General features: G+C 37.6%; 3 protein-coding genes across 4 annotated transcripts; 2 read left to right on the top strand and 1 right to left on the bottom strand.

Moving 5' to 3' along the window:
- Window positions 1–14,991: 14,991 nt before the first annotated feature.
- Window positions 14,992–24,573, bottom strand: LOC140140987 (uncharacterized). Its single transcript, XM_072162761.1, has 3 exons — window positions 24,190–24,573; window positions 18,262–18,370; window positions 14,992–17,101 (listed from the first exon to the last, which is right to left on the bottom strand). Exons 1-3 carry the CDS (start codon window positions 24,452–24,454, stop codon window positions 16,888–16,890), a joined length of 588 nt encoding a protein of 195 aa, XP_072018862.1. The 5' UTR covers window positions 24,455–24,573; the 3' UTR covers window positions 14,992–16,887.
- Window positions 24,574–24,889: 316 nt separating this feature from the next.
- On the top strand, window positions 24,890–39,932 carry LOC140140986 (uncharacterized). 2 transcript variants are annotated; one of them, XM_072162758.1, is made up of 9 exons: window positions 24,890–25,135; window positions 27,616–27,903; window positions 29,134–30,326; window positions 32,947–33,115; window positions 33,648–33,839; window positions 34,644–34,812; window positions 36,122–36,282; window positions 37,228–37,451; window positions 38,050–39,932. In XM_072162758.1, the coding sequence occupies exons 2-9, from the start codon at window positions 27,651–27,653 to the stop codon at window positions 38,083–38,085; spliced, it is 2,397 nt and encodes a 798-aa protein (XP_072018859.1). In that variant the 5' UTR covers window positions 24,890–25,135; window positions 27,616–27,650; the 3' UTR covers window positions 38,086–39,932. The 2 variants fall into 2 exon arrangements, with proteins under 2 accessions (XP_072018859.1, XP_072018860.1); XM_072162759.1 differs by having other exon boundaries at window positions 24,890–25,139.
- An 11,387-nt stretch (window positions 39,933–51,319) lies between these two features.
- LOC140140985 (chromatin assembly factor 1 subunit B-like) lies at window positions 51,320–133,237 on the top strand. The gene is given in 14 exon segments (XM_072162757.1): window positions 51,320–51,423; window positions 61,616–61,744; window positions 62,604–62,736; window positions 63,726–63,837; window positions 64,736–64,839; window positions 65,627–65,723; window positions 67,264–67,351; window positions 68,247–68,416; window positions 77,065–77,159; window positions 80,411–80,592; window positions 80,594–80,616; window positions 81,128–81,253; window positions 127,738–128,108; window positions 130,493–133,237. Coding segments are annotated over 13 exon segments (1,764 nt in total). The 5' UTR covers window positions 51,320–51,423; the 3' UTR covers window positions 130,627–133,237.
- Window positions 133,238–144,179: the final 10,942 nt, after the last annotated feature.

The following is a 144,179-nucleotide window of genomic DNA, read 5'->3' as shown; positions in this document are numbered from 1 at the left end:
GTATTTAATAATATATTGGGTAAACAAGATGTATTAATATATTGGGTAAAAATTGCTTCTTGTATATAAGTGTGATCTTTAAAATAACATTGATATATATATATCAAAACACCTTGGCCATCTCCACCATTTCTAATAAAGAGCTTTGGGGAAAAAGACTCGCTAAATATTTTAGGCGGCGAGGTTGGTACCAGGATGAATCACAGGGCTTGGTAGAAGCGTCTTGGCCCGCTCGTTATAGAGTAGTCCCTCAGATTGGTAGTTCGGTTCACCGGCTCTTCATCATAGATTTGGCATTGGTATGGTCCTTAATAAAAAATATCTCCAGAGAACTAGAGGTTCGACCAGGGTCTTATTGATTTGCGATAAATTTCAAGAAATTGAATGATATTTGTCCACGTGACAATTTTCCTTTGCTAAACATTAACGACGCACTAGATAGCTTAGGCGCTGCCAAACCCAAATACTTCTCAACTTTAGACCATGCTTCAGGTTATTGGCAAATAGGCTTAGAAGAGAGTTCAAAACCTCTCACTGCTTTTGTGACACAAGACGGCCTATTTGAATTCCAAAGAATGCCATTTGGCCTTCATAACGCTCCTGTCACGTTTCAGCGCGCAATGCAAGAAGTTTTGAGAGGTCTTAACTGGCAGTTTGTTCTATGTTATTTGGATGACGTCATCATTTTCAGTAATTCATTTTCTGAGCATTTATGTCATCTAAAACAAGTGTTTGACCGTTTTCGCCAAGCTGGTCTAAAACTACAACCAAAGAAATGTTCATTTGGTCAGAAAGAAGTGAAATACTATAGGTCATATCGTGAGTGAAAATGGTGTTGCGACAGATCCTGACAAAGTCAAAATTGTAAAGGAGTATCCCCCACCTACCAAGGTCTCTGAGGTCAGGTCATTTTTGGGTTTTGTAGGGTACTACAGAAAAATACATCAAAGATTTTTGTAAGATTGCAGAACCCCTCACCAATTTAACAAGAAAGGAAGTGCACTTCGTTTGGGATGAAAAGTGCAAAACTGCTTTTGAAACACTCAAACAAAAGTTGCAAGAAGCACCAATTTTGGTCTATCCTAGGTTTGATTGCACGGAATTCATTTTGCAAACCGATGCCCGTGGCGTAGGGTTATGATTCATTTTGGCTCAGAATCAGGATGGAACAGAACGAGTCATATCTTATGGTGGTATAGAGCTTTGCACAAAGGTGAGAAGAATTACACGACCACAGAATTAGAGGCCTTGGCAGTTGTTGAAGGAGTCAAATAAAAATTCCTTCAAAAAAGGAATGGGGCGCCTAATGGGAGCTATGCTATTGTGTGCTGATAAAGACTGAAATCTTGCTTGTCATGCTTGCAGGACTACCAAAGTCCTAGACTCTAATATTTCCATCTGAACAGCAACGAGTCGTCTATCACTGATTTTCGAGGCTTCTTTTGGCTCTCACCCAAAGACCCCATTAAAAAAATCATATTCTCACCCAATGCCCCACCCCCCTTATTTAGATCCTAACGGTCCCTCTCTCACCCAATAACCCCATATTTTGTATACTGATTTTTAATCTCACATAATGCAAAAAATCATGCTCTCAGGCTTGCAATGACCCCATATTTTTTATATTTTGCTCTCTCACCGGATGTCCCTTACTGGCCAGCCCTACACCTATATCCATTTCATATTGAAGTGCCAATTTATAGACCCACTGTAATTTAGACTAGGTTTGCAAATTGGGAAAGCCATTTTGGGTGTATCCTTCGTGTAAGAGAATACCAAATAAATCCCAACTCTAATCCTAACCCTAACCCTACCATAAACCTATAACCCTATAATTCCTAACCCTAACTCTAATCCTATAGTATTTCGTGCTCCCTTACACTAAGGATAAACCCCATTTTGGCACGCCCGGGATTATTGCAAACCCCTAAGCGTTTGGATATCTAATCATGATCGCTGGATGTCCAAAGTAGGAAAATTCCAACAGAAAAAACATAGTAATATCATGAATATTATCCTTTTACCGACATTCGACGTGTAGGCTATATATTATTCATTATTTTCATACATTTCGAGGGCTCCTCGCAGCACTGCCTCGTCTCAATTTTTGGCGAAAATGAGATTTTGGTATACCAAAATTGTCAAAAAATAGTGACAACAAAATCTTAATCCAAAGGCCTGTGATGCCCCCCCCCCGGGGGTAGTGGAAATGAGCATAGGCAAATCACGTGTTTGCCTGGGGATTGGGGAAATGAGGGTATGGGGGCGTGAGGTGCAGCAGATTCTCAGGCAGATTCTGTGTGCATTTTTAGCCATTTTGGTTTATTGATAGCTCTGAATTTCATGACAATGTAGTTTAACAAATGTGTTTTTCTCAATTTTTCTCAAAAAAGTGCTAAAATCTGCGACAATTTTCCAGTAGGGTATAATTTCTTGTCACTTTTCATCAAATTTTGGTTTAACATGTTTAAAGTCGGGTCATTTTCGGAGTTCCAGTTGCACATCTCCTCCCAAAAGTTGAGACCTCCGGGCTGCCGGGCCGGGCTGTGAGGCCAGAATTTCTCAAAATAGCCATTTAATGAAAAGGCGGCAGTGTTGCACTGGACTCTCGATTTTTAACCTTATCGATTTGATAAAGCCTTTTCTTTGGCAACATACCGTATAATTGCACGTAGCACACTAGCTATAGGGTCATGCACCCAGATGTATTTCCGTTTATAAGCAAAACATTCATTTCTGGTGTTGATATATGCTCGTTTCCTTTTTCAAGCAACATAAAGATAGCAAAAATCTCAAAATTCATTGCAATGAATTTTGAGATTTTTGCTATCTTTATGTTGCTTGAACTATGGGATTTGATATGTTTGTAGGCCTACTTTAAAAAGTTTAAATCTCAGCTTTCATAATTATTTGACGTTTAGGCCTATGCATATCGCATGCAGTGAAATCAATTTCAAAATGAAATAGGCCCCCTACATGCTTAGTAGCTCTTAGTATTATTTATATTTATGCTTTTTAAAACTTGGCGAGGCTTTAGGCCAATATCCCGGGCATATACATGTATTGATAGCACGCAAAGGGTTTATGTTAAAAATAAGTTTACCGTTATTGAATCATAGGCCTATGTATAATTCTCAAGAAGTGTCAACAAAAATGCGTTGTTTTACCATTTCTTTTCATATATTTCACCTGGACATTTCATTCAATATATTTCATAATAAAATGATAGATAAATAAGTGTACAAATTATACATTCATTTTCAATCTAAGTCAGGCTCTATGTGTATCCCTGATGTGCATCTTCAGAACTACAGTGAAATGTAAGCGCTCATAAATGCCTTCAAGTAATGTAGCTTTAATAAGTGAAGTTTCAAATTCGTGAAATTTATACCTTGTTGAAAGGTTGAAATGATGCACTGATCACACTTAAAGGTCAAAGTGCATTTTGAACATCACTGTCTTCTTCATGAGGAATAATAAAACATGTACATATACTCATCATATATTTTATATAATATATCATTAAAAGGTTAAAATTTCTCATAACAAGCTGATTTTTTCAGGATAGGTCCAGGAATATGTATAGAATCAAATTCCAAAAGTCCCCGAGAATCCCCCTTGTGCTTCCTTCAAAATCCAAGATGGCGTCCAAAATGGCCGCCATTTTCAGTTTTTATCATAATTTTGCCCCAGACATGTTAAAATCACAAACAAAGCATCTAAATATATGTTTTGAGGTACAAGGAATGTTTTAAAAACATTTGCAAGAGGTTTCAATGATCCTAAGTAGCCAAAATCCAAGATGGCGTCCAAAATGGCCGCCATTTTCAGTTTTTATCATAACTTTGCACCCAGACATGTTAAAATCACAAACAAAGCATCTAAATATATATTTTGAGGTACAAGGAATGTTTTAAAAACATTTACAAGAGGTTTCAATGATCCTAAGTAGCCAAATTCCAATATGGCGGCCAAAATGGCTGCCATTTTAGTAAGTAAAATTATTAGTTTTCAACCAGACTTGTTAAATACATATACAAAATATCTCACATATGTTTGAGGTACAATGGATATATTCAAATGTACCATTATTACCATCATTATTTTACAATATTGATTCAGTGCTTTTACCATGTGTACAATACAATAGTTACCATTATTTTCTATTTGCCTCCATACTAGCTGAGCTCATGCCAAGATGACTTAAGCCTATGTTCACATCGGTATCCATGTGATGTAATGCAATCAAATGGTATACCTTAAACTTAATCAACTTGCACTGTGTCTCCTGCATTAATGTTCTGCAATGTTGGTTCGGTCTCCTCCTCATTGTCCCCAACTAGTACAGGTGATGTGTTGCTGCAAGACTGACCACAGCATTTGCTGCACATCAATGTACAGAAGAGTCTCAAGTTTCTCAAGTCTCAAGCTGCATGTCATGTTGTTGCATCTTGTTTGCATCCACATGATACCATGTTGAGCAATGTGTCTGGTGCAACAGCGAGTTCTGTTTCTACTTGAACAAGAATTCCATCTTGTGATCTCCATTCCCAGTCAGTTGGACTTAGGTTGTTCCCCATCCATTCTTGAACCGTGAGGAAAGTGCGGAATGAGTGCTGTTTTGCAGCAGCACAAGTTGGGGGTAAACTCGCGAGCTCAAATGAAGAGCTAAGGTTACTGCGACCAATTGCCCGTTTGTATACAGTGTGGCGGTATTCATTCAATGAACCATTGCTAGCCCCATACATCTTCAGGATGAAGCTCTCCCCTGCTCTCTGTACCTCATCATGCATGCTGCTGGCATTTGTAAAGGTATCTAACAAGTCATATTCATGTTTCTTGTTCGTGGTTTGCGCTTTCCTCGAAGATAAATGGCTGAGACTGTGTCACAGCCTGTAATAGCGTGAAGAGACATCAAAGCAGGTAAAAGCAGAATTGGGAAGCTGTGGGTGCAATACATCAGACAGGTGGCCCTTTAATATATTCGGCATTTCATTAGAGCTGAAAGAACAGGGAATTGGAAGCTCCACCTCTACTGCATAAGAGAGATGATGCCTCACTTCTACGCTGCAGGGCAGCTCCACTATGCCAAATCTGCAAGGTTGTATTTACAACAGATGGAGTCTTTGGGGAAAAACATGCCCCCAGATGAGTACCAACTGTTCACAGACAAGGGATATTTCACCATCCGACGTCTAGAATTTTTCTGGGGTGGAAACTTCTCTGACCAAACCATTGAGCAGTTTTTTGTTGTGGACTTTGAAGACATCAGGGGGAATGACACATGGTCGCGGCATCACAGACAGTACATTAACCAAGTTGAGTCCACGCACTTTCTCGATGTGCCCCAGATTATGATGCTTTAGAGCAGTTCACGGGTGTTCATACTGGAACATAGGGGATCGTAAAGTTTTTGTTGGTTGGTTGAAGGCACATCCCCCTTTGCTGGGTATGGACTGGATCGTCTGGTACGTGTCAACTGGGACTGTAGCAGATTCATCCGCTAACTGTGATAGAGCGGTGGAAGTTGGCACGAAGTCAGCAATAGAAAAAACGGGTACGAAGTTTACAAACATTGCCTTATGCCGAAATGACAATGTTACTATGATTGGAGCAAAGGACAAGATGGTGCGAGTTAGGGGACAACAAGTAGAAGTGAATCCGACTCTATTATTTAATAGAATCACATGTGTACTGAACAACAGCTCTGAGATAGCGTCGTTCTTTACGTACGAACTAGGGTCCTCAGCCACCTTCTCTCTTTGAAGATGACCTTATATGCGTAAATCGCCAAAGAGTTCCCTGGGCCTTCTGTTGAAATCGTTCACTGAGCATTCCAAGCTGCCAGAGAATTGTCTCTTTGTAGTAGATGGTGGTTACCTACTTCGACATGCCATTTGGCCACATCCCTCCACCTATGCAGGCATATGTCAGAATTACACATCACACATGCTAAAGCATTATGGAGCACACCTGATTGTTGTATTTGATGGATATGGCACTTTTCTCACGGTTCAAGAATGGATGGGGAACAACCTAAGTCCAACTGACTGGGGATGGAGATCACAAGATGGAATTCTTGTTCCAGTAGAAACAGAACTCGCTGTTGCACCAGACACATTGCTCAACATGATATCATGTGGATGCAAACAAGATGGCTGCAACAACATGACATGCAGCTGCAAGAAACTTGAGACTCTTCTGTACATTGATGTGCAGCAAATGCTGTGGTCAGTCTTGCAGCAACACAGCACCTGTACTAGTTGGAGACAATGAGGAGACTGAACCAGCATTGAAGAACATTAATGCCGAAAACACAGTGCAAGTTGATCAAGTTTAAGGTGTACCATTTGATTACAATCATTACATTACATCACGGGGATACCGATGTGAACATAGGCTTAAGCCATCTTGGTATGAGCTTAGCTCTTTTGGAGGCAAATAGAAAATAATGGTAACTATTGTATTGTACACATGATAAAAGCACTGAATCAATATTGTAAAATAATGATGGTAATAATGGTAGTGAATTTGGATGATGTGCATTACAAGGCTGCTTACAAATCATGAGTTTTGAACTTTCTCCAATGCCAATTAACACATCTTAAACACATGTCTGGTTGAAAACTAATTTTACTTACGAAAAAGGCGGCCATTTTGTCCACCATATTGGAATTTGGCTACTTAGGATCATTGAAACCTTTTGCAAATGTTTTTAAAACATTCCTTGTACCTCAAAATATATATTTAGATGCTTTGTTTGTGATTTTAACATGTCTGGGGGCAAAGTTATGATAAAACTGAAAATGGCGGCCATTTTGGACGCCATCTTGGAATTTGGCTACTTAGGATTATTGAAACCTCTTGCAAATGTTTTTAAAACATTCCTTGTACCTCAAAACATATATTTAGATGCTTTGTTTGTGATTTTAACATGTCTGGGGGAAAAGTTATGATAAAAACTGAAAATGGCGGCCATTTTGGACGCCATCTTGATTTTGAAGGAAGCACAAGGGGGATTTTCGGGGACTTTTGGAATTTGATTCTACACATGTTTCTGGACCTATCCTGAAAAAATCAGCTTGTTATGAGAAATTTTGGGGTTATAGCTAATACTATTGGCCTATATAGGCCCTACCACCCAGATACCTAATTCGTTCTTTTAAGGGGGTACTACACCCCTGCCCAATTTTGTGCCTATTTTTGCATTTTTCTCAAAAATGATAGCGCATTGGTGACAAGTAAGATATGTATATTATAGGGGCAGATTAAAACTACTGCACTGGAAATTTTATTTCAGCACAGACAACAGTTGTGGAGTTACAGTAAAAAATGAGGGAAAACCAATATTTGATCAATAAATCAATAACAACTTGCCTTGAGTTGCTGAATTTTCAGTGCAGTAGTTGTAGACCTTGCCCCTATAATATGCATATCTTACTTGTCACCAATGCGCTATAATTTTTGAGAAAAATGCAAAAATAGGCACAAAATTGGCCAGGGGTGTAGTACCCCCTTAAGATGGCTGATTTTTACAGTTATGCCACTTAAATAAAAACCTGTACCTTGTTAGAAATTGAAAATCTAATGCTGAGTGCAATTTTCTTTTCTTTTTTACTCTTTTATATGTGTCAGTAGGACCAGGGAAGTACCTACAGGCTTTAGGGCAAGCATTTTGTGCAAAAAGCATGTTGCAAATGTTTGAATAGTAAAATGAAGTCGCTGTTACAAATTAATCTTTGTCCATATGAAAACACTGAATGAATAAAAGTGAGCATCAATTTCACATACAAATCCACTTTATTTTTTGCCTTTTTGTTTAAAAAAAAGAGAAGATAACAGGCACAACTTTACTAATGCGTGTGGCAGCTTTGGGAAAGGTTTGAATCTGGCCTTATTTATCTTCATAAAACAGTACACACTAAGACAACTACAAATAATACAAAGTATACAATAAATGTGCATTTTATGCCTTTATTGCAATAACCAATATGTAGTCGCAATTTCATACTTTATACATAAACAAAAGTTTTATAGATCAATAGCTCAATCATTTTAATAATACAAACTTTTACTTTTTTAATAAAGTTATCTTATTGTCATTTTTGTTTTTAAAACAAAAATGAGAATTTTCCATGATTTCACTTAAAAATCATTCCGAATGTGAAATATATCTTTAATTTTTAATGTTCTGAAATTAAGTTCGACACAGAATTACAACTCAATTACTCAAGTAATTTTACAATTTACACAAAACATACACAATTACTTGAAGTAACTACATGTAATATTTATTATACACATCTATAAATTATGGAAGCACAAAATTGACTTGATGTCACATACATTCAAGTTGCTCCCATGATTTTGAAATAAAATAATACTTATGTATTTTGATACCAAAATTGCCGCAAAAAGGGGAAATTTTTGTAACTTTGGGTGTTTTTTTTCTTGAAAGTGGGGCTAACTAGGGAAAAAAATGGGGGGGGGGGCAAATGCCCACCCCCTAGCACCACCAATGCAGGTGCTTAGGTTTACCTCCCCCACCCATCACTGAAATCTTGTGACACCAAGTCAACCCTCGTCCCATTATACGAAGCCTTTGCTGCAAACAATAATTCTCTTTGGAAATTCAGCTAATGAAAATGATAACATGTATATTGCTATAGTACTAAAGCTAATGCAATACGAAATGCTTTTACTATATGCTATACATGCTAAAGAGAATATGTGATTCATCACATCAAAACATGGCAGATGCTTTAGAAAAATGTTAAAGCCATAATGTACGTTCTTATAATATGAAATGGGTTGGTTTTTTTCAAACCTGATTTTTTGGCATGTCCCAAACTAAACCTGAATGGAAGGGCCAAATTCGACAGGTTGTGTTTGACAGGTCAATAGAGATTTGATATAAAGTCCCTCATAGAACTCTATGTTAAAGTCCCTCATAGAACTCTATGTTAAAGGGCCAAAATAGCCAGTGGGGTTTCTTTTACTTTACTTTCTTATTTCCGCTGAAATGGACAGAAACATTTCCTGACAGGCTGACAGTTATTAATAATGTTATTTCAGTATTTTAAGTTAAAATTATGAAAATCGTACATTATGGCTTTAATTTGTACTGCTTTTGTGCTTTACACATTGATGCGAATACAGAATATCAATACTACAAATTCCTTATTATTTTATTTGTTCATAATTATAGCATTTTTAATGCGAGTTTCATACAACAACTGCAGTGTTTTGATGTGACGAGCCGCACACTGGTTATAAACATGAGACTGTCTCTTTAGATTATAAACAATTGCACCAGGGATTTTGAGGAGAAAAATAAGAATATGAAGTTGGTATCCGATTCATTAAGCTTATATGCAAGCCAATAATACATGCAAATTAACAGAAGTTTAATTATTGAAATATATGGGTTTCAATATATAAACTTTACCCTGTTATATTAAATCACAAAAAGGGCAGTAATTATTTTCTGAGTATACAATATTTTTGATTCCACACTTCATGGAACAACATTAAACATTAATTTCGGTGAATAGATTAATTTGTTCTTTAAATCAAGCAACAGTGTTTGCTTTACAAAACCAGTAAGTCTGCACTTACTAATTATATTTTATCCATCTCATCCAAGGATGTTATCAGATCTGAACAACTGATCCAATTGTATGCCGGGGTTGTATGTAGTCTCTTTTCCAGATTTCCAAAAGAGGGTCATATATATGATTAAGGAAATAGGTGCCTCCTTCTCTATTTATTTTGCCTCTTCCCAATTGATGCCATGATTTGTCTTTGCAACATGATCAGATCTGATAAAATCCTCTGACGAGATTAGTAAGTCAAAACTTGCTGGGTTTTGTCAAGCAAATATTGTAATTTGACCAGCTCTCACAAAACCCATACTATGACATCAAACCTATTTTTGAGATTAATGTCTTAAAAAGCTATATGCAATAAAAATGTCAAATTTCTTAATCAAGTTTTTATTGTATTTGGATGAAGTACCCACATTACATATCAAATCACATAAAGTATCACACATTATGGCTTTACTGCCTAGCTAGTAGTACATGTATGTAATGTCATATCCCTCGCTCCTTAGTGACCTGTGCATCACGAATTCTGTTTTTAAAAATGATTCGGTAGATGTGTTACTATAGAGAATTCCAAGATTATTTCATTCATAAAATTACCAAGTACACCAACACAGACCCTTATCCACATAGACTCCACAATTGACAATAGACCATATGTTATAATTGGTCACAACATTTCCAGTATACTATTTATCATGTAGATTTTAGAATTTCACAACGGTTACAATATCACAGACATTCAACTTTGCAAGAGCATATATAATAATGGCCCTTTTTCTACACTTAATTGATTCAAATATTGATACAAATTCAGCAGATGACATTTGTAATTTACATGTATTGTAAATCAGAAGAGTAAACAATGGCTGGGGGGGGGGGAGACAGGCTACTCCTTCGAAAAGATAATTTTAGGTTAAAGCCAGACAGGAATTATCAAAATGTACATGTTAAATTTGTTCATTTTGGATTTTCCTTTCCAACTGGTAGATTTTCTCAAGAACCAGGGTCTTGCTTGCCCCTCCATAAGGCTGGTTACCTGCCTTTATAACAGTGCCCCTGATTGGTTAATTACATGATATAATCACCTAAGTAACTAATCAAATTATAGCTTTTAGATCTCTTAACAATTTTAATAACTTAACCCCTTTCAGCTGTACTCACTAAAATGTTTCTTACATCATCTCTGATTGGCTCAATACATAATATAACCCTCTTTGTAACCAATGAAAATAGTTCTTGTCAATAATTTGGCTGGTAGTGCTTGTGGGGTTACTATTACAAGATCACAAGTAAAAATCTGGGAGAAATGTCCCAAAGAAATTCTCAAGACATACACGGGATGAGACTTGACTATAAACAAAGCTTTCAGCATTATACACATTAAACAAAAGCAAATTTATGAACAAAAATCAAATACCTATGTACGTAACAGGATGATAATACTGTAGTTCATTCTAGAAACACTGACCACTTTAAATTTATGAGATTTGGTGTCAATTTGAATTCATTGGTAGGTTCCCTTCACTTGAATCATAATTCAAATAATAATACACAATTTTTTAAGCCCAACATTCATAGCTACAATTAAAAGGCTACACATAATTAAAAGGCTACACTACTTTTTTTTATAAGCAAGCAAATCAAAATACTGGTAAAGTAATTAATGGAATATATGAAGTAAATAAAAATGGTACTACATACAAGAAAGAAATGAAAATCATGATCTACATAATGAAAAATATATGCAATCCTGTTTGACTGACCAAAATTCAAATTTCTTCCCACAATACATTATGTGTGTGCTAACAGCGCCTCCCTTACCCACACATGCAATCAGCGGAGCTTACAGTATTCCTTTGCGACGCCCGCTACGGGTTGTTCCATGATACGCAATGACAGGGTAAATTCGGTCAAACTGACTTCTAGAGAAACCCAGGATCTGCTCATTGTAAGCTTATTAAAGTTAGGATCATATTGATAGTATTTGGCCAAGAGAAAATTATTTATTACTAAAATTATTTATTTACAATTTTTGAATCTTTTTTAAAGATTTGAAATACACAAAAAATCAAAACAACTTCATTTCATTTTCAATGGTAGACACTTAACATAACTTATGCACTTAACAATTAAAAGCGCCATGCAAATGTATGGCATTGTTCAAAATTTGGCACCACCATCACAAGGGTATCCGATGTTCCATTTGGAAGAGGCAGGCTTTTCAATAAACATCAAAATTGATGGGTACCAATCATTTTGATACAGCCTGTATGATGGAAAAAATTATCATTTCATTGTAAATCAAAACTGACTTGCCTTGTCAACATAGTCACTTATAATGGTACGTCCTAATGCCACACCGCCATTCTTATTACCGCTATTTGATGTACCATCTTTTAAAAATTATTTTTGGCATATTTGTAATGTCCCAACTTAAACATACTGAATTACTTACTGTTTTTCTTACAGATTTATAGCAATTTGCTTTGAACAAATTATTAATAAACAAAATTGATTAACAAACATGCAAATTTGATTTAATTAAAATCTAGTCAACTGGACTTACTATTTATTGACTGGCGACGTTTCACATCATATCCTGGATGCTTCCTCAAGCCGTCTGATTTCGGCGGCGATTGGTCAGTGACCCATGACAGGGTCACAGAACTGGGACGTCACTGACTCGTCACCGAAAAATCAGACGGCTTGAGGTAGTAAGTCCAGTTGACTAGATTTTAATTAAATCAACTTGATATTTTATATACCTGGATGACTGAAAATATACACAAAATATAAACATGCAGATTACAATGCAAAGGAATTTCTGCAAGTTTGTACTATTGTGACCTGCTACCACAAAATGAGCATTAAGTCACAAGTTTGTAATTTTGAGACATCCTGGTTGCCGAGTTGATGTTCTTTGTTTGCCGTGTACCTGTACAAACCAGTAGTATGTCCTTGTGAATGGCCAATTGTACCCTCATTCACAAAGGACATACAGTACTATTAGAACAGGTGCCTGTGAAACAAAGAACACCAATGCAACAGCCAGGACGTCTCTACACTACCAACTTGACTTTATAAGCTCATTTTGTGGCAGTAGGTCACAATTTACTTAAATTGACACCAACCAAATATGTTAACTTACATTATCACTATTAGCCAAAATGATCTCATATCTGATGGCAAAGTTCAATAACCTCCATTCAACAAAGCATAGCTAAAACATTGACCTCAAATTGTGGTGTATGAGTTTTTGGTAACATACTCAAAGTTCATTCTATGCCTGTAGAAGCCTATTGGGGTTAAAGAACTGTGTACTGACAGATGAGCATGTTTGACATCCTAGTAATAAATTGATCTCAACTCCGATGGCAAAGTTCAATAACCTCCATTCAACAAGCATAGCTCAAAAATGACCTCAAATTTTGGAGTACGAGTTTTAATACCCAACACACTCAAAGGTCATTCTATGCCTGTAGAAGCCTATTGGGGTTAAAGAACTGTGTACTGACAGATGAGCATGTTTGACATCCTGTGTACGCCAAATTGATCTCAACTCCGATGGCAAAGTTCAATAACCTCCATTCAACAAGCATAGCTCAAAACTTGACCTTAAGTTGTGGAGTATGACTTTTTGTACCCAACACACTCAAAGGTTATTCTATGCCAGTAGAAGCCTATTGGGGTTAAAAGAACTTTGCATTGACAGATGTGCATGTATGAGATCCTAGTGACTGTAAAATGTCATCAAAATTACCTATGAGGGTAAGAGTTTTATCCTGGAGTTTTATAGAACTTATCAAAAATTCATTATCAAATAATAGTGTATCACATAATGACATACAATGTATCTACATGTATGTCTGAAAAATAGTATCATTTACAAAATATTATGGCTAAACACTAATAGTCGGTGGGGTTTAAACAATAGAATAATATTTCAAACAAAAAGTGTCACACCAGTGGCTCATAAATGCACCACACAACTCATCCTTGCAAGTTGCATGGCAACCTACTGTGCATGGGTACATCTTGCAAGTCAGCTGTACAAGAATTTACCCATAAAAAGTGGTACACTTGCAATTTTCAGTCCATCAGAAAAAAAAGCTGGCTATACGTATGCCACTGTATCATAATAATACTGAATTTCATTACAAATTGGGCATTAAAAGGCTGACTATTTCAAATGGTAAAACATGAAATCTAAGTATGGTAAAAGTGGAAATTTTTGTGCTACAAATAATTATAATGTTTCTTTTGTGTTAATAGGATTTAATATAAGGAAGCTTACAGATTTTAAATTTAAAACAGGCAAAAACATTTCAGAATTGGTAAAGCACAAAAAACTGAATCACACAGACATGTCCACTTTTACATTACAGCCGGGAACACTTTTACAGTGAATATATAATTTCAATGCAAGAATAACACAAATGGCTCCATTTTTCCAATGACATTATGAGCTTACAGCAAATAACTCGAATAAAAGACCTGCTACAAACCTTAATGTTGTAGTCTATAAAAGACTTATACATCCAGTGATGTACATGTAGCATCATACAGACACAGGGGGCATGTTTGCCCAATCAAAGTGAACATTTTGAAAAATCAATTGAAAATTGCAGATGTCCCCATAATCGGGCTTGGTTCCCCCAGCCCCATTGAACAAATGACTGATGCTACGCCACTTCTTACATCTTGTTATAGTCCATTATTACACCTTATAAATATTCATAAGCTAATCCTGCCAATTCGCTAGTCAATTTACGAATCACATTCCCAAGAAATAGTTTTGACAGTTTTCATTAGTTCTGTCAGAGTGATGTGTAATAAAACAAAATACTACATGTACATGGTTTGTATTGGGGAAATAGGTAAACTATTTTTCCCTCTGTACTAGCTGGCTATGAGCCTATATCACCCCTCACCTGGCAGGTTCATGTGATAGGCTTACCTTGCGAAATATAGTTTGCTATTTCCCCTCTAACCATGTAGTATTTGTATGTATACCATACTGCAAGTATTGAGAGTATTATAATAATAATCACACATACATGTAACTTGATAGTTGATAACGTATTATAGCCTATATAGGCCTATATTATGATCTTGAAACCAGGTGGTGGATGACATGCATTCCCTAAATTCAGTAAATTTTCATCGTCAACCGTGTAATTGAATGGGATTATTTTGAAATTTTAAAACGCTTGAAATATCACAAACAAATAGGCCTATGTTGATAAATAATATAAATACAAGATAAAACCGTTGGGGTTCGATAATGAACCCCACAAAACTAACCGAGTATATGGAAAATGCCATACGGCCGGGCGGTTTCACGGGTTGCCGGCTCGATCATGTCATCCGCCGCCTGCTTGAAACAGGATATAGACTGGCAACTGTTCTGGTTCTACAAAATACATGCATATACAAGTTTACATGTAGCAGACTACAGGATGGATATATCATAATGATTGGTACCCATCATCAGTATCCAGTGATCATGGACAAGACTGCATGTCTAATCAAAATGTATGCATCTTAAGATCCACCAGTGGCGGCACCAGGAATTTTTTTCAGGGAGAATCGAATTTCAGGGGGGGGGGGACAAAATCTGATATAGGGGAGTGATTTTTAGCTCTCCTCAGTTGATCATTCTCTCCTTATATTTGATTGTAAATGCTCTAAACAGCTCTCCTTGAAGGCTCCAGAAGAGCTATTTAATGTTCTCCTGCAAATTCCAAAGACAGTCCCTGTAATGGGTACCAATAATTTTGATACAGCTTGTATTGAGCTTCTGTCAGTCACCACCATGGACAACCCCTTCTAACCCCAAACAAAATTGTTTTTAGGCTGGCTAAGCATGGAATATTTAAGCAGGGAAGCACACAAGCAAGTAGCAATAAAGCAGCCAATGCTAACAACTTTTAGATACACTTTACAGCATAGGTATACAGGCATATTATACATAATACTAATACCCTTTATGTAGCAGCCTACATGTATCACTAATGACACAAGCACTCTTCATTATTTCAAGAAAAGAATTAAATTTATACCTTGCCAAAGAAGTTGCACGTTTTAATTGCCAAAAATACTGTGACACAAACAATTCATATTCGAAAGCTCATATCAAATATTAAGCACCACTTAAAAGTTAAAATATATTGTGCAAAGTCGACGAATAAAAAACCAAACACCATGTTCTACAGGCTGATTAACCATTCAAGTAGGTTCGGTCAATTGGTTGGGCAGTTTTAAAAGTTGTTTCAAATGACCCTAAAAATCTTTAAAATCATGAGAATCTGTAACAAAAATCACTCACATTTTTTTCAGTCAAAATCAAGTCATTTTCCTCAAAAAACAGCTGAATTTACATGCATACAGGAAAAAAACGCCCCAAAAGGCCCATAGAACAGGTTATTTGCCTACGTCCCAGCTACATGTACAGCTATTACAGGTCTATTATTTTCAATCTACCATATGTGGCTTTCCTGGCTAAGTATAAAAACTATATCAATATCATAACCAGTTGATGTTAAGACTCTGTCCATAGGTGTTCTGTGTCATACAAACATACGTAGGTCTCCTTTTTCTGCATTATCATCATAATAACTCTTAAAAGGAGAATTAGTTTTTTATTCTTTAATTCTTTATATCATTATAATTGTTGAATGAAATGTATTTTGCCATGTTTCCAGCACTAAAGTATAAATATCAATGATATAAATCTCTAGACTTGTTCTTATCTGCAACATATATTTATAACAAACAATATACCGTAAAGTCAAGAATATAAGCTGCGCACTGGCCAGTGGCCATATAAGCCATGAAGTAAATCACTAGTAAAGATTCAGATCAGCTACAATATACACATTCTCCTCCTATCAATGCATTATAGCTGCCTATACAAGAGCTGACCTTTTCAACCCATTTGTGATAGGAAGATTTACGTGTCAAAATATGTGCAGAACTTATAATTTTAATGCTCTGCGTGCTAAGCATAGACTTCAACACTAGGTCCAACTTTTCAAAATATCAAGATCTATCATAAGAACCACTGAACCAAAACTAGGCTTGTTTGTACTCATTTTAATGTAATTTTCATGCTGATTCCAAATATGGTTGTGAAAATTTACAATTCTGAAATTTTTCATTTTCTTTCTAAAAATGTGACAGTTATCGTCTGCAGTCGACACCCATATGGAGAGAGTTCTAGATAAGCAGAGATGACACAAAACATCTAAGGGACATTCATTGCAAGATTTCCCTTAACTCAATGTATGACTGCTGCAACTTCTCCTGTATCTTGTTGTTTTTCATGAGCTGCGATATGATCCCGTACTTGTTTGTGCTTCTCAGCAATTCTTTTTGCTCTATACTTCTGGCCTTGCTTGATAGTAATAAGTAGGGTGATGCCACAGGCGCAGGCAGTCACAATGTTGGTGTAGATCCTCCACAGATCACCTGCGCGGTGCATCTTGGCATCCCTGTGAAATAGACAAATTCAAATCACATTTTATTACTCAAACCTTAACAAAATTTTGAAAAAGCGATGAAAAAAACACCACCCTGTTCTACTGGTGGACGGACCTTTCAAGTAGGGTCGGTTGGTCTGGTGTTTGTTTTGTTTTTCTTGAGGCTAAAATTTAAGTTTCACCAAATCTGGAAAAAAAAATTTGGCCTCAAAACGGCTTATTTTACATGATTTTAGCCAAATTTTTAAAAAAGCGCAAATTCTGGGTTGGTCGGGCCTGTCAGGTGGGGTTTTTTTTCATCGCCTAAATAGGTGTTTCTCATACATTGTAAATATATTCCTCACAAACTATACATTGTATACTCATCCCTCCTGTGAGATACATACATAGTCAATGCTTATAATTTGCTACATATGTAATTTGAGCATTTTTGCCAGGGGAGGTGCTTGTAATCCGAGATGAATATAAGTTTGTGCAAAAAAATGTGTAAAAAGTGGACTTATATATTATAAGTACGGGGGGGGGGGGTAACTTTGATGTTTGTTGACATCAGGGGTGAAATTAAGTGGGAGATGGGAGCCGTTTGGCCCCAGAAACTCTGAAATGGCCCCTGGTTCCATCTCAATTTTAGTTGACCAGGGGACACTTTTCTCACAAAACTGGCCCCCTGGATAGTGAACTAAAATTATCAAATTACAAGCAAATAGTGCTTATTTAACTCATCCAGCACATCTTTATTTTTATTGGCCCCTTGGTAATTGGAAATGGCCCCTGGTTCTTCCAAATTTTGATGAACCAGGGGCCACTTTTTGCCAAAGTGGCCCCTGGTTCAAGCTCTCTTAATATTTTCACCCTTGGTTGACATAATCATTTCAATAGTTTTTTCCTGTAAAGGCTCCACAATACCACACCCTGCATTTAGTGGCCTTATTCTGGTTGCCATAATACCATGCCCTGTGTTTAGTGGCATCCTCATCTGTGCCATAATACCACGCCCTGTGGTTAGTGGCATCCCCATCCATGCCACACCCTTTGTTTAGTGAAATCCTCATTCCTGTACTTTAACATATCTCCTGTAACTAATTTAAATTGTATTGTGTTGATTTAATGGTGCAAAAATAAACTTGAACTTGAATGGAAGCATTAACCTTTTAAATATTTTGCATACTTACGACACTCTGTCTGGCACCTCTGCAACAGACTTGTAAAAACCCGTCATTACAAGCTTCCTCTTCTCATAGGGAGAGAGTAAGACATCCGTCAGCTTATGGCTCTTACCGGCTGTACATGGAGAAATAATTTACAGGGAAAAGTGTCATCAGAACATGTCCATCTTTGTGAATCTTACTCCAAATTCTTGCAGATTCAGAGGACACTGACAAGAAATTAATGTGATACAGACCAATCACTAAGGGGCTGTGCAATAATTATGAGCCCCCCAGGGGGTAAAATTTCCAAATGACATGCCAAATATTGCTTTCTAGCCTTTCAACAAGGCTTTGCCTAGGGCACCGTAGTGAGAGCGCCATCTCTCATTCGCTGTCGCGGCTTCGCCGCTCTGTCGCGCCTTCGCAAGGTCTTTGACAAAGACTAATTGCTTTCCCCTCCTCTCGACCTGCCAAAAATTGCTTGCCCCCCCCCCCCTCTCAGCCTGCCAAAATATCTTTGCCCACCCCTTTGCACATGCCAAATTTTGGGGATCCCAATTTGCAAACCTTGAATTTTTTAGAAAACCTTCGAAAAATTTGTATATTTAAGCGTTTCTGTTTTACTTTCCGTACAGTTTTCTTAAGATTTTTTAGAGTGTTTTATTTAAAAAGTGCCCCATGAATGTGTGATAAAAATTGCTTGCCCCCCCTCTGAATTTTACCCTCCCAAAAGGGCTCATAGTCATAATTATTGCACAGCCCTTAACAGGTAAAGTCCCAGCATCACCCTTTAAGGGGGTACTACACCCCTGTGGTAAATTTGTGACTATTTTTTCATTTTTCTCTAAAAATAATAACACACTGGTAACAAAAGTAATGTATATTATTGGGGCAATGAATCCAATTACTACACTGAAATTTCAGTGTCTCAAGACAAGCGGTTCAGTATATGTGATAGGAAATGAGGTACATCCTAGCGGTACCTTATTTCTTATCTTAAATAAGGAGCCGCTTGTCTTGGGTCACTAAAATTCCAGTGTAGTAATTGGATTCCTTGCCCCTATAATATATGTAACTTTTGTTACCACTGTGTTATTAGTTTTTGAGAAAAATGCAAAAATAGACACACATTTATCGAGGGGTGTAGTACCCCCTTAATGGACAATTGGTCCATGAAATGCAAGAGACGATACCGTTATGCACATACCACATATTTTTAGCATTCAGAGCACCGGGACTTTGCCTGTTGGTGAATGTCTGTATATTATTTTGTCTATGACACGGACAAGAAATTACAAACATGCAAATGGAATATCATACAAAATATCAGTGGCGGCACCATGGTGGGGGTCCCAGGGGAATTTCAGTTTACCTCACAGAAAATTCACTATTTTGGGCAAATATGGCACTATTTTGGGTGAAAATCATTCTGAATGACACAAAAATGCACCTATTTTGGTGAAAATTGCCCAATTGTAGAAAAATATTACTGATCTTTGCCCTCCAAAATTCCTGGTGCCACCATTGACAATTACATGTACATGTATCAACAATCAAAGCAATAATTTTGACCCTTTAATCTCAAACAAAGGTTCTACCCTCAAAGAGGAAGCCCTGCTAGAGCAGTTCTTCTGGTGTGAACCACGCCTGCCTGGATATCAAATTAATCAGTGGCAAGGTATTCTGTGAATTTGACAGGTGCTAATTGATGTTTTAATGTTATTGCATTAATTAGCACCAGTCAAATTCAACTTTGTTAACTTTGTCACTGATTAATTTGATAACCAGACAGGTTTGGTTCACCCTAGAAGAACAGTCTGGCAGGCTACGAAAAACAATCTGGTGCTACAACTAATATCAACTGGAATCAACTTATTGGTCTAATCCTAAGTCACAAGGTGGAGTACTGTATGTACACACTTAAAGCAGGACTTAAAAGCCATGATAAGTGATTTGCTCCAGAGCGACGCCCTCAATTTGTTTTTTAATGAATTTCATTTTTTAACTTGTAATGCCCAAGTTTTCATTTTGTTTCAAGTTTTCATTTTGTAATGCCCAATGGTGTACTTGAAATACTATGTAAAAGATTAAGCTGGAAGTACTTTACAGTAAAATTTTGTGCATGTGGGCTCATGTGTACATCATTGAATCAGTGCTGTATAAACTTTGTTGTACTCGTATTTATTTATAAATGTAATATTATGTCTAAGCACAAGCAGCATGAAGCACCACTGAATATGTAATATGATCGGCGAGCTAACACACATATTGTAGGCGCTGGAATGAAACATTCATTTTCTTCATTTTACGTACCTCATTTGTTTCAAGACTCAAAATTAAAAAGGGACAATGCGATCAGTGAAAAGTGAGATTTATAGGAATCTAGATTCTTTACACAAATCACTTATTATTGCTTTTTTTAGCAAGTGCAAAACATCTGAATTGCAAACCTGTTGAGAAATGAAATCAGTTAATGCATGCAATGCACCCAACTATTTTATATTAAAAGCTTGGTTGTACAAAATGATCAAAATGAGTAAACCACAGCAAAATATTGACAGGAAAATGCATGCACTTAAATCACCATTTTTCCTTACCTTGATCTGATTTCAGCGAATTGAATATGTATAGCGTACAGAGAGAGAAATAACAGGCAGTTAGCAGGTCTGGGATAAATGTTTATTTGGGGTGGGGTCAGGTGGGGTTATTGATGAGGTGTGATTATTATTTAATATTATTATTATTGTCAGTGGTATACTGGGTAAAATTTCCAAACGGGATGCAAAACTTACCAACTTGTTGCGACAAAAGCACAAGCAGTGTGTTATTCCAGTATTGTCTTTTATCATTTTGTTTATAAAACTCCAGTATTGTTTAGGTGATTCTAATCATGTATCTTTGACATCCCAGTATGGTTTCTTTGTTTCAGTTTTCCACCATTTTTCTCTTTTTTTTTGACATTTTCCCAATCTTCAGTCAGATTAGACTGCTGTGCATTCCCTTTTTGATAAACAATTCATACCATTCCATGCATAAAACACAACACAATAAATATCCCCAGTGACTGCCCTGCCCAGAGTTTTTCCCATGGATAGCTAGCTATTGGATCAGAACAGGTCATTGGTGCATTTTCTATGATCAGAGGGGGATTAGAGGGATGATAAATGAAAATGGTCTACTACAGTAGACTACAGTCAGATTGGACTTGCATGCTTTATTCCCAGGGCTTTATTATAGGTACATTGCTTTTTCCGTAGGAGGCGCTTTATGCACGGGGATATCCAAGGTGTTTGATGCTTTTTGCCAACCATAGATACAGGGCATAATTCAGTTGGTATTGCATAGCAGTTTACTACTCAATCTTGGCAAAATGCTATGCAAAATTTGTATTTTCATTTGCATGCAAAAGAATACAACAGCTATACAAATTTTCATCAATATCTGTTTTTGCTATACAAATGGCCAACACTAAATTAAGCCCTGCATAGATAGGTGTTAAATACACTCCATCTTTGAATGTGTTCCACATGCAGTTCTTTAACAGTTGAAGTGGTATTTGCCATATACAGTCATATTTTCACCAAGAATTTTCATCTCATTTTTTTGTAACGATAAATTTTCTTTAGTACGCTACAACATGGACACAGGTATGTTCGAACTGACAAGCTTGGCCACAAATTAAGCTTGTCACATGTGCCGATGGTATCATGGTTTAATAAAATTAAAATCTCAACTTTTTGGAGTAAGGGGATACTGTGGATCACTAACATGTAGGACTAGGGAGTGTTCATAAATACTTTGGTGGGGACACTGGGCACTGGAACCGGAAACTTTTTTGACCCCCCCCCCCCTTTCATAGACATGCAAAACCTATTGCCCCCCCAGTAACGCTGTTAAGGTTTCATGGATTTTCGACACTTCATACCAAAAATTCATACTAGTAATTAATTATCTACAAGGTATCTTAAAATGCATGTTACTTGTTACGATAAGCTATACATGTACAAACTACAATGTATGATCACTGAGAAAATAAGTTCTTGGCAGTACACAATGCTGTCAATGCAGCTATGTAAGCAATGTAACGCGACAACAATATGATCAAAACAATCAGCACTAACTGCTGTGAAGGTACCCAGGTCTTGTAGTTTTCATCTAACAATAAACAAATGTACATCACAGTATCACTTTCGCCTGTGATCTCTCCCCACGGGTATCCAAGGGTAAGGGTATATCACTATATGGAATGCTGTTGTCCTGATGTAGTAATTTATAATGTGCGCGGTGCGCAAAAATTATTTTACAAATGCTACCAATTTGGTTCAAATCACAGGTTGTTAAATTGTATTAAATAGTATTAAAATGGACTTTCAAAATGCTCAATTGGTAAAAACTAGAGTTAATACCCGTATCTGATTATTAAGCTCGATATGCCCGTATGCATAACAGCAACATAGCCGGAGCCCACATGACCTTTGCCCTCTGTTTGATGACCTTTGACCTCGGATGACATAAATTAATTAATTTTGATGACCATTTGTTTGTTTATTTATTTATTTATGCATTTATTTATTTATTATTTATTAATTAAATCAATTAATTGATATAGTTACTTGTGTCTTCATTTAATGGGTTAATATAACACCCACAGTGGAAGACATTGGTTTTATAGCAGGAGTTGGTATTGTGCAAGGCCAGCTATTTATAGATTAACAGAGAGGGCATTCAGGGTGCCATGCCATGGTTACTGTGGATTTTGGATAAAACAAAAAGAAATCACATTTTAGCCGATTTTGAGCCCAATTCTTTACCGATCTCAACCAAATGTGACCTCTGCATTCCCCTCACATCAAGGATTCCACCCACCGAGTCGGACCAAGTTTAAAATTTGACCTTTGACCTTCGATTTCGACCGAAGGTAGCTTATGACACTCAGCGTATTTTTCTCCATCCCCAGCGAATTTGGCCAGGCTCGGATCAAAACTGACGGAGCCTTTTGCAACCTTTGACCTTCGACCTCGATTTGACCAAAGGTAGCCTAGGACACTCCCCATATTTTGCTTGATCTCCCATATGAATTAGGCCTACAGCCCAATCGCACCAAGTTTAAAATTTGACCTTTGACCTTCGACCTCCGATTTCGACCGAAGGTAGCGTAGGACACTCCCCATATTTTCCTTGATCTCCCATATAGCCCAATGGGACCAAGTTTAAATTTGACCTTTGACCTTCGATCACCGATTTCGACCGAAAGTAGCTTAGGACACTCCCCATATCTTCCTCGATCTTCGGTATGAATTCCAGCCCAATCGGCCCAAGTTTAAAATTTGACCTTTGACCTTCGACCTCCGATTTCGACCGAAGGTAGTGTGGGACACTCCCCATATTTTCCTTGATCTCCCATATGAATTACAGCCCAATCGGACCAAGTTTAAAATTTGACCTTTGACCTTCGACCTCCGATTTCGACCGAAGGTAGCGAGGACACTTCCCGATTTTCCTTGATCTCCGTATGAATTACAGCCCAATCGGACCAAGTTTAAAATTTGACCTTTGACCTTCGACCTCCGATTTAGACCGAAGGTAGCTTACGACACTCCCCGTATTTTTCTGCATCCCCCGTGCGAATTTGGCGAGGCTGGCATCAAAACTGACGGAGCCTTTGGCACACACACATACATACAACATTAGGCAAATTATAGTAAGATGTGCATGAAGCGAGCCAATTTTTTTTATCAATACTGAAAAAACTGTTTTGATCGCGCCTTTTATAAAGAATCAAACTTTTTTGGCCTCCCCCCTTTTGAAGACCTTAAATTTTTTGACACCCCTCCATCATCAGCCATGTCTGCAGCGGGGTCTGCAGCCCCCACCAAAGTGAACACTCCCTTACAATTTTTTTGCATCAAGTTCATCCAGACTTTTAAATAGTATTCAAGACATATTTCTCACCACTTGAAAAATGATGGTCATCCTCAGACCTCTTTGCAGCTTTTGCATCTTTCCCATCTGTGGAAGGTTTGTCCGTCACAGTGCAATAAGTGGCTGAGGTTTGTGCACGTAGCTTGGTACTCAAAGGGAAGGCTGTTTTTGCCAAGGTGTACGTGCTGACATCATTCCCCGCGTTCACTCCAAAATTGCTCCTGAAAACTCCATTTGGTAGCCTTGATCTCATGCGAGAGACGCATCTTAATACTGCAGGCGATACTTGCATCATGTTGCACCTTTTAAATGTCAAATTTGATGGAAATTTAATGATGAAATTGCGAATTTTATACCACAGACTTCTTTCTCACACTCAGCAATCAGCTGCTCAATTATATATTTCTGCCAGGTGCGTGTTTATCAAAACATCAACAAAATATACCCAGTGTAATGTCGCTCCTTTTGATACATTGCATTAATACAGACTACATAAGTTAACGTAAGCCAGCAAAATGTTAACGTTTGACCTCTATTTGACCCTACTTTGCATATATAAATGACAGGTTTTGATTGGCCTAAAAATGTAATCTAACAACTTTTGACCAATCACAAAAGGTGTCACATATCACGCAATTCCCAAGGGTCAATGAATGACCTCATTATCCAGGGACCGTCTCGCCAGGCTATTTACTTATTTTCTCCGCTGTTGTGACATCCATGACATCGTGCACGTAGGGTGCGTGCTGCAGAATTTCCGGTGTCAATCGATGATCAATAATCTGTTTACAATAAATGTGTTATGAATCACTGCGGTTGAATGCCATACATGATGATGTGCTATGATGAACTTGATGAACTTGTTGAGTGAGATGAGCTTGCGTGGCAGGAGTACATCATTGACATTGTCATTGGCATTGCATGATCTGAATTCTCATGACATGTTCTGATGATTGTAAACAACAGGACTGCGTTTGTGAGTAAGCTTACAAATTTTACATACTCACTCAGTATGATCATTGTGATACTGACATGTTATTTTTAATACAGTATTCAGTAAGCTTATCTCATGAACTCATCATCATATGTTTTTTTGTAATCATGTTTTTATATCGCGGCACGAAATCGCATGACGCGCCACACAATTTTGCTTTCTCTGCACAATTTCTTCATTTGCTCCTCTGCGAAGTTCGTGTTTTTCCACGAAATGTGAACAAAAATAGCCTTTTGTTTGTCTGTATTGCAATGTCAGCCTAGCCCTAGTTAGAAGCGTCACAGTAAATGTTACCATAAAGCGTGTTTATAGTGAGCCAGATATCTGTTTTTATTTTAGCATAAAATAGGGTATATACTTCTAAATCAATTGTTATTGTAGGTAACCCAGCCAGGCAAACCTTAGTTAACACATTTGCTAGTCAGCCAAATTCGCCGACAATGTCAATGCATATTTACATAGAAATTTAAAACAACTGGCCGAAGAAGGAAACATACATAAATATGTTTTCTATACTTCACTTGACCCAAATATATGATTTTTTATGGTGATAAGTCACTCGCACATGGAATTTTGCTATCATAATGAGACTAAGATCTAGAAACACCCCGAAATGCCGCTTTTGGGGAATTTTGCTAGCTGAAACTTTTTGATGAAAGTCAATCTTTGACAAGATGTAACTTTGCTACGGAAAGTGCTATGAAAAAATGGTTTTCAGTTTTGGCTTTGTTTACTCAAGGGCTTTGATTTGATATGTAAAATGATGCAGTTTGATAGCAAATTTGAATTCACCTAGCATACCTAGTTATTGCAGTATTACTACAGTAAAATTAAGTATTTCTTAGCCAAACTGGAACACTTTAAATGCTAGTGGCTCCGTGATAAACACACACGAATATAGCGCAGTACAGAAGAAAGCATACACGCGCCTTACATTGCGTAGGCCTACATGCTTAGTACACTACATGGACATAACGTGCATGTTCCAATTTGGCCAAGAAATACTTCATTTTACTGTAGAGATAATTTTGAAGTTCAATATTTTTAGCTGAAAGTTCTTTCATTTGAAAGAGAATTAAATTACCTACAATAATTAAGGGTCAATCATGTTTCCAGTGGCTTTACTGTGGGGCTCAATGGGGAAAAATCACTAAAAATTAATTTTTGACAACCAAAACCTAAGTGATGTTGACTTATGTTGGTACTGGCATTCATACTGGATTCATAAACTATCACATAGTGTAGAGTCCGAAGTTTTCCGTTTTACGGAAAACGGAATAAAATCACGGAATCGGAGGTACAACACGGAAAATGACATTTTTGTATGATGTGACAAAAATTGTTAAAAGATAAGAGAAATAAATGTTAAAAACAATCATGAGTTGTGTATGTCAATTTTTATGATAAAAATACTGTTTAATATACCAAAATAAAGGTATATTACCAAGGCATGAACCCCCTATATCCCTCCAAACATCGTAATAGTCGGCCTATTATCGTGAGAATATTTCAATCAGAGCATATTGATCGCAATATTGAACACTTTATTGTGATATTAATATCATTGTATGTTTATACATTTTAAGCTTTATTAATGACACGGATTTACAAATTTTACAACACGGAAAATAGATTTTAGAAAACGGTAAACTTCGGACTCTAACATAGTGTAATCTATGTTCCACCAAGTTGACTCAAAAGTAATTTGTGCATAAATCAAGACCATCCAAAACAGATTTCTTAGAGGTCATCTGGGGTCACAGTAGTGTACATTGTATGTGTGCCTGCTGTCACAACTCACACACAAAAACAGACAAAAATATGTCAGCAAATTGCCCAAATTAGGTACGCACACATATTTGCGTCGAACGTACTACGCCAGACCACATGCTTACGGAGCAAGCACATCTTTTGAGAATTGACCAATCACGGTCTGAGGTCTGAGAATGATATATTTTGCCTATAGTGTGCAGCCTGGCTGGTGAATCCCTCAATGGGACCTTAAAGCATTATGCCTGCAGTCAGTATTCAAAATAAGCACTTATCCTCTTGTCCAAAAATCACTGGGGACAGCCATATTGAGCTATGTACTTATCCCCTGGACAACCACTATATTTTATTACCTCCAAAAATAGGACACATTTTGGGCACAACTAAAATGTTTTGAGGACAAGCAGAATTTATGCTTTAGTTATCCTCGGGACAACCTCCATATTTTCCTTATTTCAGATACTGCTTGCAGTAAGCTGAAGCTTGGCTAGGGAGCCGTACTGCATGCTAACAATTGGCCCTTAATAAAAGGACTTTTCTGTTTCACGTTTATTCGTTCATCTTTTCCTTTCTTCAATTAATGCCTGGGATGTTTTCCTTTCTAAGGTAATTTTGTAACAGGGATTACTTTACTTAAATTGTTGTTGTTTTATTTTATAGATTACGTATTATTTTTGCCTTTTCATATCCAGATTTAAATCATCACTTCATGACGTAAGTGGATAAAATGGACGGGCTTCTCTCGTGTGAGATTTGTGGGCAGCGAGACGGCATGGTGACAGAGGAAGACATCAAGACACACATGTTTCTAGAACATGAGGAGAAAGGTCCATCGTGTCCGCTGTGTAATCTAAGTGAACTGACGTTGGAAGAGCTTCAGCTACATATGAATACAGCTCACGAAGATGTGCTTAGTCCTGGTACTTCTAAGACTAATGTCATGAATAGAAGTAAGAGTACACCTAACAGTGCTTATAGTGGTGAGTGTTTAGTCCACATACTTAAGACTAATGTAACAAGTAGAACTGTAAGAGTACAGTGCTTTTTATAAATGGTGAGTGTTTAGTCCTTTTAATGTAACAAGTAGGAGAGTACACCTAGCAGTGCTTATTTGGTGAGTGTTTAGTCTGGGTACTTCTAAGACTAATGTAGCAAGTAAGAGTACACCTAACAGTGCTTATAGTGGTGAGTGTTTAGTCCTACCTGCACTTTTAAAACTAAATATAACAAGTAGGAGAGTACGCAATACTTATAGTGGTGAGTGTTTAAACCTGATACTTCTAAGACTAATGTAACAATTAGGAGAGTACACCTAGCAGTGCTTATTTGGTGAGTGTTTAGTCTGGGTACTTCTAAGACTAATGTATCAAGTAAGTAAGAGTACACCTAACAGTGTTTATAATCATGAGTGTTTAGTCTGGGTACTTTGAAGACTAATGTAGCAAGAAAGAGTACACCTAACAGTGCTTATAATGGCGAGTGCTTATTCCTGGTACTTCTAAGACTAAATGAATAGAAGTGAGAGTACATCTATCATTGCTTATAGCAGTGAGTGTTTAGTCTGGGTACTTTTAAAACTAACGTAGCAAGTAACAGTGCTTTATTTGGTGAGTTTTTAGTTTGGGTACTTCCAAGACTAATGTAGCAAGAAAGAGTGTACATCTAACGGTGCTTATAGTGGTGAGTTCTTAGTCCTGGTACTTCTAAGACTATTGTCATGAGTAGAAGTAAAAGCACACCTAGCATTGCTTATAGTGGTGAGTGTTTAGTCAAGTAAGAATACGTGTACCTAACAGTGCTTATAATGGTGAATGTTTATAACCCCAACTCCATCGCTGCTTTTTGCCTAAGTGGAAGGAAGTATGGATGAAAGAAGATGAAGAGAAAAAATTTTCCGTCCGAGATTCGACCCACCGACGCCTCGGGTGCCCACCAGCAGAATGGGTATAGCAAGCCATGTGTGTGACCGTTGCCTGGCCAATGGTTTCATGCGTGTGTAGTTTGGCATGATTATGCAATGAGGTCATGTGGGATGCATGGTCTTGCAGTTGCTTCATACTCAATGGTTTTGTATGGGTCTAGTAGCATTTAGAGTTATAAATATAATACATGTCTTTACTAACAAGCTCATCAGTTGGCTAATGAAAGTCGATGTTCATCGTAACTCGAATTGATTTTAACCCTTTTGTTGTTGTTGTTGTTGTTTGCAGGAAGCAATCCTATGAAGAGACCCAAACCCAAAATGGCTGCCATATTCCCCAGTCCTTCTGAAGAAACCCCCAATGGATTTGTAGAAGATCATGCCACCACATCAAACCATGAGAAGTCAAAATGCAAAGCACAAGAAATTGAACTTTCCGATATCAATTTTGAACATGACCAAACAACTTCAAAGTCTACGTATCCTCTCCAGCTAAGAGCACCAGAATTTGATAATTACAACTCAAATCTTGATCATGACAAAAATGATGCAATTTCAAATCAAAGTCATAAAACAAACAACGAAAGTTTAGAAATGGCATCTTTTGGACTCGATGGCAGCATGTTATTAATAAGCGACTCAGAAGATGACAACGTCTCTATGCCTGGAAGTAGCACCGACAGCCCAAGTAGAAAGCGCCCTCGCAACGGTACCATGAACAGCGTCATTTCTGATAGTAGCAATGTGTCTAATGAAGGAGGAGAAACACAGAAAAGTCCATTCAAAAGGTTTTTGGACACTTTTACTCCAAAAAGGATGGGGGAGAAAAATGGGTGCGGGGGTTCACCAGGAATTTGGACAGATTCTGATGACCTTACGTCTGATATAATACCCCCAGGTGAAAGGTCAGAAGATGGGGAAGGTAAACCTGAATGTCCATTTTGTGGTTTGTGGGGACTTGATCCTGATGCAATAACCCAACATATTGAGAGTGCACACAATGATTTGTTAAGTCCAAATGGGGCCTCATCCCAATCAAAGCAAGGTTCTCCAAACAAATCCAAACCAAAACCAACGTTACTTAGCCTGAGTCAGAGTGCAAAGAAAGTCGAAAGTGCAATACTATGCCCAATATGTGGTCTTGGAAACTACGATCCCGATGTTATAACAGCACACATCAATGCAGAACATCCAGAGTTGGGAACCAGCCACTCATCAGCAAACAATATCAATGCAAAATCTGCAAGACCAAAAGGAGCAGAGGCAATACCAGGAAGTAGTGATTCGTCATGTCCTATGTGTGGTTTAAGTGGTTTGACTCCAGCCGCATTAGCCGACCATGTTGAGGGACACTTTGTTGAGAATGCAGCTGTCGAACAGGAGAGGTTGTGCAATGAGGATGATAAACTTGCTCGTGAGTTGGCTGAGAAGGAGAGACAGTTGCAGGAGAAGAAGGAAAAGGAGGAATTTGAAAAACTAAAGGTTAGTATGAACTTTTGTGTGTTAAGGTGAGTCGGAGGGGAGCATTACCTAGGGGTGTTTGCACTCAAATATTGAGACAGAGAAAGCTGACACACAAGAAGAGGAATAGTAATGTTTTTTGCCTGGCAGTATGCGCGCGCATCATATTTTGTTTAGGGCTCGTGTTTTTAAAACTCCCGCCACATCACAATAAGACTATTAAACAGTGTAGTGGTTGCATGGGGTTCATTCAAGCATAAAGATGATACCAGTCCCTTGCCTTTGTTGATAAACATTGAGGTCACCTCATCTATAAGGGAGAACCCAAGGCTTGATATAAGAGGTTTCATTTCCACTTTATGCACATGATTTTTCTTGGGAGGGGTAAAATGCCCAAAACTTTTGTTTTGATGTATTATTGTCCGTAAGGCTGACGTAAAAAAGAAACCCTGTTCTACGGGCGGACTGACCTTTCAAGTAGGGTCGGTCGTTTTTTTTTTTTTTTTTTTTTGAAATGACCCAAAAAAATCACCAAAATCTGTAAATAATTTTTAAGGGCTCATATCAAAATACCCTACCACGTTTTCACACAGAAAGAAGGCAGGATTCCCTCGCTATTAAAGCGCGCTCAGGAAAGCTTCGGTCATAAAGCGGATGGATTATATGCATCAGTGATACACCCTGCCTTTTGAAGTGGTCCATGACGAATGGGAAGATTTACTCCGACTACGGCTCATCGCACAACCCAGGAAAGCGAGCTCCTAATTTAAGTGGCTAATTGCAGTGTTATAATCACACAGGATTTTAACAAAGAAGGCTAGCACAGGAAAGCTGCAGGATGGCGCACACCTTCCTGTGTAAGGGAATTTCAAAAGAGCCCTAAGTTAAATGGCTAAAAACTGGAAAAAAATGGCTCCTGCCATCCCACCTGCCTTTAAGTTGGAATATGGAATTTTCAATAGTCTAGTCCACTTCCTTTGTTTTAGGCCACTTCCTCCGTGATGTGTGATTAGAAGTTGTGCTTGGTCTTCGACAGATTTGGTTATTTTCCCATAAATGATCCCAGCAAAAATTAACCACAAAACATTTATAGAAAACATATAAATGTTAGGTTATATAGATAAAGGGTATAAATCTTTGAAGAACATACATTTTTGAAAACTTGATGCAAAACATAACATACTGTAATGTTTTACATCTTGACAAAATATTTGACTAAATATGTTGCAATAACTTTCAACATGACTCAGTAGCCAGTACTGTACTATTGTTATTTTCTTGTTGTGCAATTCTGTGCTGCAATGTAGTTGCTCTTTAAATTCTGAATTTTATTATATTGCATTTCACAGCTGGTCTGGTTTTTAAAGTATACATATTTTATTATGCTTGATGATGTATGTGTAGTATTTGTAAGCATATTCAATGTTTTTGTTATACTGAATTTATTATATTTTGATGTAACATATTTTTTTTGATTATTTATGATTCCTTTTGTTGTAAAGCGCATTAAGGAATCTGTGATTCACAATGTGTTATACCTATATAAATGCTGTTTTATTATTCTCTTTCTATTTCCCCTCTATCCGCCCACCCCAAAAGAAAAGAAAAAAATTGATGAGAATCTCTTTACATTAATGTTCAGGAGAATCCCGACATGTCGACATCAAACAAAACAAAAATTTACAAAGTTAGGGACACATTGAATTAGTATGCATGACCCAGTTCTATTGTAATTTTGCGTGCGCGTTGGTTATGATCAATAGACTATCAATGAAAACCTATTTCAAATATCGCCTTGCTTGCTGAGATCTACATTGATTGGTCAGGCTAAGTAGCCGCTTACACAAATGCCCGCACAAACGGCAAGACAGTGAGACCACGGACGTGTATATAGAAAACTCGTCTGACCCAGGATCGGTAAAATTGAACTCCCACAAAATGCTGGGAGCTGGAAGGCAACTTGCCTACACATTGGAAGGGTCCATGTATCGGGTTTATTTAATGTTGTATAATCTACATTACCAGTCGTTCTCCATGGACCCGAGGGAGGGTCTAGCCCAGGGTTGTAGCTACGCTGGGCGGTGGCGGGCGGACCCGCCCGGCAGTCTTAATTTCCACCCGGCACTCAAGTTAATTTTGAGCCCAAATACCCGGCACTCCAGTCTAAAATATTTCAAAATCAATGAACAATCAGTATAAAAATTAGCAATTCTTATCAAAATTTCAATTTTTTTACCATTACATATAAATTTCACCCGGCACTAAAATTTGCCTAGCTATAACCCTGGTCTAGCCTATAACTTGCTTTTCTGGCCAATTTTTTTTTTTTTTTTAGAATTTTTTTTATGTCGACACACTGTCGACGTCGGTATACAAATTATATTGACATTTCGACATTAAAAAACGGTACCAACGACAGCCCTAGTTGAAATGCTCTGAATACGGGAAACATGGTGTAATAGACCGGTTTCCGAAGAAATGCTGGAGATGAGCACCATTGCACCCAGAACTCTGAACAATTAGGAATTTCCTCTTCCATAAACATGGTAAAAGTTATTTGTCATGTTTGTTGTCATTATAACCCTGAAGGTACTGTTACATTCTCAACAATAAAAATACCTCTTGCATTGTTATAATATAGGCTCAGTATGGCATGGATGGGTCTTCAGGTTATCAGCAGCAGTCAGATTCGGCATTAGAAAAAGCTGTGGCTAGAGGTCAAATATCTGTCGCAGACTATCATCAACAAAGAGGGCGTATTAAACAAGTCGTTGCTACGGGAATGGATGATGGCAGATCACGTACACAAGGTAAAAGTTATTTTAAAAATGATGGAATGATTTAATATTAGACATCCGCAGTACATGTACTTGTTTATTTTGCGTCCCGGATTGCTTTCAAGGAACTTTACTGCCCCTTTTAAGGAATAAGATATTAACGTTTAGCGACGTTTTCACACATTTTTGTGGGAGCTGAGAGTATACCAGACATATCGAATTGCATTCTGAATACGAAAAATGTCCTTCTGATATCAAATAATTTCAATTTTTCGAATTTCTCGATATAATACAAATTTTATGACAAATTGTTAAAATTTGATATTTTTAAATTTTTGATATTTAACAGTCCTCGTAGTAAACTTTATAAGTCTAATGATATGTACTTATAGTGTATGTAGCTGGGATGAAAAGCCGATGATCAATTGAAAATTTTGACCATTCATATTGAAGATATACATTTTTTTTACCAAAAAGACCTACATGAATAAATCAGGACTCAGCAGCTACATGTAGGATTTCATTATAGTTAACTTTTAGACTCTTGTATACTTCATTTCCACAGGTCTTATCAGCAAAATAGAAGCATTCTATTCCAAAGACAACCGCAATGTATCGTACGGGCGTGTCTGCAGTGACATGGATCATTTTGGTGCCACCCCTGGTGATAGGGGATGGGGGTGTGGCTACAAGAATCTACAGATGTTACTCTCAGGGATGCTTAATGATTCTACCTACAAAAATGTGGTTTTCAACGGTAAGATGATTTATGGGTTAATTAAGTTTGTGTTTTTTGAAGACTGGTTTATGTATGCACTGATCGGCTCTCTTAAGTTCAAACGATCACCTCAGGAGGGCAAGCTATGATGCTCTCCTTCATGCTGTTATCAACTGATGCACAAATTTGTAATGGTGATGTCCTGATGACAGGTTTTGTTGTTGTGAAGAGTAAGGACAACTAAAATGATCACTGCCTCGTCCTCTTCAATCACATGATTAGTTTTTCACTATCTGAAGTTCTGTTATAAGGGAGCAATCAAGTGGCAACTTTGTTGCAAAGCTGCAGTCAACAGCATTAGATTTCAAATGGAGTCACCCATCAGGTAACCTCATTTGAAGTTCATACTCCCTGTGTGGAAGATTAAGGTCATGTCTTCCATACAGGGTGTATGGATTTCAATTGGAATAGCCTATTTTGTCAAGTGGGTCACATAGGTGATCTCCTACCACAAAATGAGCGTTAAGTCACAAGTTGGTAGTTTGAGGCATACTGGCTGCTGAGTTGATGTTCTTTGTTTGCCGTGCACCTGTACATGACATGTGTTTACAGCCCATTGTACCCCCATTCACAAAGGACATACAGACATACTATTGGCTTGAACAGGTGTGTGTGAAACAAAGAACACCAACTCGGCAGCCAGGCTGCCAGGATGTCTCAAAACTACCAACTTGCGACTTTACGCTCATTGTGTGGTAGCAGGTCACATTATAAACTTACCCATCGGAGTCATTCTTGCAGAATAATAAAATTGTATGAAACCCCACCGATTTTTATTATTAGGTCGAGATGCCATTCCTGCCATTGGAAAACTACAGCAACTGATAGAAGCAGCCTGGGAACAAGGCTGGGACCCGCAAGGTAGAGAACAGCTAGGGGGCGCTGTGTGCAATACGAGAAAATGGATTGGTGCTACTGAGGTTGTGGCTGTGCTGTCATATCTCAGAGCCAAGTAAGTAATGATTGTGGGTGGCAATTTATAAGGATAAAAGTTTTCCATAACTTCTGTTTTATGATATGATTTTACACAAAGTAGTTGTGTAAGATAGTACAGACATTATCAGTCCCAGAACAACGCCAAATATGGATTAAAAGACCTTTGACCTTGGATGTACAACAGCATGTTATGATCTAATGGGAAACTGTGCACATCAACAAACATCATTTCTATCAAAAAGGCAACACCGATATAATTTGAAACCACATAAATTACTAGAGTTGGTTCTTCTCTTGGATTTGGACCAAGCTTTAGAATATCGACTGTTGCGTTTAGAAATAAAACAAACCAGAAATCCATCCCCCATTGTAAAAGAGATGGCACATGTACCGAATACATGTACATACATTGGCTGACCTTGTGGATTTCCTGGCCCAGCCATGCTAACCACATAAGGAGATTATACGATTAACCTAGTGCAGCTATTGTCATAGCAGGGTATTATTATGTAATACTCCTGATCCATATTTGGCATTCTCTTGGACTGATTATCATAACATGTTTGGTGTTGCTAATTTGAGAGAAATTGGACTCAATAATGAATGCGCGCTGAGATTTTGATGCGTCCAAAGTCACCTTTTGAAGGAATTAATGAATGAACCTTTCTGCATTATGTACATACATTTTGAACATCGGGTACATGTTCGACTAAATTTTTGATTGTATTAATTAAACAAAAGCCTTGATTTTTGCAGGGTATGTTAGTTTACTAAAGTACATTACAATCATGTAAAAATCAGAATTTCTAAATAACAATAAGGACGTCATCCTCAGCAAATGTTATAATATGGCTTTGTATGTCTTATTCTGACTCCTGTGGTTTTAATTATAGGCAAATACTGATAAGATTTTCATATGCCTGATAAACTACTCATACATGGTGTCTCTTGCATGGACTAAAGAGACACAGACTAACCACAGACAGGTTAAGTCCCAGCAGCACCTGTTTATCAGGGCCAGTCGTTCTGTGAAATGTGATAGATGTAATTGCTACGCACATACGACATATTTTTATGGTCTTTCGCATAAACGTGAAGACACGCAATACTCTAGCGCATATATGTGAAGGCACAATGCTGGCTTGATTGTAAGACACCCTCGATCCATTGATTGGCCCTCATGAATATGTGAGAATTCATAGCATACAAAGCATTGTGTACTTTGACTGTTGGTGAATAGTTAGTCTATGGTCTCTTGCTTTCCTCTGACCCCCTCTTGACCCCCAATCGTAAGACAGAATCTCTCTTTCTTATCCCTATTTCAGATATGTGCTGGTAGATTTTCACAGGCCTACAGGCCCTAATGGGACACACCCAAAGATGTTTGAATGGGTCAGAGACTACTTTGGACAACCAGGAGCTAGACTCTTCAACAGAGGCAATCAAGTCAAGACTAATAAGTTGTCTTTATATTTACAACACCAAGGTAAAGGATCAGGACTGTGTGTGAGATTACATTTTATTGATTTTGATTCTCCCAAATGCTAGAGAAGAATCTTACAATTCCCAGAATGCATTTCTTCCATTTCAATGTTCTGTACTGATTTGCAATCCAGTTCAGCACAGGTCAATTACTGGCAAAATATACCTCAATGAACAGGGCACATGCAGATCTTGCAAATTATGTTTATTTCATGACAATCGACCCATGTTTAGCCAGTCTATTCTCAACTTAAAACAAAATATGGAACACGTACAAAGTAATAGGAGTGTCATTTGATTAAATGACATGTGTCATGTTGCAAAGGATTCTGGGAAGAACAAGATATTTTTTCTGCCCATATGCGGTACCGTTCAACCTATACTTTAGTTTACCTCAAGTTTGATAGTTTCATCTGTTTCGCTGACTGCAGTGTCGATTTGCGCACATAAAATTAAATTAATTGCACAAAGCGTACACACACACACATATTTTTGTTGGCACATTTGCAGCGCAACAACATATTTCCGAATCGTGCATCAACAAGATAATGTAGCACATATAATGAATTTTGCTGGGGTGGAAAAATGAAGTTTAATTTATTACCCTCCTATACTTCTGGGTTACTATTTAATATAAAAAAAAGACTATTAGCTAGGTGGGTGCGGGGTAGGGGGCTAAGATGCACCCACATAAATTGGCAGAAAGTCTGTTTGGTGTGTTAAAAAATAGCAAAATTTGGCCCAAATGCCAAAATTTTAAATAAATATACTGAAATCATGAACTTTCTGTGAAATTTGTCTAATCAGTTGTAGAGGGAGTAAAGGCCTGGTTTTGTCCAGAATAAAGATTTCTTTTGAAAAGGCCTGCATTTGGAAAATCTGCACCACCCATGAATCCTGTACCAGTGTATATCAATCAGCTAAGGACAAATGTATTGTTTTTGTGCAGGTCACAGTAGGACTATTGTGGGCTATGAGGTTCTGAAAGACAACTCCATCCGTCTGTTGATCTTTGACCCCAGCATGTCATCTGATGATAAGCAGTCATTACAACAGAATGAGCTGAATGCACAAATTATGCGACCAATCAGGAAGAGCCTTGCTCAGATGAAGGCTAAACAGTACCAGATTGTTGGAGTATTGGGGATACTTGGAAGTGAGAGGGAATATCAGGTGAGTGCTGATTGGCTGAATGTGAAAACAATTTGACCAATCAGGAAGAGCCTTGCTCAGATGAAGGCTAAATAGTAATCAGATTGTATGATTTCTTCAACTTAAAATGGCAAGACTCATAACATCGTGGATTGATATAGAATGGTGTGCACTAAGTTGAGTCATTTTGTGCAATGTGTCACTGGTGGCGCTTATGTGAATTTACACAGTTTGGTCTTTATTGATGCATACATTAACAAATAATATTTGCCACTTATTGGTTGAACAATGCATAGGAGTATTGGGAATATAAAGTGAAGGGAAAAGGGGATATCCACCTTTTTCATAATTGACCACTTTACTGCCATTGGCGGCGTTTGGCTCTGCTAACTCCAATTATGCAGCAGTTAGCTGAGCGGAAAACTGAAAGTTAATTTGCTAAGTAACTATAAGGACTATCAAGCTGAGACTTGGTATATATAGTACAAATACAATAGAAGTATATTACGTTTAGCATTTTGCTCATTTTAATCTACATAATTAATTAGATGCTATTAAAGTTCATTTAATTTTTCAAGAAATTAACCCTAATGAATCTTTTTTTTTATCTTTCCCACAGGAAAGTAAACTGATACGCTCACAGAGGATTCCATAGTAGATGAAGATGGATCCGAATTGAGAGGCTTTAAGATGCTACTCTGTGGAAATTGGACTATTGTTTTTTATTCTCAGGGTGGTAAAATTATTTTCTTATGCAACGCACAACTTATATGACTGCCTCAGAGTGCTTTCAATTGGCATATTGAAGTTGAAAACCGTATACCCGCTATGGAAGACATGACCTTAATCTTGTACAGAGGGAGTGTAAATTTCAAATGGGGTTACCTGAATGGATGACTCCATTTGAAATTCACACTCCCTGTGTGGGAGATTAAGATCATGTCCTCCATAAGGGTTGTATGAATTTCAACTGGAATTGCCCAATAACTTCTCAGTGATATTATTTAAGCACAGAGATTAGACCAAAGTACCTTGAATCATAGCCCTGTATTATAACTCAGTAGTAAATATGCCATATATTGGATTGCCATATATTGCATTGTCATATATTGAATTGTCACATATTGAGAGCAAAAAAGTGTACAACCAGCCTGAAATTAAATGATACAGTAACGCAGCCATTCTAAATACGCCTACAGCTTCAGAACTATGGTTTTAATTGTATTGACAATGTTTTGACATAGAATAAAAGATGGTGTATTTAGGCGCATTTTGATATCCCATTTGTCCAATTTTTATATGAAATTGGATCGATTGAGCCAATATTTTAAAACTCATGGCGAGGCCAATAAATATTGGGCGTAAAGCATCCAATTTTATCATTATTATGTCTTGGATCCAATATTTTCACACACTTGGACTCATCAAGACATAATAATGTTCAATATTAACAAGAAAGCAGTGCTACCTGAATTTAAAAGTTGCAGCTATTTGTATTGATTTGAAATCAGCAGAAAGATAATGGCAGGCTTACTGCCATAATGCTTGCATTTTATAACCATTGATCCATTTAAACTGCAACTTTTAAATTCAGGTATTTTTCTGTAAAAGCACTACTCTGTTGTTAATATTGAACGACATTGGACAAATGGGGTATCAAAATGTGTGTAAATACACCATCCTTCGACCTATGTCAAACATTGTGAATACAATTAAAAGTTCTAAAGCCTTTGGTGTATTTATAATGGCTGTGTTGCTTTTTGTGCAGTCATTATCTAATATCATATAATCTCTTGGTATTTACTGTATGTTATCATTTCATCAAAAACAAACAGTAGTCTTTAACTTGTGCTAAAAACATAGTCTTAACTTGTATCCATATATTTATTACTCTACTAACAAGCCCATATTATATTACAAAGAAAGTGAATTATTGGTATCAAATGAAACCAATTTTTGTGTCTTATTATGAATGCTATATATTAGGGATGAGTATATCTCAAAGCTGCTGCTTACATTTATTTTGTAGTGCACATTTGTCTTGGAGAATTTTTTTATATAAAAATATCCAAAAATGTCAATCAAAATCTGTTCAAAAGCATTTGTTGGTAGAATGGTGTGACATTTGAAATTAGAGGCAATATTTCATTATGTGTATAAGAATGTCAGTTTTGAATATATGAGAATCTCAAACGTATTTTCACAGAGTTTTGAAAAAAAATGCATTCCGCATTAAGCTGAATTTATACTCCATCACTTTTGCAGAAAAGCGATTCTCACGCATGCTCAGTGTTTACTTACATTTCCAGAGCGTTGAGACGATCAATCGATTCAAATCGCTGAGGCAAAAACGATGTCGCTTTTGCAAGTTGAAGAAATTTCAACTTCCCAGCGATATTGCTTGACACATGAATGCCTCAACCAATCATATACAACCAACTGGATCTATTATTTTGCTTATTAATTTACCTTTCTCAATTATTAACTTTTGGTGATGAATGAATTCAAGCAACTGATGTTTTAAAAATGTATTATGTGGCATTTAGAATATTTTAATTGTCGTCTGCAATCGCTATCGCCGTGATAAGTATAAATGCAAAAGCGATGAGCGATGCATCACAAAATTTGGCGATTGCCCATCGCTTTCCAAAAGCGTTTCATCGCAATCGCTCAGCGATCGAGTATAAATTCAGCTTTAGATGTTAAATCTTCACAAGCTTTGCGACATACTCTTTTCTTTGCATTATAGTATACAAATAATTAAAAAAAACTTCATTACCTATATATACTGCCTGTAGTCAAAGAAATTTGGACACTTTAAGTTGCCAAAGGTTTCCATAATGTATGTGATAAGAGGTATGCACAACAGCAATTTCAGGGCAATAATTATACTATGTTAATAACTTTCAAAAAAACTGAAAAATGTCCAAACGTATAGGGCTACATGCTAGGATAGATTTCACATACATGTATTTATGTGTGCTGGTATTAGAGATAGACAAACCTTTGGGGGCCTTGGAATTGCATACTAGCAGTTATAGGTACGGGTAAAGGTACGGAAATTTGAACTTGAGTACGGGTAAAGGTACAGAAATTTGGACTTGAGTACGGGTAAAGGTACGGAAATTTGGACTTGAGTACGGGTAGTCCTACTGCTCTTCAGTTGTGAGTCAATCAATTGATACCAACATCTGTACACAAAGTCAGACTTCAAATCTCAATGTTTGAAAGAAATTATAATAAACATGTGTAACAAACCAGTAAAACTGCATACCTGAGTACACTGGGACCTCTAAATATGGTAGTTCCCTGGAATTCTTGAGGCCCTCAACTTTTTGTACACAACATGCATTAGTTTCATAAGAAAGACTTAAAGGGCCCTCTAAAATGGGCTATTCTAGTTGAAATCCATATTGTCCGCAGAATGCAACACTATCGTAAGTGCAGTAGAATACAATTGTAAAACACCTATTGTTTGCAGCACAATCCCCACATCATGCTCATTGTTGATGTTCTGTATAGTTTCCTGATGGCTAAAGCTAACCCAAGATATCACCTTTACATGTAGTTGGGGTTTTTTTCTTGAGTATTGGGTGAAAGTAAGTACATTTATTGAAATGCTATTGCATTCTACTGCACTTACGATAGTGTTGCACTCTGCCGACGATATTCCCCTATGGAAGACATGACCTTAATCTTCCACGCAGGGAGTGTGAATTTCAAATGGGGTTATCTGAATGGGTGACTCCATTTGAAATTTACACCCTTTGTGTGGAAAGAATTTAAGGACATGTCTTCCATAGGGGTGTGTGGATTTCAACTAATAGCCCAATGAGGGTAGATTTTCAGGTATGTATAATCTGCTTGTCTATGGAGTCTGAGCCTGACAATGTAAAATTATTTGGGGACCCACATTATATCCATTTAAACCAAGGCAGATAACCATAAAAACTTGATAGTTGGCATATGTGCTTACTATCGAGCGCTTTTGAAAACATGAAATTGTACCAAACTCCGGCGCTTTACCAACTGAGCTAATGGGGTTGAGACGCACATATGAAGGTATATTTGTTCGTATATAACTATATGTATTGATGATTTGCTCAAAGCCCTTTACACTTTTGTGGATGGGGCTCTTCATGTTAGCATGTTTTAAAAGCGCTCGATAGTAAGCACATATGCCAACTATCAAGTTTTCACGGTTGCCTCAAAGAAATGTACACTTGTTTGTGACATATTTCATGTTCATGTATTGTTAATCTCATAAAAACCGATCCGGTATCAAATTATATGAATTGTCAATTTGAAATAGAAAAATGTAAACAATATATATTTAGAATGTTGATGTACCTAAGAGTTTAATTTGTAACTCTTGCATGTATGCTATAAAATGCAACAGTTCTTGCCATAAGCAGCACTTTGTGATGCTAGCGAAAAAATGCATTAATACCGTAACCACTCGGGTATAAGCCCACCCCCTAGATGGCAGATTTCACTTAAAAATGGGGTGGGCTTATAACCGAGGAGGGCTATACTTGAATTTAGAAATAAGAAAAATCATCCCCATTTCTATATATGCCCAATGTACCAGTAATTTCTATCATCTATGTAAATTTCTTAAAATTCTAAGTGTGGAATGTTAATTATCAACTGACATTTTTTTATATTTGTTCTTAAATGTGAGAGAAAGCATTGATTTGATTTAAGAACTTGGCCAAATTTAGTACTGGGCTTATAGCCGAGTGCACCCTTATTCCCAGAATGTTTTGAAAAATAGGGGGTGGGCTTATACCTGAAGGTGGGCTTGTACCTGGGTGGTTACGGTATATGCATGGTTAAGCTTTGAGTTCTTCTTAGCCCAACAAATTTTGTCATATTTGCATGATTTGGCATCATTTGATTTATCAACTTCACATAATATTCATGTAGTAATTAGCAATATTGATATTTAACACTGGAGATTTCTTGTAGGGCTCAATGATGAGTGTAGTGATGGCAAATGATTATCCATTGGGTGCAGAGGTGGGTGCACAAAATGCAAAAACATGCAAAATCAGTCTGTTTTGAGCTATTATCCTCTGGGCGACCCCCAGTCTTAGGTACCCAGGCCAAACTTGTGTCATCCGTTGAATCTGTGGCAAAAGATGTCTGAGGAGCATTCTGCCCCCTGCCTATAGTATCCTACTCATGGACATATTCATTAAAGGGGTATTTTGGGATTTGGGCAATTCCAAGCATCATTCCGCAACGCGAAGTTTGCATATGCAAATTAGGGTCGTTTGGAAAAGTTTCTCCAACCTTAATCTTTCACTTACCCAAAATAGTTTCCATTATACTATTCACCTACATGATTGGCTGCTGCATGAAAAAGAATTCATGTGCAAACTTCGCGTTGCGGAATGATGTTGCTTGGAATTGCCCATTTAAGCATCCTCTTGTTAGGTTATGGTTCAAAAGATATCCACAAAAAAGGACCATTTCCAAAATTTCAGTTGATTTGGACCTTGAATTTGTGAGGTACGCATTAATTACATGTATTGCAGCGCTCTAAAGACCACTGTGTTGTAACTTTGCCAAATGATTGACAGAATCTGCAAGAAAGTTTATATATGTGACATGATCAAGGGGAATGAGTCACATGTCGGTCCTGGTCAAAATGAGTTTTACACAGGTTTCTAAAGAGGACATTTAGAGCTTTCAGATACTGAAAACCCCATGTTGATACGACTTTTCTTCTTGAAGTTACCTCAATTTATCAATCGCTGAAAACAATATAAAACAAAAGAATTTTAACACTTTCTTTGCCAATATCTCAAAATCTATATTAGCGACATCCGACTCATTTCCCTTGATCTTGTCACATATACATACAAACATTAGACAGTTCTAGGTTTCTGATGGTGTAAAAATCTCAACTTTTTGGAGTAAGTTGGGGGATGAGATCATGAGGCTGTAGATTACAAAGTGCCCCTCTATTTGATTGATTAATTTGATTTAGTTCTTCTGCCAAATACAAAAACATTGCATAACAAATATACAATAATATTACACTTTCAGTTTATTTTAATGTAGATTAGACATAGTAAAGAAATCATTGACACAAGTTTTTTTGTTTGGGTTCAAATAATTTCAAATTTAGTTGCCATTGGGCTAGTCCAGTTGATATGCATATACCCCTTATGAGAGCCATGATGTGGAGCAGTTCTTTCGAATGGGCGACCTGAATGGATTACTTTATTTGAAAGCTACACCCCCTATGTCAGAGGTTAAGGTCATGTCTTTCATAGGGGTGTATGGATGTCAACTGGAATAGCCAATTTGAGCTTTTTGTGTTTTTGTCTCCAAAATCAATAGACACAGTGCACAACCGAAGTTTGAACAAATGCAAACTTTTGAATATATCTTTATATTTATATACTGAAGGGATGCTGCAGCCAAACAAAATTGTTTCACTTGCCCAAGATCGCAATAGTTGGAGAAAGCTTGTAGTCACCTGCTCCGCAGCCGACTGATGATTATATTTGAGATATATATGTAATATTAATATAATTAGTGCACCTTCCTTAATTGCCATATGTGTGCTCCTTGTAATTGCTTCCTTCCAATGCCTAATTTAAGGACTCAATCAGTGCAAAACTGCCTCATCTCCAATGTTGCACTAACCTCAAAATTAGGATCCCATTTACAAATGAAATCACATGAAAAGGAAGTGACCACACTGCTTTAAGGTTAAAGGGATTGTGCTGTTGGAGAAAAGCATGTTTTGAGGTACTGAGTACTGGTTTATAAAATGGTTTTATAATATGTGCCAATTTCAAAAAACCCTTCACAATGGTGAAATTTATAATTTTTGAGTTTTTTAAACGAACTGAATTATGGCATTTAGCTCTTTTTAGAACCATTCTCATTTTGTTTTCGTGATCTCCATATCAAGAATGACATAATGATAAAAAAATGCAATTAAAGCTTTTATTATGTCAGGCGGATTTATCCGCCTGATATACTGTGAAGCTCCTAAATCTTCTTCTTTAAGTTAGGCGGGCAGCCTAACTTATTTCTTTCTTGCCATTTCCTCTTTCTTTCTTCTTTCTTCTTTCTCACAATGTGCTACTACTTCCACATCCTTGATCGGATTTCGACCAAACTCAGTCACAAGCAGTACTGGGTAGCTGGCTACAAAAGTTATGGGTTGTTTAAAGTCAGAGGTCATCCAAGGGGTCACAGGGGTCAAAAAAGGTCATTTTAACCAAAAATGCTCTGAATTGAGCGGAAATTTAAATGCAATGATCCTTATGACATTCTAAACATGTTTAAAATATTTTTAAAATTATTTAAGGTCATTAAGGGGCCATAAAAGGGTCAAAGGTCAAGTTTTTCAAAATGCTTCAATTGAGCTGAAATTTAAATGCAATGATCCTCATGACATTCTAAACATGTTTAAAATATTTCAAAATCAATTTAAGGTTATTAAGGGGTCATAAAGGGGTCAAAGGTCAATATTTTCAAAATGCTCCAATTGAGCTGAAATTTAAATGCAATGATCCTTATGGCATTTTAAACATGTTTAAAATATTTCACAATTCATCTAAGGTCATTAAGGGGGTCATACAGATGTCAAAGGTCAAGTTTTCAAAATGCCAGCTTTCCAAGTTTAAGGTTTATTAAAATGTCAATTAATGAAACAGTCTTAAATTAATCTTATCCAGCGCAGTATTGCTGCTTGATCAGATCGTCCCAGTCATCCGCCTAACTTACCTCGTGCCCTTGCAAAGGGCACAGTTGCTCTAGTTAAGTTAGGCGTGCAGCCTAACTTATTTCTTTCTTGCCATTTCTTTGTTTCTTCTTCTTCTTCTTTCTCACAATTTGCTACTACTCCCACATCCTTTATCGGATTTCGACCAAACTCAGTCACAAGCAGTATTGGGTGGCTGGCTACAAAAATTATGGATTTGTTTAACGTCCGAGGTCATCCAGGGGTCACAGGGGTCAAAAAGGTCATTTTAACCGAAAATGCTCTGATTTAGCTGAAATTTAAATGCAATGATCCTTATGACATTCTAACCATGTTTAAAACATTTTAAAATTTATTTAAGGTCATTAAGGGGCCATAAAGGGGTCAAAGGTCAAGTTTTTCAAAATGCTCCAATTGAGCTGAAATTTAAATGCAATGATCCTTATGACATTCCCAAGATATAAACAATATTTTAAAATTCATTTAAGATCATTAAGGGGTCATAAAGGGGTCAAAGGTCAAGTTTTTCAAAATGCTTCAATTGAGCTGATATTTATATGCAATGATTCTTATGACATTCTATACATTTTAAAAACATTGTAAGATTTATTCAAGGTCATTAAGGGGTCATAACGGGTCAAAGGTCAAATGCTTCAATTGCGCTGAAATTTAAATGCAATGATCCTTGTGACATTCTTAACATGTTTTAAATATTTTTAAATTCTTTTAAGGTCATTAAGGGGGTCATACAGAGGTCACAGTCATCCGCCTAACTTACCTCGTGCCCTTGCAAAGGGCACAGTTGCTCTAGTTCTTTCTTTCTTTCTTTCTTTCTTCTTTAGTAGAACCAAAAATTGCTACTAGTGCCAGACGTTTGGACCAATGTTGACCAAACTTGGCCACAAGAAGCACTGACCCAAGCTTAATATAACTTCTACACATATAGGGGTCAAAGGTCATGTAAGGGTTATTAGGGTCATTTTGTGAAAATCTTAAAAATGCTACTGCTCCTTTAGATGACATGCTATGACCACCAAACATGGTCAGCAAGAACCACTGGCCCAAGCTTCAAATAAGTTGTACCACAGATTGGGGTCAAAGTTCATGTAAGGCTTAATAGGGTCATTTTGTGAAAATATTTGCGTGAAATGTAATGAAGCAGCTATCATTAGAGGCAGCAACCTTGTGCAGGGAAACAGCTATTTGATAACAAGAGATAAGCATATAGTTTCGTTGCATGCTTGGGCATGTCTACTGGTGTGGTTTTAAGTTTCCAGGAAAATTAACAGTAAATATTGTGCTGCTATTTTGATAATAAGAGGTAAGAGTTGTTAGGTTTGGAAATTATGCTATCCCATGATGCATTTATGAAAATACACACTAAAGGTTTGGAAATGATGCTATCCCATGATGCATTTATGAAAATACACACTAAAGGTATGTGATAAATGCTATATAGTTGCTTGTATATAGTTGCTTGTGCGGTGGGGATGGTGGTCAAATTATATTCCTTCCCATGATGCATTTATGAAAATCAATACATACACACTAAGGCTATATGGTAAATGCTATATTTTGAAATTTGTCCGATTGGGCTAAAACTTATATATAATAATCATAAGGGATCATGAAACATCAGCTATGGTCATCCAAGGTCAAATGTTACAGTTCCTCCGATGGGGCAGTAACTCTGGGGAAATGATCCCTGACACTTGGGGAGTATGTAACCGCAAAAGGTCATGTGAGGTCAAAGGTCAGGTCAAATTTAAAGTTGCTCCGATAGTGCTGTAACTTCGGGACAATGATCCCTGACAATTGGGGAGTATGTAACCACAAAGGTCATGCGAGGTCAAAGGTCAGGTCAAATTTAAAGTTGCTCCGATCAGGCTGTAACTTGGAAAAAATGATCCCTGACAATTGGGGAGTATGAAACCGCAAAGGTCATGTGAGGTCAAAGGTCAGGTCAAATTTAAAGTTGCTCTGATAGGGCTGTAACCTCGGGAAAATGATCCCTGACAATGTGGGAGTATGAAACCACAAAGGTCATGCGAGGTCAAAGGTCAGGTCAAATTGAAAGTTTCTCCGATCGGGCTGTAACTTGGAAAAAATGATCCCTGACAATTGGGGAGTATAAAACCGCAACGGTCGTGTGAGGTCAAAGGTCAGGTCAAATTTTAAGTTGCTTCGATTGGGCTGTAACTCGGGGTTAATGATCCCTGACACTTGAGGAGTATAAAACCGCAAAAGGTCAACTGAGGTCAAAGGTCAGGTCAACTTTAAAGTTGCTCCGATTGGCCTGTAACTCAGGGAAACCAATTTCTGACACTTCATGAGTATGAAACTAAAAAGGTCATGCAAGGTCAAAGGTCAGGTCAAATTTAAAGTTGCTACGATTGGGCTGTAACTTAGGGAAAATGATCCCCGACACTTGGGGAGTATGACACCATAAAGGTCATCTGTGGTCAAAGGTCAGGTCAAATTAAATATTGCTCCGATCAGGCTGTAACAACTTGCGGAAATGATCCCTGACACTTGGGGAGTATAAAACCGTAAAGGTCATCCAAGGTTACAGGACAGGAAAGGTCAAATGAGGTCAAATGTTAAAATAGGCCCGATTGGGCTTAATTGTGATGCAAATTATCCTTGATTTGAGATAGCATGAGTAGTCAACTCACGTTTACCCGAGGTCAAAGGTCAAATGAGGTCAATCAGAAGTCATCGCCTGACATTCGTGGCTCGTGAGCCACAGTAGCTCTAGTTTCAGCATGTGAATGGTTTTCCCAGATCACATCATATACCATACTGTTTGTATTGAACGCCTCGGGGCATTGCATTTTTTCATTTTTCCAAACAGGGGGCATTTATTAGAAGTGAATTTTCAGTGAAAAAGCTTCAAAATCGGCGTTGAACGTCGAAAGAAATTACTCACCAATTTTAAATTCAAGATAGCTGGGCACACAGAACCGCATGGAACATGATATTTTTATCATAATTAGGTAATGAATTGGATGGAAGTTTTATATTTAGGTTGTTCATGCAATTTTTGATTGTCACTGAGATAAGTGATGCAAGTTTTAAGCTTTAAACACAATATGGCAATGATATTTTTGCATTTTTGTCTATTTTTCATTGAAAAATTAGAAGGGGCGTTTATTAGAGGGGGAGCATTAAATACAAACAATACGGTATGTTTTGAATCATGATCATAGAAATAGAATTAACTAAAGTATATGGAAATTGCATGTTAAGTTTCTATTTTAACAAAATAATGCAAAATGTTACATTGTGCATAAATTGTCTTCCACTTACATGTTTGAAATCGAATTAACTTTTAAAACCATGAACATATCCAGAAAATATTAAATTTACACTACAGAAATATTGAAAGAAAAAGCTGTCATCTTTGGTGTTTTTTTTAATATGGAGTCAGGCCTGTAACCAGGATTTCATTGGGGAGGGGCAGATTTTGAAAAAGTGGACTTCTGGGGGGGGGGGCAGATTTTGAAAACATTGGAGAGCTGATTTTGAAAAAGTGGACTTTTCTTCCAAATTTGGATCTTTTTACCAAAAAGGGGTAAAACCCTATTTTTTCGCTCACTATGCTCACAAATGGGTTTTTGGGGTCAAAAACCCATTTCTACAAATTGTGGGTAAAGCAGGGGAAACAAAGGATCATGGGAGGGGGGAAGAAGAAATATATGGGGTCTTTGAGGGGGAAACAGGAAGGAACCTGTTCGGTGATCCATCGGAGGTGTCAAAAATTGTTTATAAATATTGCTTTAAAATGAAGGTATTTTTGAAATGAAATGAAACATTTGGCTAAAGAACTCGGTAAACAGCAGTATTGAGAAAGTTGAACCCCCATTCAAATACATGTAGTCTAGAGAAATTACTTTCGGCAGCAAAAAAAAAAGTCAAACCCCAACTTCCAGCCCCTTGGAAGTCGCAAATGGTTTGTAAGGGAGAGTGGGGTAAGTTGAGCCACTTTTTACATTTACTTTCACTACGCTCAAATAAATAAAGCAGGACCCAAATGCAGTGTTACAAATGAAACATATGTATGTTTACTTGGTTATGATACCACAAAATTGTAATCAATATTTTGCACTTTACGCACAGTGAGGCGCTAAAAATAATTTGCAAATTGGCTCAACTTACCCCTAGCGGTGGGGTAGGTTGAGCCAGTCGCGAGAACAAGTTGAGCCACCATAGAAATGCAAGGTATATGCCATAGCTGTGAAATTCAATTTTGCCTTTTTTTTAATTGTTGTTTTCAGGTATTTATTTCGAAAAATAGTTTGATATAGAAGTAGTTTGATCTAAATATTGCATACAAGTAATTTCTGACAAGATTTTACATTGAATAAAAAAATTGGGGAAATTTCTGCAGGTTTTTCCTATGCTCAACTTGCCCCATGGCCTGTGGCTCAACTTACCCCATGTGACCCTTTTTGTCAACAACCAAGCCTCCCACCTGACTAAAACTTGTTACAGTTGTAAATAGTTGTCTAAAATAGTGTTCATATATCGCATCCTCAATACCCAGAATGCTATCATTTTAGCCTTTTTCTTCCTGGGTGAAACATGAATAAAATTGGTTTTTGCCAAAAGTTCAACAAAAGTGCGAAAAATGAACTTTCTAATGCAGCTTTCTTACCCTATGTGCAAGTGATTCCATATTAGGCCTACACTTGAGAAGCCTCTGTTATGTGATATACAAATAATTGGAACTGCAAAGTAAGATAAGTTTTTTTTTTTTTTTCTAGAGGGAGTGGCCCAATTTACCCCCTGGCTCAACTTACCCCACTCTCCCCTACCTAAGTGATTTTTTTTTTCAGATCGTAATGGTTTGCTAACGTGGATCATTAGCGACCAGAAAATTGTGCATTTTTGAACGTTTGTAAAACTTGTGTCGATGCCCTTTTTAGGGTGTAATATTGAAATGGTGGCCAAAATATGTGTGCCAAAAATATTGCTTGTCCCCTGCCTCCTTTCCAGTGGTGTAGCCAGCACTTTTTCAGAGGGGGGCAAGACAAATTTTAAGGGGGCACCTTTTGGCGACAAAATCAGTTAATGTTACAAATGCGCGCAAAAAATTTGCCATATTGAAGCTAAACTGGTGAAATATGGTACAGAAAGTGAATAAATTCGCGCAAAGCGTGCAAAAATTGGCACCTTTTAGGTTAAAATGGCAAAATATATTGTAAATTTGGTCAGAAACATAAAAAAGTCTTAAATGTCGGGCGGTCACCATCCCACAGGGGGCAAGACTTTTCAAAGGGGGCAGATGCCCCTTTACCCCCCCTTAGCTACGCCACTGCCCTTTCTATCAAAAAATCTTTCCCGAAAAAATAAAAAAACACAGCAACATAAAAAACAACTTGCCACCTTACTTTTGGCTCGCCAAAAAATCTGCCTCCACAATAAATCACTACCCCGGGGTACATATATTTACTGGTCTACCTCACTTGACTGCCCTAAAAGAATGCCCCTGGCAATAAGGGGCTGTACAATAATTATAAGCTGGGGGGGGGGGGTAAAATGTCCAAATGGCGTACCAAAAATTGCTGCCCCCCTGTTGGCCAGCCAAAAATTGCTTCACCCCCCCTCTCGGCATGCCAACATTCTTTATAGGCCTACATGCAAAATTTTTGAGATCCCAATTTGATGGTCTACCTGAGCTACAAGGAAAATTTGCATATTTAAGCATTGGCCGTACTGTTTTTCCTAAGCCTCTTTTACAGCATTTTATTTAAAAGGTGCCCCATGAATGTGTGCCAAAACTCGCTCCTCTATCGGCTGGCCAAAAATTGCTCCCCTCCCCCCTTCAATTTTTTTTCTGGTTTCATAAACAGTTCAACAACCTCGAAAAGTGAACAGGTTGAAATGTGTGTGCTTTAATGATTTATTACTTGAACAAAAATGTCTTGTCTCCCCACCCCTCCCACACCCCCAATCTTACCCTCCCACCTGAGCTCATTAATTATTACACAGCCCCTAAATATATAAAAGACCAAGATTTCCAAGATAAAAGATTTCCAAGATGATCCCTGTTATTTATGTTTATCTAAAACTCTACACCGACACAAAGTTGAAGATCAAACCGTATTTCCAATACAAAATTAGCGATAACTAGATAGGTAGTGTAGGAGGATGAGGTCATTACGCATGCTCAGTACGTGTTATTATCCCACTGTCCCGATTCCGCGCGAAAGTTTATTTTGATTGCTGCAATACACGTAGAAACACTTCAGGATAAATGTAAGTATTTATAATTAATTTGACGTGCTATGTGTTGTTATGTTAACACTGTTGTAAATATGTCAGTTTGGTCTATAAGTATGTCCAACGTGATGTTAATTGTTGACGTGACAGTGTCGTAAAGCGGTGAAAACGATGCCTGAATGGGGAAGGATTTTAAATTTTAAGCTTACTTACATGCTCAAGTTCAAGTTCAGTACGGTTAAACACAGGTGGGGAAAATAAACCGGATCTCACTGACTGACATGAGTGGCATGTCTGAATCTGGATCTGGATCAATTTATACTCCAATTAAGCAGTTTCTTCTGCATCACATTAGAGTTGTGCACAATTACCTATGCACTGATCCTGGACCTAGGATTGGGTGCAGATATCAGACCAGAGTAGTCCGAATAATCAGACCCAGAACAAAATATTAATTTCTGACATGATCGTGTTCTGTGTCTGAATTGTTTACATATGAAATCTTGATGCTAAATTGGACAAAAGAAGCACATGGTCCTACTTCACAGTTTTTTAATCCCCTATTCATGTTGCGTGAATCACTCTATTGTGGACCATCCTTTTGATACTTGAGTATTTGGACAAGCGGAACAGTTTTGACAGACAGGCCCTTTGCTTTGTCTACCTCTCTGTTTGTAAACAAACGAGGAGGTTGAAATTGTCCTCCTCTGCGAATACGAAAGGCAGCGTAATAGTCATGAGTACGGCACTAAGACCAGAGATGGTCCCACTTATCTTTTCGAATAGCTCTGACACATTAACTTGCACTATGAATGAACTCTGGACCAACAGCTTTACGTGACTTACGAATCAAGGATGTCGCACATACACTAGCTATATCTGCACATGCTAAGCAGTGTATGGGGGTAAGAAGAAATTCTACAATTAAATTATGTGATGTAACTAAACTTAATTGAAGGATTCCTGACCATATAGAAACCTTTTGGGAGGGAAGAGAATTTTCACCTAAAAGTAAAAGATAAAGGCAAGCCCAAGGCTTGAACCCTCGCCGATCGTATCTCCTGGCCGGCAGCGCAACGCCTTAACCACTCTGCCATCTCGCCCTCTCACTGTCTTATGAGTGAGTGACACTAAGACCGAATTAAAAAGACTAGTTTGTGTCTGACGTCAGGGCAAAGGCACGATGTGATTGGATACTGACCTGCGCAGTACAGCATTTTTGGTCCGGTTGACAGGACGTCATATGCAAACTAGTCTTGAAAATATTGAAATGCCCTGAGCCTACGGGTGTCTCCCTATCTTTTTCAGGCTTTACCTTTTTCTTGTGTATGAAACTTTCATCAAATGTAATGACTTCGGCGATGCAATTTTGCATCGCCATCGACTGACGAACGGACATTGACCCAGGAGAGTTTGTTGACTTGTTTACTTGCTTATTTGCACAAGGCGCACATTCCTGATTATTTGCGTATTTTCGGACTTTCATAAATGAAACCCAAATTATTCCTTTTATTAATTAATTGACGCTAATTGCATATTAATTGTCCCATCACTTCTCTTCCTCGTTATTGTGGATGCGTCTGCATTTGTGGTATGCATTATGCAGCGGAAGGTAGACGCATTTCTGCAATGGGGACGGAGAGATGCGGCGACTATGTCGACGCACTTTGGCGGACGTCGCACTTTTACGTCGCCGTTCCCTGATTGGTTGGTGCTGTTGCTGGGTCGACTGGCATGTGAGAGGAGCGTGCCATGAGCGTGCGCGTGGGCCAGTCATCCGATGCACCTTCACTTATGATTTGGAGCTTGTTGAGTTAACACGTGCATTTGTTTCTGTGCAAAAACGGCTTGACCATTGTTTAGAGACATGACTTTCAAAATAAGCGGCAGTCTCTGTATGGTTAGGATTTGTGTTTTATTAATAAATCGTGTTATTTTGTGATTGTACTTCCATTGTCGTTTTGCTCCATGTTTTCCGTTCTCTGAGTTATTTATCAGGAAATCACGCATCATCCATATACCACACCCTGAGTAAATCATTACATTGGTGAGCAGCGGTGCGATTTCGATATGACTTCTGAAATCGTTAGTGAACCCACTGGTATAACCAGAGGGCAAGGTAAGGATGAATTAAATATGCGTGATTTTCTGGAACAGACCAAAGTCCGGCTGCAAGAATTAAAAAGCCGTAACAGTGTCCCGTATACGAGCGACAACGCTTGTGGTAGTAGGCCTACTAGACCTACAGGGACAGCTTATTTTGATTTTGACTTTGAGTCTGAAAGAGAAAGTAAACCGGCAAAAGTGCCGTCCCTCTCTGATTTAGAAGGGAGCACACAACAAAGTCCCTTGTGTAAAACGAGGAGGCCATACCCGTACAAAACATGTACGATGTTGCCTGGTCCTGATAAGACACGGTGCACATCAATGACAAAACCATTGATGAAGCCATCAGAATATGACGGCTCAACACCGCTACAGGATTATTTGGCACACTTTGAAATTGTGTGTGAATTAAATGCTTGGCCTGATGATGTCAAAGCAGCATTTTTGGCTACCAGCCTTAGAGGGGCTGCTCTTGCGGTTCTGAGTGATTTGGAAGAACATTCCAGGTATCACTATCCAGCGTTGATAAGCGCACTGGAAAAGCGTTTCAACTCTGAAAATAAAGCAGAGTTGAATAAGACGCTATTAAAGAACAGAACCCGTGAAAAGGGAGAGTCACTTCCAGAGCTGGCGCAAAACTTGCGTAGATTAACCAAATATGCATACCCAAATACACCTAGGAGTATGCAAGACATTCTGGCTAAAGATCAGTTCTTAGACGCATTGGACCCTGATATGAGATGGAGCATATTTCAAACCAGGCCTAAGACCCTGGATGAAGCACTTGATGTTGCTATTGAGTGTGAGGCCTTCAAATTGGCCGAAAATCAGAGGTCATGTCAATACGTCAGATCTGTGAGCAATCTTGATGTAGGCCTAGACCTACAGTCGGACAAATTGGAGTCATCTGAACAAGTTGACTCGCTCATGTCGAAGGACCAAATAGTCTTACAGTCCCTGCTGGAAATTCTCAGGGTAATTCTCCAGAAGATCGAGTCTGTGCAAAATAAAGACCAAAGTTACGAAAACCAACGCCGTAACCATGGTAACTATGACAACAAAAGACACAGAAAAGATCTGATCTGTTTTAAATGTGGAGAAGCGGGTCACTTCCAAAGACACTGCAAAATGAGTAGGCCTATAAACTCGATTGACATCTCCAACTTTGTCAAACACGTCCGATGAACATGATCATGATGACAACTCAAAAGCGAGTGTCAAGCGTGAAAATGGTGCTGTCTAACATGCCTAATAACGTGAACAAGGAAAACAAGGACGTGGAAGAAATGAAGACTGTAGGCCTATGTTACAGTCATGATGACACCTTGATGCACGACGTTCACGGGACTAAGCAACGAGTAGAACTGAGTGAAAATGATCCTGAAAATCTTATAGATTTTTGGCAGTTCAGTTGCAATGGCCTTGATGAACTGACAAGTGCAGAGGAACCAAAAGAAATGGATGACACTGAAAAATCCAACTATGTAAATCATGTGAAACATGATGAATTCATAATGCAACAGTAAAAATTGTCAAGACCAGGACAAAGATAACAGTAAAAAGTTCTATCAATGGTCTGATAAAGACCAGAGGAAAGAACAAATGGAAGACCAAGTCCTGAAACAATTCATGTCTTGGAAAGAATCAGGTTGTGATCGCCCGATATGGGAAGACATTTCACAAGAAAACCTGACTCTGAAAACATATTGGTCATTTTGGGACCAATTGGAAATTACCAATGGTGTTCTTTACAAACGCTGCGACTCAGACTGTGGAGGCAAAGTTTCAATGAAACTTGTAGCTCCACAGCATTTGCGTATGAAGGTGTTTGAAGATACAAATAAACACCAAGAACACTCTGAAGGTACCCAGAAAATAATGAAAATTATTGGCAAGCGGTATTGGTGGGTGAAATGGCTTGCAGATGTGAAACGCATTAGTAAAAAGTGCCAGTTAAATGCCAGAAAACCCACAAAAAGTAGATATCACAATGATGAACTACCGCTTGAGCGTCAATTTATAATTGATGCCATTATGCCATTTTTACCAAATTGTGACAATGAATCAAAAATGGATCCTTCGTGGACCATGCCCTTCCAGAACAGGAAGAGGAAGTTGTCGCATATAAATTAATATAGCAAAAATCGTGTCATTATACAGTAGCCTGCACGTTACAAAAGTAGGCCTATTAGGCCCCTATCTTAAGTTTAAAATAATGGCATAAATTGATCGCCAAAAAAAAAAAAGGTCGATCTCATGAAAATGATAAGAAACCGGGTTTGACACAAAAAGGCCTAATATAGGCCTCACGTGAGAAATAAAGAAAGACAGCTGTAGAACATGAAAAATGGAGATAAAAATTTCTCCATTACCCATTTTGTGGGAATGAATTGAAGTCTTTGAAGACCCTTCATGTGCGTGGATGTTTAATTATTCCGTGAAAGCAAGTCGGAATATAATTTGTAGGCCTGTAGGCCTATGCATGTACATATAAAAATTGATGTTGGCTATAACGCATGAAGTTGCTTGATTGAATGAAAACGATTGAAGATGACAACAAACTTGTATTGAGATGGGTTGTGGCCTATATATGATTGTTATGATGAACTTAGAAAGCCTGCGCAGGTACTTGCTGAAATTGACATCTAGGACGAATGGCCAAAAATGTTCTTTATGTCATGCAGTTATGCTCATCATGCATCATGCAGTATAATTAATTGAAAAAAAAAAAAAGTTCTGAACTTGCTGGTCGAGTTTTATAAGAGAACTTAAAAGAAATCTAATTGATTGATAATGCAAGTTTGGTTGTATATTCAAGCGAGGAGATGTGAATTTGAAATTAAAAGTTGAAGCCAAATCAAGATGTTTTAATAACCTACATGCATAAACAAAACGCACAAGAAGTTTTGAAGTTTTCTATGAAATTTATAGAAAAAGGCACCAAAAGCTGTCTATCTTGAAATTACGCATTTTCAGTAATGTCAACCCGAAGCGAACAGCTGATGTACCATGAAATTTGGCGATGCAGAGCGAGTTTGCAACATCTGATGGAAACAGCTGCATGTCGCCGTGAAAACAACAACTTTTGATGAAGAAGTCGGACGCAAATGTCGGCGCTTAAAAAGTGCGGACACCGAGGCTACAAGACCCTGAATGACTATGGTAAATGCTGACGCTGCTGTGATGATTTGGTTTCTGCGACTTGAATTGGATTTTGAACATTTGCTATTCATTTACATGGACATGAATGGAGACGCAAAATTGCCATTGAACTTGCATGTGTTGCATGACTGGGAACTTTTTATAAATACAAGCTTACTGAATACTGGCGTGAGCTTGTTTGTAGCTTGCTGTTTCTCTCTGGATATATCGACGAAGGGCCTAATCTCCTGAAGCTGAACTATCTTTCACCGTCTTTGGACAATGATTTGTATTTCTACCGATGGACTTGAACTTGAAAAGTTGTGAATTTGCATGCATGCACGATGCATGCAACGAACATTGACTGTCATGACTGTCAAAGCCCTAGGCTAGCATCGCCATGCCACGTTCAACGACAACGATCGCAGATTATTAAATGTTTTTGAACTCATCGGACTGGATTTTACTAGATTGAAATTAATTATGACGTGTAGTGTAAGTTGTATGTAGGGTAAGTGTAACTCGCTCCCCTTTTTGAATTCATTTATTGTTGTATTTTCCCCCTTAGGCCCGGCTGTTGTTGTTTTCATTCCCCGAGTAGACGCATTTATGCGTCCACGTAAAATTTTGTCATGTTCGTGAAATTGTATCCAAAGTCTCATCTGTTTTTCCGTGAACAACAGCTAGCGAGTTACACCTATCCAAATATTTAGGCACCGCTGACTTGACACAACTCAACGTTAGGCCTTTAGGTTGAGTTTAGGGCGTATTTTTAAGATTTATTAATGAATTTGAAAACCGAAATTTCCAAATTTGTAGGCACCCAAAATTTAGGCCCGTTTTCCTTGCAATGTTTTCGGCAATATGTTGTTTTTATATGCACTTTCTTTGAACATGTTGAATTGAATGACAGTAACAAATTTAGCATCAGTAGACGCAAATTTGCGGGGCTTTGCCGCCGCTGTATTTTGATTGAAATGAAATGTTAAATTACATTTGGCCACTGTGAGCTACCAAAATTAATGCTTTTAATGTAAATACTTGTTTTTGTAGAACAAAATGTTCAATGCATCTTTACTTTACTGTCTATATGCATCAATTTGAAATTATTGTACAAGATTTGAGTCAAATCTTTTTTTTATAGGTGGGGAGAGTGAAATGCCCTGAGCCTACGGGTGTCTCCCTATCTTTTTCAGGCTTTACCTTTTTCTTGTGTATGAAACTTTCATCAAATGTAATGACTTGGCGATGCAATTTTGCATCGCCATCGACTAACGAACGGACATTGACCCAGGAGAGTTTGTTGACTTGTTTACTTGCTTATTTGCACAAGGCGCACATTCCTGATTATTTGCGTATTTTCGGACTTTCATAAATGAAACCCAAATTATTCCTTTTATTAATTAATTGACGCTAATTGCATATTAATTGTCCCATCACTTCTCTTCCTCGTTATTGTGGATGCGTCTGCATTTGTGGTATGCATTATGCAGCGGAAGGTACATGTAGACGCATTTCTGCAATGGGGACGGAGAGATGCGGCGACTATGTCGACGCACTTTTGCGTCGCACTTTTACGTCGCCGTTCCCTGATTGGTTGGTGCTGTTGCTGGGTCGACTGGCATGTGAGAGGAGCGTGCCATGAGCGTGCGCGTGGGCCAGTCATCCGATGCACCTTCACTTATGATTTGGAGCTTGTTGAGTTAACACGTGCATTTGTTTCTGTGCAAAAACGGCTTGACCATTGTTTAGAGACATGACTTTCAAAATAAGCGGCAGTCTCTGTATGGTTAGGATTCGTGTTTTATTAATAAATCGTGTTATTTTGTGATTGTACTTCCATTGTCGTTTTGCTCCATGTTTTCCGTTCTCTGAGTTATTTATCAGGAAATCACGCATCATCCATATACCACACCCTGAGTAAATCATTGCAATATGTTAATAAGTTTGGTTTCTGTGTGCCCTTGACTGGTCCTGCATCTCAGATCTCTGTGTGAAGAAGTCAGTGGAAATCGTAGTGAAGGAGGTTTTTGGAGCTCGGGCTTAAGTGACACTAGACTGCGGAACTTATCTTTTGGTGATACTGATCAATATAATGTATTAAACTATTTCATACAGAAGAAAAAAATCCCATAAACGTGTCCGAAAGCAGTATGTGGATTCCACATGTTATACAATATCAATGCACTAGTAGCATTTTTCTAACATACAATTCCCGTGCACCCAAGTTCCTGCTGGTCCTTGGCCTGGGTCAAAATTCCAGTAACAGGTTACCCAAATCCCAATTTTTTTTCATTTCATATTTTGTTGGGTACCCGGATTCCCGCCCAAAAATTCAATCGGGTACCCGTACATAATTAACCACTAGCGGGTACCCGCGCTTTGCGCGGGCCCCTGCCAGATGAGTAAATGGGAGCGGTTAGTAAACGGGACCGGTTAGTATAAACGATGGAAATGGTAATCATGTCAATTGGTATCGCTTTTAACAGCTCAATTATTACGCGGTTAGTGATGTGGTAGGCCTACCATTTGTTGCCTCTACTTTGCAAACGACTTCCTTAGCGTTCTATCTTTCTTGCTTTCCGTTCTTTCTTTCTTGCTTTCCCGTTCTTTCTTTCTTGCTTTCCCGTTCTTTCTTTCTTGCTTTCCCGTTCTTTCTTTCTTGCTTTCGTTGTTTTCCGCTCTTCTTTTCTTTCTTGCTTTCCCGTTCTTTCTTTCTTGCTTTCCGTTCTTTCTTTCTTTCCGTTCTTAATCTTTCTTGCTTTCCGTTCTTTCTTTCTTGCTTTCCGTTCTTTCTTTCTTGCTTTCCCGTTCTTTTTTCTTGCTTTCCTCCCTTTATTTCTTGCTTTCCCGTTCTTTCTTTCTTGCTTTCCCTCCCTTTCTTTCTTGCTTTCCCATTCTTTTTTTCTTGCTTTCCCTCCCTTTCTTTCTTGCTTTTCCCTCCTTTTTTTTCTTGCTTTCCCTTTCTTTCTTGCTTTCCCTCCCTTTCTTTCTTGCTTTCCTGTTCTTTCTTTCTTGCTTTCCCTTTCTTTCTTGCTTTCCCTCCCTTTCTTTCTTGCTTTCCCTCCCTTTCTTTCTTGACGCATATATGTGGGTTTCTTTCTTTCGTTCGTTCTTTCTTTTATGTGTTTCTGTTTCATCAAGTAGCCTGAAGTAGGTCTATAGCAACATTGGGTTTCAAGAAGGTTGAGTTACATAGGCGTACGCCGTGTAAATTCCGGTGATGGGGTGGGGGATACCCCTTCCCATATTTTGATAAGGTCAATGGTCCGTACAGTCACCCCAAGTTGACACATGTATAATAGATGTGGGTTTCTGACAAAATTAACCTCATTTTTGGCCAAACTAAAAGTGCCAATTTTTTTTTTTTTTTTGCGAATTTGTTCCACTTTTGCACAATATAATTCACCAGTAGGCCTAATTAGCTTGCCATAAATTATTCTGTCACCAAGATGCTGGCTTCACTGTAGGCCTATTGCAAAAAATTGATTTAAACGGACCCATCCCCCATGCCATGTCAAGAGAAATCTACGCCATTGTTAATGTTGCCAAAAAGATGCCTACTTCAAGAAATGTTTTCATCCCTCCCCCAATGTCAAAAAGAAATCTACGCCACGGATATTTAGCGGTTGCGGTTTTATACCATGCTAATCTGCTAATAATGCCTCACACTCCCCATCGAAATTCATCACAACATGACAAACGAATAAACTCAAATTACTTTCCAATATATGCCTAGGCCTACCTTGAATTTAAAATTTTCGGAAAGTCATCACAAAAGAAGTCATAAACGAATGCAGTTGATTTATTATTATAGCGGTTGTGGTTACCATGCCGCATAATGCCCACTCTCCATCGAAAGTCACCACTTAACGGATAAACTAATATCACTTTCAAAATATTAGATCACTTGGACCATTTTTCGAAAATCATCTGTGTAGCGGTTACAGTAGGCCTACCATTGCAAACGGTGATACAATTTTACAAAGTAATACGAAATTGCGCCCTCGTATTGAACATGCGGCGTATAGTATGTACGGCGTAGCTTGTCGAAGCAACGCAGCAACGAACCGTAGGCCTACAATAGCGGAGCCACCATTGGTTGATCTACCGAATAAATCCAAATAATTCTTTGTATTTATTAATTTATCTATCTATCTATGCATTTACCATTCATCTGGAAATGCTAGAACTTATTTATTTATCTATTTATTAATTTATTTTTCATCTATAATCTCTGAGATGATACCGATGAATAGCTTGTCCGTAGCAACGCAGCAACGAGCCGTAGGCCTGCAATAGCGGGGCCACCATTTGTTGATCTACCGAATAAATCCAAATAATTATTTGTATTTATTAATTTATCTATCTATCTATGCATTTACCATTCATCTGGAAATGCTAGAACTTATTTATTTATCTATTTATTAATTTATAATTTATCTATAATCTCCGAGATGATACCGGTGAATCGATCAGTTCCTCTTCAAAGTATCGATTATCTGCAAGTTCCTCTTTAATATTATAGATTAGGTGAAAGCCTTAGATTTGTTCTTGATCTGAGAGTACCGTACGGTAAACAAAATGTTAGTCTGAATAATCAGACCCAGAACAAAATATTAATTTCTGACATGATTGTGTTCTGGGTCTGAACTGTTTCCATTCGAAATCTTGATGCCAAATTGGACAAAAGAAGCACATGGTCCTATTTCACAGTTTTTTAATCCCTTATTCATGTTGCTTTTAATACTTGAGTATTTGGACAAGCGGAACAGTTTTGACAGGCCCTTTGTCTATACCTCTCTGTTTGTAAACAAACGAGGAGGTCGAAATTGTCCTCCTCAGCGAATACGAAAGGCAGCGTAATAGTACGGCACTAACAAAATGTATGAATGTGGGTGATTCAGTGAGTGAGATTCAACTGAAATCATGACATGACACTTTTAATAATTTCCAAATGATATTATTCCATTATTTGTAGATGAAAGTTCACACACCTGAGATAGCTTGGCATGGTAGGGATCCAGTGTACAGTTGCGATGTGCAACCTCATCAAGGAGGCAAGAATCCTCTCAGAATAGCTACAGCTGGGACAGACTCCAACATAAGGGTAAGATTCTATCTAAAGAAATTTTTTTGTCCTTCTGTGGTTCAGGTTTGCACTGGTGATCGCTTCAGAGGAGGCATGGTTTCCTCACCTTCTACGCGCCAATGACTAAAGGATCAACCATCTTGTTGCCAAGACCGTTCATCAGCCTTCTGTGTTTACGCTCAAATTGTACACTTACAATTTGCAAAATGAGGATTGAAATAAACATTAAAACTTGGTGGTGTTCTAAAATTGGGCAAGCCTCCTCCTCCCATATTCCTATCACATCTTATCCAGTTCAGCTTGTTGTGTTACTAGCTGTATTGGTACTTTACTTGCTGGTAATTATACACCACAGAATTACTGGCGATGATATACCTCTGCAACACTGGTACTTTGCAGCTACTACTGCTGTTACTACTGAGTACCCTAGCCTGTGGTGGCAGACGTTGGTACAACACCAAAGTACCAGCATCGGCCACCATACTGTAGATACATGTACTCCCCGTAGCCGAATTCCTACATCAGTAACCACCATGCATCACCTACAAGTCCACTGCGATGTACCAAGCTGGGGAGTTATAAGCACACCATAGTCTGGGGTACAATGCTCCTTCGGTGGAATTTCAATTTGTACAGTAGCCACTTCCTTGGTGTACCCATTTGTCAGCAGTGAAAGTACTTCTACCGTACTCTCTCGCAGAGGAGTGAGTATGGTACCATATTTGTTCCAGTAAGTCATTTTACATGGATGGCTATTTTAAATAAAATCTTGACTGAGCGCTTATTGGCGCATGAGCGCTAAAATGGAATACCATAATTTATTCACCAAAATTTATGTGTAATTTACTATATAAACATGTTTTAATATCATCTGTAGATATGGTATGTTAAATTCAGCAATGAGAAGAAAGGTATGCCAGAATTTGCATCCAATCTGTCACGTCACAACAAAGCTGTCAACTGTGTCAGGTGGTCACCAAATGGACAGATACTGGCCTCAGGGGCTGATGGTAAGTCTTCATGGGCAATTAGGTTATTCCAGTTGAAATCCATACACCCCGTATGAAAGACATGACCTTAATCTTCAACACAGGGGGGTGTGGGTTTCAATTCTCGCTATTCGCAATAAGGGCGCCGCCAGCGGTTTGCGATGTAATCGTGATGTATCATGGGAAAAGGTTGACATCCAAGTCTGCGCAATACTAATATTACCATGCTATTACATAGGAACACGTGACAATATTTTTTTAGTTTATCAAAATAAAGGTGTTACACGCGACTCGATACTCAATAATACTTAATAATGTGATTTGAAATGTGCACAATTAATTTTTTCTCTATCGATTTGCGTGTAATACCGTTATATTGACAAACTAAAAAATATTGTCACATGTTCCTATGTAATAGCATGGTAATATTCAGATTATGCGGACTTGATGTCGACTTTTCCCATGATACATCATGATTTTCCCATGATACATCACGATTACATCGCAAACCGCTGGCGGCGCCCTTATTGCGAATAGCGAGAATTTGAGTCACCCATTCAGGTAACTTCATTTGAAATTCACACTCAGTGTATGGAAGATTAGGGGATGTATGGATTTCAACTGGAATAAACCATATATTGTGCAAAAGCTTTCAGTCATAGTGCAAGAACGTTATTTTGCTGAAGAAGCATTTCTGTGTTCTACCCAGACTTACAGTAGTTTAAACGCAGTGTCTGCAATAAGTGTGTAGCAGTAGCAAAATGCGACACAATTCTCATCATTTGCCACACAATTTTGGAATATGTAGCAATTTTGTACCATTCATAAGCATTCACTCCCAAATTTGGTGAGCAATTTTGCTACACAAATAAAATTGCTTAATGCGTACCCTGTTTAAAAGGACAGTTAAAGTTCTCATTTGCTGAAAGTTATTTGCTTTGAAAGATTTTAGGAGAAATTTATCAATTTAAATGATATATCGTGTATACTTGAACGGGTTTTTTTTGCAGATGGCTGTGTGATCTTATGGCAGTTGTCCAGTACTCAGGGTGGAGGTTTAAGTTTTGGCAAAGAAGATGAAGAAGTCAACCAGGAAAATTGGAGTGGATTTAAGACCTTAAGGTTAGTTTGAATTTGGCTAGAAATCGGTCGGCATGTTTAGCTTAATGACAGTGTATCATTTGTTTGAATTGCAATTGTACGAGCCTCACAGGGGAGTGCATTAGACAATCAATATTTCAGTACAAGTGCATTATTTTGAGAGCTGTTGGTGAGAACTTGGTCACAACAATGTAAAATCGAAAGCAAGGCCCATGGATAACGGATAGATATTGAATAGTGATTTATGAACTGAACACCTCATGCAGTGGTTCCCAAACTATGGGTCACAACCCTTTTGGGGTCGCGGGCCATTTGAGAAACGGTCATGAGTAAAAACCCTTATGAAAGAAAATCATGAAGCATTATAAACTTAAACATCAATGATAATTTAACACCCCTCTCTATAAATCACATTTTCTAAAACTGCATCATGTACCTGAATTTAAATTTTTCTCATGCTACATGCAATTTAGCAGTAAGCACTTTTGGACAGTGTTTCCAGTCTTCAGGGAATTTCCTGATTTCAGGAAATTTTACTTGGATGATCCTGTACAATATATACGCACAGTACATTTTTCAGGAAATTTTTTTGCCATTTCAGGATTTTTTGACAACACTGACTGGCATCTCTGTTTGGAACATTTCGAAGTAATTCCAGTTACGCTGCATCTTACTTTATAAGTCAACATTGTAAATTGTGTGCAATTCGTTTGAGTTTGTACTGGACAGTTTAGTAAGCTGGATGTCTCAAACTTTGGTCTCACCTGTCCTCCAACCCTTAATTGTTATCTGCAGGTATACCACTATAATAGTTTGCTGATTGTGACAAAAGGTTGAGAACCACTGACCTAAATGTATTGTACACAGTGAAGTTTTGACAGTTGAAACTGAATTCTCATCTGCATTTGTTGATTTCTAGGGGGCATTTAGAGGATGTATATGACATGTGTTGGTCAACTGATGGGAGTCGCCTTATATCAGGCTCAGTGGATAACAGTGCAATTATATGGGACATTACTAAAGGTATGTAGGATCAGTCCAGGATGACTGGCAAGTGTGAGAATAAGTGGGCTACTGGCTGTATCTTAGCTAGCCACCTGTCTGGCTGCCAGTTTAGACTGGCTGTCAGTTTAGATGGGGTGTTGCTCCTGTGACGGGGAAAATTAATGCCTTTGACAGATGATACATGTACATTATAATTGCAGGTGTTGAGTAAAGCTATTGACCTATGTAGCAGACCAGATTAGCAAAACAAGGCCATAGCAAAACATCAACTCAATGGGCTGTAGAAGTTTGGTAAATGACTGGGTAAACCTCAATTTCTAGCTAAGACACTGGCTACTGTAGTCCATTGAGATTAAGAATTATCGCACCAGGCTTCACTTTTTGTCCTGAATCATATTAGATGCCAAAGAAATAGGAAATGGTAAACCAAATGTGGTTTCTCTGCAGTGTGAGGTAGATTTAGAGCAGTTGACACCCAGAAGTGGGGTTTTGATTTGCAAATTCAATCACATCATCATCACATTGGCACCTCATTTTTCCAATCAAGCTAGGTAGCATCGCATGGCCCAGTAAGTCCTAGTAATTTTAAAGCAATAATCAGGAAGGAGATCTTGCCAAATACTATAAATTTAATGCTGAGCCCCATCATAAGTGAAAGTGAGGCCAAGTTGGAAAATCTGAAGATATCGTTTTTGATCTCAATCTTTTCATGATAAAGAACTGAACAGAAGTGATCTTAATAAAACCTTAAAACATGAAAACTATTTTATCTGACTTTTCTCTCGCCTTTACGTTTCATTTGCAGGAGAAAAATTACAACTGTTAAAAGATCATCGTAGTTTTGTGCAAGGTGTAGCATGGGACCCTAGAGATAAGATGTGTGCTACTATGAGTTGTGATAGGTGAGTAAACACAAATAGTTGACACAATCTGGTCCATGGGGGCCAAAGGCGGAAAATTGAAATTGAGATAAAGGCAAAAATATGGAGTAAAAAAAAAAAAAAAAAGTACATAAGAAAATACAGGTCACAAAACTTCAGAACTTAAAAACCAAGTATGCTTGACCTTTGGTGTTTTCAGTATATGATAGCCTATTGTTTGTATTAGGTAATAATGATCGTAAGTCAATTTTCAAAAATGGCTCCTTTGGCCCCCATGGAGCAGATCGTGTCACATATGTCCGAATGCACAGCCTAAAGGCCTATTCATACTTCACTGCACTACAGGGAGTTGCAATGACAAACTTACGAGGTTAAAAATTACATTTGAATATACACATGTACGCGATCTGACTGAGATCTTAGTTCAAAATGTACACACACCCACACTGGCGTTCGTCACACAGTGTACGCAGACAATTGTCACGCTGTTGGCAGCTGTGTTCATTCAAATGAAATTTCTACTATAAAAAGACATTTGCTATGGATCGCTTCATCCCATTGGTTGTTTTTGTCATTGCACTCAATGGGGGAATTTACATTTTTATAACATGTCATAAAATAAATACCTCTTGGTGAAACAATTCAAAAGTTTTTGATTTCTTATCAGGATAATAAACTCCCAATGATTACAAAAGAAAAGACAAATTGGTATTTTCTCTACTGAGAAAGTTGACTGGAACTGAAAGCCCCTGTACAAACCAATATGAATTTCGTGAGGGTGTCCCTTTTGATAGACATGAGAAATGGGTAAGTACAATAGATGGAGCAACCCCGATCGAGAGAATGAATAATTGGGTTTACAATGTTTTTGTATTGCTATGTAATGAATGATGTGTTCATGAATTTTCTTTTCTATTTCTCTTTTGAAATTCCTTATTAAAGGGCATATTGCTCGGACAACATCATATCATTGGCAAGCTAATCTTATGAGGACAATGAAAATGACTCCTTTTTGAGCAAATAAGTCGTTTAAAAGTTATAATCCGCAAAAACTAACTGTAAGCGGTGAATTTGAGCATGACATATCAATATTGTATTTATTACGCAAATAACCAATTTCCATGGCTTTTGTTGTCCCTAACCAATTTCTTGTGTACAAGGTCGCACATTAGGCATACATCGCTGAACATCTTCATATAAATGCACATCATCAGTCTGCAGCATTGGAAATCAATTTTGCTTCGAACGCTGAAAAGGAGAAATACCAGGCCTTGAAATAAGGGTAGCAAAAGAGCAAATTTGCGCCTGGTGGTTGGCAAAATGCTCCTGCTTCTACTGGAAAATTACACACAAAGACATAGACCAGGAGCAATTTATTGTTAAATTATAGTACAATTGCTCCTGGTTCCGAAATCCTTATTTCAAGGCTTGAGAAATACAAATAAAAAAATTGCAACAAGTGTCAACTTGTAATGTAATAATTATTCTCTTCGAATGGAGTTAAACTTGTTTTTGCAATAGATATGCCCTTTCTTAATGTGATGTTTTTTATTTCTTTCAGATCATTACGTATTTACAACTTAAACACCTATAGATGTCAGTACAATATAACCAAGATGCCAATGACATCTACCAATAATGAAGGAGAGGTAACTAAGATTTTTCTCTTCCCATCCCAAAAATGCGCTAATCCATTTGAAATCCGCACCCCACTGATGATAATTTTTTGGAATTCCAACCAAAGTCACATAATTCCAGACACTGACAATGACAACCCAGGTCATTTTTTTTTTCAATTTCAAACTCAACTTCAAATTTTGATTTTGCCGTGTAAACAAACACTCAATTAGAAATCAAGTTCATAGCATAACAAGTGACCATCATAAGTGTTGAATTCACTTTTGTTCTGAGGTGGACTATCATTTTCTCCTTGCATGTAAACACCCTGTTACAAAATAATTTATGCTAATCCTTAGTCCCAATTTGAATTTGATGTCGCAATTGAAATTGATTTAAACAGGGTCTTACTTTTGGTTGCAGTTTGTTTTATGTGTGTGTGCTTTTCACCTTCAACCGTGGACTAAAAATTAAAATGCACAAACACTACCAGTATATATAGACACCAAAGATCTGTAGATACCATTTGCATCCACAAAAAGTGAAAATGTGTGCAAGATTATAGAATTCCAAACATAAAATGTGTAGAATCCAACTGGACTCCCACGAATTTCAACTGGAATTTAACAAAATGCACAAATATTTACAGCTGCATTGTAACCTAAAGTGCAGCTGGAATTAAGATGGCAGAGAATTTATGGATTTTAATTGAATTAAATTGCCCAATACCAGAAAAAAAATGTATGAATTGACAGACGCAACACCACCGAGTCTTTGCGATGGCTTTTCGTAAATCTGTCCAAGTCAGCCCAGGCTCGCTCATGTCAAGGGCTGGTTTTGCCAATCCAAGAGGAAATTATGCTGCAATCATCTCCAAAATTTCCACAAAGAAATGTAAATGTTTTGCTTCTTGTTATTTATGTATAGAGCCAAAGTAAACAAGTTCGCATGTTTCAAGACGACACTATGAAATCTTTCTTCCGTCGGCTCACATTTACACCAGATGGTGAGGTCCTCATAGTACCAGCAGGGACCCTAGAAATGGGAGATAATAGTATGCATACAACATTCATGTTCACAAGGAACTCGTTACCAAGGTAAGATTAATAATAATAAGTCACTGACAGGCCCACCAGGTATTTACTCAGATATCTACAGTACAGTGGGGAAGCATACATGTTTATTCCTAGACTCAGTACACCGGTCGATCTTACCGTTTCCGATGTTGATTACGATACTTCTTGCATCGATCCCGAGATGCGGAAAAAAACCAATAGTCATCTTGTCCCACATAAATGAATAAATAACAAAAACCCCGATCCCCGAGTGGACTCACCCATTCGGTGACGTCGCATTACGATAATCATCCCTTATCCTCCTTGGTTTCTAGATGAGATAGACGTGTGGATTTTTCTTTACCAACGCTAAGTATCATTATTTAACCAAAGGACGAGATATACAGTTTGTTTGTTACACCTGAGGTAAAAACCAACCAGTATAGTACGCTAGGAGATAGTTTTGACGACATTTTTCGCTAGAAAAGTGACAAAAACGATCCAAAAACTTAGCTTGTATGAGTGTTTCCGTTCAGATCATGAACACACGTTTTCAAAATGGCCGCCTTAGGACGCCATTTTATTTTTGTTCTCACGTAAAACAACTATAGCAGACTAGTAAGTTACAATAGATGTTTGTACAGTACTGTGTATACATGTATGGTGAGTGATTTTCGCTATGTTTATGGTGTGCTCTATCGTTATATCTTTCAGTACGCGCCTGATGACGAGTTACTGCTAAGAGTTCGTGGGTTTCGAAGGACCAGCCTGACAAATCTATACCCAAAAGGTTTTCAGTTTTTCATCCCTTTGTTTATATATTTTTATATCATACCACTACATCAGCGCCAGCCACTGTGCGTGTGGGTCTGTTTATTGGGCTTGAGCTTGTGTTCGGGGGTAGTGCTATACGCTCCCGATTACTACAATGTCCAGGCCTTGTCAATCATGCCCTTCCTTGTGGCAGAGTGGGACCCGCATCCACTCTGCTACACCCACAGGGGTTGCTCTAAATCAAATAAGTGTGCTTCCTTTTGCATAGGCTTATCGGACATCCACTTGACGATTTAGAAAGTAGCGCTCGCTTGGGTCTTCGACACAGACAGAAGACGTAAGACTAAGAAACAGAAGCCTACAGGTAAGATTGATATGGTAGGTACTAGCGGGGCCGGCAAGGGCCAAGCTAAGGTAACCTCTGGGGCTCCGGTCCCGGCAAGCAGGCGGACCCTCCGGGGACTGCTAGCGAGCCCGAAGGCCTAGCAGCCAGCGAAAGCACTGACTTAACGTCTAAGCTAGTAGCAGGCAGCAGGGCGGTACTTGCCCTAACAGGCGAGTACCAGTCTACCAGTGAGATCTCTAGCGAGTTTCTTGCAGGTGGACACCCGTCTATTGCTGGCGATAACGAGCGGGTCTAGCACCCGCGAAGTAGCCGGCGACGGACAGTATGCCAAGGGTACCCGGCTTGCCTGGGTTGAATCCAGCATACAGCGTGCAGCGGACTTGCCTCGGCCGGTCTGTAGCACGCAGCGTGCCAGTGGAACCCCGGGCTTGCCTGGGTTGATCCACGGCACGCAGCACGCTTTTCGTTCCCCGCAAGGGTCGAATGAAAACGTGCATGGGTTTAGCAGAGACGATACCGGGGCTAACGCTTCGGGTGTAGTCTTAGCAGAACCAACTGGGGTTGTCACACGGCAGCGTTCCATGGTGGGACCGCCGAGTGATTCCCTGGGCCTTGGAATGGCTGCCGGCTGTCCTCCGGGACTGGCTAGCGGCTATACGGGGTTGGGCTCGCATGAGTCTCTCACGGGACAGCGACCCAGGTGCAAACAGTGGCAGCTACCGAGACGAGCTACGGCTTGACTTCAGTGGTAGCCACTATGCACGCGCCCATAGCTGCCGTGAGTGGTCCGCCACACACAGCGACCTTGGGCGAGGCTCAAGAGGTTAGGGTAGGTAGTTTGAACAGCCTGGCTGATCAACAACCCACTTATGTCCTCGAGAGCCAGCAGAGCGTGGGTGATCCATTACAGTCAATGGGTCAATTACCCTCTTATGATCGATCACTATCTATTCAGCGGAGCATGGCTCCATTGATTGATACTGCCTATTCAGGTAGCGAGGTGACTGATCGAGGGTATACACGCCAGCTACCCGTGATACTAGGCAAGCTCCTTTTAGCCAAGGGACAGCCAGTATAGCGGGTACCCATACACACGGCTTGATCCTCTAGCGGGAACGCTGTGAGGCATGGGTACAGTGGTACGCAGCCGGGAGCCCTACCGGGCACCTACGCTACAACCACGCAGGTACCGCGCAGTACTCGCCCTGGTTACCACAGTCTCTGTGGCAACAGGGGGAGGCGGTACTGGTACTGCCGTTCCATGGGGTTTCCCTGGTGGCGGATCCTTTCAGGGTCAGCTACCAACAGGGTATGCCCGTGGTATCCGCGCCGCAGGGTGGTTTCTTCCACGGTCAGCACCGTGGCAAGTGCCGCCTAGCGTTGGGCAAGCAGTACCACCAGTTGTTACCCAACCCGGCGGCGAGTGGCTAACCCTGATACAGCTCAGGGTAGGCCGCACACTGCTATGGCTAGGGCGACAGCAGCGAGAGCGTGCGGATCCCGGGTGCTATAGCTAGCATCTCGGGTCTAGCGGGAGTACTCCCTCTTCTGCTGGTGTTCAGTTGGCTAGCCACACGGTGGCGACACCTCCCTGTCCACCTTCAGATGCCCGTCGTCAGATCTCTTCCTCATCAGAGAGTGAGTCAGAGTCTGAAGGCGAGGGAAAGGAGTCGGAAGATGAAACCAGTAGCGACTCACAGTCTGATGAGACTGTGCAGCTAGCTTCAGGTATCCTTCCCCCGCTTCCCCGTGAGGAACTCGCTAGCAATGGTCTGCCTCGCGGACACCGCTGAGGTGATGAGCCGTGTGGCCCAAGGTTTGGGCCTGGCTTTCTCTCAGGAGGAGTCCGTTCAGGAGGACCAGGGCATCTTTTCAGTAGGATGCCCAGCTAGCGCTGCGTCCACACAAGGGTCGCCCGCACTTGCATTCCCCGGGCGGACCTCAAGGGTAGGGTTCGTAGGGCTGCCAGGCTCGCTGGAGCTGCGACGCCGCGTGCTTGCACGCTTCCACTGCGTGTTTCGCAGGAGGACTACTGAAACCTACCTCAGGGTCCCTGACATGGATCCAGACGTTAAGCGCCTGCCGCTAGCGGCCAAGGCGACGGGTCGTTCTCCCCCAGTGGGAGGAGGAGCTAAAGCTCATCGATAAGCGAGCACGCCGCTTATCAGAGTCTCTAGCGTCGCTACCACGCTTGCCGAGCACCTCGGTAGGAAGGTAGCGAACGACCACGGGCAACGTCCGAACTCTTCCGCGAGGTTAATCTGTTAGCGGTGCTAACAGCTAACCTCAACGAGAGTTCTATGGGCCTAGCCCATAGGATGTCATCTCGCCGCCGGGAGAATGCCTGTCTGTCCCTCCAGTCAACTTACGGCTCCGACTTTGCTGAAGCAATGAAGAAGTCAGACTCGGTGGGACAGGGGCTACTCTTTGGACAGGCCTTTTGCGCTACGGTGGAGGACCGGGCAAAGAAGGCCACCAATGAGAGCACTCTGAAGAAGTCAGAGGCTGCCCTGACCAAGGGGAAGGGCAGTAAGGCGAAGAAGAAGCACAAGAAGAAGAAGTCTTCTAAGCGTTCTTCAGCGCCAGCTCCGGCTTCAGCAGGACGCGCACCACAGACTACACCCGAGCCCGAGGCTACTCCAGCACCTCCCAAAAAATCTGGGAAGCGCAAGAGTAGTGCTGGATCGTATGGCAAGCCCCCTAAGAAGAGCCGTTCTTCTAAGGGTGGCAAACCAGATCGGTCCTGAGGGCACGGCGGTCGGTCGACAGTCCATGCCGGCAGGTTTGGACTTCCACAGGGATTCCCCTGTGGGCGGCCGCTGTGCATTACGCCCAGAGATGGCATGCCATCTCACCGGGCGCCTGGGTATTGTCAGTGGTCAGTGGGGGTTACAGGCTGGAATTTACCAGCCACCCTCGCGGCGCCTGCACGATTCAGAGGTCCACGGTAGTGCCGCCAGACGGCCCCCAGCGTCGGGCACTACTGTCAGAGGTCACTCAGCTTCTCACGAAGCAAGCGATTGTCCCGGTCTACCCCCCTTTCACCAAGGGGTTTTGGAGCACTTTTTCTGGCTCCAAAGAAGACCGGCGACTGGAGGCCCATTCTGAACCACAAGCCGATGAACGAGTTCATCAAGCCCAAGAGGTTCAGAATGGAGACTCTCGCCGGTGCTAGCCTGCCCCATCAAGGGTATGTGGGCGGCATCGCTAGATCTCTCGGACGCATATCTGCATGTTCCGATCGCACCTCAAGATCAGAGGTTTCTACGCTTCAAGGTACAGGGTCAAACTTACCAGTTTCGATGCCTGCCATTCGGCTTGTCCACCTCCCCCAGAGTGTTTACACTCCTGGTCAGGGCGGTGGCAGCGTGCCTGAAGCGCAGGGGAGTCAACATGTGTTGCTACCTGGACGATTGGTTCATTTACGGACGCACCCCACTGGAGACACAGTGTCTCGTGGAGTTAGTAGTCCGTACGGTGCGGGACCTGGGATTTCTGATCAACGTCAAGAAATCCAATTTGGTCCCGACGCAGACACCACTATTCTTAGGGGCCCAGATCAACCTCAAGGAGGGCTCGCGGCGCCCTCACCCGAGAGGGTGACGAACATGGCGAGGTGTGCCCGACTCTTGGCCGAGTCAGAGGGAGCACCCGCTGTGGCATGGATGAAGGTTTTGGGCCTTATGGCCAGTATGGTAGACCTCGCACCGCACTGCCGCTTTCACATGAGGCCTATACAACTACACCTTCTAGCCTTTTACAGGCCCAGTCGTCACCCAATATCCCTCGCGGTTCGATGTCGGAGATCGCGAGAGGAACTCTGGTGGTGGACCCATCAGCCCAATTTGACTCAAGGTGTCAGGTTCCTGCACCAGCGGTGCGGCCACGTAGTGACGACCGACGCCACAAAGCTGGGCTGGGGGCCACATCCACGGGACTCAGTCTCGGGCCTATGGTCGGCCACGGAGACGGAGTTCCATATCAACCTTCTCGAACTTTGGGCAGTGGAGAGAACTCTCCAGCATTTCGAGAAGGTGATCGTGGGATCTCATATCGTTGTCCAACGGACAACACAACCGCGGTGGCCTACCTCAACAGACAAGGGGGGCACCAGGTCACCACGGTTGTGCCTGCACGCACTACGCCTGATAGGGTGGTGCAAGGCCAGGCAGATTACGTTGAGAGCGATGCACATAGCGGAGTCACCAACATCCTCGCGGACGATCTGTCACGAGGAAAGGTGTCGGGACCTACAGAATGGTCCCTTGCTCCGCAGGTCGCCCAGACGATCTTCGAGGTGATGTACCACCCCTCGATAGATTTGTTCGCATCTCATCGCAATCATCAGCTGCCGGTGTACTGCTCGAGGGTCGCAGACCCACAGGCATTCGCCGCGGCCGCTCTGTCCGTAGACTGGGGAGGAATGACTGCTTACGCTTTCCCCCCGATCTCACTGCTCGCAAGGGTGGTGACCAAGATCGGGAGGGAGGATTGCAACGTCATTCTGATAGCACCGTTCTGGCGAAACACCTGTGGTTTCGACCGATGGTGGATCTACTAGCGGCACAGCCGCGAGTACTCCCCAGTTACCAAATCTACCCGGATGCCCGGAGGAGAGGTACCAAGTCTACCACTAGAGCACCTGCAGTTAGCTGCATGGCCCTTATCAGGGAACGTGCGGCGGAGGGAGGCTTTTCATCAGAAGCTGCTTCTCTCATCGCCGGGGTAGAGCGAGTCTACCCTCCGCACGTATAGTCAGCGTTTGGCTCCCTACTACGCATGGTGCGATGAGAGAAATACATCTCCCACTAGAGCCCCTGTGCCTCTAGTGGCAGATTTTCTGACAGAAAAGTTCAGGTCAGGACTTCAGCAGGCAACGATAGCCAACTATAAGTCAGCCATTCTCTCGATTCATCGGGATTTGAAGACGGTCGACTATCAATTCAGATGGGTCCCTAAGTCTTCTTCTCGACGGTATGTTCAACGAGCGCCCGCCGAAAGGAAGGTGGTCCCTCCATGGGACCTCAACACAGTCTTGGAGTATATTAAGGGTCCCCTTTTGAGCCCCTGTCAAAAGCGACCCTTAAATACGTCACTCTTAAGGCGGCCTTTCTTCTGGCGTTGGCTTCGGGACGGCGCTGCTCAGAGTTGCACGCAGTCTCAAGTCAGCCTCGTATTTACTAACAACGGAGCGACGCTGTTTCTTCGCCCGGATTTCCTTGCAAAAATGAGCGAAGTACATTCCGACACTCGCCCTCTTCCTACCCAGTATTGGGCAGGGTTAAGTCAATAGCCGAAGACAGGTTGTGGTGCCCGGTGAGGCGCTACAGCACTACCTTGGCCGAACACAAACCTTAAGAGGGGCTCATGACCGCTTATTTATCACTCACGCGAGAACCGCACGGTCCAGCCGCTAAACAGACTCTGGCACGGTGGCTGGTCCAGGTGTTGGTGGACTCGGGGCGGCAAAAGACGCCGCCCAAGGCCCACTCAACCAGATCTATCTCATCTTCGTGGGCCTACCATAGGGGGGTCCCCATTGAAGAGATTTGTCAGGCTGTGTCTTGGAAGAACCCGTCGTCCTTTTCCACGGTTTACTACAAAAACGTAAACCAACGACCAGGCGATAAGTTCTCCAGGGCTATTCTGCGGAGCTAATATGGTGGTTGGGTATCAGGTGTTTTGCGGACACTCAGAATTCCAACATGGTAAGAACCAGTGTTTCTATTCTTAACCACTGCACTTTCAGTTCAGGGTTTTTGTCTGTTCACGTAGTCTTTCTGTTTCCGGCCGTGAGGGGGGGGAAATAGTTTGACCTCGCGATTACCATGCTACCCACTCTCCCGATCCTTATCAGATGCTGGCCAATCTTGTACCTCCATCCGTCGGTTACTTGCTAGATCGATCTTTCAGATGTTGATGCAAGAAGTATCTTAATCAACATCGGAAGCGGTAAGATCGACCGTGTACTGAGTCTAGTCCCAAACAAAAATGTTTGGTAGACTCATAACCGTGCGATCTTACCTTTCCGATGTTGATTATCTCGACCCCGCCGCCCCTACAAGTTTGGCCGAGTAGGGGCTGCCCAAGTCGGATAAGGGATGATTATCGTGTGCGACGTCACCGAATGGGTGAGTCCACTCGGGGATCGGGGTTTTGTTATTTATTCATTTATGTGGGACAAAATGACTATTGGTTTTTCCGCATCTCGGGATCGATGCAAGAAGTATCTTAATCAACATCGGAAAGGTAAGATCGCGACGGTTATGAGTCTACCAAACATTTTTGTTTGGGACTATTTTTTATCATTTGTGGTCTAGCAGTAGAACACAGGCCTCATGATTGTGAGATTGTGAGTTCGAGCCCTGTCATGGCCATGCGTGTTGTGCCCTTGAGTAAGGTGCTTCACCTCAATTACTCCTCTCTACCCATGTGTATAAATGGGTACCGGCATTTTTTAATGCTGGCAAGGTAACAGACTCGCTGTGGAGGAGGTGTTGCGATCCCCCTACAGCAACATTACATGGAGGAGTCTGGCCCAGTTGCCAATGAAAGAGAGATGGGCACTCCGATCACTGTTTATACAGGATTGCCTCCTTTACCTTCTCTTTTTTATCACCAATTAATAATACTAGCAAAAATACTGGCAAAAAAAGTTAACTTCCATGCCTGCTCTTATCCATAATTGACTGTCGAAAGTTCATGGTAGTTTATGATGCCTTTTACACATAGGAACTTCGCACTGTACATGATGCTGAAAAGGAACTTTTATGCTTTGGGTTTGATCAGAATGACTCGGTTTGAAAAGGTCTTGGGCTATTCCAGTTGAAATGCACACACCCCTTATATGGAAGACATGACTTTTAATCTTTCACTCAGGGAGTGTGAATTTTAAATGGGGCTATGTGAATGGGTGAAACAGGATAATATTTTTTTTTATCCCAAAAATTTAGTGCTGTATTTTTCTGGAATCAGGAGTAAGTACAAAACATGATGGCATTGCCGGAGTTGGAACCTGCAACCTCATGATTGCAAGCCATGGGTTCTCTCTAATATGTGACACGATCTGGTCCATGGGGGCCAAAGGCGGCAAATTTGAAATTGAGATCAAGGCAAAAATATGGAGTAAGAATACAATAAAATACATAACAAAATACACATCACAAAGCTTCAGAACTTATATAAGTATGCTAGACCTTTGGTGTTTTCAGTATTATGATAGCCTATTGTTTGTATAAGGTAATAATTATAGTAACTCAATTTTCAAAAATGCCTCCTTTGGCCCCTAGGGTTTGCAGGTTTTTGCTGCAGGTGGAAAAAACTGTGGTTTAAACCAAGAATTTACCGCTTTCTGCTTGGCAAAAATGGCAAAAACTAAAAAAGTGAACAAAAAACTTCATTTTCAGGACTTGAGTCAAAAAAATTGTTGAATGATTCATTAAAAAATGTTTGGCCCCCAAGGAGCAGATCGTGTCACATATATGCTTTGCATTCATGTAACAACTTTTTCGTTTCATGTTGGTTTGTTACGGAAGTATGCTACAGTTAGATTACAACTTTTCCATTTCAGGCCTGTTTTACATTTACCAGGACCAAATAAAGCCACCGTAGCAGTTAGATGTAGTCCTGTGTTGTTTGAGCTAAGGAAAGCACCCAAGGATGAAGGTGAGTTAAATATGACGGTTTCTTAGGTAGTGGAATACGTCTCCTCTAAATGAAACAATAATTACCCTATGCATCTTTTTAATTGTTTTTCCAAAATAGTGTAAAATTGCTACATTTTGAAATGACCATATATCTGGCAGTAGCAAACTGACATATGAAAATTTTGAGAGAGAAAAATCAGGACTCAGGGATTGAACCCCTGTCACTGGATTACCGGTCCAGAGTCTAACCACTGCACTACCTGAATTCACAGTTGGTACTTAGGCAATCTCAACTAAATTTTTAATACTACAATTCAATGGACGGTAATCATCTTTTCCCAGTGTAAATGTCAATAATTGGAATAAAAAAATAGCTATATCTACAATAGGCTTACCCGATAACCAGTAAATTTTCACCTCGTGAACTTTCTATGGCTTTTATCATATACATGTTTTTATCGAAGGTTGAGAGCCAGAAAGCCTTAACTCAAAAAGGATTCCTCTGTTAGTTACGAATCCTTTGTGAGTTACAGCTTTCTGGTTCTCAATTCTCGATATGTACAACGACATGATAGTTGACTATAGAAATAAAATAATTTTTAGTTGCATCCAACTCCATTAAAATTCCAGCATGTGCTGGTCAGGGTACAATAGCAGAGACCATGTGGAAATAATTTGCATCTCTTTGTTCAATTAGAAAGAGATCTCTAAGTAATGCCATGATAAATTTTTTTATTATTTTATTATTTCAAATATGAAACATCATGCATTACCATTATTACTTCTGTTAATTATTAAAATGAATTCTTGACTGTTGCCATTCTTATTGCAGACTATGGGCAATATTTTGATAGTCACACTGCCCATAAGCCTTGAAATAAGCAGGCGCCAGGAGCAAATTTGCCCTCACTAAGCCATCAATTGCTCCTGATCCTACTAAAATTCACATGAACCAGGAGCAATTTTCTAAAATAAATTGCTCCTGGTAGTGGTACCACTATTTTGCACTTTTTTATGTCATCATAATTAAAATAAGTGCTCTTATGCTAGTGTATTGTATATGCAGAAAATGGTTTACTATTTGAATATTGCTCCTGTTTTTCCAGAAATTGCTCCTGGTTTTTGAAAATTTTAGTGAACCAGGAGCAATGTTCAAAAACAAATTGCTCCTGGTTCCAGTCCACTTGTTTCAAGGCTTGACTGCCCGGTAACTTAAAGAATTCAAAACATAGACAAAAAAATTGACCCTGTACTTTGTTAAGCAAAAAGAATTGTTATGTGTTTGGGTTTTTAATGATGATTTTTACAAGATATGATATGTTCAAAAATTCAATGTTTTTCACTTAAAATTGGTATTTTATTGGAGGACTAGTCTTAAATTGATTATCTAACAGGTGTCTAGTAGAATAGACAAATGTCCCAATGGAAGAAGCATTATATAATATTTGTGGGGATTTTTAAAAACTGAAGGTTTAAAAAAAAATCAACCAACCGACCCAACCTTCCCATTTTGGCCATCTTGGATAACCTAAAGAAATACAATCAAATAGAATTTTACCTTAAAACAAACATTCTGCATGCAATTACATTGCTGCCCAGACTAATAAGAAAATTGATATATTATGAAACTTAACATAGCAACCAACCTAGTACTATAGTTGTAAGGAATTCAGTTATTTTCAAAACTTTAGTATTGGTCCTTGAAAAACAGGTGTGCTTTGAAGTTGAAGTGATGGGGTGCCCATGTGCAGTGCACCCCCCACACACCCCCCCCCCCTACATGTTTTCACTGATAACCGTGGACCTGTATTGTGTGTGTGGTTATTAACAGTGAAACCGTGGACCCACACACACAGACATATCATAATCCGAATGTGAACTTCTGTAATATTTCACCGCTAACCGTGGACCTGGTGTTACACCTACGATAGAGGACCCTACTCCATATGCAAAGTTATGCTGTTAGGCATCCTCTGCCGCTGTATTAGGACCGTGGATGTCCATGGTTCGCTGTGTGTGGCTTTTCATTACATAAGTGTGGACTCAAAATCCACTTTTGTAGGTGAAAACAAATGCACCCCACCCACTTTGTAATGTCATACATGTTATCAAGGTCATCAGTCTGCAGGACTGAATGAATGGTTGATCGATGAAGCAAACACAAGACAGTATAATCTTTATTAATATTTCAAGTTCATTCATGTGCACCCGTGTCATATTAATAACCACATGTTGCTCTCAGCTTTGTGATAATACTAAATACACATTGGTCTCCAAGGAAACTACTTTTTGACAAGATTAAAATACTAATGGTGGTATAGTAATAAGTATGAAAGATTGCTTTATTAAAATAGTTAAAATTAATATACACTCACATGATGATTAGGTAACAATCACGTATTGGTCTCCAAGGAAACCTATTACTTTCTCTGTTGAAGACATTGATTGATTGGCAAAATGAACTTTTAATGGTGACCTAGTATAAAATCATATTGGCCTTTATCTATATTGTGGATTCATGCTACATTGTATATGTACAGAAAATCAGTGTATGATTAAAATGACCAGAAAACATTCCTGACAGTATTATTATTTCATAATTTTCTCAAAGAATAACAAAATTAAAATTTGATCAAAATTGTCTCTAAAGTGTGTGTCACTCCATCGGTAGTGACTGAGATCTGTCATTTTAATGGTCATATGAACAACCCATGTACTTACAGTGTTGTTAACATCCTGTACAAGTTCAACAAATATTTTGATTGTATGAATTAGACAATGTACCTAAATATGGGTCAAAAAAGGTCAAAATTTGACTTTTTTCAATTTTGACCAAAATTTTGGATATTTTAAAGTATATTTTTAAAACGAAGAAAAAATTCACAATTTTGAGAAAACCAAATCTAGTTTTGTGTCATTAGAACACAAATATGCAATTTTCATCAATTTGGATATTTAGGGTAAGTTGTTATGGTGGACCGAAAAAAATTGGCATGGAAAATCAAATTTGGCGCTTTTCTCAGAAAATGCTCATTTTTGCAGGAATCCGTTGTGCTAGTTGGATTCCTTGGAATGTATACTTTTATATACTTATCATCATTACTTTTAAAGATACAATACAAAACAATGTCTACAATTCTCCACTTCAAGTGATCCTGCGTGCCCCCTTAATTAAGTATGTTACAATTGTGTATAAGTCAGAATTTTGAAAACATTGAATGCATCCTCCTTGGCAAATGCATATATAAAAAACTATATATTTTAATATAGTTTCAGAACCCATGGATACCTCGGAGCCTTCAGAAAAGTCCGATCCTAGCAAAGAGGACACTCAGAAAGAATCGAAGGACATGGAGAAGTCCATGAGACCCCAAAGACACATTGGAAGAGAAAAAGGACATGGAAAAGACCGCAGACTCCAAAGATGCATCGGAAGAGAAGGAGAGTAAGAAAGAAGCAGGGGAGTCATTGTTTAAGTGAGTTGTGCATGAAAGTAATAGTTTTTATCTGATTAAGTTCACCTTCATGATCCAGACCTCTTTTACGCAGATTTCTCTGTTATTGTCCAGTGTGATCTTCAAAGGAAAACATTCTTTAACACCCTTAATTTCTTTTTGAACGGAATGTGGCATCTCCATGACCTAAAATTCTAAGAGAAGATAAACCTGCTATAATTTTAAATATTGAAAAAAATTGAGCCTATAATTACCAACAGGTAAATAACATAGTGCAAAAAATTCTGCAAAAATTGTTTGTTGGTTCCTTCTGTTCATGGTCGTAAATCTCATAATTCCTTGCGGTTGGACCCCAGATGTCGTCATTTGACGTTACACCAGTACGCATATCGTTTAACATTAATATTGCGTATTGCACGTCTTTGTGATGTCAAATGATGAGGAATTATGTGATTTACCGAAAAGGAAAATTGATGGATATCTCTTATTTTTCTTCTAATATTTGCAATGATATTTATTATTTGGTTTTCAGCTTGCCATACAGGATGATATTCGCCGTGGCAACCGAAGACTCTGTGCTGCTATATGATACCCAACAGAACATTCCATTTGCAATGATATCCAATCTGCATTACAGTCAGCTCAGTGATATGTCATGGTAAGTGAAGCACTACATGTTACAGGGACTGCCTTTTGAGGAGAGCGATAGCAATCACTCTCTACTGCTCTCCTTAAATCTGATATAGGAGAGAGATTTTTAGCTCTCCTTAGTTGACCATTCTTTCCTTACATTATATTGTAAATGCTCTAAACAGCTCTCCTTGAAGGATCCAGAAGAGCTATTTAATGCTTGCCTGTAAATTCCAAAATACAGTCCCTGATGTTAGGGTTACGCATTATCGTCTGCTCAGTACCAAAAGTGGGTATGTAATAGCTGCCATGTGTTGATGAGTTCAATATACTCTGTGTAAATTGCCTAATGTTCACAGGGCAGCTATTGCACTTACACACTTCTGGCACTGAGCAGTTGATATGTAGTCCTAGAAAAAATGTGCACACCTGGAAAGATAAGCCAGAGAAACAGGTTGACAGTTCAACTTTGTTTCAATGTTGAAAATGTCTGTTCGCATGATGATGCAATCGCATCACATGGGATACCTTCCCGTGCATATGCTTTTGGAATTTTTTTGATGTTTTGTACATGTACGGTTAGGGTTAATGAAACATTTTGAACATTTCTTTCAAATTGTTTCAATATCTCTTTCAACAAACTCGAGATGGAAGAATTAAAATTGTCAGTAGGAACAAAGATGCCAACCCTCCCTATTTTATAGGGAGGCTCGCTATTTTTGGAAACATTTTTGTCCATTTTGATACCCAACTTTAGCAACTTCCCTATTTCTGACAAGTTATGTGCCATTGAAGTTGCATGTAATTTTGAAAACCTCCCTATTTTATTTTCTAATCCTCCCTTTTTTTTGGATGTTAATGTTGGCATCTCTGGTAGGAATTGTGATGCCCAGGAGTGAGGATACAGAATAGTGCCCTCTCCCAGTTCCTGGAAAAAATTGCCAAAAATTTGCACAAATACTACTAAATTTATAAGTCAAGTTGAATTTTGGTCTTAAAATGGCCTTTCAAATGACTATTTAGTTGACTTATACTGCAGCTGCTGGAGGGAACACAGAATCAATCAAGGCGTGCTGCATAGGTTGCACCCTACTAAGATGGCGTCGAGTGCACATGCCCTCCTTTACCCCTTAGTTGATCACATCACATAATAGACTATGCCATAGTAGAATTTTATTTAAAATATGTTATTATTACTTATTAGTCATGATGAACCCATTTCGTTGAACTCAAAATTATACTGATGTTTATTAAAATTAAAGTATTCAATAGTAAAATGGTCATAAAGAGTTAAAAATATCAGATGATTAGTGAAAATAAAAGTAATTGAATGCAACATTATCTTGCATAATTATAATGGCTCACTTTAATACTGAACAATTCTGATTTTGGAATCTACCAGTTTATTGATAGCGAACTCCGAAAATCCGACTATGGACTTTGAACTCCGAAAATCCGACTATGGACTTTGAATTTTAAGCAGAACTTTACCCCGGGACTTGGCTCTCTAAAAACACACTGTCAAGCACACTTGTTTATCAGTCCATTAACCACAAGTACTAAGCATGGTGTAGTACAAGACGCAGCTAGATGTTTGATGAGAGATTAACTTTCTCGTCAACACAAAAGCGCCCGCAAATACCACAGATAGTTTGTACGGTGTAGTTAATGGTAATGGCGCAGGCCTGGAAGATTTAAACCATAGCGAGATATGGGCGACCAATCACAAGGCAGATCCAATTAAAGATGCATTACATCATGGCCAATTTTAGTCCCATGTTAAAAATCTTAAGCGCAAGGCAAAGTCAGTAGTCCACTTGGGAAGCTAACAAACAGAGGGAGTGCGGTGACTGAAAAGATCAGATACAGATGTGAAAATATATCAGTTGTACACAAATCAATATAAATCAGAGTTTTATGCTTAAATGTAATAGCCAGAGTATGCAAAATGAGCAAGTGGACTACGGAGAAGTCTAATCACATAATAATGTCCTTTACTACTGGGCGATTACACAGTTACTTGTATTATACACTCTCTTGAGAGATGTCAATCAGTCGGAATTCAAAAAAAGAGTTATAATACGAATATATATATTACACACACTTTAGTGGTATACAATATACAGGCATGAGAATGTTCAGGTTTAAACCTGAATTCAGGTTTTTTCATTACCAAATTGTACGCATTTCTTTTTATTTTCAGGCTTTGTTGGGTGTTTTTGCTCAATTTCCCACATTCTTTCAGGTTTTTCTATCAGTTTCCAGTTTTTCCATGAAAGTTTATTCTCATGCCTGATTATAAAATATTTGAAAAAAGCCACTGATTGTGAATCCAAATAAATTGGAAAACCTGTGGGGATAATGCTAACATTATCATCAATTTTGTGAACGGAGAAAGAAACCAATATTTTCAGTAATTTTACACCATTGCTTTTAAAATCAATTGGATTTCAAACAGTAAATATCAAGGACGATGGATATTCAATAAAATGCATCTAATTTGAGATGTTTACTTAAGTTTACTCAAAGCTGATCATCTGTCGCAAGAAGCTCAAGTGTGGTCTGACTTTGCATGCTTGCCTAGGCTTCAACATAAAAAGTCCCAATCGCAAGAAGCTCAAGTGTGGTCTGACTTTGCATGCTTGCCTAGGCTTCAACATAAAAAGTCCCAATCGCAAGAAGCTCAAGTGTGGTCTGACTTTGCATGCTTGCCTAGGCTTCAACATAAAAAGTCCCAAATTTTGAGATATTTTCTAAAAATATCAAGAGCTATCTCAAGAACCAACTCATACCAATACTGGACTTGTTTGTACTCATTTTAATGCAATTTTCATGTTTATTCCAAAAGATTTCGAATGGTCATGATTTTCAAAGAAAAGTGAAAATTTGTTGTCTGCAGTTGATGTCAGTATGGAGAGGGTTACAGTTGATGTGTCAGATATCACAAAGGGCCATCCAGTTAAAATCCATACAGCCCCAATGGAAGACATGACCTTAATCTTCCACTCAGGGAGTGTGTATTTCAAATGGAGTTACCTGAATGGGTGGTTCCATTTTAAATCTACTTCCCCTGTGTGGACGATTAAGGTAATGTCTAATAGTGGGTGTATGGATTTCAATTGGAATTGCCCAATTAAACTATCAATTGAGAAAACAACTTTATTTTTCTGCATTGGATGCCAAGAAAAGCCTGGTAAACAGTAATTTACAATTTTTGATTAAAATAAAATAATAGAAGACGTGTCTGCTTGTAGATCTGATATTTAACTGCTATTTAATTCAGGATCCTGAATGTTATTAATTAATTATTTTTTACTTGTTAAAAAATAATGGATTATAACAAAATGAGGGCACATTTTGTAAATATTTATATAAAGTAACCACCACGTATAAGGCTCTTCAAGTTGGGTGATTTCACTCCAAATATGGGGTGGCTTAGAACCAGAGAGGAGCTAGTACAAGTCATGCCCAATGTACCCAATGGCGGCACTAGGAATTTTTTTCGGGGGGGGGGGCAAAATCACCAAATTTTGCCCAAAATTGCTGCAAAAAGGGGAAATTTGTGTAATTTTGGGGTTTTCACCTTGAAAGTGGCTGCGCCACCACTGGATGTACCAGTAATTTCTATCATCTTTGTCAATATAAAATGTCAATTTTTAACCAATATTTTGATATTTGCTCTTAAATATGAGGGACAAGCATATGATTTGATTTAAGAACTTGGTCAGAATTACACTGGGTTTACACCTGTGCACCCTTTAGAGAGTGGGCTTATAGCCATATGCTTATTGTACCTGAGTGGTTATGGTATATATTTTCTTCATATTTATCAGGTAGCCCAATTCAGTAAAAAGCTGGCAAACTTTTGATTAAATCAGCAACAGCCCCTTGAAAAAAAGCAATTAATGGTTTTTTATTTGCCGTCGAAGTGACGTAGTAATCGGATTAACTACCATAGCAATAGATGAATACAATTTTTGAATAGATCGCCCTACGCTACCACATTCACACAGTACCTGTATTCACATGTATTTCAAAGAAATCCTTATCAATCGCATTTGAATGAGTGCTTTTGTATTCGATATGATTGCAGACATACACAGGTGATTAGTGCAATCTGCTTGAAGTGCATGGCGATCTACTCAAAAATTGTATTTATCTATTGCTATGGTAGTTAAATCTGATTATTACGTCACTTCGACGGCGAATAGCGTCATACAAAATGACCGTAATTGCAAAGTGTTTTACAATTGAAAACAATCTTACTAGTTTGAAGAAACAGCAATTGGGCTATTACAGTTGAAATACATACACCCTCTGGTAGACATGACCTTAATCTTTCATACAGGGAGTGGGAATTTCAGAATTCCTGAATGGGTGACTCCATTTGAAATCGCACCCCCTGTATGGGAGGTTAAGATCATGTCTTCCATGGGGGTGGGGAGTGTCAACTGGAACAGCCCAGTGATATGTAATACTGCTATATGGTACACTAGGGATTGTGCATTGCATTGATGTACCATTAGTGTTATTTCAATGATATCATCTATCCCAGCTACAGCCAACTAATGCCCCTGTCATACGGCAAGCTGCATGACAGATCAGCCAATTACAAGCCTTGATTGTGTCCATTTGTCTGCAAGGTGTTTGTATCACACTGATCAGTGACAAGCGGCATGACAGTATAAAACCAGTGTAAGTGATATGTCAGGTTTTGAAACATAGCGAGCAATCGTTCCCCAATGTGTTTATTTGTTGTGCAGGATGCGTATCCCCATTACCTACTTTACTTTTGAAACATACTGATTATTACAAATTGGGCTGTCAGTCAAGGAGTTTCACCCACTTAGAAAAAAGCAACATAAGTGTGTTTCCTGTAAACTGGATGCATTTTTATGAAGCAATTAACTAAACTGTAAAGTGTGTTTATTCTACTCATTATTCCAGATAAATACAGCACTAATTTTTTGGAATGAAAAAAATATTTTCCTGTTTTGCCAAATGAAGCGGCTTAATCCTAATCCTTTCGTTAGTTCTAACTGGCAATAAAAGTCAAATTTTAATATTTTTGCAATTTGAGGGGAAATGGTCCAAAAACATGTAATTTTGTATGTTTTCTTACAATTGTTTACAAAATTGTAGGACTTGCCACAAGTCTAAGCATTCAAAATTTTATAGGCTAAGAGTTAGCTCATAATTTTAATATTATATGTTATTTTTGCTAATTGGTTATGAAAAAGATTAGGAAAATATGTTTTCCAAAAATTAGAATGCAATGCATAACTTGAAATTATTTAGTGTAGGCTTAATTGTCACAGAATATGAAAAATATGAAAAAAAAACCTAAAAATGCATGTTTTGGTCCTTATTTCCAAAAATTGACCAAACAATAAAATTTGACTTTGAATTTTGGTGCACTGAAAGCAGACATTATAGATTTATTGGTGCAAAAAGATGCATATTTAGACCATGCACCAGATACAGCTTTTACAAGCGTGAAAGTCTTACCGTTTTAAAATATAAGGACGTTTTGTGCATAATTTTGACATTTTTTACTAAAACATTGATTTCTCAGAGTTCACTTTTGACAATATTGCACGATTTTTGTGACAAGATAACTCGAAAAATATGCAAGCAAAAGGTAAACTTTTTGCACTATCGTTTAGAGTACGTCAAAGCCTAGGGAAGGTTTTCTCATTTTTTCAAAATATTTGTTTTAAACAAAAATATACACCATTCTGTGCAAAATTGCATTTTTCACATGTTTTTTGTCAATAAAAAAAAAAGAGACGAAAAAAAAAAAAATAAAAAAACCTTCCCTAAGTTCATGTCTCTTTTTATGAAAAGCTAACTGATTTTTTTTTTACTCCGAACGGATTTTTTTTCTAAGTTGTCACAAAAAAATGGGGGTAAAAAAGTGAATTTTTGTGATTTTGTCAAAAACTCAAGATTTTTGAACAAATCTGATGTCACCATGGGATTCCTTGACTCATTTCCTTTCCAAAAATGTATAGTTTTATATACTTTTGACATACAATTCAGAAATAATGATGCTCGAAAAGGTCCATGTTCTCTCCCATTACACTGCCCTTAAGGTGTTACTACACCCCCTGATAAATTTTGTGACTTACATTTTGCATTTTTCTCAAAAAATAACTACACACTGGTAACAAAAGTTGTGTATATTATAGGGGCAAGGAATCCAATTACTTCACTGAAATTTCAGTGATTCAAGATAAGTGGTTCATTATATATGTTAAGAAATGAGGTACATTCTAGTGGTACCTCTTTTCTTATCATAAATAACACAATGCTTGTCTTGAGTCACTGAAATTCCAGTGTGGTAACTGGAATCCTTGCCCCTATAATATACATAACTTTTGTACCAGTGTGTTGAGAAAAATGCAAAATTAGTCACAAATTTATCAAGGTGTGTAGTACCACCTTACGGCCGACTTATCAGCTTTAAAAGTATTATAAAGAAAGAGAAAGATAAATTAAGTTCCAAGAGGATTTAAGGCTACCATGAGACTACCATTGGCTGAAGAATTTAACACTCTTAAGACCGATTTACCAGCTTTAAAAATATTATAAAGAAATAGAGAGAGAAAAGAAAACTGAAGTTCCAAGAAGATTTAAGACTGCCATGAGACTACCATCTGCAGAAGAATTTAACACTCTTAAGATTGACTTATCAGCTTTATAAATAATATAAAGAAAGAGAGAGAGAAAAAAAAATTCAAGAGAATTTAACACTCTTAAGACCGACTTATAAATAATAAAGAGCCTAAAAGTGCTTACAGTCCTGAATCTGTTATCCCTTAAACCCATTAGTATTTCCCTTAATGCAGAGGTTCATTGTCCAAGCTATACAGGTGTACCATGATTTGAGGTTTGAAGGGAAGACAGATTGAAACAAACAAGTCATTTAATTCAGCCAATCAGATTTGCTGATACATCCATTAAAAATAATGATCCAAGTACTGGAATGAAAAGATGATTTTCTTTCACTATACCATTACCTAGCTTGTTTAGGCTAAAAATTTCAAGGGTACATTTGATAGTTAAAACAATAATTTTGAGAAAAGAAGATCTAATCTGTCATGAATCTTACAATATCACGAGTAACTGTGATCAGAGATAGATAAACAGTAACTGTGATCAGGAGTAGTTCAACAGTAACTGATCAGAGTTCAACAGTAACTGTGATCAGAGGTAGTTCAACAGTACCTGTGATCAGAGGTAGTTCAACAGTCACTGTGATCAGAGCTAGTTCAACAGTAACTGTGATCAGAGCTAGTTCAACAGTAACTGTGATCAGAGGTAGTTCAACAGTCACTGTGATCAGAGCTAGTTCAACAGTAAATGTGATCAGAGCTAGTTCAACAGTAACTGTGATCAGAGCTAGTTCAACAGTTACTGTAATCAGAGGTAGTTCATCAGTAACTGTGATCAGAGATAGTTCAAAAGTACCTGTGATCAAGAGTAGTTCAACAGTAACTGATCAGAGATAGTTCAACAGTAACTGTAATCAGAGATAGTTCAACAGTAACTGTGATTAGTAAGCTGTGATCAGAGCTAGTTCAACAGTAACTGTGATCAGAGCTTTCACTATACCATTACCTAGCTTGTTTAGGCTAAAAATTTCAAGGGTACATTTGATAGTTAAAACAATAATTTTGAGAAAAGAAGATCTAATCTGTCATGAATCTTACAATATCACGAGTAACTGTGATCAGAGATAGATAAACAGTAATTGTGATCAGGAGTAGTTCAACAGTAACTGATCAGAGTTCAACAGTAACTGTGATCAGAGGTAGTTCAACAGTACCTGTGATCAGAGGTAGTTCAACAGTCACTGTGATCAGAGCTAGTTCAACAGTAACTGTGATCAGAGCTAGTTCAACAGTAACTGTGATCAGAGGTAGTTCAACAGTCACTGTGATCAGAGCTAGTTCAACAGTAAATGTGATCAGAGCTAGTTCAACAGTAACTGTGATCAGAGCTAGTTCAACAGTTACTGTAATCAGAGGTAGTTCATCAGTAACTGTGATCAGAGATAGTTCAAAAGTACCTGTGATCAAGAGTAGTTCAACAGTAACTGATCAGAGATAGTTCAACAGTAACTGTAATCAGAGATAGTTCAACAGTAACTGTGATTAGTAAGCTGTGATCAGAGCTAGTTCAACAGTAACTGTGATCAGAGCTAGTTCAATGGTAACTGTTGGTAACTCGCCATTTACCTGTCCCCTAGAACTTTCAACAGTAACTGACAACTGTGATCAGAGGTAGTTCAACAGTAACTGTGATCAGAGGTAGTACAACAGTAACTGTGATAAGAGATAGTTCAACAGTAACTGAGATGAAGAGTAGTTCAACAGTAACTGTGATCAGAGTTAGTTCAACAGTAACTGTGATAAGAGATAGTTCAACAGTAACTGAGATCAGAGTTAGTTCAACAGTAACTGTGATCAGAGGTAGTTCAACAGTAGCTGTGATCAGAGGTAGTTCAACAGTAACTGTGATCAGAGGTAGTTCAACAGTAGCTGTGATCAGAGGTAGTTCAACAGTAACTGTGATCAGAGGTAGTTCAACAGTAACTGTGATCAGAGATAGTTCAACAGTAACTGTGATCAGAGGTAGTTCAGCAGCACCTGTGATCAGGAGTAGTTCAACAGTAACTGATCAGGAGTAGTTCAACAGTAACTGTGATCAGAGATAGTTCAGCAGTAACTGATCAGGAGTAGTTCAACAGTAACTGTGATCAGAGATAGTTCAACAGTAACTGTGATCAGAGTTAGTTCAACAGTAACTGTGATCAGAGGTAGTTCAACAGTAACTGTGATCAGAGGTAGTTTAACAGTAGCTGTGATCAGAGGTAGTTCAACAGTACCTGTGATCAGAGGTAGTTCAACAGTAACTGTGATCAGAGGTAGTTCAGCAGCACCTGTGATCAGGAGTAGTTCAACAGTAACTGATCAGGAGTAGTTCAACAGTAACTGTGATCAGAGATAGTTCAACAGTAACTGTGATCAGAGATAGTTCAACAGTAAATGCTATCAGCAGTAGTTCAACAGTAGCTGTGATCAGAGCTAGTTCAACAGTAACTGTGAACAGAGGTAGTTCAACAGTAACTGTGATCAGAGCTAGTTCAACAGTAACTGTGAACAGAGGTAGTTCAACAGTAACTGTGATCAGAGGTAGTTCAACAGTAACTGATCAGGAGTAGTTCAACATAGTACATGTAACTGCTATCAGAGGTAGTTCAACAGCAACTGTGATCAGAGGTAATTCAACAGTAATTATGATTAGAGATCATTCAACAGTAACCATGATCAGAGATAGTGCAACAGAACCTGATCAGAGGTAGTTCACCTGATTCTTGCGTGGACATTTCAATTTTGATGGGATTAAGCATATTGCAGCCAGTAAAATGACTGATTATATATATATTTACTTGAATAACTGAAAAAGTGGATTTTTGACAGACAGGAGACTTACTTTATCTGATTGTTTCAAAGGTAACGATGACAGAACTATAGGACGATAAGCTTAAATAGAAATTTGAATGAGAATTGAATTCACTTCAAAATGCATGCAAATAAGTAATCCCACATCAAAATCTAATTTTTCGACGTCAGCAACAAGAAACATTAATAACATTGATGAATTTCACTAAAAATCAATCTTTTCTTTAATTGTTTTAACAAAGTTTTTTCCTCTTGTTATAAAAACTAAGTGTTTCCTTGAACACTTCAGAGAGATCTTAAACACATAAGCCTTGAAATTTCAATTCTTTGTGCACATATCCACAACGCATGGGTTTTTTGAAGCCTACTGCTTTAATTAAAATGGCAATGCAATTACACTTTTGGGAATGATAGTTCTACTGGGGATTTATGAAACACATACAAAAATAATCACATAACAGAAGCAATATAGAAAATGAGAACCTCAAAGTATGGGTTTTATCTTATTTTTTGTTTGGGGAGAAATGCTCAGAACTTTGAAATCTTACTGGCCTTAAAAGATTTGCATGACCTATGGAAATATAGCTACCATATTTCCTCAAATAGTCGCCCCTTAAATAAATGCCCCCCATGGAAATATAGCTACCGTATTTCCTCAAATAGTTGCCCCTTAAATAAATGCCCCCCACCACTTTTTTCAACCAAGATTTTAAAAATGCTGATATTTCCATGCTATTTTGAGTAGTAAGGTATACCAGGTTGCACACATAGCATCGATAATTGGCCAAAATCTGGCCGGAAACCGAGAAGTCTGTGTTTCTAGTTTGTCATTTCTGTGTGAGTTTTAAGCTTACCTAATGATTTTTAACCAGAATTATCGTTCTAAAAATGACCTCAAATAACGCCCCTGTTTGGAAAATGCAACACCTCCGGGGGGAGTTTATTTGAGGAAATACGGTATGTGGTTATTGGCTTTCTTGATTTATTTCCAGTAAGGTCAATGTATTAAAGGCCCATTCATTGATTTGTTCATTCGGACGATCGTAAAAATCATCAAAACTCAGATTTTGGTACCATTATCATTGTCATAGATGTGCTAACATAGCCTACTAGTGTTTCAGCCGAAAGCTGTGTATTTAAGACCAAATAAGGCATTTAGGCATGAATTTGTAATTTATATACTGACAGTATATAAATTAGCTACATGTATTTGAATGGGGTTTCAACTAAGTCAATACTGCTGTTTTCTTTGTTTTTTGCCTAGTTTTTCATATAAAAAATACCAAATGACAATTTGAATAACTTATCCTTCACTTTTAGTTTTAAGCAATTTACAAGCAATAATGTAATTTTCTTACACTTGGATCACTGAATAGGACTTTAACGAAAAATACAAGTGCTGTGGCTAAAATTGGAGAAATACACGGCTCCTGACATCTGACTCCTTGACTCTTTTTTTTTTTTTCTTTCATCAAGGAAATTTACTTGCTTGATTGACCTTGTATACAAGCTATGTCAAAGGATAGGTGCCCATTAATTTTGATGTTAATGGAAATGCCTACTTCTAAATACATCAATTAAATCTTCTTCTTGAAATTACCAGAATTTATCTAAATGACCTTTTGTCATCATTAATTTACAAATTATGTGTCAGCCTTGTCCTGAGGTTGATGGAAAAAATCAATAGTTTCCAATTACATGCCTGCATCATTTTGGCCAATATTGGGCAGCCAAAAAACAGGAAGCTCCATTTGAATATCATACACCCTCTGAGAACGTCAACCTGAATCTTCCAGAGATAGAGGGTGAGTTTCAAATGCAGTTGCCTAATGTGTTCATTCCATTTGAAAGTCATACTGTCCCTGTGGAAGATATTTCCAAAATTTTCCACAGGGGTAGTGTGGATTTTAAATGAAATAGCTCATTGGCGTTAATTTTGAATAACAAGCACTTTTTCTTTTAAAAGATTTGAAGTATCTGTATCAAATTCAACAATAAAATCTCTCTTAGGAAACAAAAAACGTGTTCTACAGGCAGACAGAACTTTGAGGGTTGGTCATTGTTTTTGGTGTGTGTTTCTTGAGCAAATGACATGACCAGGGGTGTGAGAGACCAGATTTTAATCTATTTTCAGATAGATTTGTTTCAACTTCCAGATTTTTTTCTACACTGTTGTGTACAAAAGTTTATGGTTTAAATAATTTTCAGATTTCGGTTCCAGACCCTCTGTTCACCAAAAACAGATAATTTTTCAAAGACACTCTCAGGCCTGGACATGACATTAAAAATCACAGAAATTAGTACCTGGGTAAATTGATAGCAGAATTTTGTTTGCAATTTTTGCCCTTGCTTCACTCATACTGTAGAACAGGGTTGATTTATCTGTTGCCTTATTCTTCTGGCGATTTTAACCCAATTCCAAGTTGATAGGGACAGTGTAGGTTAATAAATGCGTATCCCTTGTTTGGAGTTAAATAACACATATACTGAGATGTTGATGCGGGGGGGGGGGTTGAGTGCATTAGACGCATCAACATCCCAGTACATTAGACTCGTCAACATCCCAGTACAAAGTGCATTATTATTTTGTACAATTCCTCAAACAACAAGCGATAGGCATTTATTAACCTATTTCATACACAAGAAAAAAATCCAGTGAATTTTGCTAAAATGATGGAAAATGCATTCAAATAATATAAATGATTAGCATTTGTTTGACATCTATGTAATGGTTCAATGCATAGGTACCATGTGAACGTTGAAGTGCAGGGCGATCTATTCAAAAATTGTATTCATATATTGCTATGGTAATTACTCCTGTTACAACATCACTTCGATGGTGAAGAGATTCCGTAATCATTATAAATTAGAAAAATATATTTACATATGTAATAATAATATTGGTTTATTTTATAAAAGATGGGGTATTTTCAATTCACTTAGTAGAGAATAAGATCTAGGCCCTTATCACACAGAGAGGTTTTATGACTTTTATCATGACGATGTGTAATGGCAGAACCTTGTGATGTGAGGTTCTGTACTGTTCTGTTCTGCATATTATTGTGTGGGAGTTTCTCTGTGTATTATATGAAATTATATTTCATCATGTGTATCATACATGTATTTATCATTGTGTATCATGTGTATGATTAATAATGTTTACCTCTGTTTAAACTTAAACTTAAATGTTTTTTTCCACTGAAAAAAAAGGAAAAAAATATTCCGTAATGCATTGGAAAAAGGGCAGTGGACCTTGACTGATTATTGATCTCCTCTAACTGCATATTGTTTGGGAGTTGGTGAGCATGTCATTTGATTAGAGTCACGCGGTAGCTTGACCAGCAAGTTTTTAAAAAAAACGACTGATAAAGAAGAATAAACAGATGCACCAGCGAGACTATATTTACGGAACAAAACGCTATTGTTCTATGATATTTTTCGCTGGGTACAAAATATATCTAAAACCATGCTAAATCGTATTTACTGTCCAAAGTGTCATATTTTAATAACTCTTTATTTCAAAAAGTTACACGAATCTTACAGTCAATCCGATTGTTTGATAATAAATAAACATTCTTGCTTTATTTCACGCGGTATTTCATAGCCAAAATTAGTGGCAAATCATAGCTAATCATACTGATATCCACAATCTTTCGACACTGCTGCAGCCATACATGGCTGTCACTGTCGCACTAATTTTTCAGATTCACTTTCAAATATACCCAGGCATTTTCCTGGATACCCTACATACAAATTCTGGACCCCATTCGCCAAAAAATCAAGTTTTTCACAATTCTTTTATTCTTTCCGGACCACAGCATATATTCATATTAATAAATACTCCACTTTCACACATCGTAATAACGGGACGTCCCAGTGGCGAAGTGGTTAAGGCCATGGACTTCTAATCCATTTATGAATTTTTGCTCAAGTTCGAAACTTCCCACCACTTTTTTTTAAAATGTTTTATTAATCAATTTATTGTCGTAAATCAAGAATAACACCATTTCGAACATCCATTGCTATTGTGATATTATTATTTTTTCATCAAACAAACATGTTTGATTTTTATTCACATTTAGGCCTAGGCCTTGGGCCTACTTTCACCATCCAGATGCTATCACCATGCCTGACTATCATGGCATCTTCGTCATTTAAAACACCGAAATTTATTTATTATTTATTATTTATTTATCAGTGGCTCTGTTCACAGCTCAAACTGAAATTATATTTGATATATAAATATTATAAATGAAAATCACAAACCGCGAAAGATCGCCAACAACTGCCGCTGAATATTGATATCCAACTAGATTTCCCCACAGGGCTAAAGGGCAGGACTTAATTAGGGGAATTAAAATCACAAACCGCGAAAGATCGCCGTCAACCGCCGCTTAATATGGGTATCCAACTAGATTGCCCCGCAGGGCTACAAATAACTACAAACCGCGAAATTTGGATATCCAACCAGATTGCCCGCAGGCATATCGATTATATGGATATCCAACAAATTAAGACCACAAACCGCGAAAGATCGCCAACAACTGCCGCTCAATATTGATATCCAAGTAGATTGCCCCGCAGGGCTATAAAGAACCACAAACCGCGAAATTTGGATATGGAACTAATGCCCCACAGGGCTTCAAAGAACCACAAACCACGAAATATGGATATCCAACAAGCTTAAACTACAAATTAGCTCCCGATAGAGAGCAGGACTTGATGAGGGAAATTAAAACCACAAAACACGAAGGATTACAAAGAACCACAAACCGCGAAAGACTAGATTGCCCGCAGGCCTATCGATTATAAAGAATCACAAACCACGAAATACGGATATCCAACAAGCTTAGACTATAAACTAGCTCCCGATAGAGGGCAGGGCTTGATGAGGGAAATTAAAACCACAAACCACGATATTCAACTATATTGCCCGCTGGCTACAAAGAGCCACAAACCCAAATTGGGATATCCAATTAGATTGCCCGCAGGCCTATCGATTATTCGATTATAAAGAACAACAAACCGCGAAAGATTCAACAACAACTGCCGCTTAATATTGATACCAACTAGATTGCCCCGCAGGGCTATAAAGAACCACAAACCGCGAAATTTGGATATGCAACTAGATTGCCCCACAGGGCTACAAAGATCCACAAACCACGAAATATGGATATTAGAGCGCAGGGCTTGATGAAAACCACAAACCACGAAAGATCGCCGACAACCGCGCTTAATAGGAATATTCAACTAGGTTGCCCGAAGGGCTACAAAGAACCACAGACCGCGAAATTAGGATAGCCAAGAATGTTGCCCCGCAGGGCTACAAAGAACCACCAACATTAAAACACGATTATCTGGGGCATTTAGACGCTTCCGTAGTATAGGCTTAAATATATGCGCATTTACCAGTTCCGACATGAAGTAGGCCTAAATCGGATTTACTCTATGTGTGTCTCTCTGGCATTGTCAACATTTGGTGTGTGTTGTTCATATTTACATTTTATTTACATATTTACGTAGCCTTGAATAATTAAAAATTTAAAATGTTTATTGATCATTGTGTACGCCTCTGAACATTACAGTCACGCGTGACGAGCAAGTTTTAAAAATAAACGACTGATAAAGTTTTGTTTAATTATTTATTGTCATGAATCAAGAATGGCAACTTCAAACATCCATTTTTCGTTTTATTCGTTTTATGGTGCACTTTATAACCTGACTTTCCAAGCTTGGAGCTGCTTGGCTACATTCATAAAAAGAAAAGAAATCTACCAAAAAAACGTTGACAACGTAAAGAAATCAGCAAGTTTAAAAAACCCACCTCGGCTCACTTTTTGAAACTTGGTCCCATTTGAACACCAACAGCAAATCAGTGTTTTTATTTTATTTCAACAGAATACAGCGTTTCCAACAAGATTACAAACAAGCCTACTTGTTATTCGTTTAATTCAATCATTAATCATGATATTATAAAACAAAACACAAAAAGATATTGGCTTATCATGCAAGAACAAGATAATAACCGTTCAGGTCGTTCCAGAAAGCTTACAAATTAATATCGATCTGCACATTAAAGATACATAACACTTCTGGAAATGTTTTAAATTGATGTAAATATGATAAAGTTTAAATCAGTACCTTTTACAAATGGGACCAAGTTTCAAAAAGTGAGCCGAGGTGGGTTTTTTTTTTTTTGTTGATTTCTTTACGTTGTCAACGTTTTTTTGGTAGATAATTTAATACCTGCACAAAAAGGTAGAAATGTATAGGTAGAATTTATATGCAAAGACTTCAATATCAATATTACAGTCGGTTACTGTCAACATCAATTGAATATTAATAATAACAATTCAATCATCAATATTGCTTCCTTTGAGCTGAAACTGAGTGAATGAAAAAATCAGTTAGCCTGCCTTTGTGAAACAGGCCCCAGATCATGTCACAAGTAGACACCTCAAAAAACATAAGTTTGAGTGGTCATATCTTTGAGTGCAATCGGGGTGGGGGGGCTTGTATTGGTTATTCCATTTCAAATTCATACTACCCTGTGGAAGAATTTTGAAATATTTTCCACAGGGGAGTATGATTTAATGGACTGAACACATTAGCAGCTCCATTTGAAAATCACCCTCCCTCTGGGGAAAATTCAGGTTGAATCTTTCTCAGAGGGTGTGTGAGATTCAAATGGAGCTGCCTAATGTGTTCATTCCATTTGAAATTCATATTTCCTCTGTGGAAGATATTGTTTGCTTGTTTTCAAGGGGTAGTCGTCGGTGAACGGCTCTTTTCAGAGCTACCAAACCTTTTACATTAGCAGATAGGCTAGGTCTGCTTGTTCCCTGTTGATAAGAGACAGTCTAAAGTGAACTTTGTCCTGAAGAAGTCAGAGCAGCTACTGACGAAAGCTTGACAGCTCTAACTTGTCCGACGGCGAACCCGCTAAAAAAAACTTACCAATTGTTATGAACTCCCGTCGTAAAAGCTTATCCCACAATGTGCTTACATCACTTTCCAGTGAAAACTGCCATTTTGGGTTGTTTTTTTTGTTTGTTTTTGTTGTTTGTTTGCATGATACCCAGCTTGAAATACAAGTGGCACGTCTGGGAACACAGTTGTGATGCAATCAAGCTAAATGAGTCTGATATCAATTAAAATTTAAATTTGGTTTTCAATTTCATTACATGAGCCATTTTCAAAGCTTCATTTTGCTGAAAAGCCAATCATAATTAGACTTATGATTCTATACATGTAGATATAGCCATTTTAGTGTTGCTCAGGACAATAATATTCAAAGAAAGTTGAATACTATATATTAATTATGGCTATTATCTCAAAATCAGTATTCCGACAAATTTTGCTTGATCGCATGATCACATCACAATTAGCTAAAAGCAGGGAGTACAATTAACTAAAAGCAATCAAATTGATGTTGTTCACAAGTCCATTTTATTGCTGTAAGGTAATTGTTCTCAATGGTACTATTACCACTCAAACTATAGTTTGTCCACTCTGAAGTACAAAGTGACAACGCGGGCGTAACCAGTGCGCAGTGCTGCGTCTCTGGTGCAGGAATGAGTGCCTTCAAAGTCGGCACAATGTGTGTGTTTGCATCGGTACTTTGTACTTCAGAGCAGACTGCATGACTGTAAATATGTAATGGGCATTTTTTCTTCAATTCTAGATGGTGATGACTCTTAAAAACAAAACTGTTAAAACATGATTTCTTTAAAACTTATTCAGTTGGATAAGAAATATTAGGCTATTCCAATTGAAATCCATACAGCCACTGGAAGACATGACCTTAATTTCCAAATGGAATCACCCATTCATATCCCCTGTGTGGAAGATTAAGGTCATGTCTTATCCTAGGGGGTGTATGGATTTCAACCGGAATAGTTCGAAGCCCAATATTGGAAGAAAGGTGTACTGCAATCTACATTGTAAAAAAAGACCATTTGGCAAAAGCTAAAAAAAAGTTAATTTCTAAACGTTGAAGTCTATCATGGATAATGGTATAATGGCTAGCACTCAGAGAATTAATAACCCCTTATTAGGGCATGTTTGGTCTTAGCACCTACAGAGTATGTTAGCACACTTAAAGTCTTTTTGAATACAAATATGCAAAACAGGGTTGTTGATTTTGTTTTGATAAACACCTGAAACATAAGTTTCAGTGGTCATATCTTTGAGTGCAATCTGGGGGGGGGGGCTTGTAATGGGCTATTCCATTTAAAATCCACACTACCCCTGTGGAAGATTTTGCTATTTTGCTAAAGTCTTCCACAGGGGGAGTATGAGTAGAAAAGTAACTTTGGGTAACTTCCATTTCAAATACTCACTGTGGACGATATATAGGTAAAGCTATAATACAGGGGGAGTAGGGGTTTCAAAATGATTAACATTGACCAATTACATTTGAAAAACATTCTCCCCCTGTGGAAGATATTTGCAAAATCTTCCACAGGGGTAGTGTGGATTTTAAATAGAATAGTGCATTCTGAGGTGGGCATCTGATGCTTATTCATCAACATGACCTTTTAAACAGACACTAAACAATTATTTTTCTGGAACTTCCATAATACTCAACAGTAAACACATATTTTGGTTGTGTTGAGTCAATACTTTGCAAATTCGAGATGTTTTATGTTTGAGGCTCTTTCAAACAGACCATTTTTTTCTAATTTTTGATGTTTTTAACACCCTAAATGATGTACCTTTTGATGTTTCATGTTCGAGGTCCTGTCAAGTCAAAGATGCCCTGTTTTCTTGACTTCTGACATTTTTGACACCCTAAACAATTCATGTGCTTACATCAATTTGCTGTGAAAAACTGCCGTTTTGGGGTGTGTTTTTTTGTGTGATATCCACCTTGAAATACAAATGGCTCGCCTGGGAGCACAATTAACTAGAAGCAATCAAGATAGATGTTCTCCACGTATCTATTTTATTGCTGTTACTTAATTGTGCTCAATGGTATTATTACCACTTAACTAATGGGCATTTTTTTCTTTAAATTTTTCTGCAATTGAAGAGGCTAGTTACAAAACGTACTTAGTGCACAAAGTACAATTCTGAGAAAAATGTGTTTTTCTGATATGGCAATTTTAGTTTGGTTGATTTTATTGATATTGCTTGTGGATTTAGGTATTGTGGTTTCTTTAAATTTTCTTCAATTGAAGAGTTTAGTTACAAAATGTACTTAGTCCACTAAGTACAATTCTGAGAAAAACATGTTTTTCTAATATATGGCAATTTTAGTTTGGTTGATTTTGTTGATATTGCTTGTGGATTAAGGCATCGTCATAGTGAACCAAAAGTTTTTATTACATCTTTTGTTTTAAAAAAAATAGTGGACTTAGTGCATTGCCACTAAATAGATTGACCCCTTTCTAGACCCCCCCCCCCCTTTTACCGTTTATAATCTTACTTTAGTGTGTCAAGTCTTAAGAGCTTGGCAACTGCTTGTCATATCAAAAAGAATTAAGCTAAAATCTATTTCCTTTTTTTTTAATTATCATTTTTTTTTACTTTTAGTCAAATTGTCAATTATTGGGGATATTCCGAAAATTTTGGTTTTTGCTAAATTTTGACAAAATAAATTTTTAATGGTATTTTTAGGTTTTAAATGCAAAAGAACAGTGTTCTGTAACCTAATTCAACAAAAAAAAAAACATTACAATGTGCGTTTATTGGTCTCTTATAGCTGTTTTTCTTCAAAATTTTTCGCATTTCCGGAAAATAATGAAGATTTACAAAAATCAATAATTTGAACATCTCGGCAATGGAAAAAGATATGAATGTGAAACAAAAACAAAAAGATGTATTTTTATTATGTTTAATATGTTCATAATATAAAAACTCAATTCGACCTCAGATGGACTTAGTACGTTTTGCATCAGAGCTCTTCAATTCTAGATGATGATTACTCTTATTAAGGGTAGACGAGGTATTGTTGGTTGATACAGGCCGAAGCAGCCACGGAAAATGGATTTTCATTATCTAAATCAATATATTATTGAAAAATAACACTTTGATGTTTGGCAAAGGTTCATTCTACAAATCATTTGTATACATTAAAAACTTGCTTGATTTATTGTTGTGAATGAGTTTTGTACGTTTTACAAAAGTGTTGTTATTTCAGTCCTCTTTACAACATAACTCAATAACCAAAGGAACCTACAAAAGTATATCTGTAATATTTGAATTCTTCTGCACACTCGCTATAAAATGATCAATGCAATTTTTGCCAAAGCTCACTACCATTCACAAGATACTACCAAATTGCAACAGTTTAAAATAGTTGCTAACTATGATTTCTTTCAAACTAATTCACTTGGATAACAAATATTAGGCTATTCCAGTTGAAATCCATGACATGACCTTAATCTCCAAATGGAATCACTCATTCAGGTAACCCCATATGAAATCATATACTCCCTCGGTGAAAGATTAAGATCATGTCTTCCTTAGGGGGGTGTGGATTTCAACCAGAATAGCCCAGTATTGGAAGAAAGGTGTGCTGCGCCCATTGTAAAAAAAGACCATTTGGCAAAAGCTTCAAAAAAGTTTAATTTCAAAACGATGTCTACGCAATGGCTTTAAGCGATTGTGTCAATCGGTTCTATCTTGAACTTGGATAATCCCAAAGCTTTTAGAAAGCCTCTTCTGTATCCTGGACTGGCCACTCCGTACAGGATTGGATTTATCGCTGAATTAACCACATTCAATATGATCACTGTATAAAGTATACGCTTCTCAAAAATGTGTGTGTGGTCCAATAACGGCTCACCAAGGAAACTAAAACTTTGTAGGATCACCATCTGACCCGGAGTAAGACAAATGAAAAATATGAACGAGTTTGCAATAAGCATACGCATTACTTGCTTTCTTGATTTTTGTCTCCGTTCTAATTGCTTTTGGTTATTATCGTTCAGCTCTCTGTTTGGAAGTGATTTTCGAAGTCGTTGGATGATACAGCCGTAGAATGTGGTGTTTAAAAAAGCGCCAACAAAGAACGGAATTCCTTTTGTTACGTTGGCTACGTCTGCTAAAATGGGATGAAGTGGATCGCAAATGTGAAAATCGTTGCCAAAACAAAATTCAAATATGTTGCTGTCCATTTTAGTGATGCAAACGTATTTGACTTTTGCGTACTTGAGCGCCACCGTTGTTGCAAGAACTGCAGATGTAAACCATACGAGGAAAGTAAGGAGCAATGAACGACCTTTGTTTTTCATATGTCGATGCTGATGGGGGTGACATACAGCAAGATAGCGCTCGAAACTAACAAGAGTTATTAATAGAATGGACGCGAAGAACGATAAATGCCGAGCAAAATAAAACCACACACATTCAAAGTCTGTGCTAAAAGGTATTCTCCCAAGTTGAAACTCTGATATAGTTGCACCAGTTTCAAGCATCAAGAACAGCATATCGGCTGCAGCGACGTTTGCAAGATAAAAATTTGTTATAGTTCTCATGTCTTTCACACGGATTAGCAGAAGCAAGAATGCAGCGTTACCAAGGAAACCAATGATGAAAAAGATGATAATAAAAACAACTATTTTGATTTCGAGGTGGGCCGCTAACAATTCAATCTCAACTTTTTCACTATCCGTTAAATTATAAAAACGAAGTTCGTCCTCACCGCAAACATTTGCAGTTTCATTTTCACAAGATAACATGCTGATTTTCGTTGGTTTTGTTATTTGACCAAAATTGATCTCCAGTAGAACAGATTCCAGAGCTTGAATTAGCGTTCAACTTCAATTACTGCGATAATGATTTAAAGTAATTGAGTATACGTAATAATGCATGTAGTGACTGGTATCCATGGTGATTCAAGTTAAATAATTATGGATGGTGTCCTTTGCTATAAAAATGTATCCTTCATATTGCAGTTTGGTTGTTATAAATCACCTAATGGCTTCTTTTAATACATGCTTAAAGACAGCGAGTCAACCATAAATGTAATGTATTTCCTTTGTTCAGCATCTGTGTACAATCCCGATCCAATTCATTTGCAGTGCTCTGCGGTGTTTTTTGTCCGTTCACATCAGCTTATACAAATTCCTCTGAGAATTTGTTTGGTTGTAATTAGCTAACTAGCAAGTAACAAATAAGAATTGAAAGATTCGCTCATCTTTAACAAGGGAAAAACACACTGACTTTACCGCACAATATGTATGGCTCTCATCAACAGATTGATTTTCCCTAGGATCCACAACATGCTCCTCTATCAGGGCACAATTCTGTAACTCCAATACATTTGTACAGTCATTGAATGACCTTTGAAAATTTGGGTACAAAAACTCATACTCTGCAACTTGAGGTCAAATTTTGCACTATGATTATGTAATTGAGGTTATTGGACTATGCCATTGGGATGAGGCTATTGTGGTCCATAGTGTAATGTCAGGTGCATTGCAACACCGGTCAACTTCTCCAGTTGCACGTTCGTATTTAAAAAACTTGCAAATTACTCTCAAGATTTAATTATTACTGGTTTTAAAAGGCAAATAGGGTTTGCCTGATTGTATCGATAAAGTCAGTTTGTGCAGTATTTTATCAGTGGCACTTAATCCCCTGAGCACTCCCTGCCAATGTAACATTGCCTACGATTGGTCAATTACATGATATCTTCACTTGAATCACCAATCAGAATGGAAAATAATTCACCCCAATTTTTTTGTGTGGTGAAATTATTCTAACAATGCCTGGGTAACAATGTTGCTGATTGTTCCAATTGACAATGAAATCTTCTTTTTGATCAATCGGCAGGTAGTTCTCATAGGGTTAATCTGGTTCAATTTAATCTCAGAAGTTCCAAAGCGAAAAATATTCCCAAACATTACATCCTCAGAGAATCTCGACAATATTTGCAAAGATCAGCAGTTATGTTATTCGTCATTGCAAAATTCACATGAAAATTCCTCCTGTTCCTCCAAAGCCATAAGTATTCCCAAACTTGATGTCTACTGGGAATTGCATCAATAATCTTCCATAGATTTGCAAGTATAATAGCTACTCGGTTGCAAATTCCTCCGAAGCCAAACGTATTCCCCAACTTTACATCCTATGAGAATCACAACAAGAATCAGGCATAGATTTGCAAGCGTAACTATTATTGTTGTTTTTTATTGTAAAATCCTTGAATATTTTACCAAGGTCCATGAAATTGATGAGTATCTAATGAATTCAATTTGATGCTATTTCCACATAAAGTACACACGCTTCGAAAGTAACTCCTGACGTCGATGAATTTTTATGACTGAACTGATTCCAGCGCTGCAGTTTCGGAGAGAATATATATATATTAATAAATTAAGAACATCATTCTTTTTATTAAGGACAATAATGAATTATATTCCAGTTTTCCATGGCGACACACACATTGCGCTCAATCATTGGAATAATAAATCAAATATATGATGAGACTTGCTCATAGTCATAGCGTGATTTCATCAAAGTCCTCACGTCTTCACTTGGTCTATCAGCTTCTGGCTATAGTGGGAAGTGTACTAACATTAGTCAAATACAACCACGGTTGATGATGTAACGCTCCATTTGGTCCGATTTATTCCTGAGATTGCTTAGACTTGTGACAAAAAAGTTGTCCGTATGTGTTCATCACTGTATTACCAGAAAGAATTAGGGTCCGCATTAAGCAATTTTATTTGCGTAGCAAAACTCACCAAATTTGGGAGCAAATGCTTATGAATGGTACAAAATTGCTGCACATTCCAAATGATGAAAATTGTGTAGCATTTTGCTACTGCTATGCACTTATTGCAGACACTGGAAAGAATTGTAGAATCTTGCAGTCTTTGAAATGAAGTAAAATCTTAGTGGGTGTTTGTCGCCTGTGGCAGTGTGCATTGTTCACTGACGCAGTCGCACAGATTTGTGTTAAGTCTAGGGGCTGCACTTAACCGCATTGTAAGATACTGTAATACAATGAAATTATCTGTATGGACTAGTAATAATAGAGTTTGATGTTAAGGTAGTACTGAGGGGCACTGCTAGAGGCAAATTTTTACTTAGACTCAAGTATTGTTTTAGTTTTAACTTATGTTTTTCAGACCCAATTTTGTTGGCATATGTGATGCGATCAAGCAAAATCAGTCGGAATTTGGAGATATTGATTTTGAGATATAGCCATACTAAGGAAATTTTTCCTTTTGTTTCCTGTTGTTTTAGAAACTTAATTGCTTATATCTTTGGAACTGGTTGTTCAATTTCAAAGGTGTTTGCTGCAAAATCCAAATTGGTAAATACTTTTTAGGGCTCATATTGAAATACCCTACCATGTTTTCACACAGAAAGAAGGCAGGATTCCCCTCGCTAAGCGTGCGCCTCAGGAAAGCTCGGTCATAAAACGGATGGATTATTATATGCATCAGTGATACACCCTGCCTTTTGAAGTGGTCCATGACGAATGGGAAGATTTACTCTGACTACGGCTCATCGCACAACCCAGGAAAAGCGCTCCTAATTTAAGTGGCTAATTGCAGTGTTATAATCACACAGGATTTTAACAAAAGAAGGCTAGCACAGGAAAGCTGCAGGATGGCGCACACCTTCCTGTGTAAGGGAATTTCAATATGAACTGAAAATTTAATATTTCCTAGTTCCGACTGATTTTGCTTGATCGCATCACATATGAGTATTATTTGCATGCTCCAATTACCCGGAAAACACAAAAATGTTCTCGAAATATTTATGCAACGGATAACATTTAAATGTCGGGTTTATATGAAGATCATGAATATGTTTTTAAATGTTATTGTAAAATATTTTGTGCAAACATTTTTGCAAAATATTTTGTCAACATTCTCAATCAAAGAATGTATTGCGTCATGTTTTCAAAAATGTTTTATGAATATTAAAACGTTTTTATACTCTTTATATACAGGGTGTCCCAGAAAAAATTACCGAGTGAATGAAATTGAACGTAAGTCGAGAAATAGACATCAGAGTCAAAATTTTTAAAATGTAGCGCATAGCCTATTTTGTTGTGCATTACATGTGAAATTTTTATTTGATTCGGTTGACTGGTTGTGAAGAAATTAACGATTACATAATGCGCGCATTAATGCAGTTCATTCAAGTTTGATCAAAAGTCGCTTTTTCATACTCGCTCACCGCTTCGAAGATTGTGTGTCTCAATAAATATTTATTGAGTTCACATTATATATTTTATAATCCGACGATGTTATGTTATTCATGCTTTCACTGAAGATGAATAACAGTTTGTCCGAGAAAACCTTGATTTCTGCAATTGGAAGCTTTCCAACTTTAATTCTTCAGGTTGCGCAACTATGTTATATTTTAATTTTCAAAAGAACATTTGAGTTAAGAATGACAATGATCAAGTGCTCACAGTTTTACGTGTGCTTCTTGATACCATGCAACATTAATATTGAAGTTTTAAAAGATTTAAACTTTGCATTACAATTTTTGGAAATATTCCAAAAACATTAATGTGTGTGAGAATTTGTTTAAGCCACCTGGAATACTTTATGCAATGATTCTTTATGCAACATTGATATCAACATTAACGAAAAAAGTTATTTACAAGTACCGAGCATCATCTTACATGCAAGCTTTCATTTTCAATATCGTGCAGGTTTTCAAATTTGATGTTTTGCAAGAAATAGAATGTTTAAAAAGAACGAAAAGGATTTCACAGAACAAATTATGAAAGCCCGCCCATTGACAGTTAACCTCTAGTGCGCATTGTGTTGAATGATCTTTCTTTCAAACTTGGAATGAAGTGAATTGACGCATGCGTTATGTAATCGCTCATTTCTTCGCAATCAGTCAACCGATTCCAGTAAAATGGACATATAAGATGGGCTACACGCTGATTTTTAGATAATTGGATTCTGATGTCTATTTCTCGACTTACGTCCAAATTCATTCGCCCGGTAATTTTTTCTGGGACACCCTGTATTAACCCGACATTTTGTCGGCCAATTCCCCACTGAGTACCAAATATTCACTTGGTTTTGTCAAACTAAAGTCCAAAAATGTCGACATTTAAACCTTTTATGTAAAATGTTGTGTGTTTGCTGGGTAGCAATAGCACTACAATAAATTGTTTTAAATGAATTTGTTTTTGTTTTTTTCAAACCTGATTTTTTTTAAATATTTGAAATATATGTATATACACATATGTGCCAACTTACGCTTAATTGGAATCGCCCAAATTTCTTGCGTTTGTAGGAAAAAGCAATTTTGAATTAATGTCATATATAACATACATCCTTGTGGGCAGTTGTTATGCACACCCTCACTCTTATACTCCCCACACCCCTACACCCCCACCCCCGCACACACAATCACTTACTCCCACAGGTTGTCACATATCCCAGGGCATGTATCACTGCCTTTCAAAGAACGCCAAACTTGACACGTACGATGTGTGCTCGGAATGGCAGTGTTTTAGAAAAATGTCCCCACAAATGAAGCTATACGTTTGTTCAAAAATGTTTGCCTTGGAAGTACTTCATCAATTGGAGCATGACTAGAATGAATAATTCAATTTAATGATAATTGCTTAATGGCCTGTTTCACAAAATAGGTCAAAAAATACTTTCTTGAAGTGTTTGTGAATTCAAATTTCCTTGTTTGAACAGATCTCACAGAATATTTGTTTTAAATTCTCAATTGAGATGAAATTATAATTTCTGTATAATTTGTTTCCGCTGTGTAGGAAGATGTTAAACAATGGGAAGTGTAAAGGGAAGTGTGTGTCGGCAGTGATGGATCTCTTAATGCCCCCCGGGTAATGCCCCTTTTTACACACAATCCTCAAATGATTATTTGTACATATGAATTACATATAATGATTTCAATTGCTTATTGTATGTATTTACAAACCCTTGTTATTTGCAAACCTTTATTGTGGGGGCACCTCAATTACAAACCACTTAATTCTAGTTTTAGATGTCAAAAAGGGCTTTGACCGGACTGCGCCCTTTTATAATTGAGTAATAACACATCACTGTTTGCATACCCACCACTCACACCTGCTAAATTGTAGAAAACATGTCAATGAATTCTTTATCAGTGATAAGAATTAATATCCCTCCCTGACACAGGTGTCAACACAATCACAGGTGTTCAATAAACGGATAACAATTTTAACATGATAATTAACTTTATGTAACTTACATTAAATGGAAAAACAGAGGCATGATTACGTTAACTGATAAATTTTTAGTATGCCTTTAAAGCTTCCAATGTCTTCAAATCGCAAAACAAATTACATAAAAAGAAAAGCAAAATTATCAAATACAGTAAGCAAAAGCAAAAATATTACAATTACGGAAAAAAGATACGCCTTGAATGATTCCAGAGTAGCAACATTTCTGAAGGTGTTCCGCAAATGTGGAGCTGCCACTGAAAACGCTCTATCCTCACCACCCTTCTTGCAAAGAGGCACCAAGAAGGGTTATCCACCATGAGATAATCTTATAATGAGTTAGGACATCATTTACGAGAGTTCTTATACCGCAACAAGTGTTGTTTCTAGTGAATCATATTTACCGCGCCTGAAATGTCAAATGACCTCTGCAATATCTAAGTCATAGCTACAAAGTGTTATTTAATTCCCGATTTAATTTTATTTAATGTACTGATCTCCAAGAACATTCCTCGTATTCAAATTGCAAATCAAAATGTCTGATGTGCTCTCAGGAAAAAATATGTGAAAACGTCACTATTCGAGCCCCCAAGTATTACATTTTTGGGCAAGATGTTATGTACATGATCTGGTCCAGGGGGCCCAAAGGAGGCATTTTTGAAAATTGAGTTACTATAATTATTACCTTATACCCGGGGGGGCGGGGGGGGGGGGCACTCAAATTTAGAAGTGACGGGTATGTGCCTACCGGCGTCGCGAAGTAGGGGCCTATCGGGTACAAAGCGTTATTTAAAAAAAGGGGTCATTGGGTATAATATTTTGAAAAAAGGGGGTCATTGAGTATAAGATTTTTAAAAAAGGGTCATCGGGTAGAAAATTTTGAAAAAATGGAGCAAAATTTTGAGAAAAAAAAATGGAGCAAAATTTGAAAGTTTCGGCATTATTTTCTTGCATTTTGATGATACTATTCTAGAAAATCTAGAAAAAAGGGGGTCATTGGGTAGCCCTTCGTTTTGCCACCCTTCTCCTCCTTCCGCCCCCTTCGTTTTGGCCGCCTTGCTTTTACCCGAGGCTCGCGCCCAAAGCCCCCTCCAAAATACGTGCATGGTATTGAAGTCAATGACTAGACCAATTCTGTAGATGTTTCTTATCGGCTAGGTGATAGACATATATAATTGAGTTTTAAATGTGATCATAGACTGTAGTAGTAGGAAGAATCAGTCTGCAGGAAACTAAGTGCAGGAAAATAATAAAATGATGACACAAAAGATGCCCTGTTTATGAGTGAATAGAGGCACCTGCTATTAGCATTATCTGAACGCAAAGCAAAGAAACTGTCGCAGAAGATGTTTCCGAGTTTTTGTCAGATCTGTATCTAATTTATTTAGTTGGGTTTTTTTCCTCCTACATGTATTTGCTGTGTAACTTGATGATTTGTCTCATTTGGCTGCATTTTAGATTAAATTGCAGCTAATAATTTTTTTCAATGAGGCCAAAATTAAAAATTTTGTTAGCATTTAAAAATTTTAAAATTTGGGTCATTGTGTAATACACTATTCGGTGTTTTATGTGCAAACATGTTATTGTTCAATATTAGCAGTTATTTTGATTGCTGAGAGCTGCTCTTGGTGTTTCTTAAATATATGTGATGCGATCAAGCAAAATCAGTCGCAACTCAGAAATATTGATTTTGAAATATAGCCAAACAAAGGAAATATTTCCTTTTGTTTCCTGTTGTTTTGCGGAAAAAAGTTCCGCGCAAATTGCCTGTCCCTGGTCATGTCTTCCACAGGGGGTGTATGGATTTCAAATGGAATAGCCCTTAAGATGTGATTGCTGGTGTGAAGGCAGCAGGGGCGTCGGTAGACCAGTCGGATTGCGAGGGGTGTACAGCTTATTTTGCTGACGGAAAATATTTTTTCCCTAATAAAATTGTGAATTGTAGGTCCCGATTTTTTTTTTTTTGGCCAGGGTACTCAAGAATCTAAAAAGTGGGGGTTAGAGGGCATCAGGATCAAAATTTTCCTCAAAATTTTTCCTCAAAATTTCTTTCAATACTAACTTACTGTTACAATACTCTATAAAAACAACAACAAACCACAGTTGGCAACAAACCTACATTTCATTTTTAATTGACTTTTATAATTTGCCGAATAATCATTTGGTTTTGCAGACAACAATCACTTATTGCAGGCAAAATTAAGAATTGGTGAGGTGTCATCCTCCCTCTAGCGCCGGCCCTGGAAGGCAGCCTTAAGGGTAGACTAGGTATTGTTGGTCGACAAAAAAAATTGATTTTCATTATCTAAATCAATATATTATTGAAAATTAACACTTGCACAAGTTCATTCTACAAATCGTATACTTTTGCAAGATGCTGTTTACTACCAAATCGCAAGTTTAAAATAGTTGCTAATTTCAATGCCTGTACATACTAAGCGGAGCCCACTGCGGATTATACAGACCTGAAACTTTTCAGATTCTTTAGCAGATTTCAGCTTTTTGTCGCTGTAATGACTTAACCTTGTATCGAAAAAAAAGGAAATGTTCAGGAGGGCAAAAAAAAAACATTGCTGGCTTTTATTACCAATGGTTGCCTTCCTTTATCTAGAAACAGTGTTTTGTATGCACTTTGCTACAGTCTTGACTATAATAACTTCAAACACAAAAAAAGACACAAAAATGGAGTTTGATGGTTTTGATGTTTGGAGATAAAAGGTTTTTGCACAATACTAGTAATAACATTCCATTTGCTACCGGCTGAAATGTGCAATGACAAAACCTTGTTTCTACGTATTACTGTATATCTTATCTATTATACGCGGTTTGGTCACTTCAGTTTTGAAAATAAGGTGACTGTGGGTTTATCGTTGCAGATAGACATGCAAGGTTTTGCCAGTATAAAGCCTGGCTTGCTACAATCAAGTGCAAATTTCCTGGGACACTTGTTCATATTTCGCCCTCTGTTCAATAAAACCGGTCATATGAAGTTCACCATGTGATATTTTATTTGTATAGTTTCCAACCTATTTGAATCCCTCCTCCCCACCAACCAATGTTGGAGCAAAAATATAGGCCATTTAAAAAATGAGGCGTTAATTGGTATACAACATTGAATAAGGGGTGCGGGGAGGGTCATTGAGCTATGAAAGTGTCCCAGCAAATTTGCACTTGATTGTAGCTACAAAATCCGTACAAAATTTCAATTTCACCGAAAAGTGAGATATCATGACAAGGTTTTGTCAATACAGCGACGTGTATATGTTATTAAAATTAAAATTTACACGTTTTCTTTTCTTTTTAGCTCAATTTGAGCTATTTTTACACAAATTTCAGCATTTCCACCTTTTTTCACTGAATATCAACACATTATTTGAATTGCTTGCATATGAAGAAAATAGTTTTGAGTCAAATTCAGTTGAATCGCAACTTGCATGGATTCTTTCAAAATATCAATAAGTTCATCGGATGGCGAAATTAAATTATTGTATTTTCCACATTTTCTACTTTTAATATGCAGTGTCACTTCAAAATCCCTCACCAATATAAATTCATGTTGTCATTTTCAATGTCATTGCCGCAGCCACCCTGCTTTCCTCCAAGAATTTTAATTTACAGATTCACACATTGTTGAGCACATTTCTTATCTGTTGTTTCATACGATACTCAGTCAAGCAAACTAATCTTATATGATATCATTGGTGAAGATGATATTGCTCAACATGTAATGCAAAATCTGTTTGTGCCTATAAATACTCCCGATTCCAGAAAAAATACAGCGTTAATTTTTTGGAAGAAAAAAAAAGTCTTGTTTTCGCCAATTGAATGAACATAGCCTGACAAGTTTTTGCGTGATGTACACCAGCATGCACACCTGTGTGTGCGTAATGCGGAAGTGAATCCAACCATGCCAACGCACTTGTGATTGGTTAGTACTGTATCCAAGGTTGTGGGTGCGCGTTGTAGTTTGAAATATGCAAATACGATCGCGGTTGGATCGAATACAGCTATTGAAAGCTGTGTTCATTCAATTGAAATTTCCACTATTACTTTCAAGACGCAATGAAAATCAAATTTTGATATTTTGTCAAGCTGTGGAAATAGGGTTAAAAACATTCATTTGAGACTACAATTTTAAGAAAACATGCAAAATTGCCTGGTTTTGGCCCATTTTCCTTTAATTAAAATTTCAAAAATATCAAAATTTGACTATTGCCAGTTAGAACTAACTAAAGAATTATATTAGGATTTAGCTATGTTTCTTTTGTCAACACAAGTTTATATTTTTCCAAATATTAGTTTTGTATTTTTCTGGAATGGGGAGCACTCTTATGTAACATCAATACTGTAATTTCCAAGGATGGTATTGCTCAAAATGTATCATAATTAGTAGAAATATACTGAAAATCACATCAATTTTGATGTACAGTTCCTGATCCTGTCATGACTAGCTGTAAAGGGAAGAAAACAAAAGAATTGGAACACTTCTTTACATCAGAAATAAAAAAACAATGTTTACAATTGACCAGTGACCTGTCACTTGCATTGATTATTTTTTAATAAAGAAGTATGAAGAAATCTGGCACAGTTGGGCTGTTCTGGTTGAAATCCATACACCCCCTGGAAGACATAACCTTAATCTTCCACACAGGATTTCAAATAAACATCTCAAAAAAAGTAACTGACCCCCGTTTTATAATGGCTGTTATTCAAAAACGGGTGATTTAATTTCAAAGCTGTAAACGCGTTGGAAGCAGAATTTATTTCTGCACATTTTGACACCTTATTTGTAGCAATTGACTAAGGGAACAAACAAAAAGATCGATGACGTCCTATAAACGAAACTAGTTTCGTTTAGGGGGAGGGGGTAAAAATACTCGATTACGTTTGTACAAAAATATCGGTCTGAAGAACGTGTCATTATAGTTATTATGTCAAAATTTTCAACATTTCATTATTACGTTTCTGGCAGGGAGGGAGGGGGTCGGCTGAGAAACAAAACTAGTTACGTTTATAGGACGTCACAGCGTACATTTAAATCAATGTAGCCCAAGATCTGAATGTTGCAGTAAATTCTATTGATATTGCATTCAGTGTAATGGAAGGAAATCTGTGTAATGATATCTGAGTGTTTTTGTATTGTAAAATTTGTATGTAAGTGCAACTTTCAAATCTGGACCTCACTCCATTAAATTGACCGGTGTTTTATTGTTTTCTAAGCTGTCGTATCAAATGAGGTGTCAAAATGCGCAGAAATAAATTCTGCTTCCAACGCATTTTTCAGATTTGCAATACAATAGCCCCTTTTTGAATAATGGTCATTGTTTTATAAGGGGTTAGTTACTTTTTTAAGATGTTTCGATTCACTCATCCAGGTAACCCTAATTGAATCCAGGGTCACACCCCCTGTGTGGACGATTAAGGACATGTCTTCCATAGGGGGTGTATGGGTTTCACCTGGAATAGCCCAATTGTAATTTTGCTTAGTATGCCCAACTGTTAATTAAGTTATTGAGCCTGTTTTTCTTTTCATTATTGAAGACTTCTGATTCCAACCGTAGAAGTTGTCATCATTTTCTGTAATACTAGCGGGAGACCTTTATCATCAAACACACTTCATGTAGAAAAAGGGATTTTGGAAAGAAAAAAAAAGGCAAGGCAATTATGCTTTTTTTTTGCTTTTTTCTTTTTTTTTTTTTTTTGAAAAAAAACTATATAAAAATTAGCAGGTTTCATCCATACTAGGCTGATTCTGAGAAAAACAAAGCTCAAAGTTTATTTAAAATTGAAACAATTTTGCATGTACTTTTTCACAAGTAAAATGAACAAAATGAGAGGATGCATTAAAAATCAAAGCTTTATATTTCCCAGAATTAACCTAATCTATACATGCAATGAAATCTGTGAGCAAAAATATAGCCTTTAATATTACTTCGCAAGGTCGGAAGAAATCAAATATAAAGTGTAATTATATGCTTGTTCAATTTTTTTTAATTGTCCACACGCTACTCCATTTAAATCAGGCATGTTCTGTTACAAATGATTTTAAGTCCCATATCGTTTATCAAATCATCGTTATTGTCAATCCATTGGTGTTAATCTGGGCTCGGAGCATTATAGACATGCATGCATTGATAGCGTACAAGGCCAAGAATGCTTAGCGTGCTGACATAGGCTTCAACGTAAAAAGTCGTGAGTTTTGACATATTTTGTTATAATATTAAGAGCTGTCTCAAGAACCACTGAACCAATACTAGGCTTGTTTGTACTCATTTTAATGCATTTTTCATGCCGATTCCAAATATTGTCATGACAATTTACAATTTTGAAATTTTTGAAATTTTTAACAAAAAATTTAAACTTGTCGTCTGCAGTCAACACCCATGTGGAGAGAGTTATTATCCTATTGATTGATGTTCAACACTGCAATAATGTTTTTGTTTACAAATTGATTTATATCAAATGTGATATGTTCAAGCAAACTGCATCAATTAATATGATGCATGCTGGGAATGAAAAGGGCTTTATCAAATTGATCACCCGCAACAGCGAATTTGAGCCCTTTTCATTCCTATCATGTATCATTTTTGCTTACCAATCACTATCAGCAATATACCTTATTTGCAGTTTTTTTAACCCCATGTAAACCACTGCCTTTTTTGCCGCTTTTCAGATTGGGTAATTTACTATAATTGTATTCATCTGAGTGACCAATCAAAATTAAAACAGATTTTAGATGAGCAATTTTAAATTTAATCACCTTCAACCCTGTAGTACCCATGGGTTATAGCATTTTGATGCCCCCCCCCCCCGTGATTCTCTCTACCTTTCCCTCCTCATGTCTCTGCTTCTCCCCTCTCGCTCCGCTCCCCGATTCTCTCTATCTTTCCCTCCATGTCTCTCCCCTCTCCAATTCTCAAAGGGAGAGCGTGGCGCAATGGTTAGGGTACTTGCCTTTAGTGCATGAGGTCCCGGGTTCGATTCCTGGCGGTGGTGATTTGCTGGGATATTGACTTGGAAAAAAAAAGTCTGAAATTAATTGGCAACTTCTGTACTCTGTAGATTAAATTAAGACTTCCGCTCTCCCCATGGTTCATATACAGCCTGTCTCAAAAAAAATTGTGCAAGTGAAAAGCGCCCTCTGTGGCAATTAGAAAATACTGTTGTGACATAATGCTTATATCGACGTCAAGGGCATAGACCAAGCTCTCAAATGCCGTTTAGTTTGTTCAATTTGCTTGTTTTAATCTCGAGATATGCTTACTTAACAACGAAAGGGTAAAATCACAATTGTGCCACTTTTACTAGGGAAGGGGGCTGTATATGTTAATCAATGATAGCATCAAGTTTATCAAGAGTTCCGTTCCTTCGTGAAATCAAAAGAATGCATCAATTACACAACAATACAAAATTGTTTTTAATGTTTTATCATGATAAAGGTACAATTATTCTCTTTTTCCTCTTACGACAAATTAAACGATAAATAAATATTTCACATTCTGCTGTAAAATTAAATACATGTGCATGTCAATTATTTTACCATGGTAAATACTGTTCTTTTTGTCATTCAAGACATGTTAAAAGACAAACAAATATTACACACTTATGGGTTAATGAACTTTGACAAGTTCATGAAATTTGACAAATTAATGAAATTAGCTTGATGCGTCTAATGCACGAGCCCCGAAAGGGGGAGTGCATTAGACGCATCAACATCAGCTATCATTGATTTACATGTACAGCCCTATTCCCTAGTAAAAGTGGCACAATTGTGATTTTACCCTTTCGTTCATAACTTAACATATCTTGAGATTAAAAAGAGCAAATTGAACAGAACAAACGGTATTTGAGAGCTTAGACTGTGCTCTTGACGTTGATGTAAGCATCATGTCACAACAGTATTTTCTAATCGCCAAAGAGGGCGCTTTTCACTTGCACAATTTTTTTTGAGACAGGCTGTAGAATTGGGTAAATGAATCTTGAAAGTACTCCGTCCTTCGGAGGGGACGTTAAGCCGTCGTTCCCGTGTACAGAGAGCCATACCTGTACATACATCTCACAGCCAGTTTCGAAAAAAAGAGTAGGGTGTTAACCCCTGACTGTTCCCAACCCGTCCCGGTGTTCAAATGGACCCAAATGGAAATAAGCTTCAATAGAGGCTTTCTTGGGTTATCCATCCAGGGTTGTCAAAACCAGAACAAATCAAATCAAATTCTCTCTATCTTTCACTCCATATCTCTCCCCTGTCCCTCAGCTCCCTGGTTCTCTCTATCTTTCCATGTCTCTCCCCTCTCCAATTCTCTCTATCTCTTCCTCCATATCTCTCCCCTCCCTCTGCTCTCTGATTCTCTCTATCTTTCCCTCCATGTCTCTCCCCTCTACCTACCATCTCTGATTCTCTCTATCTTTCCCTCCATATCCCTCCCCACTCGCTCCCCTCTCTGATTGCTATCTTTCCCTCCATGTCTCTCACTTCTCTCAATTCTCTCTATCTTTCCCTCCATGTATCTCCCCTCTCCACCCTCCCCAATTATCTCTATCTTTCCCTCCATGTCTTTCCCTTCTCCCTCCCCTATCAGATTCTCTCTCTTTCCCTCCATGTCTCTCTCCCCTCCCCTGATTCTCACTATCTTTCCCTTCATGTCTCGTCCCTCTCCCTTCCCTCTATCTTTCCCTCCATATTTCCCTCTATCCTTCTGTATACTTTATTAGAAACCAATAGTCACCCTGGGTAGTCACTCGCCAAGTGGCAGATATCCTTGTTCAACTACATCAAAATTAAAGGTGCTTTTATTTGAAACACTTTCTAACAATACCATCAAAAATATCCCTTCCTTAGCTACCTTTATGAGCAAACTAAAAAAAAACATCTTAAATCAATACACCACTGATATTTCATCCAACATGCGCGCATAGATCCATCTCATAAACCATTTTATCATCTTGATTTACACATAATCATTCCCTTGTCTCTCGTCTTTCTACTGCCTGTAATTCAAGGCAATTATGTAATTTAAGGTGATTCCGGGGTGCCATAAACCACAAGCTCTGCGTTTATTATCGCATCCGCATCTCTTACATATTCTTATTCATTTTGTTATAGTAATTCTTGCTATCTGATTACACAGCCGTGACATTAGTCACGGCTGTGTCTTTTTTCTTACAGGATCTTCTTTCTTTCTTTCTTCTTCTGTCGACCTTTACATTTGCTCTAGCACTGACATCCGTACACCGATTTTGACATAACTTGGTCACAATCATCACTGATCATGCCCCTACATGTCACATGAAATTTGTGGGGTCAAAGGTCACGTAAGGGTCACAGGGTCAAAAACGTGATTTCAGCTCAAAATGCTACTTCTCCCACAAATTACGTAGGACAGTAACGCCACTTGCACACATGCATTGTTATTGTCCAGTGTCTGTAAATCGTAGTCAGATTTAAGGTCAAAGATCATTAAGGGGTCACTTCCGGTATAAAACCAAATTCCTTCAAAAAAAATTATAAGCTAAGAAAAACATAGGAGAGTGACGGTATGTGCACACATGAATTATATTTACCTTATGTATATGTGGTATTTTTTTTGTTTGAGGTCAAAGGTCATTAAGGGGTCACTTCCGGAAAAAAGCGAAAAACCTTCAAATTTTTTTATTTGATAGGAAAAACATAGGACAGTAACGGTATGTTCACACATGAATTGTGGTTACCCAATTCATATGTGGTATTTTTTATTTGGGTTCAAATGTCATTAAGGGGTCACTTCCGGTCTGAGACGAAAAACCTTCAAAATGCCCCTTCTGCCACACGTAACATAGCAAAGTGGTGCCACGTGCACCCATGCATTAACATTAGCCAATGTCTATGGGCGTTTTCATATATTTTGGGGTCAAAGGTCATTAGGGGTCACAACACGGCTGTGTTCGTGGGTTAGACCACAGCTAAGTCTAGTTACTATTTATTTTAACTTATTAATAATATTAATTAAACAAATTAACTTCAACACTATATACTATTTTTCGCTCACCTGGAACGTTTTTGCTAGGTCACCTAGCATCTTCCCCTGATAGTGATGCTGTTATGATATCAAGATAGTCCTTTTAGTGTTACAATGTTGTGCCCCTCCCCCTCCCTCAGGTTATCCCAAATATGTATATCAACTCTTCAGGAAAATTCAAGACTTTTAAGAAACGTGATAAAGGATCCTATTTGGGATAACCAGCTGGAACCCGGGGAGGGGGGCCTGGGGTTCCCAGGGGGGCCACTCATATATAAAAGTTGTAAGCATGCGTGTGAATGCACTTCAGAAAAGCACCCTTAACAAGGACAACCATTGTGTCTTCAAAATGACCCTTAACAAGGATAATGGTTTGTTAACCCAGAGATTAAATCCAACCCTTAGCAAGGATGCATGATCAATTTTGAAGAAAAAAGTAAAAGACATCAACTGCCAAGGTTTCTTATTTCCTTTATTATAAATACTCTCAATTGGATACTTCCTAACTGGATTTGGTAGGCTTAGGCCTACTCAACTGTTGGCCAACTCAGATATTATTATTCAACATAATTATCGCCTGCATTATTAGGGTAGTATATTTTATTATGACGATTGTAGGGGTAGGAATGTGATTAGATTTAACTACCCTGAGGCTTAGCACGGACACATGGTGTCAAAAATGACACCCTTATTTGCTATAATCAATGATTTTGAGACCCTTAACACAGGCCCGTGCGGGCCCGTGTTGCAGTTGAAAAAACCACCCATATTCCGCGTTTTTGTTCACACGCATGCTTACAACTTTTTATATGAGTGGCCCCCTGGGCTGGGGTTGGGGGCTTATAAATATCTGTATAACAATGAGATTAATGACTGATACATATTTTTTGATGCGCTAAGTACAAAAATCAATGCATTTTTCCCATTACAACGCACTTCCCTTTCAGGGATCTTGCATTGTTGATGAAAAATAACGAGTGCATATATTGATTTTTGTCATTTGCACTACAACAAAATCAAATTCAGTCATTAACCTCAAATTTATCAATTTTCTTTTGTCAAAATCTTATTCAGTAAAACCTTTTTATCAATTTTCTTAAATTGTCAAAATCATATTTAGTCATTAAGGGATCCAAAATGGCGTTTATTGCGTTTCGACAGTATTTTTTGTGGGACATGAGAGCACCTCAGACCTATCGAATTGCATTCTGAATCTGAAGCATGTCTTTCTGATATCAAATAATTTTCATTTTTTAAAATCACAATATAATACAAATTTTATGACAAATTATAAAAATTTTATATTTTTCAGATTTTTGATATATAACAGTCCTCGAAGTAAATTATATAAATCTAATGATATATTCTTAAAGTGTATGTAGCAGGGAGGAAAAGCCGACGGTCAATTGAAAATTTTGACCTTTCATATTGAAGATATGGATTTTTTTCCCAAAAGACCTAATTTTTTTTGGTGTTTTGGGAAAAAAATCCATATCTTCAATACTGAAAAGGTCAAAATTTTGAATTGATCGTCGGCTTTTTCATCCCACCTACATACACTTTAAGTATAAATCATCAGATTTATAAAGTTTACTTCAAGTACTGTTAAATATCAAAAATATCAATTTTAATGATTTGCCATAAAATGTGCATTAAATTGCGAATTTCAAAAAATCAAAATTATTTGATATCAGAATAACATTCTTCATATTCAGAATGCAATTCGATATGTCTGATGTGCTCTAATGTCCCAAAATAAATACTGTCCAAACGCTCATACCCCAGCCCTTAACCTCAAATTTATCAATTTTCTTTTTGTCAAAATCATATTGAGTCATTAACCTGTATAATTTATCAGTTTTCTTTGATCAAAATCAAAATGTCATTAACCTTTAAATTATCAATTTTCTTTTATGTGCACATTGTATTGTAAAGTGATTTACTTCATTTGAAGTAGCTTCTTCAATATTTGGCATGAAATCCCATTATATTGAATGCATCATAGAGAAGATATCTTACACTTCCCATAATGCATTTCTTCCATTTCAATATTCTGTACTGATTTGCTATGTTGTGCCACATGGGTCGATAGTGATTAAATTAAGTTGAAGTGAACAGAGCACATACAGATCTTACAAAATGTGTTTATTTCTTGACTACTGTAGCGAGTAGCGACCCTTGTTCAGCCAGTCTATTCTTAACATGAAAACAAACGAAACCTGTACAAAGTAATGGGAGCGTCATTTGTTGAAATGAGGAAGATGTATTATGTTGCAAAGGATTCTGGGAAGGGTAAGATATCTTTGATGCATAGCTATAAAAATAAATCTTACTGTTTTCAAAGGTATTTTCAATTTTTCATCTATAGTGTAATACAGCAGCAGCTTGTGTTATTGTTCAACTAGTTAATGCAGTTTCCATGGTTACTTAAATAATAGTAGAAATAAACACATTACTGTATTTTCCTTTTTTCACTTCTGTGTTCATCTTCTCCCTTTAATTCTTTCTTCTTTCCTTTCCATTAAGGGTTGCATTCTGAATACGAAGAATGTCCTTCTGATATCAAATAATTTTGATTTTTTGAAATTCGCAATGTAATACACATTTTATGGCAAATGATTAAAATTGATATTTTTGATATTTAACAGTACTCAAAAGTAAACTTTATAAATCTGATGATTTGTGCTTAAGGTGTATGTAGGTGGGATGAAAAGCCAACGATCAATTGAAAATTTTGACCTTTCCTATTGAAGATATGGATTTTTTTCTTAAATTACTAATAAAAAATTTTTTTTTTTTGTGAAAAATCCATATCTTCAATATGAAAGGTCAAAATTTTCAAATGATTGTTTGCTTTTCCTCCCAGCTACATACACTTTAAGAATATATCATTAGATTTATAAAATTTACTTCGAGGACTGTTATATGTCAAAAATGTGAAAAATATCAAATTTTAATAATTTGTCATAAAAATTTGTATTATATCGTGAATTTCAAAAAATGAAAATTATTTGATATCAGAAAGACATTCTTCGTATTCAGAATGCAATTCGATATGTCTGATGTGCTCTCATGTCCCACAAAAAATACTGTCAAAACACTCATTCTAGATCCCTTAATTTGCCAAAAGGCACTAAGGATGTTAGGGTTCATCTTTCAGTTTTATTATCAGCACATGAAAATACCATTATCATAGGCACCGGAGTTTGCGCGATTTAAAACGGCAAAATCGCGGCCGGTTTTTTTATAAAGCTAAAATACTGTGAAAATTCAAGTCAAAAAGCGAAAATGCGTTTTCCACCACTTTTGTATCCTTTGATGAAGTCACACACAATTCAAGTAAATCAAGTATGCGAATTCTGCACCTATTTCACGCGTGCTAGTCCGATGTTTTTCTCTCCATGAAGTTGATACATTATGTGAACAATGCAAATTTTATGTGAAAAGCTACTACTGTACTGTACAATAAACATTTTAATGCATAACTGAATTTTTTTGGTGTTCAAATGTTGTTTTTGTAATGAACTGATTCGTATCTCGTGTGCGTTCTGTGACTTATATCCTACACTTCTTCGCTCAATCAATTATGCATATGATTAATGACGTCACTCATACATACGATCGATGTAAAGAATTAAACTACTACACATGGTAACACGTCATGGAAAAAATCGGACATTTGCATATCACGGAAGGGCTTCCGGGGAGGATATTGTGCTGGTCTGGACTCACGTAAACAGTAAATATTGGTGAATTTACATTGAAAAGTAGTGTGTTTGGCAAAATTCTCAAAATTCACGATGGACCCCCAAAATCGTGATTTTTTGCGCGATCGCGCGAAACTCCGGTGCCTACATTATCAAATATGAGCAATTCTGTGCTCAAATATTTGCCGTAGAAGTGACGTAATAAGAGGATTAACTACCATAGCAATAGATGAATACAATTTTAGAATATACATCGCCCTGCACTACAAGCAGGTTGCACTCACCACATGTGTATGTCTGCAATCATAGATTGAACACAATACCGCTTTTTTCAAAGATACTAATCTTACAGGTGTGGGTGATCAGCATGATATGAATATAATTACGATCCAGGTACTTTATCCCTGTTATTTGACATTTGTGACCATCCACCACAAACTGGTCGTAAAGTCGGCATTTTCCATTTTGAGATACAATCAAAAACAGTATTGGATTTCTAGGTAAAATATAGTAGGAATTTGACCTTTGGTGAACCATAACTTCAATTCTAGATGTCCGATGAAACTGGTTGAGGTGTCATTGTAAAGCTGAAAGTGCATGCGTTCTAAATCTGCAATAAACAGAAAATGATTTGGAACAGACTTTACTACCACTTCGTGGTGGATGGTCACATTTATAGTTCATTGCATAGGTACCGCATGAACGTTGAAGTACAGGGTGATAAATTCAAAAATTGTATTCATCTATTGCTATGGTAGTTAATCCTCTTTTACGTCACTTCTACGGCGAATAGCAATGCATCCACCTGTATTGTGTTCAATACAGTTTCAAAGTAAAGTCGTAGGTTAAATTAATCACAATACTGCCCCTTGAACATTAATAAAAGCAGTCATGACATTGAAAATTTATTGACATTATTCTTCAAAGGGAGGTATTTGTTGATAAAAGGGAAAACTAGGGGACATTTAATTAAATGAATTGAAAGATACAAAAGTTGAACTAAATTGTGCGCGAAATTACAAACTGTTTAGTATATAATGAAACATGCTGAATTTCTTCTTCAGTTGGCACATGGTTGATGTGCCTTGTCAAGAATCTAACGTCATTGAGCAGGGAAAACCTCCCGTGTCATTGGTCCCTGAACATGTTTAAAGTAAAACCTCCTTTGTAACCTGTTGGCAGTTTTGTTTTAAACATGTTCAGAGGCCAAAAGCACATACAAGGTTTTTCGTGCCCAACAACGACTGGTCAATTTGATTAGTTTCGGGTATCCATTTTCAGACATACTGCAATAGTGGCACATTTGTTGATCCTCAATGATTGTATGCAAATGCATTCTCGTAATTAATAAATCAGTGGGTAGGACTTCACCTATATGACAAATTACTTTTAAAAAATGACAAATTATTTTGAAATTACATGTATGAGAGCAGAATAATGGGCTTTTCCAGTTGAAATTCATACACCCCCTATGGAAGACATGACGTTAATCTCCTACACAGGGAGAGTGAATTTCAAATGGGTTACCTGAACGAGTGACTCCATTTGAAATCTACACTCCCTGTGTGGGAGATTAAGATTGTGTATTTTTTCCCGGCTGTCAGCTAGGTAGCCATCTTTATTCTTATAAAACAGCACAACATATATATTTTTCATTGTCAAAGAAGAACCAGAAATATACGAGTGGATATTCATACGTAGTGGTAGATAAAATGATTAAAGAGTTTAACTTCAACACTACACTATTTTTCTTTTTTCTGGAACGTTTTCACTAGTTCGACTAGCGTCTTCAGCAGATGGTGATGCTGTGATGGTATCTTGTCTACCATCACAGCATCACCATCTGCTGAAGACGCTAGTCGAACTAGTGAAAACGTTCCAGGTGAGCGAAAAATAGTGTAGTGTTGAAGTTAAACTCTTTAATCAAGAACCAGAAAGCCGTAACTCACTATGATCAGCTCTCTGGTCTTTCACAAATCTGTATTTCCTCCACAATGTCTTTTGTGTTCTATATTGAATTTTGTTATGAGTATAGTGGACTGTATGTTCTATAATAGTATCCTGGCGACATTATGCTCATTGTATGGGAGCAGGTTTTGTGAGTTGAGGCTTTCTGGCTCTCAACCCTCTGAAATATAAGATTGAAGCCAATCAGCAGTGTTTAAGTGGGAGATAAAGATCACGTCTTTGTTCAACTGTTAGAACAATGCATACAAGTTATACCTCAATAAAATGTAGATAAAATTCAGGAAATTGCCATCACTCAAAACCTGTTACTTGGATAAAGAAGAATGAAACTTCAATCAGAAACTTCATTAGCTGATCAAAGTATTTGATTAGACCGTTTTTTAAGAAAACGGTTACATTTCAAGCGATTTCAGCACATCCCAGAGAGGATATCTTACACTTCCCACAATTCATTTCTTCCTTGTACTGATTTGCTTTTCAGAGCAATATGGGGATGATAGTGACAACAAACAAATACCTTAATTCGCCTATTGCACGGTTCCACCATATGCGAGGAGAGCCTCGAACTGGCAATAGACATGAAAGGAAGTATTGTGTAACTCTACGCAATGTTATATGACTGGTTCAATCAAGGGTTCAATTCCCATTCATGCATGCTGCCAGATCGAGGCTCTCCTTGCATATGGCGGAACCATGCAATGGCGAATCGAGCTCATCCAGATCTTGCAATGGAGGTATTTCTTGTCACTCTTCACCCTTTTCATGAATCCGCCATATGCCAAAATGAGGTTCTCTCTATAAATGCATGCGCAAAAAGTGCATTTTTGTTTCTCACGCTTTTCTAGCAACATGTTAGGCTAATGAAAGTCGATTTCCAGTTTCCCGTTACCCTACTCCGCTCAAAACAATTTGCTGGCCAAATATTTCATTATTTTGAATAAAATGTTGATTTCTAACAAACTTTAACACAAATAAATAATTGTGGTTTTAAATATATCATAAATCTCTTTCTGTTGATTTTCAGGGATTTTCTTTGCAGTAGGAGCATGGTATATGGTTAATAATGAATTAATAATGAATACCTACTCAATTCTCTGTCCCGCACTTTTTGATCTACTCTGATCTCATCCCGTAAAAAATATTGTGAAACTTTTGATAATAGTTGTACAATCACCTTCATGTGGTTGTAAACTACATCTGTAAACTACAAACTGTGATTTATCACATGTATACATGGGTAGTTATTGGTTTACACCTGTAACAGATGCAGTAATGAAATGGTATAAAATAATGAATAATGAAATGGTCACCTACACAGTCATGAAAAATTATGTATCGGGAAACTGGGAATTGACTTTCATTAGCCTTAGAAGGATTTTGCAAATCGTGTGCAGTAATTAAAGCATTGCTTTACGTTGCACTGAACAACAAATCGGTACAAAGAAGAAATGCATTGTGGGAAGTGAGATATTGTCTCTGAAAACATCCTGATGCATTCTGTAATTCCCATTTGTAATCAAAATACATCAAAAGTAGATTTTGATGAAGGAAAAAAGAGTAATCTGAATGCTAGATTTCCAATTATTTGTTGGTTTAAGTGATGAAATTATTGCAACAACTTATTTAGACACATTTTTATAAAAATCAGGTCAATATTTGTAGAAAATTTTTTAATAAATTAGAATTCGTAAATGGAATAGCAAACAGAAGGCCCTCTCATCTGATGAAGGAGTTCTTCAATATTAATAGAGATAGAGAAATTATTGTAGAATAAATATTTTTATTCATTTTTTATGCGGTTACTTCTTTTAGTTAAACAAACATCACAAGTTTGTGAACAAACAAAATCAAGTCCTTGTCCTTGCCCTGATTTATAATTTGTTCGGCATGTGATTGATAAAAAAAATTAGACTCGTCCTTGTCCTTCTTATTCAGCTTATGACTGGTGAGAAAAATGAGGCTAATAACATTGTGTATTATATAGAATAGTGTACATGCACTTGGGCACAGCACTTATGCTAGTTACATATTGTAAATATGTCACTTGCGCGCACTTACGTGAATTTACCCAAACAAAAGTTCAGGCTTAATTGAGCGTGCAGTAACAAAAACCGAATAATTTTCGCCAATTATATGCCGAACAAACTACGATGTAAAGGTCAAGGTTGCTGAAATAGATATGCGATATTTTTAAACCTTTTAAAAACAATGACAACTGTTACAACATAGATAATGAATTTCATACCTTAGGCCTAACAGGTGTCTTCCCATATTTTCTGGTTGTTATTGCATCTTGTCTTTGTAAACTAAATAATAGATGCTGTCAAATTTGGTGACGCAGAAAAACAGGCTCAGTTCCGGTCCACTATGCCCTTGGAATAGCGCATAGAGCATGAATGTCTGTGAAGCATGGTGACTGGCATGCAATTGGTTATCAGTTTGTTTGTTTTTCAGACATTTGCCTGATTTCAAAATTCTGCTTGAATCTTCCCTGTACAAAAGTATATGAAATACCAATTTCAGATTTGAAACTTTTCATGCAGTTAATTGCTGAGTGGATTAAAGCTTTTTTTGTGTTTGAATTTACATGTTTTTTTTTGTTTTTTTCAGCATTTTTTCCCAATGCGGTTCTTCCCAATGTTAAAGCATAGGAGCGAAATTGCAATAGGGTGTAAGAGATGGAAATCAGTCTCTTACACTTTGAAGATTCTGTAGCTTGTTTCCCACGGGTTGTTTCTGGTTATTTAAACCCTAACTCTAAACCCTAACATAACCCGAACCCTAAATTGCTATGTAACAGTGTATGAACCACGGTTCTACCCTGCAATTTCACGACAGAATATTTAATATATACCTCAGGGACTGTCTTTCGGAATTTGCAGGAGAGCATTAAATAGCTCTTCTGGGTCCTTCAAGGAGAGCTGTTTTGAGCATTTATTGATGCATTTACAATATAATTTATAGAATGGTCAAACTAAGGAGAGCTAAAATCACTCCCTACACCAGATTTAAGGAGAGCAGTAGAGAGTATTTGCTCTCACTCTCCTCAAAAGGCAATCCCTGATGATACCTCAATGAATGTGTGGGTTTTTTTTAAACCAATGACAGATGTTATAGATACCAACATTATAACAGAAATTCTGTTTCCATTTCGTTCATTTGCCTGTTTTGGTTAGTTCTGAATCACTTCTGAATAAAGGTTGTCATGCATGTGCTCTGTGCCTTTGAGGAGTGTTGATCTAATATCAATCAAAATCAAAATTCAGTTTTCAATTTCATTACATGAGCCATCTGTAGAGCTTTATCATTTGCTGAAATCCCTTCATAATTATATAAGGTTCTAGAGAAACAGCTATGTTAGTGTTGCTCAGAACAATAAAATAAAAAGGAAGTTGAATACTATTACTGGCTATATCTCGAAGTAAAGTAGGTAATGGGAATACGCTTCCTGCACAAGAACAAATAAACAAATGGGGAATGATTGCTCGCTACGAGAGGAAACTGAATTACATTAAATAAGAAAGAATGAACAGTTTACCAACCCAAAGTGTTACAATTAAACATGACAACAAATAAATACAAATCCCGACCGGCACACAACCCAACTTGAAAAAAAAACAAGGAAAAATAAATATTCCCGACATCCAACTCATTTTGCGTGATCACATTTTGGTTTGTAGTGTTGAATAATCATCACATCCTTCCAGTTAAATTGCTTACTACTTAAAGTAACAAGTTTGCTCAAGTGTAATAATTTAAATCACTACAAACTACCATCAATGGGATATAATTTAATTGTACTGTACACTGTGAAATTGTAAAACAATTACAGTAACTGTCATCATTCTGCAGCGTTGGATACTGTAAAATTGGTCATTTTTGTGCATGTAATTTTTTGCGTTTTGCCGATTTGGAACGAAATTGCATGTTTTTAATTTTGGAATTTTTAGTTTTCATACATAGACCTAATAATACATTAAAAGAACATTTGCATGTTTTTATTTTCGCAGTACATGTTTTTTGAGCGAAAAGCACAAAATTAATGTACCGTGGAAATTTCCACGCTTACAGTTAATACAAGTGCCTGAATTACATCATTTGCAGATGCATTCAATTCTGTTAAATAGTCAAATTCATCAAGTGTAATTTAACATCATGGAATACAATTTGTAGTCCTTTATCTCATTAAATATCCATTTTTTCTCATATTTTTATTGCAGGTCTTCAGATGGTAAACTGCTCGTCATCTCTTCCACAGATGGGTACTGTACACTGATTGCCTTTGACGATGGTGAACTGGGCATACCGTACAAAGACCCAACAAAGAGTGCTGTCACTGAAGATGTAGCAAAGAAGGTCAACAGTGAAAGTTCAAAGGTCAAGAATGAAGATGTTGTTAAAGACTCCAATGCAAACCAAGTCGCCAACAAAGTTGTCACAGCTTCACCTGACAACAAAACATCAAAGAAGGAAAATTCACCTGCGATGGAGGTTAAGGTTAAACAGATTGAAAAAAGTCCTACACAGGTTGCCAAGGCAACTGAACCTGGATCTTCTTTAACCAAGACAACACCACCTGCAGTCAACAAAGGTTAGTGTGTTCCGTGCTGAAAATGATAATCCTATACCATTCAGCAAATTACATCAGCGGTGTCCGTCTGCCCTGTCTGATTATTGCATAAAAAGAACAAGATCACACGATGCTACGCAGCTTGACCAGCGAATGAGGTGCCGATGTGATGATGATGTGATTCAATTAGCCAATCAGAATCCAACGCCCTTATAATATATATATTCGGACCGCTGAAGTTCTCTGCTGAAAACTACAATAGCTTTCTTTAAACTTTATAAACAAAATAGGGGTCAAATTTCAGGCCATATAAATTATAATTTACAATGAATTTTGAAATATGAATTTGAATTTTTCAGAATAAAATTGTGCATTACGTATAAATTGAAAATGACTCCATATTTTATGTATAGGCCAGATTTCTGTGTGTTTACATCTGATTCCTAACCCTGTTTGGACCTTTATGCGCATATAATCAGAATCATCGCTCAAATTTTCACATTTCCTTTTCATTTGGTAGAAATCACATTCACAAACTGTAGTAAAATACGATTTTCAACATTAAAATTGCTACCAATTTGTCACATTATTATGTCTTCAGAATCTTGCCTCCTATACCTTTTGTACATAACCTGGCTGTCTGATAAATTTGTGTATCGGTCACCTGGAGCTACAGGGTTTTTTCTTATCATACCACTAAGGGAAATATCAAAGAACACCGCTAACCTGATATATTTTCGTATCTAGTCAGTGAGTGCGTATTTTACGCTTTATATCTAGTCAGTGAGAGCGTATTTCGCAAGCCCGATCTGGCGTGTACGGCGAGGTACGCGTGTATAAAGGCGATTCAGCGTAAACCGGCGCGTAAAATGCACGCAATCTGTAACACGCGGAACAGTCATCTATTTTTTGTAATGTTTTTCCTATTTAGCAGCAATTAAAATGTTTAAAAACGTAATTAATTCAATATTTGGAATGACTTAGTGGTATGATAAATTGTTATTAGGTTCAGCGTCTGTAGAGTGCGGAAATATCGTGCGCTCAGTGTCATACTGGGTTCAGCCGGCTTCACCCAGTATGACACTTCGCGCACGATAATTTCCGTACCATACCTCCGCTTCACCTAATAACTAATAATATCTGTAGCCTCTTCATAGAGTGCATAGTTCATATACTTTATGTGTAAAAGTCTCTGTTGGTGTGATTTTGTTGTTGTTAATGTGACAAGCCATGACCAAAAATCACATTTTTGACCAGAAAAACACATTTTTGACCAAAAATCACTTTTTTGACCAAAAATCAATTTTTTGACCAAAAATCACTTTTTTGACCAAAAATCACATTTTGACCAAAATCACATTTTTGACCAAAAATCAAATTTTGACCAAAAATCACATTTTGACCAAAAATCACATTTTTGACAAAAATACATTTTGACCAAAAATCACATTTTGACCAAAATCACATTTTGACCATAAAATAAATTTTTGACCAAAAATCACATTTTGTCCAAAATCACATTTTGACCAAAAATCATATTTTTGATCAAAAATCACATTTTGACCAAAAATCACATTTTTGACCAAAAAATACATTTTTGACCAAAAATCATGTCAAAAATAATTTTTGACCAAGAGTCGCATTTTGACCAAAAAAGATTCTGAAGACATAATAATGATAAAATTGACGGATAATTTAAGATGATACCTGAATTTATCAGTCTCGCTAGAGTTTTTAAATATCACGCTCGACTTCGTCTTGCATGATATTTGAAAATTCTAGCTCGACCGATAAATTCAGGTATCACACTCAATCCGTCCAATTTTATATCAATATTTGTGCTGAGTTGACACTATATAGGCATGATAAACTTTTGCCGAAAGCTGTTTCACAGACTGATTTAGTGGTTTGAACCCTTTAAGCTGAATTTATACTCGATCGCTTTGGCAGAAAAGCAATTGTCACGCATGCTCAGTGTTTGCATCCATTTTTAGAACGTCAAGCCGATTAATCAATACAAATTGCTGAGGTAAAAAAGATATCGCTATTGCAACTTGAAGAATCTCAACTTCCGAGCGATGTCGCTTGACCAATAGATAGAAAATGGATCTACTATAATAATTGCTGCTAGTTTTTATGTGCATTCATGTGTAACATAGTTATATTGACAAACACACACCGACATGTTCCTGTGATATACGCGGACTTTGGATGTTGATTTTTTCCCATGATGCATCACATACTTTGGCCACTCCCCAGCAACCGCTGGAGGCTCATCATATTTTGAATCAACCAAATTAACTACTTTATTGTAGTTTGAAGTGCAAATTTGTTGTTTGATATTGTAGTGCGTGCTATTTATTTGGTGTTGACTTCTAATCGTTACTAATGTTTTGTATTTACAGGACCTCAACCAAGGCGTATTCAAGTTACCACGCTGACAAGTTCAGCACCACCAAATTCTTCACCGCCAAGTTCTGCACCGAAACCAAGACGTGTGACCCTCACTACTATATCTAGCACACAGGAGAACAAGTAAATGGTGCTCTCATACAGATCAGCATATCAGGTTAACCCCATGAGAACTACCTGCCGATTGGCCAAAAAGAAGTTTTCATTATCGATCGGACCAATCAGCAACATTATTAGAATAATTTCACCACGCAAAAACTTTACGGTGAATTATTTGCAAAGCTCCATTCTGATTGGTGATTTAAGTAAAGATATAATGTAAATGACCAATCAGAGGAAATGTTAGATGGGCAGGTAGTGCTCAGAGGTTTGATCACAAAAGTCACAGCAATGATGACTTGTTCAATGCCAGGATTGTTGGTGACAACTTTTTAGTCCGAAGGTTCCCTAGTCCAAAGGCTCCTTTGTCCAAAGGTTCGCCAGTCCAAACACGTAATTAACTATTCCCTAGTTTGAATTCTGAAGAAGGTTCGCCAGTCCGAATATAGAATAAGGCTCGCTAACCCTAAACCTAGCCCTTATTCTATATTCAAACTAGAGAGCCTTCGGATTAACAAACTTAATTTGGTTTTCGGACTAAAGAACCTTTGGCGACCCTTCGGACTGTTTGGATTGTTTCCTCGAAAAAATATGTCGAGGGAAATCAGGATGAACAGAATGAAAACTGATGTTTAAATCGGCCTTTTTTAGATCCTGCTTCCAAGCCAAAGCATACCTATTTGGAGGATCTTGAGGCACAAAATGGCCACTCGGTAACCGTCGCTTGGTCAGGTCTTCTGCGCACCATGCAAATGAGAAGAGAAAAGGCAAAACAGATTTCACACACAATGTGTTGATAATCAGTCTTCCACTGTGAAAATCGTCTTCCACAATAATTTCCACAACAGTCAGTGTTGCTGTTGAAGGAACTCATGTGTATATTTTTTTAAATATTCTTGACCCCCTCCTAAATCGGGGGGACTGATTCTATGCAGTTGTGTTCAAGTTCTCCTTTTATAGCATATGTTTGGAACTTGAAACATTTTTAAAACACATACCCTGTGCCCATTGCAAAGACTAATCAGTTGCCTTGTTCGCAAAAGTCTGTTTTAAAAGTCCTACTCATTAGCAAGCTTAGTCATATGACCCAAATTGGGCTCCATTTAAAATCCACACAACCCCTTTGGAAGATTTAGCTTAAGTCTTTCTCATAGGGAGTATGTATTTCTAATAGAATAGACAATTGGGTAACTTCCATTGGAAATACTCACTCCAGTTGTAGAAGATATAGGTACAGCCATAATACAGAGGGGGTATGGGTTTCAAAATGATTAACCCAGAACAATTACATTTGAAAAACATACTCCCCCTTTGGATGATATTACCAAAAGCTTTCACAGGGGTAGTGTGGATATTAAATGGAATAGCCCAGTGACATTCACAGCTGGCAGATGATGATATATTAATCAGTCTGTGTCAATTTTTGTGAGGGAAGGAAATGTGTCACAAATAAGTGGACCATTCTGCCATAAACTGAAGGCTCACTGCTCCAAAGGCATGGTCTTCAAATGATGATATTTTCGCAAGATTTTAAATTCGCGGCTGCCTGTTTAACAGCGAAAATTGAACCCCTGCAATTATTTCCCATAAAGGTTATAGGACAGACAAAAACAAAATTTACCTCCGGTAAATACTGTAAAAGTGGACATTTTTGCACGACATTATTTTATTTCCACATTCCAAGCAGGTACTGCAAAAATAACAACATACAAATACAGGGTGATCAAAGTGATTGGGACCCATCAATATCCAGTGAGCATAACCAAGACTGCCTCATCATGATGCAGTGTATAATATTTTGCAGGAAACCTTTGACGAGAGCGATTTTAAGCGTACATCGCATATTTATTGCGTTGAAACACACTTGTCTCTGATTGGCTGCTCAGGTGATCTGCTGTTGCAGAGTGGAAATTTATTGATGAACTTTGCGCCGTATGCGTTGTTAGCTCCGACTATGCAACATCACAGTAGGACAAGCTCGTCAAAGGTTTACTGCAAAATATAATAGCATCCATCTTCTTTGTAGATTTATGTAATAACGTGTCGTAAAACTATAAATTTTACTCATTTCAAGAGGATCTAATGTTGAACTTGTGCGAAGCAAGCGATTTGTTAGACAATAAAGCTTATGGGACCAATCATTTTGATACAGCCTGTATATTCCCTTTGTGTATTGGGCTATTCCAGTTGAAATCCACACTACCCCTGTGGAAGATTTTGGAAATATCTTCCACAGGGGGCGTGTGTTTTTCAAACGTAATTGGTTAGAGTTCATCATTTTGACGCCCATACTCCCCCTGTATTATGGCTTTACCTATATTTTCTACAACGGGAGTGAGTATTTCAAATGGAAGTTACCCAATTGTCTCTTCTATTCAAAACTCATACTCCCTCTGTGGAAGACTTTAGCTTCCACAGGGGTAGTGTGGATTTTAACTGGAATAGCCCATTATAGATCAATATAACTTTACGAAAGCTTAGAATCAAATTTAAAAACAAGTGATATGGATCACAAATTGGCAAAGGGCACAAAATGTATCCTGCAAAAATGTTCACTTTCACCGTATGTTACTTATTGCTTATAAATATTTGTACACAAAGTATTCTTTAATATTTTGATAAAAATCTTGTAAATTTTCCGGGAAAAAAGTAGAATAACAAATTTTATACTCAAAAAACTTGTACTCTGCTGTAGTAGGCAGCAACAGACTGTAATATATTTATACATGTAGTGAGCCTAGTAATAAAATAATGTCCATTTGCAAGATACCTTATATGACCAACACTGGATTATTTGATTTGTTTTATGGTTTTCCCACAGAATTAGAGGAGAACCGGGACTCCCTATAGACCTTTTCATATCGAAGTTTTCCGAAGTGATGATCCAGTTTTTAAAAACGGGTCATCATACGCAGTTCTTGGGCCTGCACTTACGCCAGTTGTGCGTTGCGTCAATGCATGCAGTTGAGGAGCGTTTATGTGTCTTTACGATAAAGAATTAAAGATGCTTGTGTCCATGTGCTTATTTTGAGAACATTTCTGATGCCAATTCACACGATATGAAAAGGTTTATATCGCCACATACAATCATGCCGTCAGCTATGAGGCGGAACTAAAACAATTCTGCACCTCATCTGAAGCGTCTTGCGTCAATGCACGCAGTTGAGGTGCGTTTAGGTGTATTTACGATAAAGATACAAGTAAAGATGCTCGCGTCCATGTGGTTATTTTGCGAACATTTCCGATGCCAATTCACACGATATGAAAAGGTTTATACCGCCACATACAATCATGCCGTCAGCTATGAGGCGGAACTAAAACAATTCTGCATCTCATCTGAAGCGTCTTCGTACTCGCGTGCAGGTCGCATCAAGTGCGTCTCTCAAATGTGGCCTTCATCCATGTCGCGCTTGCATGACAACGAATGCCTCAAGTGCATTTCGAGGGAAACGAATACCCCAAATTTTTGCTCCATGCCTATTTCAAGATGGCGGTCGAGTCCCGATTCTCTTTAATTCTGTGGGTTTTCCTCTGTGTTTAAATAAGATGAAATGCAGTGATAGTGCCACATTGGGAAAATGCCCCCAGTAAGAGATGTTGTACCCCATGCCACCCATAAAAACAAAAAAATCAAAAATTTCAGCAATTTTGCGAGCTTTATTTTGCTGAAAAGCCCATCATAATTAGGTTCCAGAGATATGGCTATATTAGTGTTGCTCAGAACAATAAAATAATATAAATAAAATAAAAAGGAAGTTGGCTATATCTCGGAATCAATATTCCTGACATCAAATTTATTTTATTTGATCACATCACATATGCCTGACAGGAACTTGTATCTGCCAGGATTATCATCTTGATGAGCAGGCTAAATTGCTACCAGTAACTTGCAAGTAACTAGTAGTTAGGGTCACACAAAAATAAAAATTCCTTTAAAAAAGGAATGGGGCGCCCAATGTGAGCTTGATCGTGATGTGGTGAATTTCATGGTATTATTATCTCTTGCAAACCCGGTGACACCTCATTATAGAAATCAGACCTGTTGATAGGTTGTTAGAGGGGATAGCCTTTTCCAGGCACAAATTGCGCCATATATAAAGAAAGTTTTGCTACTTTGCAACACAATAAAAACTTAATGCAAAATGAGATCCTGTAGGTAGGTGGCTCCCGAGGGGGTTTTAAAAACTAAATGCAAAATGAGGTTTTTAGAGTCAAGATGCAGGTATCATTATTAAGCCTCATATCACTTATTTATTGTCGAATAAGTGCAGAGTAGGTTAGATATGAATATTAAATGTTAGACCAAAGTAGCTCAAATCACATGTACTATACACCTGATCCGTGAACTTGTCTTTTTTAAAGACAAATTCTTGTTTAAAAGTAGTTCTTGTTTCTGTTGAAAAGACAATATTGATGTCTAAGATCTTAATTATATCATTCATAGCATTTAAATTCAGGATATAATATTATCTATAAGACTTCCCCTGTGGACAATGGATCTATTCCCTGATCAAACATATCCCATGCTGTGGCTGCAGCATGTCTGCAAATGTATATCATTGGAATTAACACCTGATAACGACTATTGACTAAATAAATAAAAATTCCTTTAAAAAAGGAATGTGGCGCCCAATGTGAACTTGGACGTGATATGGTGAATTCCATGGTGTGTAGATTTGGTATTATAATGATTTTTCTAGGGAAGAGTAGAAGATGATCAAATGCAAGAGAAATGTGTCTGATTGGGGAAGGTGTTCTGACAATCCAAATATAAACTTAGTCCACCTCAAATGACCTGTAACAATTACTTCATTCACCTCGGATGACTTTGATGTGACATTCAACATTTTCGCCCTTACACCAATCATATCCATTAAGGCTGGCATTTTCGATTCGGGTAAGCGGGTACCGCCGAGATTACATTACCGGTAGGAAATACCCTCCCGGTACCAAATTGCAACAAAAAAAATGCATTCAAATTCAATACATTTTGAAATCATTAATAGACTATGACATGAATACAAATTATCAATTTTCATATAAAAATAACAAAATATCTTGAAATTTTTTTTTTTTTTTTTTTTTTTTTAGGTCAACCATGAATGATCCTGGCATTTAGGTCTAGGTCCAGAGACACTACAAAACCGAAAAAAAAAAAACTTAAAAAAAAAAAAAAAATTTTTTTTTTTTTTTTTTTTTGCAATTTCGGGTAACCGGTTACCCGCCCCGAAAATTGCGGCGGGTACCCGGGTACAAAATTACCCGAAAATGCCAGGCCTAATATCCATAACAATTTAACTCTTACAACTTCCTGTCAACTCTCTAATTTAAAACTCTAAATTTCTGTCTGTTTGCCTTTTCTGTCTTGTACAGTTTGTTATAATTATTAAGATATGCAAACATTGCTGGGTAGATAACAGGATTTAGTTATTTACTTAATCCAATCATGGAGGTAGTAGCTACAACCTTGGCGAAAAATGTTGCCACACCTGAGCGTTAATTGGCCAACATCCTTCCCGCTCCCCTATTGCAATGTTGATTTGGACAAAATCGTCATCATTTCTACATTACAGTCTCCCAACATTGGAAAATGGGGGGGGGGGGCAAGTGTAATCTGAATGTGCATTTGCAACTATTATACAAAATAATATACGGAACTATCACATATTTAGCTTCGATTGCGTGCTTTTAACACCAGAACGTGCTGGTGTGGCCCTGGTGTGGCAACGAATTTCCGCCAGAGTTGTAGTACTACCTCCATGATCCAATCATGGCAATAACGTCAATTTTGGTCTTCGGTGTTTTAAAATACAACAATGTAGAACATGCAGTGCTGTTTGCATACAGTTTGCCGCCCAATTGTGCCACCATATTGCAACTTTGGCAATAACCGCTATATAGATTCTATGGTAATTAGCAAACAAAAGCCATCAGTTTAAGGGCCTCGTTAATTGATCTTATCACTATGGACCACAAGAGTCTCATCTTAATGGCATAGTCCAATAACCTCAATTACATAACCATAGTGCAAAATTTGACCTCAAGTTGCAGAGTATGAGTTTGTGTACCCAAATTTTCAAAGGATGAAAGTACAAATGTATTAGGGCTTAAGAACTGTTCCCATGATAGATGAGCATGTTGTGGATCCTAGTGTATGGTCAAATGTCACCGTCTATCGGGTTCTAAGGCACACGGTAAACTGGTTGAACCCATACAAAGGTCAGGATTTATTTGGTGTTTTTATAAATCCTAATTTTGTATTTTAAACAAAGAATATACGCTCACCATTTTATCCTGTGCATATCAGAAAACAATAATAAAATAAAATCCAAGCAAATTGTGGTTTTATTTCTGAGCTGGGCATAATTTTAGCAAAACAATTGCGAAGTCAATCTAGCAAGAGTGAAATTAGAAGCTTTTCACAAAGTCATGCCTATATTTTGGCGCCTCCGTAGAGGGCGCCAAAAACATATCCAGTATATTTCATATCTGCCTAAATTCTTCTGGTAGAATAAACAACCTTATCTCTGTTTCTGATAGCCATCATATCTTGAAGGTCATCACAAAAATAATGCATACACTATGGACCACAATGGCCTCATCCCAATGCCATAGTTCAATAACCTCAATTAAACAATCAGAGAGCAAAATTTGACCTCAAGTTGCGGAGTATGAGTTTGTGTACCCAAATTTCCAAAGGTCATTCAATAAATATGCAAATGTATTGGGGTTAAAGAAATGTGCCCTGATAGATGAGCATGTTGTGGATCCTAGTGATAGGCAATGGTGACGATTTCTTGTTGGTAAGAAGAAAAGCCCAGCATTATTTCAAAAGAAAATATCACATTTTCATCAAAATGTACCAACTTTTAATGTGTTTGGTATCAATCTGGACTGGAATTTAATCATTCGCCAGATTCCGTTGATTACAGCAAAATTCATCCACAAATAAAAATCATATTATTGGGTCACCATATTGTAAGTTTGGCAACTGTAGTTTGAGAATAACCACAATATGGATTTTATGGTAATTAACAAACAAAGGCCATCGGTTTAACCCCAATACATTCATTGAATGACTTTGAAACTTTGGGTACAAAAACTCATACTCTGCAACTTAGGTCAAATTTTGCACTATGATTGTTTAATTGAGGTTATTGGACTATGTCATTGAGATTAGGCTATTGTGGTCCATAGTGTTGGTCACCGTCTATCGGGTTCTAAGAGGCGGTAAACTTGTTTTTAAACCAGTTAAAAGCCTTACAAAGGTACAAAGGTCACGGTTTATTTGGTGTTTTTACAAATCCATTAATTTTGTCTTTTAAACAAAGAATATACGCACACCATTTTATCCTGTGCATAACAGAAAACAATAATAAAATAAAATCCAAGCATATTGTGGTTTTATTTCTGAGCAAGGGCATAATTTTAGCAAAACAATTGCGGAGTAAATCTAGAAAGAGTGAAATTAGAAGCTCATGCCTATATTGTGGGCGGTCTCCGTAGAGGGCGCCCCAAAAAACCCAATTAACATATGTGGTGTTATCAAGCAAAATCAGTCTGAAGTCGGTCATATATATACAATTTTCAGTTTCTTACTGGATCGCAACAGGAGAGCTTCATTTTGCTGAAAACCCAATTGGACAACCAGTTCAAAAGATATGAGCAGTTTCTTAAAATCAATATTTCCGACTTCCAACTGATTTTGCTTGGTCACATCACATATGTGGAAAAAATTTTAAAACTCGAAATCTGCGAATGTCCCCTTAATGTATATCTCTGTTACAAGGACAAAACAAATGTTGCGAAAACAAACATGTCAGATTTGCAAGAAAACTTGACATGAAATCGATTACTGAAATTAAATATATAACATGGGAAAATAAGAAACTGACAATTGATTTTGACAAGCAAGAGACTCTTATGCTTAACGAGAAAGCTTGACAGAAAAACATACAAAGAACTTCTATACTGTACTTCAAAGGCTGATTGCAGTTAAAGGTAGAGCAAATAGCAAAAATGTAATATAGTTATAGTTAATAGTGCAATTGCTATGTAATACATTATTTTCAGAAAACTGATAAAAATGACATTTACAAACAAAATTTAAATTTTATAACACACAAGAATGGGGGCTTTAAAGTAGGATGACCTAATACAAAATGAGTGGATATTTTTTTTAACTCAAAATCTGTGGTACAGGGTGAGTCAAAAAAGTGCAATAGAGCAAAGAATCGATATTTATGCAAGAACCAAGTCAAACTTTCCCATTATCGAAAAATTTTATAAATGCCACACAAAAGTCATCTGTGAAAATATGAAGTGAATCGCGACTACCGTTTAATTTTTATAAGTCCCTTTGCTGTGATACCCAATTTCGTTATTTGTCCTCGAGATACCATGTATTTTGAATGAGAGCACACAATGCACGGTAAAAGCATTATCTCTGAAACTGACATCAACTTAAAAAAAGGTAGATTTTTGCGTTATTTTAATTTCTTTTTTTTCTGTTCAAACAAACTTTCTAACATTAGTTTAAGTCCTTCATACCTTACTCGACTCCAAATCCAGTTTTTTAATCCCAATATGTCCAACTTACTGGATATTTTGTAATTCACTTTATTTGGACATTTGAAAAAACCTGCCTACAAATTGGTATGTTTTTGATTGAGAATAAACATCTTTAAAGTAAAGGTAAAATGAAAATAACAACAAATAATGCTTTGTTTCCTTAAAAAAGACCAAGGGCAATAATTTTAATGCCAATTAGGTTAAGAAAATGGCAGTTGTTCCAAATCTACCTTACACAGAGTGGGCTGACATTCAAATTTTAAATGTCTCTTGGACAAACATTAAGATTGGGTATCACTATAAAATGTGTCATAAAATCAAAACGGTAAATGCTAATTCCTTTATTTCTTCACACAAGGTTGCTGATGAATATATCATATATAAAATGTTTTCAAACCTAAAAGGTTCAACTCGGTTCTCTAATAAAAATGGATTCTTTTCTCTATTGCACTTTTTTTTACTCACCCTATATAATCCACTGTTAAACTAGGTCAAAACAAATGTTGCAAAAACAAACATATAGATTTGCACGAAAATTTGACATGAAATCGATTAAAATGAAAATCTATTTTGACAAGCAAGACAACAGACCAGAAAGCCTGGCAGAAAAACATACAAAGAACTTCTATACTGTGTACTGAAGGGTGAAGGCTGATTGTAGTTAAAGGTAGACCAAATAGCTAAAATGTAATATGTGATGTGATCAAGCAAAATGAGTGTTGTCGATCAAAATCAGAATTCAGTTTAAGCCGTACTCAAGAGCTTTATTGCGCTGAAAACCCATCATAATTAGACTTATGGTTCCAGAGATATGGCCATTTTAGTGTTGCTCAGAACAATAAAATACAAAGGAATATGAATACTATTATTGATTATTTCTCAAAATCAATATTCCCGACATCCGACTCATTTTGCTTGATCGCATCACATATAGTTAGAGTGCAATTGCTTTGTAAAAACATTATTTTAAGAACATGGTTTCAGAAAACGGATAAAATTGACAAATATACAAACAAAATTTAAATTTTATAACAAACAGGAATGGAGGCTTTAAAGTAGGGTGACCTAAAAAAACGAAATGTGTGGAAAATTTTTAAAACTCAAAATCTGTAAATGTCACCTTAATGTATATCCCTGTTACAAGGACGAAACAAATATTGCAAAAACAAACATGATAGATTTGCAAGAAAATGTAACATGAATTCAATTCCTGAAATTAAATATATAACATGGGAAAATAAGAAAATGAAAATCGATTTTGACAAGCAAGAGACGGACTCATTGTGCTTCACATAATGCCCGTGTCTAAAAAGGAAATCGTATGCCATCCATGAGACTCCATAATGATTGATAGTCATTTGAAAATGGAACTGGTTCAAACCGATTTTAACATCTGTTTCGACATGTTGTATTGTGAAGCTGTGAACAAAAGGTCTACCTAACTTTAGTAATAAGAGAAGTTAGCTTGTACATCAGAAGACTTTTAGTGTTGCCAATCATTTTTCAGCCTAAATTGTGGGTAAAATCACAGAAAAAGTCACCCAACTTTTCTCTTAATGGTTTCTAGTGTTGCCAAAGATTTTTCAGCCTGAAAATTGTGGTACAATTACTGCAAAAGGTTTTGATTTCATCAGCAAGCTTTATTATACACGAGACATACACATACAATAACACAATAATTAAAAACATTAAAAATAAATGCTCACAGTTTATAACCTAGACACAAGGATACTCAACCAGCGAGTCCTTAGCAAGGGAAATATTGAGCATGTGGAGCGCAAAGCTGTGGAAAAGCATCTAAAAGACAAAAAATATAATTACAATTTAAAAACATAACTTCAATTTAAAATTCTGGTTCCTGCCTAGTTCCAGTAACTGTAGATGTCAGGATGTTTATGATAAAGACTGAAGTCTTGCTGGCAAGACTATAGTTCCTGCCAGGTGGGTTCAGATTTTGAACAGAAATATGCTAAAAGAAGTACATAGAGCATTTTTGCTGAGTTGGTCACAGACATTTTAGTCAACTGTTTCAACTCCCAATTCTTCTCTTAACCATTGGTTTCTATGGGGCAGCAAAATGTTGAAAATCATGGGGCCATGGCGACAAGTTTCCCTATTTTTTCTGCTGGTTTCACCCAATTGGGCTACCAAATCAGGGGTTTGGCAACCAATCCTGAAGACTTCTCATCAGACGCATCTAGGGCGGCTTGACATGTATGTCATCAGTACTTTTTCAATATACCCAAAAGGAATTAATCCAGTGCACACAACGGAAATTGACACACTTCAAACATAGGAATTGAACATTGTCAGTATCACATTGGACTGTTCCAGTTGAAATTCCTACACCCCCTATAAAAGACATGACCTTAATATATCCCATGCAAATGGAATCATCCATTGGGCTATTCCATTTAAAATCCACACCACCCCTGTGGAAGATTTCGGAAATGTCTGCCACAGGGGGAGTATGAATTTCAAATGAAATGAGCACATTAGGCAGCTCCATTTGAATTTCCTACACCCTCTGAGAAAGATTCAACCTGAATCTTCCCCTGAGGGAGAGTGAGTTTCAAATAGAACTGCTAATGTGTTAATTCTATTTGAAATTCATACTCCATCTGTGGAACCTGAGATATTTCCAAAATCTTCCACAGGGGTAGTGTGGATTTTAAATGGAATAGCCCATTCAGGTAACCCCATTTGATATCAGTGGCATAGCCATGTTTCCGGGAGGGAGGGGTTTACTGATGGAAATATTTTTTGCCCAGTGTGCTCAAGAATCTAAAAAGTGAGAGGTGCAGAGCAGAATTTTCCAAACAATTTTCAAAGCATGTTTATATACTTTCAATGTGGCAACATAAATGGGCAAAACGGGTTGCAGCCCAGATTTGGGCAACATGTATACTTTGTTTCTTCACCCTGCACAGTGGACACAAAATTAAAATTGTCTCTTGTTTTTTGGTGTTTTTTTTTTTGTCACCAAGGCCTGTCATGTACCAATGACCTAACATGTACCAACACTCCATAATGAGCTATATGCCACTGTTTGAAATGCACATGCACTCCCTGTGTTTAAGATTAAAGTCATGTCTGCCATAGGGGGTGTATGGATTTCAACTGGAATAGCCCAATGCAGCAGATATAACCATTCAAGTAAGTACTCAGTAGTCGGTACATCATCTTGTATCCCTGAGATTGACAAATAAGGACAATTGAATTGGAAAAAGATGTATTGTGTGAACGAATTATTTGTAGAATAAGTCATAAACTATACACTCGCAAAGTGATGTAAAAATCAGATTAACTACAATAGCAATAGGTGAAAACAATTTTTGAATATACCGCACTGCACTGGTATTCACACGGTACCTCTGCATTGAACCATATCGTTATGAATTCGGCAGACGGCCGGATCCGGATTCGGCTTTTGGTAAATTCATTTTTGGCATGCATTACTTTTGAATTAGAGAACAAGGGATCGATGCTTTACCTATAGAGGGCGGCATATCGATTTTTTAACGGTTATCGTCTTTGACCGTACTATGAGTCACCGTTAGCTAACCCTGTATGCCGCCCTCTTTTCAATACTTATCATCTGATCTCCGTTAAAAAATTGACATGCTGCCCTCTATCATGTATAGCATTGATCCCTTATTCTCAAATTCAAAAGTAATGAATGCGTAAAATGAATTTACCAAAAGCCGAATCCGGATTCGGCCGTCTGCCGAATTCATAACGATATCATGCTGATCACTCGCACCTGTAAGATTAGTATCTTTGAAAAGACCGGTATTGTATTCAATCTATGATTGCAGACATACACAGGTGATGAGTGCAACCTGCTTGTAGTGCAGCGCAATGTATTCAAAAATTGTTTTCACCTATTGCTATGGTAGTTAATCCGATTATTAAATCACTTCGCCAGCGTATACATTTTGGACATTTTAAGAGTGTCCAATGTTGCATTTGGAAAAGCCAGGCTTTTCAATAAACATAACATAAAAATTGATGGGTACCAATCATTTTGATACAGCTTGTATCATAGTCTCTCAGGGTGTCTGATGGTCAGCTTAATGCGCCTGCCAATTGCAATCTCTGCCCCAGGACCCGGGCAATAGCAGGGACTTAGCCGGAACCTAGCATAGGATGTAACAGGTCATTGTGTCCCTACATTGCCGAGACTTATATGGGGATGTAATGCATCTCGAAAGTGCCAGGGATCTGCCCAGGACGTTATAAAAGAATACTCTCAACTGTGCAAGATCATATAGTAGGGTGGGGGACACTGATCTGTTCTATCCATTTACCAGAATTTTTTTTTTGATATTATGATTTAAGTCTCAGAATCCATGCATGTTTTGTGATCTTTCCGGCAGTTGCCCCAGGGTTAGGGGGCAGGGACATGAGAATTGACTGATAAGTATCTTGTTACAGTTCTAAAGTCCCTTGTATAAACTATCTTTATGTTAGGCTCTACTTGAAGGGGTACTGTTCTTGACTAATCTATCTACTGTTCTTGATTACTCATGCATCACTAAACCCCACCAGATCTATAAGAGGGAAACACATAAGATACAAACAATTAATTATAACATATTCCCCCTTGTTTCTTAAGTTTAAAGATCTGGAAGGACTAAACTAACATTGAATTAACAAAAGAATAAAGCATATAAAATGCGATAAAGTCCATTAACTAAGAGTCTCCAAATGAATTTTTACAACATATTGTCCAGTGTCCAATGAGCTTAATCTCCTTGATATAACTCTTTAACTGCGATGTCAAACTATGACAAAGTTATTTGGCTAAGCTGAGAATTTGTCAAACATTTTACAACATAGTGTCCATTGTCCACTGAGCTTAATCTCCTTGATATAGCTCTTTAACTGCAATGTCAAACTATGACAAAGTTATTTGGCTAAGCTGAGAATTTGTCAGCATAAAGGTGTATTTTATAATCTGATTTTACAGTTCCAGATTATTTTAATGATTAATTAACAATCAGTTTT

Source organism: Amphiura filiformis, chromosome 19 (genome assembly GCF_039555335.1).
Source record: "Amphiura filiformis chromosome 19, Afil_fr2py, whole genome shotgun sequence".
Classification (NCBI taxonomy): domain Eukaryota; kingdom Metazoa; phylum Echinodermata; class Ophiuroidea; order Amphilepidida; family Amphiuridae; genus Amphiura; species Amphiura filiformis.
Note: the sequence above shows the minus strand (reverse complement) of the source record. Positions and strands in the feature narration are given on the sequence as shown.

Excerpts from the sequence above, each read along its gene's own strand:
- LOC140140987 (XM_072162761.1), bottom strand. The coding sequence starts at position 24,454 with ATGATGCAAGTATCGCCTGCAGTATTAAGATGCGTCTCTCGCATGAGA. Across the intron at positions 18,371-24,189 it reads TGACCATCATTTTTCAAGTG|CCGGTAAGAGCCATAAGCTG; the intron begins GTGAGAAATATG and ends CTCCATGTACAG. Across the intron at positions 17,102-18,261 it reads GAGGTGCCAGACAGAGTGTC|GGATGCCAAGATGCACCGCG; the intron begins GTAAGTATGCAA and ends TCTATTTCACAG.
- LOC140140986 (XM_072162758.1), top strand. The coding sequence starts at position 27,651 with ATGGACGGGCTTCTCTCGTGTGAGATTTGTGGGCAGCGAGACGGCATG. Across the intron at positions 30,327-32,946 it reads AGGAATTTGAAAAACTAAAG|GCTCAGTATGGCATGGATGG; the intron begins GTTAGTATGAAC and ends GTTATAATATAG. Across the intron at positions 36,283-37,227 it reads TTTATATTTACAACACCAAG|GTCACAGTAGGACTATTGTG; the intron begins GTAAAGGATCAG and ends GTTTTTGTGCAG.